This window comes from Pseudophryne corroboree, chromosome 2 (assembly GCF_028390025.1).
Source record: "Pseudophryne corroboree isolate aPseCor3 chromosome 2, aPseCor3.hap2, whole genome shotgun sequence".
Lineage (NCBI taxonomy): Eukaryota > Metazoa > Chordata > Amphibia > Anura > Myobatrachidae > Pseudophryne > Pseudophryne corroboree.
Genome location: NC_086445.1, coordinates 38,289,185 through 38,433,363, shown reverse-complemented (window position 1 = coordinate 38,433,363; position 144,179 = coordinate 38,289,185). Strand labels below are relative to the sequence as shown.

At 48.6% G+C, this 144,179-nt stretch overlaps 1 protein-coding gene and 1 non-coding gene across 5 annotated transcripts; both read left to right on the top strand.

Moving 5' to 3' along the window:
- Positions 1-26,344: 26,344 nt before the first annotated feature.
- Positions 26,345-140,921, top strand: MRPL48 (mitochondrial ribosomal protein L48). Of its 4 annotated transcripts, XM_063956971.1 has the most exons (9): positions 26,345-26,393; positions 27,479-27,623; positions 27,704-27,756; positions 69,084-69,124; positions 111,010-111,098; positions 124,553-124,722; positions 125,792-125,894; positions 126,104-126,193; positions 140,666-140,921. In XM_063956971.1, the coding sequence occupies exons 3-9, from the start codon at positions 27,704-27,706 to the stop codon at positions 140,738-140,740; spliced, it is 621 nt and encodes a 206-aa protein (XP_063813041.1). In that variant the 5' UTR covers positions 26,345-26,393; positions 27,479-27,623; the 3' UTR covers positions 140,741-140,921. The 4 variants fall into 4 exon arrangements, with proteins under 4 accessions (XP_063813041.1, XP_063813043.1, XP_063813042.1 ...); XM_063956973.1 differs by lacking the exon at positions 26,345-26,393 and having other exon boundaries at positions 27,424-27,613; XM_063956972.1 differs by lacking the exon at positions 26,345-26,393 and having other exon boundaries at positions 27,424-27,618.
- On the top strand, positions 54,733-54,923 carry LOC135052835 (U2 spliceosomal RNA). Its single transcript, XR_010242296.1, has one exon. It is a non-coding gene; the product is annotated as a U2 spliceosomal RNA (small nuclear RNA).
- Positions 140,922-144,179: the final 3,258 nt, after the last annotated feature.

Sequence of the window (144,179 nt, the reverse complement as noted above, 5' to 3'; positions counted from 1 at the left end):
ATGACGTTGATGGCAAAGGCAATATAGATTTTCGCACTAATCGAATGACATGCGTATCTACGTTGGGAGCCATTTCCCATTTTAAACAGTCCCCAGCTGGAAAAGGATAATTGGAATCCCATTTTTTGGGAATTCTATATTTTTTACTTGGTGTAGCCCAAGCCTCCTCCATGATTTCAGCTGGTCTGACCCTAGAAACTCAGTCTCACATACTTTGGGCTGTTTAAATACAGGTGCCTTGGCTTTTAACACAGGCTCTGCTGAATCCTCTAAGGATAGAATGGCTTTTATTGCTCTGATTAACTCAGCTATATCCAATGAGCTGAGACCTTCTACTTGTTCTTCGTATACCGAAGTAGAGTATATAGAGCTTGCATCGTCCGATGAAGCATCCTGTTTAACCTGTGAAGTTGACGGTTTACTTACACTTGGTTTATCAGCTTGTCTCTTTGGAGAAGCTGGTGAGGGAAATGGTATACCGTAGGTAGGGAGCTGCATGTATGTGTTATTAGTGTGCCCCACTCCTGGTAGCGAAGCTGTAGGAATTACCCGTTCAGCTATACTGGACAAGGTCTGTGCAAACATCACCCAAGGTGGATCTATCTATACCTGATGTTGAACAGGGATCTGCCTTGTAATCTGCTGAAACGCAAAACAATTTGCACATAAACCATCCTGTACCAGACCCTGAGAGGATAATACAGTTTTGCAAGACAAACATGATACAGGTTGAGTCTCCCTTATCCAAAATGCTTGGGACCAGAGGTACTTTGGATATGGGATTTTTCCGTATTTTGGAATAATTGCATACCATAATGAGATATCATGGCGATGGGACCTAAATCTAAGCACAGAATGCATTTATGTTACATATACACCTTATACACACAGCCTGAAGGTCATTTAATACAATATTTTTTATAACTTTGTGCATTAAACAAAGTGTGTCTACATTCACACAATTCATTTATGTTTCATATACACCTTATACACACAGCCTGAAGGTCATTTAATACAATATTTTTAATAACTTTGTGTATTAAACAAAGTTTGTGTACATTGAGCCATCAGAAAACAAAGGTTTCACTATCTCACTCTCACTCAAAAAAGTCCGTATTTCGGAATATTCCGTATTTCGGAATATATGGATATGGGATACTCAACCTGTATAAGTGTTGCTGTTACTGTGAGTGTACCCTCGTCACCTTTTGCTCTTATAAAGCACTTTAACAGTGTACTATACAATTTGTGACTGTAACCACTTTAACCTTCTAAAGTGATATCAATCTGACCCTACCCATGCACCAGCATTGAGGACCAGAAGAAGCAACTGACAAACATATAATAAAGTCAGCAATCACACTAGCAGTCACATGTTATATATTAGTCATATGAGCACATAATCAACTACAAATACATTGTAAAGGATGTAGGAGTACATATTACTGAATTCTGTTTTATACAGATCTTAAAGTATTCAGACGCAATGCGAAGAAAACCACAGTAATGTACACAGACTCATATGCAATAGGCACTTAAACTTAACTATTCATACTGACAAAGTAGATAGAAATTTAGTGCTGTATAACGCGTACTCAGTATAGTGGGATACAGGGAGACTCACCTCACTTCCAAGATCGATCAATATGTTAGGGAACGCTGAGTGAATCCAGACGCTACTAGTGTACACTGCCGCTCCGGGAACTCTAAGTGGACACAGACGCACTGTGCATACAGACGCACCGGTCATACAGACACCTGTACTGCGACCGGGTCTCCTCGCGGTAGCGCTTAGTGAACACAGACGCAGTGGCCTATGCTGCGACCGAGACCCCTCGTGGTAGCATCTGAGACGGAAGTGAGGCAACAGTTCATGGCGGGAGACTCGCGGAAACTGGTCATGAACTGGGGGGAGGGGCGACCAGGAGAGCGTCTAACTCCCCACCGCTGACATCAACCCTAGGGATGGCAGCCTCATACTAATCCTGGTGCCTTATGATCCCTAAGACCTAGCGCTGGAGCACCCGTGGTGGCGGCGCGTCAGCTACTGTTTGGTAGTCTCCTTCCCAATACAATGCGGCTGTGTCCGTTATCCCCGACTACATGGAACCGATGCCTTACCTTCTCCCCGTGCTCCAGCCACAGCCTGGTAACGTCTGCTGGACCTGCTAGTATATCCGACACAGATGCCCGTCGAGACAGCACTTTACACATGGGAAAGTGTTGTTGCGACCCGGCGGAGAGTTGTTGGAGCGACTCTTTCCAGCGACTCTGTTAAGAAAGATCGCTCAAAAACATAGTAAGACTATAAAAATAAAACAAGAAAGCTTAGGGCGGCCAAGAACAGCAGTCCTGTGACCATGGTCCGGCTCCTGCCGCACCAAACAAAAAACTGATTTGCCTGAGCCAGTGGGCGGGGATATATGGACGGGCCCGTTGCATCCTGGGAGGACTGAAAGCTTGTGATCGTTTGGTGCCAATCCGCTGTCGCTCCATCATATCCCATTGTTATCCTGTGGATAACCTGTGGACCCTGCTGGAGAAAAACACTCTGCAGTGCATGAAACACACTCCTTGCCTGCCATTGTAATGTGAAAGTATACACACACACACACACACACACACACACACACACACACACAGGAGAGAAGTTAAGCCCAGTTAACTCACACAGAGCCCTTCTAGGGAGACACAGAGTATGATGGAGCCAGCCACACAGCGCCCTTCTTGCTAAAGCTGAGCTTATCTGGGTTGGAGACTAAATACCCCTAATAGGGTATTAGTATTCTTATACTGCTTGTCAGCGCTGTGCTCCTACCCTCATGCCGCCATTGCCGCCGGCTACCTGCTAACCGGGATGCCGGCTTCCTACTCACCACTCTTCGCACTTCTGGCTCTGTTAGGGGTGGAGGCGTGCTGCGGGAATGAACGCTCGTCATGGTGGGGCTTGCGAATGGCTCCCTCAGGAGCTCAGTGTCCTGTCAGCGTGGAACGGGACCATTAACCCTGTAGGAGGTTGGGCCGTTTTTCCCCCCTAAGTCCCACGAAGCAGCAGGGTGGTGCCATCCAGTCCTGCCTGAAAATAACAAACAGAAAAAATAAATGCAGAAAACTCTTCAGGAGCTTCCCTAAACGTAAACAAGGATGAATCTGCTTAAAGCGCCTAAAGATATTGATAACTGGTTCAAGCAACAATGAAGCGCTGCCAAAAAAGCACTGTGTATGTGCCTTTGGTAATTGATGCAGAAGAGAAAGAAAAAAGATTGGCTGCGCTTACAGTGTTGTTAGTATACCATAATTGTGGAGAGCTGACAACCAAAATATATAAAATATATTTATTAAAATAATAACACACCAATAAAAAACTGGTACACAATATATGAAAAATTTATAAATTTGTATATACTCTGAAAAAACCGTAGATATATCTGATAAACAGTGTCCACAAATTGGGATGATTATAGCAATGTATGGAGTATTAGCTCAATGCAGATATAGATTTGTAACACTGTTTAAGAAATGTATCATTACTCTTACATGCTTATTAAAATTGTATCGCTTAAAGAATTTAACTTAATGACAAATCTTGCTACAGGTGCAGAGGCAACATGCACACTTTAGCTGATAAAACATAGAAGTCCCGGCAGTGAATAAAATGACAATTATTAGTGGTATATAATTAATGATTCCTTTGATAAAGTCACGTGATTCGTGACGAAACGCATTTACTTATAGGGCGTCACAAGATATCTGCAGCTCTGTACATTGATGAGCAAGCAGAATACATAAAGGTGGTCATTCCGAGTTGATCGCAGCCTGCAACTTTTTGCTGCTGCTGCGATCAACTAGTCCACGCCTATGGGGGAGTGTATTTTAGCTTAGCAGGGCTGCGATCGCTTGTGCAGTCCTGCTAAGCTAAAAAAAATTCACGCAAAAATGACTAGCCCTATACCTACTTACCCTGTGCGACGATCTCTGCGATGCTGGGGCCGGCTTTGACGTCAGCCATCCACCCTCCCTTCTTCTGGACACACCTGCATTTTCCTTACCACTCCCCGAAAACGGCAGCCAACGGTCCAAATCCGCCCAGGAATGCCTTCTTCTTGTCAATCTCCTTGCGGTCGGCTCTGTGACCACTTTCTTCGTAGGACGCGACGTAACCTGGCGACCCCTGTTGCCAGGCAACGTCGCGCACGCGCATTGCGGCCGCTGCGCATGTGCATTCCGGACCCATTCGCACTGCAGCGATAAACCGATGCGTGGGAAAGGGTCGGAATGACCCTCAAAATACATAGGATAACTAAGCACACCAGACAAAATAAAATGAAATGTGGAAAGACAAGTGGTAGAAGTTCAACGACGCAGGACGTAAATATACGTGTAGATGGTGACACTAAAACTATTGGATGATCATTGTGAATGTCTGGGGTATTGACACCATGTGAATTTATTGAGATATTGTTTCTTTTTCAGGTGGAACCATGGGTCGTACACGTAATGAGACTCAGTGGCAAATGGGAGCCATTGTTTTTGGCTCAGAGCATGGCCATAGCCAGGAGGAGGTAGCGGCGTTTGTTGGTGTACCATCAAGACAGTGAGCAGTATCCATCTACAGTGGAAGAAGCATGGACACCAAGAATCTCAGCTGCGGAACAGTGGCCAAAAGTCGATCATGACAAATAGGGACAGCATGTATTTAGGGCGCCTAGCAACCACCAATTGGTTCCAAACGCATAAGGAACTGCTCCAACAGTACAGTGCCGTGCTTAGCCAAACAGTCCCAAAGTCCCAGATCTAGCACATTGGAAGGCCCCAAGAGATGTGGTACAACAGTCTGGTGCTCTGCAAACCAATCCAAGCCTTTCGGCCACTGTTCCGCCGCTGAGACTCTTGGTGTCCATGCTTCTTCCACTGTAGATGGGTACTACTCACTGTCTTCGAGGGCACACCAACAAACGCCGCCACCTCTTTCAGGCTATGGCCATGCTATCGGCCACAAACAATGGCTTCCTTTTGCCACTCAGGCACGTCATGCGTACGACCCATGGTTCCACCTGAAAAAGAAACTATATCTCAACAAATTGCAGTGTATCTATACCTCAGACATTCACAATGAGAGCAGCTAAAGGAGCCGCAGGTATGCACTGACCCTGGGACACCCCTGCAGTGCTGACTCAGGACCTAGCTGTCGGTGCAGTCACCCACGAGCTGTATGATCAGGGATCATGGCGATGTGGGTGTGAGCAGGGAATAAGCACATTGCACAGTGTCACTCTCTAGCTACATTCTGGGGTGAATTTAGGGGTGAGGGCGCCCCAAGACACAATAATAACGGCCCCTGCCTGCCTAATTTTATTATTTTTATTGATTGGTTATAAGCCCTCTTTTGATGATAATTTAATAGAATAATAATAAAAAGCCACTATGACATTTTTTTTTTAATTATATATACACATATTTACTAAGTGGGACAGCTTACAGGGGCAGTATGTGCATGTCTTTCCAATTTACTCACCATTCAAGATGGCATATGGTACAGTACAGTGGAAATATTTTGCAGTTACCGGTACTTTTTGGGCTGACATTACCAACACAAGCATCCAAGTGCCGTCCCCAAACAAGTGCAGCCCCTAGGCACGTGCCTCACGTGCCTAATGGTAAAGTTGCCACTGGCTGCATACAGTAAAGCAGCCGTGCAGGGGCAACTTCATAGCAACTTTCAAAGCGTCCACTGGGTATTGCATGATCTGGGGCATCAGTAGTGGATCCTAAACGGGGAATCCCATATCTCTGTCTCCTGACTTACATGCATGAGCTGGGGGTCAAGCTTGATATCCCCTGATATCAAACTGTAAAAAATCCTAATTTATGCAGTTTTTATTTGCCCACTATATGTGATTTTTGTCATTTTCTATAGAACATCTACAGCCATGGCCAAAAGTTTTGAGAAAGACACAAGTATTGGTTTTCACAAAGTATGCTGCTTCAGTGTTTTTAGACCTTTTTCATACCTTCTAACTTTTCACAATAGCAAGGCGGGACGCTTGCGCGGCATAGCCGCGTGTGACCCGGAAAGGGACGCGGGCTACCGCAGAAGGGGGCGTGGCCTTGGACGAGTGGGCGTGGTCGAGCGTCACGGACCCGTTTTTGCCATTTTGGGGGCGTGCCCAGCGCTCCCCGAGCAGCTGGGCAGCCCCCTGCTCCCCGCCCAACATTGAATAGATGCCGTGCACGTGCGCACGGCATCTATTCAGTGATCACCGGCTGCTTTACAGAGCAAAGCAACGGGTGATCAAAGCCTCCCCCAACTGCCCCCCCACCCGCGGGGCACTGCGACCCGCGGGAGGGACAGCGGGACAGTGTCCGAATAGCGGGATTGTCCCGCTGAAATCGGGACAGTTGGGAAGTATGCTTTTTGTCAGATGTTACTATGGTAATCGGAAGTAAAACTACAAGCATTTCATGAGTGTCAAAGGCTTTTATTGTCAATTACATTAAGTTTATGCAAAGAGTCAATATTTGCAGTGCTGACCCTTCTTTTTCAAGACCGCTGCAATTCGCCCTGGCATGCTGTCAATCAGCTTCTGGACCACATACTGACTGATCGCCACCCATTCTTGCATAATAAATGCTTGGAGTTTGTCAGAATTTGTGGGGTTTTCCACCTGCCTCTTGAAGATTGATCACAAATTCTCAAATGGGATTAAGGTCTAGCCATGGACCCAAAATGTAGATGTTTTGTTCCCCGAGCCACTTAGTCATCACTTTTGTGGTAACTATGCTGGAATCCACTTTAGGAGAGGTAGCGTCTAGATTCTCTTCACGCTAAGGACCTTTCCCATAACCCCCTGGGTCCATGTCACAATCTATTTGGAATAGTAAAGTGTGGCGAGCGAAGCGGAGCGAGACACCGAGCCCGCGAGGGTCCAATGCTGCATAGAGAAATAAATTTGCCCCAAACGATCAGAGAACGAAGGAGACATTTAGATGCTGTAAGGGCGGAAGTGCTCTCCTGCCCTCTCGTTTTGTCACGTCCAGGTCCTTAGCACGAAGGCAACATAGACACAACCCTTTAGGAGATGGTCCTGGTTCTTGCTGGACGTTCTTGGGTGCCCTGAAGCCTTCTTCACAACTATTGAACCTCTCTCCTTGAAGTTCTTTTTTTTTTTTCATCAATAGTTTTTATTTAGTTTTGTTCCGAAAATATCTCCTAGAAGTTCTTAGTGACCCAATAAATGGTTGATTTAGGTGCAATCTTACTAGCAGCAATATCCTTGCCTGTGAAGCCCTCTTTGTGCAAAGCAATGATGACTGCACGCGTTTCCTTGCAGGTAACCATGGTAAACAGAGGAAGAACAATGATTTCAAGCACCACCCTCCTTTTTAAAGCTTCCAGTCTGTTAATCTAACTCAATCAGCCTGACAGAGTGATTTCCAGCCTTATCCTCATCAACACTCTCACCTGTGTTAACGAGAGAATCATTGACATAATGGCCTTCATTCCGAGTTGTTCGCTCGCAAGCTGCTTTTAGCAGCATTGCACACGCTAAGCCGCCGCCTACTGGGAGTGAATCTTAGCTTAGCAAAATTGCGAACGAAAGATTTTCAAAATTGCGAATAGAAATTTCTAAGCAGTTTCTGAGTAGCTCGAGACTTACTCTGCCACTGCGATCAGTTCAGTCAGTTTTGTTCCTGGTTTGACGTCACAAACACACCCAGCGTTCGCCCAGCCACTCCCGCGTTTTTCCCAGAAACGGCAGCGTTTTTTCACACACTCCCATAAAACGGCCAGTTTCCGCCCAGAAACACCCACTTCCTGTCAATCACACAACGATCACCAGAACGAAGAAAAAACCTCGTAACGCCGTGAGTAAAATACCAAACTTCTTAGCAAATTTACTTGGCGCAGTCGCAGTGCGAACATTGCACATGCGCAAATAGCGGAAAATCGCTGCGATGCGAAGAAAATTACCGAGCGAACAACTCGGAATGAGGGCCAATGTCAGCTGGTCCTTTTGTGGCAGAGCTGAAATTCAGTGGCAATGTTGTTTTTGGGATTAACTTAATTGTCATGGCAAAGAGGGACTTTGCAATTAATTGCAATTCATCTGATCAATCTTCATGACATTCTGGACTATGGCCCTCATTCCGATCGCTCGCTGACGTTTTTCGCAGTGCAGCGATCAAGTGAAAAAGCGGCAATTCTGTGCATGCGCATGGTACGCAGCGCGCATGCGCTAAGTACTTTCACACAAAACTTTGTAGTTTTGCTCGAGCTACATTTTTCAGTCGCTCGAGTGTTCGTAGTATGATTGACAGGAAGTGGGTGTTTCTGGGCGGCAACTCTGCCTTTCCAGGGAGTGTGCTAAAAAACGCAGGCGTGCCAGCCAAAAACGCAAGAGTGGCTGGAGAAACGGGGGAGTGGCTGGCCAAATGCAGGGCGTGTTTGTGACTCAAACCAGGAACTAAACAGACTGCAGTCATCGCAAGATAGGAGTAGGTCTGGAGCTACTCAGAAACGGCATTCATTTTTTTCCTGTGTAGTTCTGCTAATCTTTTGTTTGCACTTCTGCTAAGCTAAGATACACTCCCAGAGGGCGGCGGCTTAGCGTGTGCAATGCTGCTAAAAGCAGCTAGCGAGCGATCAACTCGGAATGAGGGCCTATATGCAAATTGCCATCATAAAAACGGAGGCAGCAGACTTTGTGAAAATTAATGTTTGTGTCATTCTCAAAACTGTCTATTTCTGTATTTGTATAGTTTCATATATAGGGTGGGATGCACCAATGTTAAAAATGCAGCCAAACCCCCATAAACGCAGTCCGCAGCGGTTTGGTCGCGTACTGCATATACATCAAGCCCAGGAATGCAATAGATTCCGGGACTTGGATGCGGTGGGCAACGCAGATGGCTTTCTATCGCATTTCCCCACAGAGGGGAGATCCAATCAGATCCCTCCCAGGACCCACGTGGGGCACGCGTCACGCGTCAGCTCGCGTATATGTGCAGAAACACTCCAGTCCTACACCGAGAAGTCCTATCAGCACTAAGGACATCTCTTACCGCAAGATATCATTGGGATTTACACCTTCTTCACACAGCCTGAAGGTCATTTTATACAATATTTTTAATAATTATGTGCAGAAAACAAAGTTTGTGTACACTGAACCAACAGAAAACAGAGGTGTCACTATCTCAGTCGTGCTAAACAAAAATGTGGGTTTCGGAATATTTGGGGTATAAGATTTTTGCATATGGGAGACTCAACTTGTATCGGGGCCATTCATTATAAAGGTAAGGCAGGAGATATCACAGGAGTCTCACTCTGGCCTGGTGTCCACATACAATAGTACGAGCACCTACACTCATAAAGCTCTGAAATACTACATTTTTCAGGGCTTGGCAGCGAGAACCTACGCCATCTTAAGATGGCATTTGTTTCCAGAGCCCCGCTCCTTCCTATGAAAAGGAGGTTAGTGTTGCGAAAAGGGATCCTTTTAGATCCCTCCGTTCAGCTCATTCCACCAGACACTGGGCTCTTCCTCAGTTCACACATGTGCAATGGCACTAACTCAGGGCAAAGTTTCACTGCTACAAAAGTAGTGGTGACAGGGATCGTGGGGACAGCTGATCTTCACTTCAGCCGTCTCCACACCCGATCAATGTTGAATTGCTCCGGTGTTTTAGTTCAGTGCTACTTGCAGGGAATCGGATACTACAGTGCTGCTGTAGCACTGCTTTAATGAATAGAGCCGTATGTGTACTAACAAGCGAACAATAGGCTATTCATTATATACAGAATTATTACATACGTAAATCAAGGAGTCCTTGCAGTAATTACTATATGGACTTTTACTAACCCACTAACCACAAACAAGTTCATCTTTATTATTAGCTGTCTGCATGTAATAATGTAAAGTTACTAATACTGTATTTAGGCTTACCATACTATCCCTTTAAACCAGAACACTCATGGATTACACAGCTTCTGTGGGTATGGGTCGTTGGGTCGACCCAACTTAGCTCGACACTCATTAGGTCGACCACTGAAGGGCGACATTGCCCTTACGTCGACAGGTCAAAAGGTCGACATGACGTTTTTGGTGTCGTTTTCTCCGTAAAGTGACGGGAACCCAAATTAGTGCACCGTGTCTCCTCGCATGGCTCTCTTCGCTCGCCATGCTCCGGGCAATGTGCCTCGCTCCTCTACCGCTGCACTCGGCACAGATTACCGTTCCAATCGTAGTCCACGTGGATCGTTACGTATGAAAAAAAATCCAAAAAAATTAAAAGAAAAAAAAGTGAAAAAAAATCATGTCAATCTAGCACATGTCGACGTAACGGCCATGTCGACTTAAGGGCAATGTCGACCTTCAGCGGTCGACCTAACGACCGTATCCCGGTTCTGTGGCTGATTAAAACCAGGTGACATGCAGGCTGGAAGTCAGCCAGCCAGCCACAGAACCTGTGTAATTCATACGTGTCCCGGATTAATGGAATATAATATGGTAAATTTATGTCTCTGGCCAGTCACCCGGAATTACCTGGGATGTGGAGTCTTTCCATGTATGCCATTGTTTTGGACTTGTAATATTGTACATTTGTGTTAGGCTGACCATACCATGTATTTAAACGGGGACACTCATGAATTACACAGGTTCTGGTGTCCGACAGAGCAATTCAATTGTTGCTCTGTGCGGGCGCGCACAGCCACCGGCACTGATATTACTGTTATGCTGCTCCGTCATTTTAACTGGCTGTTAACTAGTATTCTATAATAAATATACTAGACAGCGTCTTAATATTTTGGCTTATCCCATGAATACCTGAAGTCAGACTGGCACATACGTTACTGCTGCAGATGGGCACTTTACCATCATTGCATATACACTAATATATATATATATATATATATATATATATATATATATATATATATATATATATATATGTAAATACTTTAATATTATTACTGACCAGCACAAACCTGTATGATCATAATGTGACAGCCAGGCAGGCCAAATCATCCCCCTTCTACACTGACTTCAACTGATCACTTCATCTGATTATAACAAGCATTTATCACACACTGATAATAGCTCAGTTAAAATGTGTAACTGGGAATCCCAGACAAAACTTCCCCCTTTGGTTTGGGACTTGAGTCCAGACTCACAATGGCAGAAGTGCTCAGTGTGCCCAGTGATAGAGCTTGCCACCACCAACATGGCGGCATAGCTCAGCCAGGCATAAGGCACTAGGGAAGCGGTGATTGACGGATAAGCAGGAGGTTTGGGCTCGGGGACACTCCTCCTGGCTAGCAGGCTAGGGCGCGGCTTTTAGTCCTGGCAGACAGTTCGGTTGCAGCTGGAAGTACTGGCGCCACGTTACTCGCTGTCACTTCCGGGTGACGTAATCGGAGATCTTTGCTCCAGAAAGTGCCCTCACAGCAATGGGCGTTCCCGGGCTGAGGGAAGGGCAGGTCACGTGGTGCTGCCTGTGTCTTGTGGAATGTCAGATATGGAGAAGCAGACAGTGACGCTAGGCGGCCTGTGCTGCTGTAGGGGGGGGGGACTACAATTCCCAGCATTCCTTACTCAGTTGTGGGATTACAAGGACCGGTATTCCTCCTCTTTCTGTAGCATACTGCAATACATTTATTTTATTGAAATTATTGGGGGAAATAGTTTCTGTAATCCCCTCCTATGATAGGACACCCACCTTTGTGCCCCTGAATATGTGTAAATTACACCCAGCCTGATCATAGGGTCGGGAGACAAGTCGTACATTTGATGTAACCCAGTGAGGCAGAATGAGTGAAATTTGCAGCTTTCTGCAAAGACTGATGTTTTCAGAGGATATTGACATTTCTCTGACGTCCTAGTGGATGCTGGGAACTCTGTAAGGACCATGGGGAATAGACGGGCTCCGCAGGAGACTGGGCACTCTAAAGAAAGATTAGGTACTATCTGGTGTGCACTGGCTCCTCCCTCTATGCCCCTCCTCCAGACCTCAGTTAGAATCTGTGCCCGGCCAGAGCTGGGTGCTCCTAGTGGGCTCTCCTGAGCTTACTAGTAAAGAAAGTATTTATTAGGTTTTTCTCTGACGTCCTAGTGGATGCTGGGACTCCGTAAGGACCATGGGGAATAGCGGCTCCGCAGGAGACAGGGCACAAAATAAAAGCTTAAGGATCAGGTGGTGTGCACTGGCTCCTCCCCCTATGACCCTCCTCCAAGCCTCAGTTAGATTTTTGTGCCCGGCCGAGAAGGGTGCAATCTAGGTGGCTCTCCTGAGCTGCTTAGAATAAAAGTTTAGTTAGGTTTTTTTTTTATTTTCAGTGAGTCCTGCTGGCAACAGGCTCACTGCATCGTGGGACTAAGGGGAGAAGAAACGGACTCACCTGAGTGCAGAGTGGATCGGGTTTCTTAGGCTACTGGACACTAGCTCCAGAGGGACGATCACAGGTTCAGCCTGGATGGGTCACCGGAGCCGCGCCGCCGTCCCCCTTACAGAGCCAGAAGAGACGAAGAGGTCCGGTGAAATCGGCGGCAGAAGACATCCTGTCTTCAGACTAAGGTAGCGCACAGCACCGCAGCTGTGCGCCATTGCTCTCAGCACACTTCACACTCCGGTCACTGAGGGTGCAGGGCGCTGGGGGGGGAGCGCCCTGAGACGCAATATAACAGAATACCTTAGGTGGCAAAACAGAATACATCACATATAGCTCCTGGGCTATATGGATGTATTTTAATCCCCTGCCATTTTACACAAAAAAGCGGGAGATAAGGACGTCGTGAAGGGGCGGAGCCTATCTCCTCAGCACACAAGCGCCATTTTCCCTCACAGCTCCGCTGGAAGGACGGCTCCCTGACTCTCCCCTGCAGTCCTGCTTCAGAATCAGGGTAAAAAAGAGAAGGGGGGGGGGGGCACGTTTGGCAGCAAATAAATATATTAACAGCAGCTATAAGGGAGTAACACTTATATAAGGTTATCCCTGTATATATATATAGCGCTAGGTGTGTGCTGGCAGACTCTCCCTCTGTCTCTCCAAAGGGCTAAGTGGGGTCCTGTCCTCTATCAGAGCATTCCCGGTGTGTGTGCTGTGTGTCGGTACGCGTGTGTCGACATGTATGAGGAGGAAAATTATGTGGAGGCGGAGCAGTTGCCTGTGTTGGTGATGTCACCCCCTAGGGAGTCGACACCTGACTGGATGATTGTATTTAAACAATTAAGTGATAATGTCAGCAATTTGCAAAAAACTGTTGACGACATGAGACAGCCGGCAAATCAATTAGTGCCTGTCCAGGCGTCTCAGACACCGTCAGGGGCGCTAAAACGCCCGTTACCTCAGTGGGTCGACACAGACCCTGACACAGATACTGAGTCTAGTGTCGACGGTGACGAGACAAACGTAATGTCCAGTAGGGCCACACGTTACATGATCACGGCAATGAAAGAGGCATTGAACCTTTCTGACACTACAAGTACCACAAAGAAGGGTATTATGTGGGGTGAGAAAAAACTACCAATATTTTTTCCTGAGTCAGAGGAAATAAATGAGGTGTGTGAAAAAGCGTGGGTTTCCCCCGATATAAAACAGCTAATTTCTAAAAAATTATTAGCATTATATCCTTTCCCGCCAGAGGTTAGGGCGCGTTGGGAAACACCCCCTAGGGTAGATAAGGCGCTCACACGTTTATCAAAACAAGTAGCGTTACCGTCTCCTGATACGGCTACCCTCAAAGAACCAGCTGATAGAAGGCTGGAAAATATCCTAAAAAGTATATACACACATACTGGTGTTATACTGCGACCAGCAATCGCCTCAGCCTGGATGTGCAGTGCTGGAGTCGCATGGTCGGATTCCCTGACCGAGAATATTGATACCCTGGATAGGGACAATATTTTGTTAACTATAGAACATTTAAAGGATGCATTACTATATATGCGTGATGCACAGAGGGATATTTGCACCCTGGCATCAAGAGTAAGTGCTATGTCCATCTCTGCCAGAAGAGCGTTATGGACGCGACAGTGGTCAGGGGATGCGGATTCCAAACGGCACATGGAAGTATTGCCGTATAAAGGGGAGGAGTTATTTGGGGCTGGTCTATCGGACCTGGTGGCCACGGCAACGGCTGGAAAATCCACCTTTTTACCCCAGGTCACTCCACATCAGCAGAAAAAGACACCGTCTTTTCAAACTCAGTCCTTTCGTTCCCATAAGTACAAGCGAGCAAAAGGCCATTCTTTTCTGCCCCGGGGCAGAGGAAGAGGAAAAAGACTGCACCATGCAGCCGCTTCACAGGAGCAGAAGCCCTCCCCTGCTTCTGCCAAGTCTTCAGCATGACGCTGGGGCTTTACAAGCAGACTCAGATATGGTGGGGGCCCGTCTCAAGAATTTCAACGCGCAGTGGGCTCACTCGCAAGTGAATCCCTGGATTCTACAGGTAGTATCGCAGGGGTACAAACTGGAATTCGAGGCGTTTCCCCCTCGTCGTTTCCTGAAGTCTGCTTTACCAAAGTCTCCCTCCGACAGGGAGGCAGTTTTGGAAGCCATTCACAAGCTGTATTCCCAGCAGGTGATAATCAAGGTACCCCTCCTGCAACAAGGAAAGGGGTATTATTCCACGCTGTTTGTGGTACCGAAGCCGGACGGCTCGGTGAGACCAATTTTAAATCTGAAATCCTTGAACACTTACATAAAAAGGTTCAAATTCAAGATGGAGTCACTCAGAGCAGTGATAGCAAACCTGGAAGAAGGGGACTATATGGTGTCTCTGGACATCAAAGATGCTTATCTCCACGTCCCGATATACCCTTCTCACCAAGGGTACCTCAGGTTTGTAGTACAAAACTGTCATTATCAGTTTCAGACGCTGCCGTTTGGATTGTCCACGGCACCTCGGGTCTTTACCAAGGTAATGGCCGAAATGATGATTCTTCTACGAAGAAAAGGCATTTTAATTATCCCTTACTTGGACGATCTCCTGATAAGGGCAAGATCCAGGGAACAGTTAGAAGTCGGAGTAGCACTATCTCAGGTAGTGTTACGTCAGCACGGGTGGATTCTAAATATTCCAAAATCGCAGCTGATTCCAACGACACGTCTACTGTTCCTAGGAATGATTCTGGACACAGTCCAGAAGAAGGTGTTTCTCCCGGAGGAGAAGGCCAGGGAGTTATCCGAGCTAGTCAGGAACCTCCTAAAACCAGGACAGGTCTCAGTGCATCAGTGCACGAGGGTCCTGGGGAAAATGGTGGCTTCTTACGAAGCGATTCCATTCGGAAGATTCCATGCAAGAACATTTCAGTGGGATCTACTGGACAAATGGTCCGGATCGCATCTGCAGATGCATCAGCGGATAACCCTGTCGCCAAGGACAAGGGTGTCTCTCCTGTGGTGGCTGCAGAGTGCTCATCTACTAGAGGGCCGCAGATTTGGCATTCAGGATTGGATCCTGGTAACCACGGATGCCAGCCTGAGAGGCTGGGGAGCAGTCACACAGGGAAGGAATTTCCAGGGCCTGTGGTCAAGCTTGGAAACGTCTCTTCATATAAACATTCTGGAACTAAGGGCCATTTACAATGCCCTAAGTCAAGCAAAACCTCTGCTTCAGGGTCAGGCGGTGTTGATCCAATCGGACAACATCACGTCAGTCGCCCACGTAAACAGACAGGGCGGCACGAGAAGCAGGAGGGCAATGGCAGAAGCTGCAAGGATTCTTCGCTGGGCGGAAAATCATGTGATAGCACTGTCAGCAGTATTCATTCCGGGAGTGGACAACTGGGAAGCAGACTTCCTCAGCAGACACGACCTTCACCCGGGAGAGTGGGGACTTCACCCAGAAGTCTTCCACCTGATTGTAAACCGTTGGGAAAAACCAAAGGTGGACATGATGGCGTCACGTCTAAACAAAAAACTGGACAGATATTGCGCCAGGTCAAGGGACCCTCAGGCAATAGCAGTGGACGCTCTGGTAACGCCGTGGGTGTACCAGTCAGTGTATGTGTTCCCTCCTCTGCCTCTCATACCAAAAGTACTAAGAATCATAAGAAGGAGAGGAGTAAGAACTATACTCGTGGTTCCGGATTGGCCAAGACGGACTTGGTACCCGGAACTTCAAGAGATGCTCACGGACGAACCGTGGCCTCTACCTCTAAGAAAGGACCTGCTACTGCAGGGGCCTTGTCTGTTCCAGGACTTACCGCGGCTGCGTTTGACGGCATGGCGGTTGAACGCCGGATCCTGAGGGAAAAAGGCATTCCAGAAGAAGTCATCCCTACTCTGGTCAAAGCCAGGAAGGACGTAACCGCAAAACATTATCACCGCATTTGGCGTAAATATGTTGAGTGGTGTGAGGCCAAGAAGGCCCCTACAGAGGAATTTCAACTGGGTCGCTTCCTTCATTTCCTGCAAACAGGACTGTCTATGGGCCTAAAATTAGGGTCCATTAAGGTTCAAATTTCGGCCCTGTCGATTTTCTTCCAGAAAGAACTGGCTTCAGTACCTGAAGTTCAGACATTTGTAAAAGGGGTGCTGCACATACAGCCTCCTTTTGTGCCTCCAGTGGCACCTTGGGATCTCAATGTGGTGTTGAGTTTTCTAAAGTCACATTGGTTTGAACCACTTTCCACTGTGGACTTAAAATATCTCACATGGAAGGTGTCGATGCTGTTAGCCTTGGCTTCAGCCAGGCGTGTGTCAGAATTGGCGGCTTTATCATATAAAAGCCCTTACTTAATTTTTCATTCTGACAGGGCGGAATTGAGGACTCGTCCTCAATTTCTACCTAAGGTGGTTTCTGCATTTCACATGAACCAACCTATTGTGGTACCTGCGGCTACCAGGGACTTAGAGGACTCTAAGTTGCTTGACGTTGTCAGGGCATTGAAAATATATGTTTCCAGGACGGCTGGAGTCAGAAAATCTGACTCGCTGTTTATCCTGTATGCACCCAACAAGCTGGGTGCTCCTGCTTCTAAGCAGACGATTGCTCGTTGGATTTGTAGTACAATTCAGCTTGCACATTCTGTGGCAGGATTGCCACAGCCAAAATCAGTAAAAGCCCATTCCACAAGGAAAGTGGGCTCATCTTGGGCGGCTGCCCGAGGGGTCTCGGCTTTACAACTTTGCCGAGCAGCTACTTGGTCAGGGGCAAACACGTTTTCTAAATTCTACAAATTTGATACCCTGGCTGTGGAGGACCTGGAGTTCTCTCATTCGGTGCTGCAGAGTCATCCGCACTCTCCCGCCCGTTTGGGAGCTTTGGTATAATCCCCATGGTCCTTACGGAGTCCCAGCATCCACTAGGACGTCAGAGAAAATAAGATTTTACTTACCGATAAATCTATTTCTCGTAGTCCGTAGTGGATGCTGGGCGCCCATCCCTAGTGCGGATTGTCTGCAATACTTGTATATAGTTATTGTTACAAAGATTCGGGTTATTATTGTTGTGAGCCATCTTTTCAGAGGCTCCTTTGCGTTTATCATACTGTTAACTGGGTTCAGATCACAAGTTGTACGGTGTGATTGGTGTGGCTGGTATGAGTCTTACCCGGGATTCAATATCCTTCCTTATTATGTACGCTCGTCCGGGCACAGTATCCTAACTGAGGCTTGGAGGAGGGTCATAGGGGGAGGAGCCAGTGCACACCACCTGATCCTTAAGCTTTTATTTTGTGCCCTGTCTCCTGCGGAGCCGCTATTCCCCATGGTCCTTACGGAGTCCCAGCATCCACTACGGACTACGAGAAATAGATTTATCGGTAAGTAAATCTTATTTTTATTTTCAGTGAGCTTCTGCTGGCAACAGACTCACTGCTACGTGGGACTAAGGGGAGAGAAGCAAACCTACCTGCTTGCAGCTAGCTTGTGCTTCTTAGGCTACTGGACACCATTAGCTCCAGAGGGTTCGAACACAGGCACCTGTCCTCGATCGTCCGCTCCCAGAGCCGCGCCGCCGTCCCCCTCGCAGAGTCAGAAGAACAGAAGCTTGAAGACGACGAAATCGGCGGCTGAAGACTCCTGTCTTCATTAAGGTAGCGCACAGCACCGCAGCTGTGCGCCATTGCTCCCAGCACACTTACACACTCCGGTCACTGTAGGGTGCAGGGCGCTGGGGGGGCGCCCTGGGCTGCAATTGTGGTACCTTTTGGCATAAAAATACATATATACAGTCTGGCACTGTATATATGTAAAAACCCCCTCCATTTTTTTACACAGAAAGCGGGACAGAAGCCCGCCACTGAGGGGGCGGTGCCTTCTTCCTCAGCACACCAGCGCCATTTTTTCTTCACAGCTCCGCTGGAAGCAGCTCCCCAGGCTCTCCCCTGCAGTATCCAGGTACAAGACGGGTTAAAAAGAGAGGGGGGGGGGGCACATAAATTTAGGCGCAAATAAGACTTATAAAGCAGCTATTGGGTAAATCACTTATTGTCAGTGAAAATCCCTGTGTTATATAGCGCTGTGGTGTGTGCTGGCATACTCTCTCTCTGTCTCCCCAAAGGACTTTGTGGGGTCCTGTCCTCAGTCTGAGCATTCCCTGTGTGTGTGTGCGGTGTGTCGGTACGGCTGTGTCGAAATGTTTGATGAGGAAGGTTACGTGGAGGCGGAGCAAGGGCAGATAAGTGTGGTGTCGCCCCTGTCGGGGCCGACACCTGATTGGATGGATATGTGGAAGGTCTTAAATGACAATGTAAACTCCTTACATAAAAGGTTTGATGACGCTGCAGCCTTGGGACAGCCGGGGTCTCAGCCCGCGCCTGCCCAGGCGACTCAGAAACCGTCAGGGGCTCATAAACACCCTCTATCTCAGATGGTTGACACAGATGTCGACACGGAGTCCGACTCCAGTGTCGACGATGATGAGGCACATTTACAGTCTAAAATGACCAAGGCCATCCGATACATGATTGTTGCAATGAAAGATGTGTTACACATTTCTGAGATTAACCCTGTTAATACCAAGAGGGTTTATATGTTTGGGGAGAAAAAGCAGCCAGTGACTTTTCCCCCATCTGATGAATTAAATGAATTGTGTGAAGAAGCGTGGAGTTCCCCTGATAAGAAATTAGTGATTTCTAAGAGGTTACTGATGGCGTACCCTTTCCCGCCAACGGACAGGTTACGTTGGGAAACATCCCCTAGGGTGGAAAGGCGCTGACACGCTTATCTAAAAAGGTGGCCCTGCCGTCTCAGGATACGGCTGCCTTAAAGGAGCCTGCGGATAGAAAGCAGGAAGCTATCCTAAAGTCAGTGTATACACACTCTGGTACTCTACTGAGACCTGCTATTGCTTCAGCCTGGATGTGTAGCGCTGTAGCAGCATGGACAGATACTCTGTTAGACGACATAGATTCCCTCGACAGAGATACTGTTTTGCTAACCCTGGGCCATATCAAAGACGTCGTCTTATATATGCGGGATGCTCAGAGGGACATTTGCCTGCTGGGCTCTAGAATTAATGCTATGTCCATTTCTGCCAGGAGGGTCTTATGGACTCGGCAATGGACAGGAGATGCTGATTCTAAAAAACACATGGAGGTTTTGCCTTATAAGGGTGAGGAATTGTTTGGGGACGGTCTGTCGGACCTCGTGTCTACAGCGACAGCTGGAAAGTCGACTTTCTTGCCTCAGTTTTCCTCACAGCCTAAGAAAGCACCGTATTATCAAATGCAGTCCTTTCGTTCCCAAAAAGGCAAGAGGGTCAGGGGCGCATCCTTTCTTGCCAGAGGCAGGGGTAGAGGTAAGAAGCTGCACCATGCAGCCAGTTCCCAGGAACAAAAGTCCTCCCCTGCTTCCACTAAGTCCACCGCATGACGTTGGGGCTTCACAGGCGGAGCCAGGTGCGGTGGGGGCGCGTCTCCGAAACTTCAGCAGCCAGTGGGTTCGCTCACAGGTGGATCTCTGGGCTATAAAAATTGTATCTCAGGGATACAAGCTGGAATTCGAAGTGACTCCCCCCCGCCGTTACCTCAAATCAGCCTTGCCAGCTTCCCCCATGGAAAGGGAGGTAGTGCTGGCGGCAATTCACAAGCTGTACCTCCAGCAAGTGATTGTCAGGGTCCCCCTCCTTCGACAGGGAAGGGGTTACTATTCCACAATGTTTGTGGTACCGAAACCGGACGGTTCGGTGAGACCCATTCTGAATTTAAAATCCTTGAACACTTATATAAAGAAATTCAAGTTCAAAATGGAATCGCTCAAAGCGGTTATTGCAAGCCTGGAAGAGGGGGATTTTATGGTGTCGCTGGACATCAAATATGCTTACTTGCATGTCCCCATTTACCCACCTCACCAGGAGTACCTCAGATTTGTGGTACAGGACTGTCATTACCAATTCCAGACGTTGCCGTTTGGCCTGTCCACGGCACCGAGAATATTTACCAAGGTAATGGCCGAAATGATGATACTCCTTCGGCAGAAGGGAGTTATAATTATCCCGTACTTGGACGATCTCCTCATAAAGGCGAGGTCCAGGGAGCAGTTGTTGATCAGCGTAGCACTCTCTCAGGAAGTGTTGCAACAGCACGGCTGGATTCTGAATGTTCCAAAGTCGCAGCTGATTCCTACGACGCGTCTGCTTTTCCTGGGCATGATTCTGGACACAGAACAGAAGAAGGTATTTCTCCCGGTGGAGAAGGCCCAGGAATTAGCATCTCTGGTCAGGGACCTCCTGAAACCAAAACAGGTATCTGTGCATCACTGCACGCGAGTCCTGGGAAAGATGGTGGCTTCATACGAAGCGATTCCATTCGGCAGGTTCCATGCGAGGATCTTTCAGTGGGATCTGTTGGACAAGTGGTCCGGATCACATCTTCAGATGCATCGGCTGATCACCCTGTCCCCGAGGGCCAGGGTGTCTCTTCTGTGGTGGCTGCAGAGTGCTCACCTTCTCAAGGGCCGCAGGTTCGGCATACAGGACTGGATCCTGGTGACCACGGATGCAAGCCTCCGAGGATGGGGGGCAGTCACTCAGGGAAGAAACTTCCAAGGGCTGTGGTCAAGTCTGGAGACTTCTCTACACATAAATATACTGGAATTAAGGGCCATTTACAATGCCCTGAGTCAAGCAGAGCCCCTGCTTCGAAACCGGCCAGTGCTGATTCAGTCAGACAACATCACGGCGGTCGCCCATGTAAACCGCCAGGGCGGCACAAGAAGCAGGATGGCAATGGCGGAAGCCACAAAGATTCTTCGATGGGCGGAGAATCACGTGCAAGCACTGTCAGCAGTGTTCATTCCGGGAGTGGACAACTGGGAAGCAGACTTCCTCAGCAGACACGACCTCCACCCGGGAGAGTGGGGACCTTATCAAGAAGTCTTCCAACTGATTGCAAACCGATGGGAACTGCCACAGGTGGACATGATGGCGTCCCGCCTCAACAAAAAGCTAAAAAGATATTGCGCCAGGTCAAGGGACCCTCAGGCGATAGCTGTGGACGCCCTAGTGACACCGTGGGTGTACCAGTCGGTATATGTGTTTCCTCCTCTTCCTCTCATACCCAAGGTACTGAGAATAGTAAGAAAGAGAGGAATAAGAACAATACTCATTGCTCCGGATTGGCCAAGAAGGAGTTGGTACCCGGAACTGCAAGAAATGCGCACAGAGGACCCATGGCCTCTGCCTCTCAGACAGGACCTGCTGCAACAAGGGCCCTGTCTGTTCCAAGACTTACCGCGGCTGCGTTTGACGGCATGGCGGTTGAACGCCGGATCCTAGCGGAAATAGGCATTCCGGATGAAGTTATTCCTACGCTGATAAAGGCTAGGAAGGAGGTGACAACAAAACATTATCACCGTATATGGCGAAAATATGTTGCTTGGTGTGAGGCCAGGAAGGCCCCTACAGAGGAATTCCAGCTGGGTCGTTTCCTGCACTTCCTACAGTCAGTGGTGACTATGGGCCTAAAATTGGGGTCCATAAAGGTCCAGATTTCGGCCCTCTCCATTTTCTTTCAAAAAGAACTGGCTTCACTGCCTGAGGTTCAGACGTTTGTTAAGGGAGTGCTGCATATTCAGCCCCCTTTTGTGCCACCAGTGGCACCCTGGGATCTTAACGTTGTGTTGGATTTCCTGAAATCCCACTGGTTTGAGCCACTTAGGACCGTGGAACTAAAGTATCTCACGTGGAAAGTGGTCATGCTGTTGGCCTTAGCTTCGTCTAGGCGTGTGTCGGAATTGGCGGCTTTGTCATGTAAAAGCCCATATCTGATCTTCCATATGGACAGGGCAGAATTGAGGACTCGTCCCCAATTTCTCCCAAAGGTGGTATCATCGTTTCATTTGAACCAACCTATTGTGGTGCCTGCGGCTACTCGGGACTTGGAGGACTCCAAGTTACTGGACGTAGTCAGGGCTTTGAAAATATATGTTTCCAGAACGGCTGGAGTCAGGAAGACTGACTCGCTGTTTATCCTGCATGCACCCAACAAGTTGGGTGCTCCTGCTTCAAAGCAAACTATTGCGCGCTGGATCTGTAGCACGATTCAGCTAGCTCATTCTGCGGCTGGATTGCCGCATCCAAAATCAGTAAAAGCCCATTCCACAAGGAAGGTGGGCTCTTCTTGGGCGGCTGCCCGAGGGGTCTCGGCTTTATAGCTTTGCCGAGCGGCTACTTGGTCGGGTTCAAACACCTTTGCAAAGTTCTGCAAGTTTGATACCCTGGCTGAGGAGGACCTTGTGTTTGCTCATTCGGTGCTGCAGAGTCATCCGCACTCTCCCGCCCGTTTGGGAGCTTTGGTATAATCCCCATGGTCCTTACGGAGTTCCCAGCATCCACTAGGACGTCAGAGAAAATAAGAATTTACTCACCGGTAATTCTATTTCTCGTAGTCCGTAGTGGATGCTGGGCGCCCATCCCAAGTGCGGACTTTCTGCAATACGTGTATATAGTTCTTGCTTAAATAAGGGTTATTGTTATGAGCCATCCGTTGAGTGAGGCTCAGTTGTTGTTCATACTGTTAACTGGGTAAGGTTATCACAAGTTATACGGTGTGATTGGTGTGGCTGGTATGAGTCTTACCAAATATCCTTTCCTTGTAATGTCAGCTCTTCCGGGCACAGTTTCCCTAACTGAGGTCTGGAGGAGGGGCATAGAGGGAGGAGCCAGTGCACACCAGATAGTACCTAATCTTTTCTTTAGAGTGCCCAGTCTCCTGCGGAGCCCGTCTATTCCCCATGGTCCTTACGGAGTTCCCAGCATCCACTACGGACTACGAGAAATAGAATTACCGGTGAGTAAATTCTTAATTTTTTTAAGCATCCTCCAGATGTACTATTGGGGCACTGAGGCGGATTTCAGTCTCTGTACAGTCCTTTCCCATAGAACTGCGATATTGCCAGTTTCATCAAGCTCCGTAAAGCATAACTCATTAGCTAACACCCTTTATGATGACGATAGGCCGCTTTGTAGCCTACTGGCGACCAGTTTGCTTTTCACACTTCGGATATGTGTCCCTACACATGTATTTTTTAAGACATTGACCCAATACGTATGTCGACCATACTATCCCTTTAAACTGGAACACTCATGAATTACACAGGTTCTCTGGCTGGCTGACTTCAAACCTGCATTTCCCTTCAGTTTAAGCGGGTAGAGAACCTGTGCAATTCATGTGTCCCAGTTTATAGGGATTGCATGGTAAACCCACCAATATGGATTTTCTTATCACTGTGGTATGCAGCTATAGGAATTTGTGTTTATTGGTCTAATAATGCGGCCAATGATAAGTCTGCCCTATGTCTGCTCTCCTGGCGATGCCTAGGCCAAATATTAAAAGAAAAGGTTGGTGTGAGTTGATGACATCACAGGTCGCATGAAGTATGATCATATTGGGCGTTATGTGCTAACACTAAAATGCGGTCAAAACTCAGAAAACTGCCATTTTCTGAGGTTTCACCACTTGCCCATATGTACAAAGCTCCGGTAAGCAAAACAATCTGGAGCTTGTACCTGACAGGCAAGGATGGCCTTCCTATTAGACCCCTATGGGCTCCTTTTAGCATCATTTTCCAGAGAGGGATCCAATAAGATCCCTCTCTGGGAATTATGTGGGAATTATACATGTGCAAAAGGTAGGGATAGCCATCAATGTGATCACTATCGGTGGTCACCATGGATGGCGAAGCTATGAGTGGCCATCTATGGTAACAAACTATGCTATGGAAGATCATCAATGCTTTCATCCACCAATGGTCATCCCTGTTCTTCCACTGATTGGCCTGCGGACAATCACCTCCTGGGGTGCAGGGCTTCGCAGGTGTTCGGGGGGGGGGAGGGGGGGTGAAGCCATTCTCCGTGTCCTGGCACTCATATGACATAACACACACAAAAAAACACCTGACGCTTCTATACCATCGATGGCGGAAAACTATTTGGTTCTCCTCCATCGATTGGCAAAAGTATTTGACATTGGGCATAGACCATCAATGATTTTCAATCAGCGATGGCCATCGCTAGCAGAAGGACTCCCAGGTCATAAATCCGGAAACCCTCTCACCTCAAAGGATAGCCCAATTGTACATGGATACAGCGCTACTAAACGCCGTCATGCATGCGATCAGCTGTGGGATGTATTGCATTGAAAATGCGATGCTTGATACATCCTGCCCATTGTGAGATAGCAATGATTGTGAGTAGGCAGTTTAGTAATGGATGCTATCTGTGTTTCTATGTAGTAGCTAGTGCAGTTGGTGTGACTGATCCAGATAAATACTCAGTGCCACTTACGGAGTCAGGAAGGATGTCTCTCTCTCTATGAAGTGAAAGCGGCCATGTTGCTCTGCATCAGGTCCATTTAAGTGCATGCTACATAAAGCTCAACTGCCTATTCAGACCCATAGGGGGTCATTCCGACACGATTGCTCGATGCAGTTTGTCGCAGCGCAGCGATCCGGTCGGAACTGCCGTCGTTGCCTAGCGATCACCTCCGAGGCAGAGGCGGTCGCTGGGTGGGAGGGGGCTGGACGGCGGCGTTAAGCCGCCGTTTAGGGGGAGCGGTCCAGGCGACGCAGGCGAGGCCGGACCGTTGGGGGGGCGGGCCTCGGCGGCTGTGTGACGTCACACGCAGCCGCTGCGGGCCGGGGAGCGACGAGTAGCTCCCGGCCAGCACGCTAAAGCTGCGCTGCTCGGGAGCTACTCTTGAAGTGCAAAGGCATCGCCGCTGTGCGATGCCTTTGCACTTCTGCGGGGGAAGGGCCGGCACTGACATGCGGGGCGGACTAGCCCTGTGCTGGGCGTCCCCCCGCATGTCAGTGTGAATGATCGTAGCTGTGCTAAATTTAGCACAGCTACGATCAACTCGGAATGACCCCCATAGTCAATTACACTGACTGCACATGTATATGAATAGATAAACCTGCTTCTCGGAGATCATTTGATTGTGCAGACTATAAAATGCGGCCGGTCGATGACTCCATCAGCATGTCGCCGCCTCTGAGTAGGGCGTCCTGCGTGTATGTAATAATCTCATGTCACCGTCACTGCACAATCGTCAGAAAGGGAGATGGATCCACTGATCAGGGAAGAGGATGAAGGACCCAGAGCTGCACTGCAATTCCACTTAAGGCGGGTACACACTAGGCGATTGGGAATTGCCGGCGATGGACGACTATATCGTTGAACGATACAGCATTCAACGATATAGCGCGTACACACTGAACGTTATCGTTCAACGTCACCGCCGGCATTCCCGAACATGCAGCGCAGCCTGACATTGACAGGTTGAGCTGCATGTCAGCTCAATATTGGTGATCGCTGAACGGTGTGCGGGAGCTTGTATTGTTCATCGGTCACCAATATTGCCCCCATACGCACTGGACGATATAAGCCTAAAAATAAATGATGATGACATTTATGTCGTTATCGTTTATTTTTTAGTCTGAAATCGCCTAGTGTGTACCCGGCTTTACTCAATTCAGATTAAGTCACCAAGCCCATGTATTTGATATGAAATATTGTAGAGTAGATAGATAGATAGATAGATAGATAGATAGATAGATAGATAGATAGATAGATAGATAGATAGATAGATAGACAGAATAATATTGGGGGTAATTCCAAGTTGATTGCAGCAGGACATTTTTTAGCAATTGGGCAAAACCATGTGCACTGCAGGGGGGGGGGGGGCAGATATAACATTTGCAGAAAGAGTTAGATTTGGGTGAGTTATATTGTTTCTGTGTAGGGTAAATAGTGGTTGCTTTATTTTTACACTGCAAATTAGATTGCAGATTGAACACACCCCACCCAAATCTAACTCTCTCTGCACATGTTATATCTGCCTCCCCTGCAGTGCACATGGTTTTGCCCAACTGCTAAAAAATTTCCTGCTGCGATCAACTTGGAATTACCCCCATTAAGTAGATAGAGAGAAAGGGTCGTGATACAGAGGTGCGTGAAGCTGTGATTTCAGATGCCTGGGACTTCCAAAAATATGCTAATGATTTAACTGATATCTGCCACTGATACTCCTGCCATCGCCGCTTGTGTACCACTGCACCAAACAACTTTGTATAAGAGAGATGGAGAGAAAGACAGAGAGGGCGAGAGAGAGAGGGAAGGAGAGAAAGAGACAGTGGGGGTCAGAGAGAGATTGGGAGAGTGACGTGAGAGAGAGGGGAGAGTAAGGAGAGCGAGAAGGAAAGTGGGGGGAGGAGAGAGAGGGAAGGGGAGAGAAAGAGAGTGGGAGGCAGAAAGAGACAGAAGGCGAGAGAACGAGAAGGAGAGTGGGGAGAGAGAGGGAAGGGGAGAGTAAGGAGAGCGAGAAGGAAAGTGGGGGAAGGAGAGACAGGGAAGGGGAGTGAAAGAGAGAGAGAGTGGGAGGCAGAGAGAGACAGAAGGTGAGAGAAAGAGAGGGAGAGTGGGGGGAGAGAGAGAGAGGGAAGGGGGGAGAAAGTGAGTTGGAGGCAGAGAGAGAGAGACAGAAGGCGAGAGAAAGAGGGAGAGTGGGGGCAGAGAGAGAGAAATTGAGAGGGAAGGAGAGAGATAAAGAGTGGGGGGGAGAGAGGGAAGGGGAGAAAGAGACAGAGGGAAGGGGAGGAAAGAGAGAGGGAAGGGGAGAGAAAGTGAGTGTCAGGCAGAGAGAGAGAGACGGAAGGTGAGAGAAAGAGAGAGAGAATGGGGGCAGAGAGAGAGAGATTGAGAGGAAAGGGGAGAGAGGAAGAGTGGGGGGGGGAGAGGGAAGGGGAGAGAGGAAGAGTGGTGGGGGGGGGGGGGGGTGAGAGGGAAGGGGAGAGAAAGAGAGATAATAGGGGCAGAAAAAGAGAGGGGAAGGGGAGATAAATAGAGGGAGAGTGGGGAGGGAGAGAGACAGAGACAGACACAGACAGAGACAGGGGGGGGGGGAGAGGCGCTATGTATGAGGATGGGATATAGCTGTTTGCAGGAGTGTATTCTATATGATCACCAGTACAATGTCACTTTCATTGAGTCCCTGTCAGATTTATGAGAGATGACATCATTCCCATGTTGTGCAGGTCAGGTTTCCATTGTCACACAGTCCTAGGAGGATTATCATCAGTGACACGAGAGGCGGAACCTGCAGCGGCAGCTCCCGTGGAACGAGTTCAGTGACGGACACTGTGTGCCCTGCACATCCTGTCCCCCATGCGGTGAGGTGAGGTGAGCATTACGGTGCTGGGGGTGAGATGGGAGAGGGGTAGGTGGGTGCAGGATCTGATGCCTGTGTTTGTGCCCCCCAGATGCTGCCTCTCAGTGGGATCCCCCTGCTCAGACACGCCGCGGCTCTCTGCCAGTAAGGACCCTGCTCCATGATGTCCTCTGCTGTGGGGAACCACAAGTCCCAGCAAAGATGTCAACTGTCACTGTTTTGCAGGGGCAATGGCACGTTTGCATATTGGTTCTGTTATACAACACTGAGCAATGATATTACATGCAATTCCCACAGTATAATCTGATTTTCTGGGCTATGGATTCAGAGCCTTAAAATGCAAACAATCTCATTTAAAATGATAATCATGTCACATAGCATGATGGGAGTAGTAGTGCTCCCTTGTCCTCCATATGCCGGCTAGTATCCCTGAAGCTGGTTTGTTGTATTTTTCAGTATGGTGCACGCTGGGACTTGCAGTTCCACCACGGCTGGTATGGTTCAGCCTGTCTTTTTGTTCACTCGTAATTACACATCCACGGTCGGTGACTGTAAAGCATCTTTGTTCTAAATTTCTCCAGGAATTGGGTTGTTAGGAGTTGGGTCATAAATAGACCCTAGGGCAATGCTTCTCAAGCAGAGATAAATCAGCTTTTTTTTCAGCCAGAAAATGGAATTATTTCCGCTTCTCCAAATCTATCAAGAGGTGTACGGTGGAGAAATCCCAGATTTCTGTAGCAGCGCCTCTGTTTTCATCCAGAAATACTGCCTACGTAGCCCGCTACGGGGGATGGGTGGGTGGTGTATGTAATATCAGGGTGGCGTTACGCAGTCTTACCTCCCTCTTCTGGACGCTGATGACCTAGCTACTCACTGCTGAGAGGTCGTCGCGGTGGCAGGTATTGCTGTCTAGTATCAGCATTTATACTAGACTGATCTTTTCAAAATATCTACATTTTCTCTGACGTCCTAGTGGATGCTGGGTACTCCGTAAGGACCATGGGGAATAGACGGGCTCCGCAGGAGACTGGGCACTCTTAAAAGAAAGATTAGGTACTACATCTGGTGTGCACTGGCTCCTCCCTCTATGCCCCTCCTCCAGACCTCAGTTAGAATCTGTGCCCGGCCAGAGCTGGATGCACCTAGTGGGCTCTCCTGAGCTTACTAGAAAAGAAAGTATTTGTTAGGTTTTTTATTTTCAGTGAGATCTGCTGGCAACAGACTCACTGCTACGAGGGACTGAGGGGAGAGAAGCAAACCTACCTGCTTGCAGCTAGCTTGTGCTTCTAAGGCTACTGGACACCATTAGCTCCAGAGGGATCGAACACAGGGCCCGACCTCGATCGTCCGTTCCCGGAGCCGCGCCTCCGTCCCCCTTGCAGAGCCAGAAGACGGAAGAACCAGGAGAAAATCGGCGGCTGAAGACTCCGGTCTTCAATAAGGAGGGGGGGGGGGGGGGGGGGCTCTGGGCTGCAATATGTATACCTTTTTTGGCAAAATGCACATAATACAGTGCTAACGTCCTAAGTGGATGCTGGGGACTCCGTAAGGACCATGGGGAATAGCGGCTCCGCATGAGACTGGGCACATCTAAAGAAAGCTTTAGGACTAACTGGTGTGCACTGGCTCCTCCCCCTATGACCCTCCTCCAAGCCTCAGTTAGATTTCTGTGCCCGACGAGAAGGGTGCACACTAGGGGCTCTCCTGAGCTTCTTAGTGAAAGTTTTAGTTTAGGTTTGTTATTTTCAGTGAGACCTGCTGGCAACAGGCTCACTGCATCGAGGGACTAAGGGGAGAAGAAGCGAACTCACCTGCGTGCAGAGTGGATTGGGCTTCTTGGCTACTGGACATTAGCTCCAGAGGGACGATCACAGGTTCAGCCTGGATGGGTCCCGGAGCCGCGCCGCCGGCCCCCTTACAGAGCCAGAAGAGCGAAGAGGTCCGGAGAAAGCGGCGGCAGAAGACGTTCCTGTCTTCAACTAAGGTAGCGCACAGCACTGCAGCTGTGCGCCATTGCTCTCAGCACACTTCACACTCCAGTCACTGAGGGTGCAGGGCGCTGGGGGGGGCGCCCTGAGACGCAATAAAACATGACAGAAATACCTTACATGGCAAAAAATGCATCACATATAGCTCCTGGGCTATATGGATGCATTTAACCCCTGCCAGAATATACAAAAAACCGGGAGATAAGGCCGCCGAAAAGGGGGCGGAGCCTATCTCCTCAGCACACTGGCGCCATTTTCCCTCACAGCTCAGTTGGAGGGAAGCTCCCTGGCTCTTCCCTGCACTACAGAAAGGGTTAAAAAAAGAGAGGGGGGCACTATTTAGGCGCAGTATTAAAACATACAGCAGCTATAAGGGGAAAAACACTTATATAAGGTTATCCCTGTATATATATAGCGCTCTGGTGTGTGCTGGCATACTCTCCCTCTGTCTCCCCAAAGTGCTAGTGGGGTCCTGTCCTCTATCAGAGCATTCCCTGTGTGTGTGCTGTGTGTCGGTACGTTTGTGTCGACATGTATGAGGAGAAAAATGATGTGGAGACGGAGCAGATTGTCTGTAACAGTGATGTCACCCCCTAGGGGGTCGACACCTGAGTGGATGTACTGTTGAAAATTACGTGACAGTGTCAGCTCTATATAAAAACAGTGGTTGACATAAGACAGCCGGCTACTCAGCTTGTGCCTGTCCAGACGTCTCATAGGCCGTCAGGGGCTCTAAAGTGGCCGTTACCTCAGATGGCAGATACAGACGCCGACACGGATACTGACTCCTGTGTCGACGGTGAAGAGACAACCGTGATTTCCAGTAGGGCCACACGTTACATGATTGAGACAATGGCAAATGTTTTTATACATTTCTGATAATACGAGTACCACCAAAAAGGGGTATTATGTTCGGTGGGGGAAAAACTACCTGTAGTTTCTCTAACGTCCTAAGTGGATGCTGGGACTCCGTAAGGACCATGGGGAATAGCGGCTCCGCAGGAGACAGGGCACAAAATAAAAGCTTGAGATATCAGGTGGTGTGCACTGGCTCCTCCCCCTATGACCCTCCTCCAAGCCAGTTAGATTTTTGTGCCCGGCCGAGAAGGGTGCAAACTAGGTAGCTCTCCAGAGCTGCTTAGAATAAAAGTTTAGTTAGGTTTTTTTATTTTCAGTGAGTCCTGCTGGCAACAGGCTCACTGCATCGTGGGACTAAGGGGAGAAGAAGCGAACTCACCTGAGTGCAGAGTGGATTGGGCTTCTTAGGCTACTGGACGTTAGCTCCAGAGGGACGATCACAGGTTCAGCCTGGATGGGTCACCGGAGCCGCGCCGCCGTCCCCCTTACAGAGCCAGAAGAGACGAAGGTCCGGTGAAAGCGGCGGCAGAAGACATCCTGTCTTCAAGACTAAGGTAGCGCACAGCACCGCAGCTGTGCGCCATTGCTCTCAGCACACTTCACACTCCGGTCACTGAGGGTGCAGGGCGCTGGGGGGGAGCGCCCTGAGACGCAATATAACACACATATACCTTAGCTGGCAAAAGGAATACATCACATATAGCTCCAGGGCTATATGGATGTATTTTTCCCCCTGCCATTTTACACAAAAAAGCGGGAGTTAAGGACGTCGTGAAGGGGCAGGGCCTATCTCCTCAGCACACTGGCGCCATTATTCCCTCACAGCTCCGCTGGAAGGACGGCTCCCTGATTCTCCCCTGCAGTACTGCATCTGATTCAGGGTAAAAAAGAGAAGGGGGGGCATTTTGGCAGCAAATAACTAGATTAACAGCAGCTATAAGGGATTAACACTTAGATAAGGTTATCCCTGTATATATATAGCGCTGGGTGTGTGCTGGCAGACTCTCCCTCTGTCTCTCCAAAGGGCTAAGTAGGGTCCTGTCCTCTATCAGAGCATTCCCGGTGTGTGTGCTGTGTGTCGGTACGCGTGTGTCGACATGTATGAGGAGGAAAATGAGGTGGAGGCGGAGCAGTTGCCTGTGTTAGTGATGTCGCCCCCTAGGGAGTCGACACCTGACTGGATGATTGTGTTTAAGCAATTAAGTGATAATGTCAGCAATTTACAAAAAACTGTTGACGACATGAGAAAGCCGGCAGATCAATTAGTGCCTGTTCAGGCGTCTCAGACACCCTCAGGGGCCCTAAAACGGCCGCTACCTCAGTGGGTCGACACGGATCCAGATACAGATACTGAATCTAGTGTCGACGGTGACGAGACAAACGTAATGTCCAGTAGGGCCACACGTTACATGATCACGGCAATGAAAGAGGCATTGAACCTTTCTGACACTACAAATACCTCAAAGGCGGGTATTATGTGGGGTGTGAAAAAACTGCCAATAGTTTTTCCTGAGTCTGAGGAAATAAATGAGGTGTGTGATAAAGCGTGGGTTTCCCCCGATAAAAAACAGCTAATTTCTAATAAGTTATTAGCACTATACCCTTTCCCGCCAGAGGTTAGGGCACGGTGGGAAACACCCCCTAGGGTAGATAAGGCGCTCACACGTTTATCTAAACAAGTAGCGTTACCGTCCCCTGATACGGCCACCCTCAAAGAACCAGCTGATAGGAGGCTGAAAAATATCCTGAAAAGTATATACACACATACTGGTGTTATACTGCGACCAGCAATCGCATCAGCCTGGATGTGCAGTGCTGGAGTCGCATGGGCGGATTCCCTGACTGAGAATATTGATACCCTGGATAGGGACAATATTCTGTTAACTATAGAACATTTAAAGGATGCATTGCTATATATGCGTGATGCGCAGAGGGATATTTGTACCCTGGCATCAAGAGTAAGCGCAATGTCCATCTCTGCCAGAAGAGCATTATGGACCAGACAGTGGTCAGGGGACGCAGATTCCAAACGGCACATGGAAGTATTGCCGTATAAGGGGGAGGAGTTATTTGGGGCTGGTCTAACAGACCTGGTGGCCACGGCAACGGCTGGAAAATCCACCTTTTTACCCCAGGTTACTTCACATCAACAGAAAAAGACACAGTCTTTTCAAACTCAGTCCTTTCGTTCCCATAAGTACAAGCGAGCAAAAGGTCACTCTTTTCTGCCCAAGGGCAGAGGAAGAGGAAAAAGGCAGCACCATGCAGCCGCTTCCCAGGAGCAGAAGCCCTCCCCTGCTTCTGCCAAGTCTTCAGCATGACGCTGGGGCTTTACAAGCAGACTCAGACAAAACCAAAGTCTCCCTCCGACAGGGAGGCAGTTCTGGAAGCCATTCACAAGCTGTACTCCCAGCAGGTGATAATCAAGGTACCCCTCTTACAACAGGGGAAGGGGTATTATTCCACACTATTTGTGGTACCGAAGCCGGACGGCTCGGTGAGACCAATATTAAATCTAAAATCTTTGAACACTTACATAAAAAGGTTCAAATTCAAGATGGAGTCACTCAGAGCGGTGATAGCGAACCTGGAAGAGGGGGACTATATGGTGTCGCTGGACATCAAGGATGCGTATCTCCACGTCCCAATATATCCTTCTCACCAAGGGTACCTCAGGTTTGTAGTACAAAACTGTCATTATCAGTTTCAGACGCTGCCGTTTGGATTGTCCACGGCGCCTCGGGTCTTTACCAAGGTAATGGCCGAAATGATGATTCTTCTACGAAGAAAAGGCATCTTAATTATCCCTTACTTGGACGATCTCCTGATAAGGGCAAGAACCAAGGAACAGTTAGAAGTCGGAGTGGCACTATCTCAGGTAGTGCTAAGTCAGCACGGATGGATTCTAAATATTCCAAAATCGCAGCTGATTCCAACGACACGTCTACTGTTCTTAGGAATGATTCTGGACACTGTCCAGAAGAAGGTGTTTCTCCCGGAGGAGAAGGCCAGGGAGTTATCCGAGCTAGTCAGGAACCTCCTAAAACCAGGACAGGTCTCAGTGCATCAGTGCACAAGGGTCCTGGGAAAAATGGTGGCTTCTTACGAAGCGATTCCATTCGGAAGATTCCATGCAAGAACTTTTCAGTGGGATCTACTGGGAAAATGGTCCGGATCGCATCTTCAGATGCATCAACGGATAACCCTGTCGCCAAGGACAAGGGTGTCTCTCCTGTGGTGGCTTCAGAGGGCTCATCTACTAGAGGGCCGCAGATTTGGCATTCAGGATTGGATCCTGGTAACCACGGATGCCAGCCTGAGAGGCTGGGGAGCAGTCACACAGGGAAGGAATTTCCAGGGCTTGTGGTCAAGCATGGAAACATCTCTTCATATAAACATTCTAGAACTAAGGGCCATTTACGATGCCTTAATTCAAGCAAAACCTCTGCTTCAGGGTCAGGCGGTGTTGATCCAGTCGGACAACATCACGTCAGTCGCCCACATAAACAGACAGGGCGGCACGAGAAGCAGGAGGGCAATGGCAGAAACTGCAAGGATTCTTCGCTGGGCGGAAAATCATGTGATAGCACTGTCAGCAGTGTTCATTCCGGGAGTGGACAACTGGGAAGCAGACTTCCTCAGCAGACACGACCTTCACCCGGGAGAGTGGGGACTTCACCCAGAAGTCTTCCACCAAATTGTAAACCGTTGGGAAAGACCAAAGGTGGACATGATGGCGTCACGTCTAAACAAAAAACTGGACAGATATTGCGCCAGGTCAAGGGACCCTCAGGCAATAGCAGTGGACGCTCTGGTAACGCCGTGGGTGTACCAGTCAGTGTATGTATTCCCTCCTCTGCCCCTCATACCGAAAGTATTGAGAATCATAAGAAGGAGAGGAGTAAGAACTATACTCGTGGTTCCGGATTGGCCAAGAAGGTCTTGGTACCCGGAACTTCAAGAGATGCTCACGGACGAACCGTGGCCTCTACCTCTAAGACAGGACCTGCTACTGCAGGGGCCTTGTCTGTTCCAAGACTTACCGCGGCTGCGTTTGACGGCATGGCGGTTGAACGCCGGATCCTGAAGGACAAGGGCATTCCAGAAGAAGTCATCCCTACTCTGGTAAAAGCCAGAAAGGGAGTAACCGCAAAACATTATCACCGCATTTGGCGTAAATATGTTGCGTGGTGTGAGGCCAAGAAGGCCCCTACACAGGAATTTCAACTGGGTCGTTTCTTGCATTTCCTGCAAACAGGACTGTCTATGGGCCTAAAATTAGGGTCCATTAAGGTTCAAATTTCGGCCCTGTCGATATTCTTCCAGAAAGAACTGGCTTCAGTACCTGAAGTTCAGACATTTGTGAAAGGGGTGCTGCACATACAGCCTCCTTTTTGTGCCTCCAGTGGCACCTTGGGATCTCAATGTTGTGTTGAGATTTCTAAAATCACACTGGTTTGAACCATTGTCTACGGTAGATTTAAAATATCTCACGTGGAAGGTGTCGATGCTGTTGGCCTTGGCTTCAGCTAGGCGTGTGTCAGAATTGGCGGCTTTATCATGTAAAAGCCCTTACCTAAATTTTCATTCTGACAGGGCGGAATTGAGGACTCGTCCTCAATTTCTACCTAAGGTGGTTTCTGCATTTCACATGAACCAACCTATTGTGGTACCTGCGGCTACTAGGGACTTAGAGGACTCTAAGTTGCTGGACGTTGTCAGGGCCTTGAAAATATATGTTTCCAGGACGGCTGGAGTCAGGAAAACTGACTCGCTGTTTATCCTGTATGCACCCAACAAGCTGGGTGCTCCTGCTTCAAAGCAGACGATTGCTCGTTGGATTTGTAGTACAATTCAGCTTGCACATTCCGTGGCAGGATTGCCACAGCCAAAATCAGTAAAAGCCCATTCCACAAGGAAAGTGGGCTCATCTTGGGCGGCTGCCTGAGGGGTCTCGGCTTTACAACTTTGCCGAGCAGCTACTTGGTCAGGGGCAAACACGTTTGCTAAATTCTACAAATTTGATACCCTGGCTGAGGAGGACCTGGAGTTCTCTCATTCGGTGCTGCAGAGTCATCCGCACTCTCCCGCCCGTTTGGGAGCTTTGGTATAATCCCCATGGTCCTTACGGAGTCCCAGCATCCACTTAGGACGTTAGAGAAAATAAGATTTTACTTATCGATAAATCTATTTCTCGTAGTCCGTAGTGGATGCTGGGCGCCCATCCCTAGTGCGGATTGTCTGCAATACTTGTATATAGTTATTGTTACAAAAAATTCGGGTTATTATTGTTGAGCCATCTTTTCAGAGGCTCCTTTAAAATTATCATACTGTTAACTGGGTTCAGATCACGAGTTGTACGGTGTGATTGGTGTGGCTGGTATGAGTCTTACCCGGGATTCAATATCCTTCCTTATTATGTACGCTCGTCCGGGCACAGTATCCTAACTGGCTTGGAGGAGGGTCATAGGGGGAGGAGCCAGTGCACACCACCTGATATCTCAAGCTTTTATTTTGTGCCCTGTCTCCTGCGGAGCCGCTATTCCCCATGGTCCTTACGGAGTCCCAGCATCCACTACGGACTACGAGAAATAGATTTATCGGTAAGTAAAATCTTATTTTTCCTGAATCTGAGAAATAAGATGAGGTGTGTGATGATGCGTGGGTTTCCCCCCGATAACAATTGATAATTTCTTAAAAAGTATTGGCTGCATACCCTTTCCCGCCAGAGGTTAGGGTGCGTTGGGAAACACCCCCTAGGGGGGATAAGGCGCTCACACGCTTGTAAGAACAAGGGCTCTACCCTCTCATGAGATGGCCGCCCTTAAGGATCCTGCTGATAGAAAGCAGGAGGGTATCCAAAAAGGTATTTACACACATACTGGTGTTATACTGCGACCAGCTATCGCCTCAGCCTGGAGGTGCAGTGCTGGGTGGGCATGGTCGGATTCCCTGACTGGAAATATTAGGATAGTATATTATTGCCTATAGAGCATTTAAAAGATGCATTTCTATATATGCATGATGCACAGCGGAATAATTGCCGACTGGCATTAAGTATAAGTGCGTTGTCCAATTCTATCAGTAAAATGGTCAGGTGATGCGGATTCCAAACGGCATTTGGAAGTATTGCCTTTGAAAGGGGACATTTGGGGTCGGTCTTTTAGACCTGGTGGCCACGGCAACAGCTGGGAAATCCACGTTTGTACCCCAGGTCGCCTCTCAAAATAAGACGCCGTATTATCAGGCGCAGTCCTTTGTTGGCAAGCGGATAAAAGGTTCCTCTTTTCTGCTCGTGACAGAGGGAGAGGAAAAAGGCTGCAGAGATCAGCCAGTTCCCAGGAACAGAAACCCTTTCCCGCCTCTGCCAAGCCCTCAGTATGACGCTAGGGCTTTACAAGCTCAGGCACGGTGGGGGCCCGTTCTCAATGAATTTCAGTGCGCAGTGGGCTCACTCGCAAGTAGACCCCTGGATCCTTCAGGTAATATCTCAGGGGTACATATTGGAATTCGAGACGTCTCCCCCTCGCCGTTTCCAAAAGTCGGCTTTACCGACGTCTCCCTCTGACAGGGAGGCAGTTTTGGAAGCCATTCACAAGCTGTATTCCCAGCAGGTGATAATCAAGGTACCCCTCCTGCAACAGGGAACGGGGTGTTATTCCACACTATTGTGGTACCGAAGCCAGACGGCTCGGTGAGACCGATTCTAAATCTAAAATCTAAAATCTTTGAACACTTACATACAGAGGTTCAAATTCAAGATTGAGTCACTCAGAGCAGTGATTGCGAACCTGGAAGAAGGGGACTACATGATGTCTCGGGACATCAAGGATGCTTACCTTCATGTCAAAATTTACCCTTCTCACCAAGGGTACCTCAGGTTATGGTACAGAACTGTCACTATCAGTTCAGACGCTGCCGTAGGGATGGTCCACGGCACCCCGGGTCTTTACCAAGGTAATGGCCGAAATGATATCCCTTCGAAGGAAGAACATTTTAGTTATCCCTTACTTGGACGATTCCCTGATAAGGGTAAGATCCAGGGAACAGTTGGAGGTCGGTGTAGCACTATCTCAGGTAGTGTTGCGGCAGCACGATTGGATTCTCAATATTCCAAAATCGCAGCTGGTTCCGACGACTTGTCTTCTGTTTCCTAGGGATGATCCTGGACACAGTCCAGAAAAAAGGTGTTTCTCCCGGAAGAGAAAGCCAGGGAGTTATCCGAGCTAATCAGGAACCTCCTAAAACCGAACCAAGTCTCAGTGCATCAATGCACAAGGGTTCTTGGTAAAAATGGTGGCTTCCTACGAAGCAATCCCATTCATTAGATTCCACGCAAGAACTTTCCAGTGGAACCTACTGGACAAATGGTCCGGGTCGCATTTTCAGATGCATCAGCGGATAACCCTGTCACCAAGGACAAGGGTATCCATCCTGTGGTGGTTGCAGAGTGCTCATCTTCTAGAGGGCTGCAGATTCGGCATTCAGGACTGGGTCCTGGTGACCACGGATGCCAGCCTGCGAGGCTGGGGAGCAGTCACACAGGGAAGGAATATCCAGGGCTTAGGGTCAAGCCTGGATACATCACTTCACATAAATATCCTGAAGCTAAGGGCCATTTACAATGCTCTAAGCTTAGCAAGACCTCTGCTTCAAGGTCAGCCGGTGTTGATCCAGTCGGACAACATCATGGCAGTCACCCACGTAAACAGACAGGGTGGCACAAGAAGCAGGAGGGCAATGGCAGAAGCTGCAAGGATTCTTCGCTGGGCGGAAAATCATGTGATAGCACTGTCAACAGTATTCATTCCGGGAGTGGACAACTGGGAAGCAGACTTCCTCAGCAGACACGACCTTCACCCGGGAGAGTGGGGACTTCACCCAGAAGTCTTCCACCTGATTGTAAACCGTTGGGAAAAACCAAAGGTGGACATGATGGCGTCACGTCTAAACAAAAAACTGGACAGATATTGCGCCAGGTCAAGGGACCCTCAGGCAATAGCAGTGGACGCTCTGGTAACGCCGTGGGTGTACCAGTCAGTGTATGTGTTCCCTCCTCTGCCTCTCATACCAAAAGTACTGAGAATCATAAGAAGGAGAGGAGTAAGAACTATACTCGTGGTTCCGGATTGGCCAAGAAGGACTTGGTACCCGGAACTTCAAGAGATGCTCACGGACGAACCGTGGCCTCTACCTCTAAGAAAGGACCTGCTACTGCAGGGGCCTTGTCTGTTCCAAGACTTACCGCGGCTGCGTTTGACGGCATGGCGGTTGAACGCCGGATCCTGAGGGAAAAAGGCATTCCAGAAGAAGTCATCCCTACTCTGGTCAAAGCCAGGAAGGACGTAACCGCAAAACATTATCACCGCATTTGGCGTAAATATGTTGCGTGGTGTGAGGCCAAGAAGGCCCCTACAGAGGAATTTCAACTGGGTCGTTTCCTTCATTTCCTGCAAACAGGACTGTCTATGGGCCTAAAATTAGGGTCCATTAAGGTTCAAATTTCGGCCCTGTCGATTTTCTTCCAGAAAGAACTGGCTTCAGTACCTGAAGTTCAGACATTTGTAAAAGGGGTGCTGCACATACAGCCTCCTTTTGTGCCTCCAGTGGCACCTTGGGATCTCAATGTTGTTTTGAGTTTTCTAAAGTCACATTGGTTTGAACCACTTTCCACTGTGGACTTAAAATATCTCACATGGAAGGTGTCGATGCTGTTAGCCTTGGCTTCAGCCAGGCGTGTGTCGGAATTGGCGGCTTTATCATATAAAAGCCCTTACTTAATTTTTCATTCTGACAGGGCGGAATTGAGGACTCGTCCTCAATTTCTACCTAAGGTGGTTTCTCTATCGTCCTAGTGGATGCTGGGGTTCCTGAAAGGACCATGGGGAATAGCGGCTCCGCAGGAGACAGGGCACAAAAAGTAAAGCTTTAGGATCAGGTGGTGTGCACTGGCTCCTCCCCCTATGACCCTCCTCCAAGCCTCAGTTAGATTTTTGTGCCCGGCCGAGAAGGGTGCAATCTAGGTGGCTCTCCTAAAGAGCTGCTTAGAAAAGTTTAGCTTAGGTTTTTTATTTTACAGTGAGTCCTGCTGGCAACAGGATCACTGCAACGAGGGACTTAGGGGAGAAGAAGTGAACTCACCTGCGTGCAGGATGGATTGGCTTCTTTGGCTACTGGACATTAGCTCCAGAGGGACGATCACAGGTACAGCCTGGATGGTCACCGGAGCCTCGCCGCCGGCCCCCTTGCAGATGCTGAAAAGAGAAGAAGGTCCAGAATCGGCGGCAGAAGACTCCTCAGTCTTCTTAAGGTAGCGCACAGCACTGCAGCTGTGCGCCATTGCTCTCAGCACACTTCACACGGCAGTCACTGAGGGTGCAGGGCGCTGGGAGGGGGGCGCCCTGGGAGGCAATGTAAACCTATTTTTTGGCAAAAAATACCTCACATATAGCCTCCGGGGGCTATATGGAGATATTTAACCCCTGCCAGAATCCGTTGAAGAGCGGGAGACGAGCCCGCCGAAAAAGGGGCGGGGCCTATCTCCTCAGCACACAGCGCCATTTTCCCTCACAGAAAGGCTGGAGGGAAGGCTCCCAGGCTCTCCCCTGCACTGCACTACAGAAACAGGGTTAAAACAGAGAGGGGGGGCACTAATTTGGCGTTAGAAATATATAAAAAGATGCTATAAGGGAAAACACTTATATAAGGTTGTCCCTATATAATTATAGCGTTTTTTGGTGTGTGCTGGCAAACTCTCCCTCTGTCTCTCCAAAGGGCTAGTGGGTCCTGTCCTCTATCAGAGCATTCCCTGTGTGTGTGCTGTGTGTCGGTACGTGTGTGTCGACATGTATGAGGATGATGTTGGTGAGGAGGCGGAGCAATTGCCTGTAATGGTGATGTCACTCTCTAGGGAGTCGACACCGGAATGGATGGCTTATTTAGGGAATTACGTGATAATGTCAACACGCTGCAAGGTCGGTTGACGACATGAGACGGCCGACAAACAATTAGTACCGGTCCAGACGTCTCAAAAACACCGTCAGGGGTTTTAAAACGCCCGTTTACCTTAGTCGGTCGACACAGACACGGACACTGAATCCAGTGTCGACGGTGAATAAACAAACGTATTCCTTATTAGGGCCACACGTTAAGGGCAATGAAGGAGGGGTTACATATTTCTGATACTACAAGTACCACAAAAGAGGGTATTATGTGGGATGTGAAAAAACTACCTGTAGTTTTTCCTGAATCAGATAAATTAAATGAAGTGTGTGATGATGCGTGGGTTCCCCCCGATAAAAAATTATTGGCGGTATACCCTTCCCCGCCAGAAGTTAGGGCGCGTTGGGAAATACCCCTTAGGGTGGATAAGGCGCTCACGCTTATCAAAACAAGTGGCGGTACCGTCTATAGATAGGGCCGTCCTCAAGGAACCAGCTGACAGGAGGCTGGAAAATATCATATAAAAGTATATACACACATACTGGTGTTATACTGCGACCAGCGATCGCCTCAGCCTGGATGTGCAGAGCTGGGGTGGCTTGGTCGGATTCCCTGACTAAAAATATTGATACCCTTGACAGGGACAGTATTTTATTGACTATAGAGCATTTAAAGGATGCATTTCTATATATGCGAGATGCACAGAGGGATATTTGCACTCTGGCATCAAGAGTAAGTGCGATGTCCATATCTGCCAGAAGATGTTTATGGACACGACAGTGGTCAGGTGATGCAGATTCCAAACGGCACAAAGGTGTATTGCCGTATAAAGGAAGAGGAGTTATTTGGGGTCGGTCCATCGGACCTGGTGGCCACGGCAACTGCTGGAAAATCCACCGTTTTTACCCTAAGTCACATCTCTGCAGAAAAAGACACCGTCTTTTCAGCCTCAGTCCTTTCGTCCCTATAAGAGTCATATTTGCCCAGGGATAGAGGAAAGGGAAGAAGACTGCAGCAGGCAGCCCATTCCCAGGAACAGAAGCCTTCCACCGCTTCTGCCAAGCTCTCAGCATGACGCTGGGACCGTACAGGACCCTTGGATCCTACAAGTAGTATCCCAGGGGTACAGATTGGAATGTCGAAACGTTTCCCCCTCGCAGGCTCCTGAAGTCTGCTTTACCAAGGTCTCCCTCCGACAAGGAGGCAGTATGGAAAAAAATTCACAAGCTGTATTCCCAGCAGGTGATAATCAAATTACCCCTCCTACAACAAGGAAAGGGGTATTATTCCACACTATATTGTGGTACTGAAGCCAGAAGGCTAGGTGAGACCTATTCTAAATCTAAAAAAATTTGAACACTTACAAAGGTTCAAATCAAGATGGAGTCACTCAGAGCAGTGATAACGAACCAGGAAGAAGGGGACTATATAGTGTCCCGGGACATCAGGGATGCTTACCTCCATGTCCCAAATTTGCCCTTCTCACTAAGGGTACCTCAGGTTCGTGGTATAGAACTGTCACTATCAGTTTCAGACGCTGCCGTTTGGATTGTCCACGGCACCCCGGGTCTTTACCAAGGTAATGGCCGAAATGATGATTCTTCTTCGAAGAAAAGGCGTCTTAATTATCCCTTACTTGGACGATCTCCTGATAAGGGCAAAGTCCAGGGAACAGTTGGAGGTCGGAGTAGCACTATCTCGGATACTGCTACAACAGCACGGGTGGATTCTAAATATTCCAAAATCGCAGCTGATCCTGACGACACGTCTGCTGTGCCTAGGGATGATTCTGGACACAGTCCAGAAAAAGGTGTTTCTCCCGGAAGAGAAAGCCAGGGAGTTATCCGAGCTAGTCAAGAACCTCCTAAAACCAGGAAAAGTGTCAGTGCATCATTGCACAAGGGTCCTGGTAAAAATGGTGGCTTCCTACGAAGCAATTCCATTCGGCAGATTTCACGCAAGAACTTTTCAGTGGGATCTGCTGGACAAATGGTCCGGATCGCATCTTCAGATGCATCAGCGGATAACCCTATATCCAAGGACAAGGGTGTCTCTCCTGTGGTGGTTACAGAGTGCTCATCTTCTAGAGGGCCGCAGATTCGGCATTCAGAATTGGATGCTGGTGACCACGGAGGCCAGCCCGAGAGGCTGGGGAGCAGTCACACAAGGAAAAAATTTCCAGGGAGTGTGATCAAGTCTGGAGACTTTTCTCCACATAAATATACTGGAGCTAAGGGTAAATTTATAATGCTCTAAGCTTAGCAAGACCTCTGCTTCAAGGTCAGCCGGTATTGATCCAGTGGGAAAAACATCACGGCAGTCGCCCACGTAAACAGACAGGGCGGCACAAGAAGCAGGAGGGCAATGGCAAAAACTGCAAGGACTTTTCGCTGGGCGGAAAATCATGTGATAGCACTGTCAGCAGTGTTTCATTCCGGGAGTGGAAACTGGGAAGCAGACTTCCTCAGCAGGCACGACCTCCACCCGGGAGAGTGGAAACTTCATCGGGAAGTTTTTCCACATGATTGTGAACCGTTGGGAAATACCAAGGTGGACATGATGGCGTCCCGTCTGAACAAAAAACGGGACAGGTATTGCGCCAGGTCAAGAGACCCTCAGGCAATAGCTGTGGACGTTCTGGTAACACCGTGGGTGTACCAGTCGGTGTATGTGTTCCCTACTCTGCTTCTCATACCTAAGGTACTGAGAATTATAAGACGTAGAGGAGTAAGAACTATACTCATGGCTCCGGATTGGCCAAGAAGGACTTGGTACCCGGAACTTCAAGAGATGCTCACAGAGGACTTATGGCCTCTGCCGCTAAGAAGGGACTTGCTTCAGCAAGTACCATGTCTGTTCCAAGACTTACCGCAGCTGCGTTTGACGGCATGGCGGTTGAACGCCGGATCCTAAGGGAAAAAGGCATTCCGGAAGAGGTCATTCCTACCCTGGTCACAGCCAGGAAGGAGGTGACCGCACAACATTATCACCACATGTGGCGAAAATATGTTGCGTGGTGAGGCCAGGAAGGCCCCACGAAGAAATTTCAACTCTGTCGATTCCTGCATTTCCTGCAAACAGGAGTGTCTATGGGCCTCAAATTGGGGCCCATTAAGGTTCAAATTTCGGCCCTGTCGATTTTCTTCCAGAAAGAATTGGCTTCAGTTCCTGAAGTCCAGAAGTTTGTCAAGGGAGTATTGCATATACAACCCCCTTTTGTGCCTCCAGTGGCACTGTGGGATCTCAACGTAGTTCTGGGATTCCTCAAATCACATTGGTTTAAAACCAGTCAAATCTGTGGATTTGAAGCATCTCACATGAAAAGTGACCATGCTCTTGGCCCTGGCCTGGGCCAGGCGAGTGTCAAATTGGTGGTTTTTTTCTCAAAAAAGCCCATATCTGTTTGTCCATTCGGACAGGGCAGAGCTGCGGACTCGTCCCCAGTTCTCTCCCTAAGTTGGTGTCAGTGTTTCACCTGAACCAGCTTATTGTGGTGCCTTGCGCCTACTAGGGACTTGGAGGACTCCAAGTTGCTGGATGTTGTCAGGGCCCTGAAAGTATAGGTTCCAGGACGGCTGGAGTCAGGAAAACTGACTTGCTGTTATCCTGTATGCACCCAACAAACTGGGTGCTCTTGCTTCTAAGCAGACTATTGCTAGTTGGATGTGTAATACAATTCAGCTTGCACATTCTGTGGCAGGCCTGCCACAGCCAAAATATGTAAATGCCCATTCCACAAGGAAGGTGGGCTCATCTTGGGCGGCTGCCCGAGGGGTCTCGGCATTACAACTTTGCCGAGCTGCTACTTGGTCAGGGGCAAACACGTTTGCAAAATTCTACAAATTTGATACCCTGGCTGAGGAGGACCTGGAGTTCTCTCATTCGGTGCTGCAGAGTCATCCGCACTCTCCCGCCCGTTTGGGAGCTTTGGTATAATCCCCATGGTCCTTTCAGGAACCCCAGCATCCACTAGGACGATAGAGAAAATAAGAATTTACTTACCGATAATTCTATTTCTCGGAGTCCGTAGTGGATGCTGGGCGCCCATCCCAAGTGCGGATTATCTGCATTACTTGTACATAGTTACAAAAAATCGGGTTATTATTGTTGTGAGCCATCTTTCAGAGGCTCCGCTGTTATCATACTGTTAACTGGGTTCAGATCACAGGTTGTACAGTGTGATTGGTGTGGCTGGTATGAGTCTTACCCGGGATTCAAAATCCTTCCTTATTGTGTACGCTCGTCCGGGCACAGTGTCCTAACTGAGGCTTGGAGGAGGGTCATAGGGGGAGGAGCCAGTGCACACCACCTGATCCTAAAGCTTTACTTTTTGTGCCCTGTCTCCTGCGAATCCGCTATTCCCCATGGTCCTTTCAGGAACCCCAGCATCCACTACGGACTCCGAGAAATAGAATTATCGGTAAGTAAATTCTTATTTTCTGCATTTCACATGAACCAACCTATTGTGGTACCTGCGGCTACCAGGGACTTAGAGGACTCTAAGTTGCTTGACGTTGTCAGGGCCTTGAAAATATTTGTTTCCAGGACGGCTGGAGTCAGGAAATCTGACTCGCTGTTTATCCTGTATGCACCCAACAAGCTGGGTGCTCCTGCTTCAAAGCAGACGATTGCTCGTTGGATTTGTAGTACAATTCAGCTTGCACATTCTGTGGCAGGATTGCCACAGCCCAAATCAGTAAAAGCCCATTCCACAAGGAAAGTGGGCTCATCTTGGGCGGCTGCCCGAGGGGTCTCGGCTTTACAACTTTGCCGAGCAGCTACTTGGTCAGGGGCAAACACGTTTGCTAAATTCTACAAATTTGATACCCTGGCTGAGGAGGACCTGGAGTTCTCTCATTCGGTGCTGCAGAGTCATCCGCACTCTCCCGCCCGTTTGGGAGCTTTGGTATAATCCCCATGGTCCTTACGGAGTCCCAGCATCCACTAGGACGTCAGAGAAAATAAGATTTTACTTACCGATAAATCTATTTCTCGTAGTCCGTAGTGGATGCTGGGCGCCCATCCCTAGTGCGGATTGTCTGCAATACTTGTATATAGTTATTGTTACAAAAATTCGGGTTATTATTGTTGTGAGCCATCTTTTCAGAGGCTCCTTTGCGTTTATCATACTGTTAACTGGGTTCAGATCACAAGTTATACGGTGTGATTGGTGTGGCTGGTATGAGTCTTACCCGGGATTCAATATCCTTCCTTATTATGTACGCTCGTCCGGGCACAGTATCCTAACTGAGGCTTGGAGGAGGGTCATAGGGGGAGGAGCCAGTGCACACCACCTGATCCTTAAGCTTTTATTTTGTGCCCTGTCTCCTGCGGAGCCGCTATTCCCCATGGTCCTTACGGAGTCCCAGCATCCACTACGGACTACGAGAAATAGATTTATCGGTAAGTTAAATCTTATTTTTCCATTCGGACAGGGCGGAATTGAGGACTCGTCCTCAGTTTCTCCCTAAGGTGGTTCCAGCGTTTTCACCTGAACCAACCTATTGTGGTGCCTGCGGCTACTAGGGACTTGGAGGAATCCAAGTTGCTGGATGTTGTCAGGGCCCTGAAAATATGTTTCCAGGACGGCTGGAGTCAGGAAATCTGACTCGCTGTTTATCCTGTATGCACCCAACATGCTGGGTGCTCCTGCTTCTAAGCAGACTATTGCTCGTTGGATTTGTAGTACAATTCAGCTTGCACATTCTGTGGCAGGCCTGCCATAGCTAAAATCTGTAAAAGCCCGTTCCGCAAGGAAAGTGGGCTCATCTTGGGCGGCTGCCCGAGGGGTCTCGGCTTTACAACTTTGCCGAGCAGCTACTTGGTCAGGGGCAAACACGTTTGCTAAATTCTACAAATTTGATACCCTGGCTGAGGAGGACCTGGAGTTCTCTCATTCGGTGCTGCAGAGTCATCCGCACTCTCCCGCCCGTTTGGGAGCTTTGGTATAATCCCCATGGTCCTTACGGAGTCCCCAGCATCCACTTAGGACGTTAGAGAAAATAAGAATTTACTTACCGATAATTCTATTTCTCATAGTCCGTAGTGGATGCTGGGCGCCCATCCCAAGTGCGGATTGTCTGCAATACTTGTACATAGTTATTGTTACAAAAATCGGGTTTTATTGTTGGGAGCCATCTTTTCAGAGGCTCCTCTGTTATCATACTGTTAACTGGGTTCAGATCACAAGTTATACGGTGTGATTGGTGTGGCTGGTATGAGTCTTACCCGGGATTCAAAATCCTTCCTTATTGTGTACGCTCGTCCGGGCACAGTATCCTAACTGAGTCTTGGAGGAGGGTCATAGGGGGAGGAGCCAGTGCACACCAGTTAGTCCTAAAGCTTTCTTTAGATGTGCCCAGTCTCCTGCGGAGCCGCTATTCCCCATGGTCCTTACGGAGTCCCCAGCATCCACTACGGACTATGAGAAATAGAATTATCGGTAAGTAAATTCTTATTATGTGCCTAATCCCCCGCCATAAATATTATTAAAAAAGCGGGAGAAGCCCGCCGCTGAAGGGGCGGGGCTATCTTCCTCAGCACAGCCAGCGTCATTTTCTCTTCACAGCTCCGCTGGAAGGACGCTCCCCAGGCTCTCCCCTGCAGTATACACTACGAGAAGGGTAAAAAAGAGAGGGGGGGCACATAAATTTAGGCGCAAAAGGTGATATAAGCAGCTATTGGGGGAAAATTCACTTTCTGTTAGTGTAAATCCCTCTGTTATATAGCGCTCTGGTGTGTGCTGGCATACTCCCTCTCTGTCTCCCCAAAGGACTTTGTGGGGTCCTGTCCTCAGTCAGAGCATTCCCTGTGTGTGTGTGCGGTGTGTCGGTACGGCTGTGTCGACATGTTTGAGGAGGACGCTTACGTGGAGGCGGTGCAGGTGGCGATAAGTGTGATGTCGCCCCCTGCGGGGCCGACACCAGAGTGGATGGATATGTGGAAGGTATTAACCGACAATGTCAACTCCTTGCATAAAAGTTTCGATGACGCAGCTTTGGGAAAACCGGCATCTCAGCCCGCGCCTGCCCAGGCTTCTCAGAGGCCATCAGGGGCTCAAAAACGCCCGCTACCTCAGATGGCAGACACAGATGTCGACACGGAGTCTGACTCCAGTGTAGACGAGGATGAGACAAATGTACAGTCCACAAGGGCCATCCGATGCATGATTACGGCAATGAAAAATGTGTTGCACATTTCTGACATTAACCCGGTTACCACTAAAAAGGGTATTATGTTTGGGGAGAAAAAGCAGCCAGTGACTTTTCCCCCATCTGATGAGTTAAATGAATTGTGTGAAGAAGCGTGGTGTTCCCCAGATAAGAAATTAGTGATTTCTAAGAGGTTACTGATGGCGTACCCTTTCCCGCCAACGGACAGGCTACGTTGGGAAACATCCTCTAGGGTGGACAAGGCGCTCACACGCTTATCAAAAAAGGTGGCACTGCCGTCTCAGGATACGGCCGCCTTAAAGGAGCCTGCAGATAGAAAGCAGGAGGCTATCCTGAAGTCTGTATATACACACTCAGGTACTATACTGAGACCTGCAATTGCTGCGGCATGGATGTGTAGTGCTACAGCTGCTTGGTCTGATTCCCTGTCAGATAACATTGATTCCCTTGACAGGGATACTATTTTGCTAACCATAGAGCATATTAAAGACGTCGTCTTATATATGAGGGATGCACAGAGGGACATTTGCCGGCTGGCATCTAGAATTAATGCAATGTCCATTTCTGCCAGGAGAGTATTATGGACTCGGCAGTGGACAGGTGATGCTGATTCTAAAAGACACATGGAGGTTCTGCCTTATAAGGGTGAGGAATTGTTTGGGGACGGTCTCTCGGACCTCGTATCCACAGCAACAGCTGGGAAGCCTCACAGCCTAAGAAAGCACCGTATTATCAAGTACAGTCCTTTCGGCCTCAGAAAGGCGAGCGGGTCAGAGGCGCGTCCTTTCTGCCCAGAGGCAGGGGTAGAGGGAAAAAGCTGCACCAGACAGCCAGTTCCCAGGAACAAAAATCCTCCCCTGCTTCCACTAAGTCCACCGCATGACGCTGGGGCTCCACAGGTGGAGCCAGGTGCGGTGGGGGCGCGTCTCCGGAACTTCAGCGACCAGTGGGTTCGCTCACAGGTGGATCTCTGGGTTCTACAAGTGGTATCTCAGGGATACAAGCTGGAGTTCGAGGCGTCTCCCCCTCGCCGTTACCTCAAATCAGCCTTGCCAGCTGCTCCCAAGGAAAGGGAGGTAGTACTGGCGGCAATTCACAAGCTGTACCTTCAGCAGGTGATAATCAAAGTTCCCCTCCTTCAACAGGGACGGGGTTACTATTCCACAATGTTTGTGGTACCGAAACCAGACGGTTCGGTGAGACCCATTCTAAATTTGAAATCCTTGAACACTTATATAAGGAAGTTCAAGTTCAAAATGGAATCGCTCAGGGCGGTTATTGCAAGCCTGGAAGAGGGGGATTTTATGGTGTCATTGGACATCAAGGATGCTTACCTACATGTCCCCATTTACCCCCCTCACCAGGAGTACCTCAGGTTTGTGGTACAGGACTGTTATTACCAATTCCAGACGTTGCCGTTTGGTCTGTCCACGGCACCGAGGGTATTTACCAAGGTAATGGCCGAAATGATGATACTCCTTCGAAAGAAGGGAGTTATAATTATCCCATACTTGGACGATCTCCTTATAAAGGCGAGGTCCAAGGAGCAGTTGTTAGTCGGAGTAGCACTATCTCGGGAAGTGCTACAACGGCACGGCTGGATTCTGAATATCCCAAAGTCGCAGCTGATTCCTACGACGCGTCTGCTGTTCTTGGGCATGATTCTGGACACAGAACAGAAGAAGGTGTTTCTCCCGGAGGAGAAGGCCCAGGAATTGTCATCTCTGGTCAGGGACCTCCTGAAACCAATACAGGTGTCGGTGCATCACTGCACGCGAGTCCTGGGACAGATGGTAGCTTCTTACGAAGCAATTCCCTTCGGCAGGTTCCATGCAAGGATCTTTCAGTGGGATCTGTTAGACAAGTGGTCTGGATCGCATCTTCAGATGCATCGGTTGATCACCCTGTCCCCGAGGGCCAGGGTGTCTCTGCTGTGGTGGCTGCAGAGTGCTCATCTTCTCGAGGGCCGCAGATTCGGCATTCAGGACTGGGTCCTGGTGACCACGGATGCAAGCCTCCGAGGCTGGGGGGCAGTCACTCAGGGAAGAAACTTCCAAGGACAGTGGTCGAGTCAGGAGACTTCCCTACACATAAATATTCTGGAACTATGGGCCATTTACAATGCCCTGAGTCAAGCAGTAACCCTGCTTCAAAACCAGCCGGTGCTGATTCAGTCAGACAACATCACGGCGGTCGCCCATGTAAACCGACAGGGCGGCACAAGAAGCAGGATGGCGATGGCAGAAGCCACAAGGATTCTTCGATGGGCGGAGAATCATGTGCTAGCACTGTCAGCAGTGTTCATTCCGGGAGTGGACAACTGGGAAGCAGACTTCCTCAGCAGGCACGACCTCCACCCGGGAGAGTGGGGACTTCATCCAGAAGTCTTCAGGCTGATTGTAAATCGTTGGGAAAGGCCACAGGTGGACATGATAGCGTCCCGCCTCAACAAAAAGCTAAAAAGATATTGCGCCAGGTCAAGGGACCCTCAGGCGATAGCTGTGGACGCTCTAGTGACACCGTGGGTGTACCAGTCGGTTTATGTGTTCCCTCCTCTTCCTCTCATACCAAAGGTACTGAGGATAATAAGAAAGAGAGGAGTAAGAACTATACTCATCGTTCCGGATTGGCCAAGAAGAACTTGGTACCCGGAACTCCAAGAAATGATCTCAGAGGACCCTTGGCCTCTGCCGCTCCGACAGGACCTGCTACAGCAGGGGCTCTGTCTGTTCCAAGACATACCGCGGCTGCGTTTGACGGCATGGCGGTTGAACGCCGGATCCTAATGGAAAAGGGCATTCCGGATGAAGTCATTCCTACGCTGATTAAAGCTAGGAAAGATGTGACAGCAAAACATTATCACCGCATATGGCGAAAATATGTTGCTTGGTGTGAGGCCAGGAAGGCCCCAACAGAGAAATTTCAGCTGGGTCGATTTCTGCACTTCCTACAGTCAGGAGTAACTGTGGGCCTAAAATTGGGATCCATTAAAGTCCAGATTTCGGCCCTGTCTATTTTCTTTCAAAAAGAACTGGCGTCACTGCCTGAAGTTCAGACGTTTGTTAAGGGAGTGCTGCGTATTCAGCCCCCTTTCTCTAACGTCCTAAGTGGATGCTGGGGACTCCGTCAGGACCATGGGGAATAGCGGCTCCGCAGGAGACAGGGCACAAAAATAAAGCTTTAGGATTAGGTGGTGTGTACTGGCTCCTCCCCCTATGACCCTCCTCCAAGCCTCAGTTAGGTTTTTGTGCCCGTCCGAGCAGGGTGCAATCTAGGTGGCTCTCCTAAAGAGCTGCTTAGAAAAAGTTTTTAGGTTTTTTATTTTCAGTGAGTCCTGCTGGCAACAGGCTCACTGCATCGAGGGACTTAGGGGAGAGAATTTCAACTCGCTTGCGTGCAGGATGGATTGGATTCTTAGGCTACTGGACACCATTAGCTCCAGAGGGAGTCGGAACACAGGTCTCACCCTGGGGTTCGTCCCGGAGCCGCGCCGCCGACCCCCCTTACAGATGCTGAAGATTGAAGGTCCGGAAACAGGCGGCAGAAGGCTCTTCAGTCTTCATGAAGGTAGCGCACAGCACTGCAGCTGTGCGCCATTGTTGTCACACACTTCACACCAAGCGGTCACGGAGGGTGCAGGGCGCTGCTGGGGGCGCCCTGGGCAGCAATATTTAATACCTTTATGGCAAAAGAATACATCACATATAGCCATTGAGGCTATATGTATGTATTTAACCCATGCCAGATATCTAAAACTCCGGGAGAAAAGCCCGCCGAAATAGGGGGCGGGGCTTATTCTCCTCAGCACACAGCGCCATTTTCCTGCTCAGCTCCGCTGTGAGGAAGGCTCCCAGGACTCTCCCCTGCACTGCACTACAGAAACAGGGTAAAACAGAGAGGGGGGGCTTTTTATGGCGATATTTTGATATATTTAAGCTGCTATAAGGAACAACACTTATATAAGGTTGTTCCCATATATATTATAGCGCTTGGGTGTGTGCTGGCAAACTCTCCCTCTGTCTCCCCAAAGGGCTAGTGGGGTCCTGTCTTCGATAAGAGCATTCCCTGTGTGTCTGCTGTGTGTCGGTACGTGTGTGTCGACATGTATGAGGACGATGTTGGTGTGGAGGCAGAGCAATTGCCGATAATGGTGATGTCACCCCCCAGGGAGTCGACACCGGAATGGATGGCTTTGTTTATGGAATTACGTGATAATGTCAGCACATTACAAAAATCAGTTGACGACATGAGACGGCCGGCAAACCAGTTAGTACCTGCCCAGGCGTCTCAGACACCGTCAGGGGCTGTAAAGCGCCCTTTACCTCAGTCGGTCGACACAGACCCAGACACAGACACTGAATCTAGTGTCGACGGTGATGAAACAAACGTATTTTCAAGTAGGGCCACACGTTATATGATCACGGCAATGAAGGAGGCTTTGCATATCTCTGATACTGCAAGTACCACAAAAAGGGGTATTATGTGGGGGGTGAAAAAACTACCTGTAGTTTCTCTAACGTCCTAAGTGGATGCTGGGGACTCCGTCAGGACCATGGGGTTTAGCGGCTCCGCAGGAGACAGGGCACAATAATAAAAGCTTTAGGATCAGGTGGTGTGCACTGGCTCCTCCCCCCATGACCCTCCTCCAAGCCTCAGTTAGATCTTTGTGCCCGGCCGAGAAGGGTGCAATCTAGGTGGCTCTCCTGAGCTGCTTAGAATAAAAGTTTAAGTTAGGTTTTTTATTTTCAGTGAGTCCTGCTGGCAACAGGCTCACTGCTACGAGGGACTTAGGGGAGAGAAGTAAACTCACCTGCGTGCAGGATGGATTTGCTTCTTAGGCTACTGGACACCATTAGCTCCAGAGGGAGTCGGAACACAGGTCTCACCCTGGAGTTCGTCCCGGAGCCGTGCCGCCGACCCCCCTTGCAGATGCCGAAGTTGAAGAGGTCCAGAGGTCCAGAAACAGGCGGCAGAAGACTTTCAGTCTTCATAAGGTAGCGCACAGCACTGCAGCTGTGCGCCATTGTTGTCAGCACACTTCATACCAGCGGTCACTGAGGGTGCAGGGCGCTGGGGGGGGCGCCCTGGGCAGCAATGTATTATACCTTTTTTATGGCTAAAATACATCACATATAGCCCTTGAGGCTATATGGATGTATTTAACCCCTGCCAGATCTCACAAACTCCGGGAGAAGAGCCCGCCGTTTTAGGGGGCGGGGCCTATTCTCCTCAGCACACGGCGCCATTTTCCTGCTCAGCTCTGCTGTGAGGAAGGCTCCCAGGCTCTCCCCTGCACTGCACTACAGAAACAGGGTTAAAACAGAGAGGGGGGGCACTTTTCTCTTTCATCCATCTGGGGGACGCTGCGCACTTACTAATGGGGTTAGAGTGTGTGGGATGGGAGTTTGGCACAGAACCTATAAAAAAACTAACTCCTCCCCCCTCTAACCCCTCCCATCTCCAGCCTGACCAGCAGATTACCTCAGTTTTAGTTTTGTGCCTTGGAGGACAGGCACAGTTTCCTTTGCTCTTAGATTTTAGTAGGTTTTTGTTTCCTATCTGTTTTGATTTTATGTTTAGTCCCTGTATACAGGCGACAAGCATATTGTGAGTGGGGTTAAGTTATATAGAAGGCGGCTGTGTGCCTTATTTCTCACTCACCCAGCCTCTAGAAAGTCACCATGCCAGAGGTCTCTGGGGCTTTCTGTTACCGGACACAGCACCGAGGAGGCACTATATCAGGTAGGACAGACAACTTGCCCTGGCAGTGTTGGACAGTGTCCCATTATTACTATTTCCATTTAGACAGTGACGCGCAGCAGGGTACTGAGAGCAGCTAGGATCACGCCGCTGACATGCCGCTCACCGCTACTTCGGATCCTGCCATTTCCGCTTCAGGGCAGGCGGCGGCGGGACTGCAGAAGGGGAGCGGTAGTCGCGTCTGTATAACTGAAGGAGTTTTACGGCTGCTACAGGCCGTTCTCCTAAAGGGGCTTCCCGCCGTGCTCTTCCCGCATTGCCGGTCTTTACTGTTCCGCCCATCACTGTCTGTGGGGACGGACTCAACCAGCGGGCGCCATTTTACTACCCACTCCCTCTGTATCAACGCTGTCTGAACAGGGAACGCTGCACAACAGAGGAGGAGATTATCTGACAGAAACCTGACTCACCCTGTTATTATACAGGCGGGGATCAGAAAATACAAGTGTTATTGGGTTAAATCAGAAATCTGCATCTCCCAATTTTATGTCTTGTCTGCCTATATTTCGGTAGTCTCACTGTAATAAAGTTATTTTTATCTCACCCTGTTTATTACACAGGCGGGGATCATTTCTTAACTAGTGTTGTGCTATTCTGACATAGACAACAGTTTTTTGTTTTTTACCTGTTTACAAACATCATGTTATAAAAGGAGCGTTATAGCTCAGTCGGTAGAACTGGACCACAGCACACAGAGTTAAGAGGAACATTATTGTGTGCTTTGGTTGTGGCCTTGTATATTCCATGGTCTGTAAACCAGCAAATCTCCTAAAGGAACGGCAAGTTCAGTAGTTTACTACACAGGAGCTCCAATAGCGTGGTGGGCTAATGCTGTGTATTGGCAAGATAGAGTACACAGGTTTGATTCCCATATACATTTAATTGCATGTTCCCAATGTGGCTCCAGACTTCCTTAAGGTAGCACGGACACAGGTACCCCATGCTCCGGGACACTAGTTGCGGAGCAGCCGGGAGGTTCCAGGGATCAGTTTATGCCTCTGTGGGCCAGACACACCCCAATCCAGAATAATACGGATGGGGTAGTGGTTAGCATTGCTGCCTCACAGCACTGAGGCCATGAGCTTGTTTAAATAGAAGTATATACATATACCAAGCAGGTTTAAATTGCTCTACAGTCTTAGCCTCTACCACCGCTCATGGGAGGCTATTCCACTTATCCACTACCCCTTCTGTGAATAAATTTTTTCCTTAAATTTTCCCTGAACCTACCTCCGTTCAGTGTATGCCCATAACTGTGTGAAGTTATATATGTATATATATTCCCTGTACTTGCAGGGATTGGGGTTCCAGGACCGGTCCACAAATACCGGTATTTTTTTGAGTCTACTTTTCCTTACACTATGTCAATGTAATGGGTCTGGTACTCTGTTTATTACTTAGCCGCTTCTTGGTCTTTTGGCTAAGATCAGGTGTAGTATCTATTCTTATCAGTTTAATATCTGATACGCCCCCTATCTGGGGGCCATGTATTAAATGGATTTTTAGAACAGGGAGATGGAAGAAGAGCTTGCTCTGTCCACTCCACGCATTGACCCGGTATTGCAGTACCTCCGGGACCGGTGCACCTTTCAAACAGACTTTTTCTATTTCTTGTACTCTATGTACTCATGAATTGCCAAATGGCTTGACAAAGCTCCTTAATCAGTTCATACTGTGCAACGAAGCTGGTCTTTGACAGACAATATAGCTCCTTTACTTCAGAGGCATTTTGAGGCTTCTTCTAAAGAAAATGGTGAGATAAATCCTGTCAGTGAGGATCCTTCAGGATAGAAATAAGAAATAATCTACTGAATTTCTTGGTTTCCACCTCTTCCTTCACGTTGAGAGAATGTTGATGGAAGTCTGACTACACACCTGATGCAAAAAGTTTATATTTCCAGGGAAATGTGTCTGTCTCTAGTACATACTGTTTTCGGTTCAGTTTCGGTGTCTCATTATTAGAGACAGTATTTCTTTATCCTTTTCGCTGATAAAGACACTGATCTAATGAAGGTTCCACTAATAATTAGTGGACGCATCCATCATGGGAGAGCCTACGGCGACTGTCTTTACTAAAGTACAGTATGTGACCTTAACAGTCATCACAGATTGACAACAGTGAGACCGTTATTATATTGGTATTCATTCTGACAGGAATATTACTACGCGCTCTCCTGGCTTATGCATGAATTTTTAAACCGTTTGCAGGTTGCATAATGCAAGTTGTCCATTCTTGTGGCAGCTGATCCTTTTCAAATTATCCATTGACAGATTTGGTCTCTCAGGCTCTATTCCCTATCTACTCAATGTTGCATCTTTTCCCTGGCTATGACACCCTTCTATTCATTATGGTTGCGAATCGTGAAATTCTGCTTCCAAATTACAACGTACTTTGCAGGCAGGAGCAAATAACTCTATCAGTAAAGTGTATGCCTGCGGTATAACAGGTCGTGGGTTCTCATCCTGAGTAAATAGCTGAGAAATGGGTATTTTAACCTATGTCAGGAAAATGTGTATTCTTTTGGGAGGCATTTGTCTGCCTAGAACACGGCCTTCCGAGGTGCCCTCTGCAGGGGCCACGGAGTCGGACACGCTGGTTCCCAGTGGGGAAGATACCAACTTTCTCAGAGTCCACTGGTCCATTGGTTGTAGTGAATTTGTATCGCGAACATATATTCTGAATCTTGGGGAACACGTACCAAGCAAAATTCTTTAGTGCCCATCTTGTTTATGTTGCATCCAAGAGACGGGCTCTAATCATTGCAGTCTGTTCGCTATCCGCCACAGGAGTATTCAGTCCAATCCTTTTCCCATCATCTGGGTATCGCTGCCATTTTGGGTCAGTTGTTAAAAAAAAAAAAAGAGCTCTGTCTCATGCACTTTGTTCTACAGCGGACCTTGGTTCTGGATTTCTTCCTTCGCAGATGATGTTATTCATGGGTGGTATTCTTTTCGATACCTGGTATCTCGAACTTTGGCGGAGTGCAGGATTTACTGACCAGAATAGATTCAGGGGTCAGGCATACACTTCCTCTGCAGGACAGTGGTGATTTTACAGGTGGCTCCATTCCCCCGATCTTCTGCCGGGTTTCTTCAATCTCAGTTTCAATGTTATTAATCTCAGGCAGGATTGAGTTTACATAAACAGCATAGCTTCTCAATTAAAATACGAAGATATTTTCATTGGTCGATCTTTTCGTTACACAATACAGATCTGACTCATAGGACTTCATTCTGTCTCGACATGGAGGGTCATACCTACAGTCAAAAGTTTCACACATTACGGTTTTTGGTTTCAACTCTGTCATTTTCAATGAAACTGATGTCCGAAGTGGAAATGTCACTTCCGATCTACGGGCGATCTACAACGCCTTGACTCCAGCTCAATGTCTTCTATAAGGTCTGTCCACTGTGGCCTATATCAATTGTTCTGTGGCACTTGTAGCTGGAGAGCCATCGGAACAGTATCTAACATATGCAGAGGGCGGAATTTTGGATTCCGGCAATATCTGTCATCTCCAGTTGCAGAATGGGCAACTGGGGAGCGGACTTCCTGGATCGTCAGGCTGTTCTTCCTCTGGGATTTCTGGCTTTGGTGTGTCTATGACTAGCCGACATAGACCTCAGGGCTTCCTTGGTACTGTGATCACTCCGGGGATCCTCTTGTGGCAATCATGGATGCTGTGTCAGCTCCTTCTCACTTTCATCTAGCATATTTATTCTACCTCTGGCAAAATCTAGTGAGTACTTCAACGCATTTGACCAGTGGCTCTTTCGGTTTTCCTAATCCGCTTCGGATTTGCCTGTTGACTATGTTCTGCAATGCTTCAGGCCAGGGTGACCAGGGCTCCTTACAGGGTACCTTTCCGGCCAGCTTTCCACTCTCAAACTTTGCGTCATCAACGGGCTTTTGTCTCTTCTGACTGTGACGGCGTGATTGTGGAGAACAACGTCATCAAGCCCTACTACGTTTCTGGGTCTCTAACCAATCACAATGCCAGAACACTTGTCATCGTTGGTGTGTATTTAACGGTCACTCAGCTGGAGTTCTTAGTCCTTTCAGCCTCTTATCTTTTCTGCAACACAGTTGTCAGAGCTACATTGTCTTCTTGTCTTAGGAGACAGGGTTCTGCTCTAGAATTTACTTTCCAGAATGGCTCCTGTTTCTCCTTTCCGGCCTCTGGACTCTTGTTGAGTTGCGGTTTCTTTTCTCTTACAGTGTTTTTGTTTATGCAGTTAGGGTGGTTTTACTTACAAACCACAAGTTGTAGCTGTTTTTTCCTCTCCAACACATTGTGCTTTCTGTGTCGTCCCGGGCTCATCCGGGGCGGGGCGGTACTTGGCCTTATTGGTTGTCGTTCGAACCTTACATATTACCTTGTTGGGTTTGTTTGCTGCGCCCAAGCGTGGCTGGCTGACCTCTAAGAACACGGTGACGTGCTGGGTTAATTCTGCTATTCAGCAGGCTTATGTTTCTTAGGCGTTGCCTGTTCCTGATTCCTTAGGGGCTCATTCGACTCGACCTGTTGGAGTCTCTTGTGCTGTTCGCGGCGGTGTATTTGTCGAACAGCTGTGTAGAGCGGCGACCTGGTCGTCCGTATATACCTTCACAAGGTTCTTCAGTTTTTCATACTTTTGGTTTGGAGACTGCCTCTGTTGGGCATCAAATTTTGCAGACTGCTATGTCGTCTGTGTCTCCCTCCTCTAATTAGCTTGCTTTGGGAAATCCCATTAGTAAGTGCGCAGCGTCCCCCAGATGGATGAAAGAGAAATAGGGATTTTTGTTTACTTACCGTAAAATCTCTTTCTCTGATTCCATCTGGGGGACGCTGCGATCCCTCCCGTATATATGTTTTGTTCTGCCTTTTCCGGCTTTGCTAAACGTTAACTGAGGTAATCTGCTGGTCAGGCTGGAGATGGGAGGGGTTAGAGGGGGGAGGAGTTAGTTTTTTTTATAGGTTCTGTGCCAAACTCCCATCCCACACACTCTAACCCCATTAGTAAGTGCGCAGCGTCCCCCAGATGGAATCAGAGAAAGAGATTTTACGGTAAGTAAACAAAAATCCCTATATTTGGCGATATGATTACATATGTGAAAATGCTATAAGGGAAAACACTTGTATAAGGGGTTGTCCCTGTATAATTATAGCGTTTTTGGTGTGTGCTGGCAAACTCTCCCTCTGTCTCCCCAAAGGGCTAGTGGGGTCCTGTCCTCTATCAGAGCATTCCCTGTGTGTGTGCTGTGTGTCGGTACGTGTGTGTCGACATGTAGGAGGACGATGTTGGTGAGGAGGCGGAGCAAATTGCCTGTATTGGTGATGTCACTCTCTAGGGAGTCGACACCGGAATGGATGGCTTATTTAGGAATTACGCGATAATGTCAACACGATGCAAGGTCGGTTGACGACATGAGACGGCCGGCAAAAAAAAAATTAGTACCTGTCCAGGCGTCTCAGACACCGTCAGGGGCTTGTAAAAACGCCCATTTACCTCAGTTGGTCGACACAGACACGGACACTGACTTCAGTGTCGACGGTGAAGAAACAAACGTATTTTCCTTTAGGGCCACACGTTACATGTTAAGGGCAATGAAGGAGGTGTTACATATTTCTGATACTACAAGTACCACAAATAAGGGTATTATGTAGGGTGGGAATAATCTACTTGTAGTTTTTCCTGAATCAGATAAATTAAAGTGTGTGATGATACGTGGGTTTCCTCCGATAGAAAATTATTGGAGGTATACCCTTTCCCGCCAGAAGTGAGGGCGAGTTGGGAAACACACCTTAGGGTGGATAAGGCGCTCACACGCTTATAAAAACAAGTGGCGTTACCGTCTCCAGATACGGCCGCCCTCAAAGAGCCAGCTGATAGGAAGCTGAAAAATATCCTAAAAAGTATATACACACATACTGGTGTTATACTACGACCAGCAATCGCCTCAGCCTGGATGTGCAGCGCTGGGGGGGCTTGGTCGGATTTCCTGACTGAAAATATTGATACCCTTGACAGGAACAATATTTTATTGACTATAGAGCATTTTAAGGATGCATTTCTATATATGCGAGATGCGCAGAGGGATATTTGCATTCTGGCATCAAGAGTAGATGTGATGTCCATATCTGCCAGACGATGTTTATAGACACGACAGTGGTCAGGTGATGCAGATTCCAGACGGCACATATTGCCGTATAAAGGGGCGGTCCATCGGACCTGGTGGCCATGGCAACAGCTGGAAAATCCACTTTTGTTACCCCAAGTCACATCTCAGCAGAAAAGGACACAGTCTTTTCAGTCTCAGTCCTTTCGTACCCATAAAGGCAGGCGGGCAAAAGGCCAGTCATATCTGCCCAGGGTTAGAGGAAAGGGAAGAAGACTGCAGCAGGCAGCCCATTCCCAGGAACAGAAGTCCTCCACAGCTTCTGCCAAGTCCGCAGCATGACGCTGGGGCCATACAAGCGGACTCAGGTGCGGTGGGGGGTCATCTCAAGAGTTTCAGCACGCAGTGGGCTCACTCGCAAGTGGACTCCTGGATCCTACACGTAGTATCCCAGGTGTACATTGGAAATTCGAGACGTCTTCCCCTCACAAGTTCCTGAAGTCTGCTTTACCAACGTCTCCCTCCGACAGGGAGGCAGTATTGGAAAAAAATTCACAGGCTGTATTCCCAGCAGGTGATAATCAAAGTACCCCTCCTACAACAAGGGAAGGGGTATTATTCCACACTATATTGTGGTACTGAAGCCAAACGGCTCGGTGAGATCTAAAAGATTTGAACAATTACATACAAGGGTTCAAATCAAGATGGAGTCACTCAGAGCAGTGATAGCGAACCAGGACGATATGGTGTCACTGGATATCAGGGACGCTTACCTACATGTCCAAATTTTGCCCTTCTCACCAAGGGTATCTCAGGTTCGTGGTACAGAACTGTCACTATCAGTTCAGACGCTGCCGTTTGGATTGTCCACGGCACCCCGGGTCTTTACCATGGTAATGGCCGAAATGATGATTCTTCCTAAAAGAAATATGGACGCTTTCCTGATAAGGGCAAGGTCCAGAGAACAGTTGGCGGTCGGAGTAGCACTATCTCAAGTAGTTCTACGACAGCACGAGTGGATTCTAAATATTCCAAAATCGCAGCTTTTTCCGACGACACGTCTAATGTTCCTAGGAATGATTCTGGACACAGTCCAGAAAAGGATGTTTTCTCCCGGAGAAGAAGACCAGGGAGTTATCCGAGCTAGTCAGGAACCTCCTAAAACCAGGAAAAGTATCAGTGCATCATTGCACAAGGGTCCTGTGAAAAATGGTGGTTTCTTACAAAGCGATCCCATTCGGTAGATTTCACGCAAGAACCTTTCAGTGGAATCTGCTGGGAAAATGATCCGGATCGCATCTTCGGATGCATCAGCGGACAACCCTGTCTCCAAGGACAAGGGTGTTTTCTTCTGCGGTGGCTGCAGAGTGCTCATCTATGAAAGGGCCGCAGATTCGACATTCAGGACTGGGTCCTGGTGACCACGGATGCCAGCCTGAGTGGCTGGGGAGCAGTCACACAAGGAAAAAATTTCCAGGGAGTGTGATCAAGTCTGGAGACTTCTCTCCACATAAATATACTGGAGCTAAGGGCAATTTACAAGGCTCTAAGCTTAGCAAGACCTCTGCTTCAAGGTCAGCCGGTATTGATCCAGTGGGACAACATCACGGCAGTCGCCCACGTAAACAGACAGGGCGGCACATGAAGCAGGAGGGAAATGGCAGAAACTGCAAGGATTCTTCGCTGGGCGAAAAATCATGTGATAACACTCTCAGCAGTGTTAATTCCGGGAGTGGAAAACTGGGAAGCAAACTTCCTCAGCAGGCATAACCTCCACCCGGGAGAGTGGGGACTTCAGCGGGAAGTCTTCCACATGATTGTAAACCGTTGGGAAAAACCAAAGGTGGACATGATGGCGTCCCGCCTGAACAAAAAACTAGACAAATATTGCGCCAGGTCAAGGGACCCTCAGGCAATAGCGGTGGACGCTCTGGTAACACTGTGGGTGTACCAGTCAGGGTATGTGTTCCCTCCTATGCATCTCATACCAAAAGTACTGAGAATCATAAGAAGGAGATGAGTAAGAACGATACTCGTGGTTCCGGATGGGTCAAGAAGGACTTGGTACCCGGAACTTCAAGAGATGCTCACGGAAGAACCGTGGCCTCTACCTTTAAGAAAGGACCTGCTCCAGCAGGGGCCTTGTCTGTTCCAAGACTTACTGCGGCTGCGTTTGACGGCATGGCAGTTGAACGCCGGATCCTGAAAGGGCATTCCAGATGAAGTCATCCCTACCCTGGTCGAAGCCAGGAAGGATGTAACCGCAAAACATTTTCACCGCATTTGGCGAAAATATGTTGCGTGGTGTGAGGCCAAGAAGGTCCCTACAGAGGAATTCCAACTGGGTCGTTTCCTACATTTCCTGAAAACAGGACTGTCTATGGGCCTAAAATTAGGGTCCATTAAGGTTCAAATTTCGACCCTGTCAAATTTCTTCCAGAAAGAACTGGCTTCAGTGCCTGAAGTTCAGACGTTTGTAAAAGGGGTACTGCATATACAGCCTCCTTTTGTGCCCCCAGTGGCACCTTGGGATCTCAATGTTGTTTTGAGTTTCCTAAAGTCACATTGGTGATCCACTCACCACTGTGGAATTAAAATATTTCACATGGAAGGTGAAGATTCTATTAGCCCTGGCTTCAGCCAGGCGTGTGTCAGAATGGGCGGCTTTATCATATAAAAGCCCTTACTTAATTTTTCATTCTGACAGGGCAGAATTGAGGACTCGTCCTCAATTTCTCCTTAAGGTGTTTTCTGTTTTTCACATGAACCAACCTATTGTGGTACCTGCGGCTACTAGGGACTTGGAGGACTCCAAGTTACTTGACGTTGTCAGGGCCCTGAAAATATATGTTTCCAGGACGACTGGAGTCAGAAAATCTGACTCGCTGTTTAGCCTGTATGCACCCTACAAGATGGGTGTTCCTGCTTCTAAGCAGACGATTGCTCGCTGGATTTGTAGTACAATTCAGCTTGCACATTCTGTGGCAGGCTTGCCACAGCCAAAATCAGTAAAAGCCCATTCCACAAGGAAGTGGGCTCATCTTGGGCGGCTGCCCGAGGGGTCTCGGCTTTACAACTTTGCCGAGCTGCTACTTGGTCAGGGGCACACCCTGACTGAGGAGGACCTGGAGTTCTCTCATTCGGTGCTGCAGAGTCATCCGCACTCTCCCGCCCGTTTGGGAGCTTTGGTATAATCCCCATGGTCCTGACGGAGTCCCCAGCATCCACTTAGGACGTTAGAGAAAATAAGAATTTACTTACCGATAATTCTATTTCTCGTAGTCCGTAGTGGATGCTGGGCGCCCATCCCAAGTGCGGATTGTCTGCAATACTTGTACATAGTTATTGTTACAAAAATCGGGTTATTCTTGTTGTGAGCCATCTTTTCAGAGGCTCCTTCGTTGTTATCATACTGTTAACTGGGTTCAGATCACAGGTTGTACGGTGTGATTGGTGTGGCTGGTATGAGTCTTACCCGGGATTCAATATCCTTCCTTATTATGCACGCTCGTCCGGGCACAGTATCCTAACTGAGGCTTGGAGGAGGGTCATGGGGGGAGGAGCCAGTGCACACCACCTGATCCTAAAGCTTTTATTATTGTGCCCTGTCTCCTGCGGAGCCGCTAAACCCCATGGTCCTGACGGAGTCCCCAGCATCCACTACGGACTACGAGAAATAGAATTATCGGTAAGTAAATTCTTATTTTTTCCTGAATCAGAGGAATTAAATGATGTATGTGATGAAGCGTGGGTTAACCCAGATAGAAAAGTGCTAATTTCAAAAAAGTTATTAGCATTATACCCTTTCCCGCCAGAGGTTAGGGCGCGCTGGGAAACACCCCCTAGGGTGGATAAGGCGCTCACACGCTTATCAAAACAAGTGGCGTTACCGTCTCCTGATACGGCCGCCCTCAGGGATCCAGCTGATAGGAGACTGGAAACTACCCTAAAAAGTATATACACACATACTGGTGTTATACTGCGACCAGCCATCGCCTCAGCCTGGATGTGCAGTGCTGGGGTCGTCTGGTTGGATTCCCTGACTGAAAATATTGATACCCTGGATAGGGACAGTATTTTATTGACTATAGAGCAATTAAAGGATGCTTTCCTTTATATGCGAGATGCTCAGAGAGATATTTGCACTCTGGCATCGAGAGTAAATGCGATGTCCATATCTGCCAGAAGGAGCTTATGGACGCGACAGTGGTCAGGTGATGCGGATTCCAAACGACATATGGAAGTATTGCCGTATAAAGGGGAGGAATTATTTGGCGTCGGTCTATCGGATCTGGTGGCCACGGCAACTGCCGGAAAATCCACCTTTTTACCTCAGACCCCCTTCCAACAGAAAAAGACACCGTCTTTTCAGCCGCAGTCCTTTCGGTCCTATAAGAACAAGCGGACAAAAGGACAGTCATATCTGCCTCGGGGCAGAGGAAGGGGTAAGAGAGGGCAGCAAGCAGCCCCTGCCCAGGAACAGAAGCCCTCTCAGGGTTCTGCAAAGCCCTCAGCATGACGCTGGGGCCTTACAAGCGGACTCGGGAGCGGTGGGGGGTCGACTCAAGAATTTCAGCGCACAGTGGGCTTGCTCACAGGTGGACCCCTGGATCCTGCAGGTAGTATCTCAGGGTTACAGGTTGGAATTCGAGAAGTCTCCCCCTCGCAGGTTCCTAAAGTCTGCTTTGCCAACGTCTCCCTCAGACAGGGCGACGGTATTGGAAGCCATTCACAAGCTGTTTTCTCAGCAGGTGATAGTCAAGGTACCCCTCCTACAACAGGGAAAGGGGTATTACTCCACGCTATTTGTGGTACCGAAGCCGGACGGCTCGGTAAGACCTATTCTAAATCTGAAATCTTTGAACCTGTACATACAAAAATTCAAGTTCAAGATGGAGTCACTCAGAGCAGTGATAGCGAATCTGGAAGAAGGGGACTTTATGGTGTCCCTGGACATAAAGGATGCTTACCTGCATGTCCCAATTTGCCCTTCACATCAAGGGTACCTCAGGTTCGTGGTGCAAAACTGTCATTATCAGTTTCAGACGCTGCCGTTTGGATTGTCCACGGCACCTCGGGTCTTTACCAAGGTAATGGCCGAAATGATGATTCTTCTGCGAAGAAGAGGCGTATTAATTATCCCTTACTTGGACGATCTCCTGATAAGGGCAAGGTCCAGAGAACAGCTGGAGGACGGAGTAGCACTAACCCGACTAGTGCTGCAACAACACGGGTGGATTCTGAATTTTCCAAAATCTCAGTTGACCCCGACGACACGTCTGCTGTTCCTGGGAATGATTCTGGACACGGTTCAGAAAAAGGTGTTTCTTCCGGAGGAGAAAGCCAGGGAGTTATCCGAATTTGTCAGGAACCTCCTAAAACCAGGGAAAGTGTCTGTGCATCAATGCACAAGAGTCCTGGGAAAGATGGTGGCTTCTTACGAAGCGATTCCATTCGGCAGATTCCACGCACAAACTTTTCAGTGGGATCTGCTGGACAAATGGTCCGGATCACATCTGCAGATGCATCAGCGGATAACCTTATCGCCACGGACAAGGGTGTCTCTTCTGTGGTGGTTGCAGAGTGCTCATCTGTTAGAGGGCCGCAGATTCGGCATACAGGGCTGGGTCCTGGTGACCACGGATGCCAGTCTGAGAGGCTGGGGAGCGGTCACACAGGGAAGAAACTTCCAGGGAGTATGGTCAAGCCTGGAGATGTCTCTTCACATAAATATACTGGAGCTAAGAGCGATTTACAATGCTCTAAGTCTGGCAAAACCCCTGCTTCAGGGTCAGCCGGTGTTGATCCAGTCGGACAACATCATGGCAGTCGCCCACGTAAACAGACAGGGCGGCACAAGAAGCAGGACAGCAATGGCAGAAGCTGCAAGGATTCTTCGCTGGGCGGAAGATCATGTGATAGCACTGTCAGCAGTATTCATTCCGGGAGTGGACAACTGGGAAGCAGACTTCCTCAGCAGACACGATCTACACCCGGGAGAGTGGGGACTTCATCCAGAAGTCTTCCACATGATTGTGAACCGTTGGGAAAAACCAATGGTGGATATGATGGCGTCCCGCCTCAACAAAAAACTGGACAGGTATTGCGCCAGGTCAAGAGACCCTCAGGCAATAGCTGTGGACGCTCTGGTAACACCGTGGGTGTTCCAGTCAGTGTATGTGTTCCCTCCTCTGCCTCTCATACCAAAAGTACTGAGAATTATACGGCAAAAGGGAGTAAGAACGATACTAGTGGCTCCGGATTGGCCAAGAAGAACTTGGTACCCGGAACTTCAAGAGATGCTCACGGAGGATCCGTGGCCTCTACCTCTAAGACGGGACCTGCTTCAGCAGGGACCGTGTCTATTCCAAGACTTACCGCGGCTGCGTTTGACGGCATGGCGGTTGAACGCCGAATTCTAAGGGAAAAAGGCATTCCGGAAGAGGTCATTCCTACACTGGTAAAAGCCAGGAAGGAGGTGACTGCACAACATTATCACCGCATTTGGAGGAAATATGTTGCGTGGTGTGAGGCCAGGAAGGCCCCCACGGAGGAATTTCAACTGGGTCGATTCCTACATTTCCTGCAAACAGGATTGTCTATGGGCCTCAAATTGGGGTCCATTAAGGTTCAAATTTCGGCCCTGTCGATTTTCTTCCAGAAAGAATTGGCTTCAGTTCCTGAAGTCCAGACTTTTGTAAAAGGAGTACTACATATACAGCCCCCGGTTGTGCCCCCAGTGGCACCGTGGGATCTTAATGTAGTCTTGGATTTTCTCAAATCCCATTGGTTTGAGCCGCTCAAATCGGTGGAGTTGAAGTATCTTACATGGAAAGTAACCATGCTACTGGCCCTGGCTTCAGCCAGGAGAGTATCAGAATTGGCGGCTTTATCATATAAGAGCCCATATCTGATTTTCCATACGGACAGGGCAGAACTGCGGACGCGTCCTCATTTTCTGCCTAAGGTGGTGTCAGCGTTTCAACTGAACCAGCCTATTGTGGTGCCTGCGGCTACTAACGATTTGGAGGATTCCAAGTTGTTGGACGTGGTCCGGGCATTGAAAATATATATTTCAAGAACGGCGGGAGTCAGAAAGTCTGACTCACTGTTTATATTGTATGCACCCAACATGATGGGTGCTCCTGTTTCTAAGCAGACCATTGCTCGTTGGATTTGTAGCACAATTCAACTTGCACATTCTGTGGCAGGCTTGCCACAACCTAAATCTGTCAAGGCCCATTCCACAAGGAAAGTGGGCTCATCCTGGGCGGCTGCCCGGGGGGTCTCGGCATTACAACTCTGCCGAGCTGCTACTTGGTCAGGGGCAAACACGTTTGCAAAATTCTACAAATTTGATACCCTGGCTGAGGAGGACCTTGAGTTCTCTCATTCGGTGCTGCAGAGTCATCCGCACTCTCCCGCCCGTTTGGGAGCTTTGGTATAATCCCCATGGTCCTGACGGAGTCCCCAGCATCCACTTAGGACGTTAGAGAAAATAAGAATTTACTTACCGATAATTCTATTTCTCGTAGTCCGTAGTGGATGCTGGGCGCCCATCCCAAGTGCGGATTGTCTGCAATACTTGTACATAGTTATTGTTACAAACAAATTCGGGTTGTTATTGTTGTGAGCCGTCTGTTCAGAGGCTCCTACGTTTGTCATACTGTTAACTGGGTTCAGATCACAAGTTATACGGTGTGATTGGTGTGGCTGGTATGAGTCTTACCCGGGATTCAATATCCTTCCTTATTGTGTACGCTCGTCCGGGCACAGTATCCTAACTGAGGCTTGGAGGAGGGTCATAGGGGGAGGAGCCAGTACACACCACCTAATCCTAAAGCTTTATTTTTGTGCCCTGTCTCCTGCGGAGCCGCTATTCCCCATGGTCCTGACGGAGTCCCCAGCATCCACTACGGACTACGAGAAATAGAATTATCGGTAAGTAAATTCTTATTTTTGTGCCTCCAGTGGCACCTTGGGATCTCAACGTTGTGTTGGATTTCCTAAAATCACATTGGTTTGAGCCACTTCAGACCGTGGAGTTGAAGTATCTCACGTGGAAGGTAGTCATGCTGTCGGCCTTGGCCTCAGCTAGGCGTGTGTCAGAATTGGCCGTTTTGTCCTGTAAAAGCCCATATCTGATTTTCCATATGGACAGGGCAGAATTGAGGACTCGTCCCCAATTTCTCCCTAAGGTGGTATCAGCGTTTCATTTGAACCAACCTATTGTGGTGCCTGCGGCTACTCGGGACTTGGAGGATTCCAAGTTGCTGGACGTAGTCCGGGCCCTGAAAATCTATGTTTCCAGGACTGCTAGAGTCAGGAAAACTGACTCGCTGTTTATCCTGCATGCACCCAACAAGCTGGGTGCTCCTGCTTCAAAGCAGACTATTGCTCGCTGGATCTGTAGCACGATTCAACTTGCACATTCTGCGGCTGGACTGCCGCATCCTAAATCTGTAAAAGCCCATTCCACGACGAAGGTGGGCTCTTCTTGGGCGGCTGCCCGAGGGGTCTCGGCTTTACAACTTTGCCGAGCTGCTACTTGGTCGGGATCAAACACTTATGCAAAATTCTACAAGTTTGATACCCTGGCTGAGGAGGACCTTGAGTTTGCTCATTCGGTGCTGCAGAGTCATCCGCACTCTCCCGCCCGTTTGGGAGCTTTGGTATAATCCCCATGGTCCTTACGGAGTTCCCAGCATCCACTAGGACGTCAGAGAAAATAAGAATTTACTCACCGGTAATTCTATTTCTCGTAGTCCGTAGTGGATGCTGGGAGCCCGTCCCAAGTGCGGACTTTCTGCAATACATGTATATAGTTATTGCTTAACTATAGGGTTTTGTTATGAGCCATCTGTTAAATGAGGCTCAGTTGTTGTTCATACTGTTAACTGGGTATAGTTATCACAAGTTATACGGTGTGATTGGTGTGGCTGGTATGAGTCTTACCCTGGATTCCAAATCCTTTCCTAGTAATGTTAGCTCTTCCGGGCACAGTTTCCCTAACTGAGGTCTGGAGGAGGGGCATAGAGGGAGGAGCCAATGCACACCAGATATAGTACCTAATCTTTCTTTTAAGAGTGCCCAGTCTCCTGCGGAGCCCGTCTATTCCCCATGGTCCTTACGGAGTACCCAGCATCCACTACGGACTACGAGAAATAGAATTACCGGTGAGTAAATTCTTATTATGATAATGCTTGAAATAACAAAGGCCAAATATGATGCGTATAATTACATATCCCCATGTGGTGTGTTATGATGTCACTGAGCATGCGCAGTCTTTCACACTAGCGCAGGTGCGATATGCCCTCTAGCACACAAGGGGGGATCACATCAGCAAATGTCTTATGTGGAACAAAGACGGATTCCTCACCAGACGGGTGAGTTGGTGCACCACTTCTCTGGCGGGTAAAATATTGATAAATATGTCTGAAATGCTGCTGCGAAAAGTAGCGATGTGACGATTAGTGATAAATATACCCCTTACCTTCTTACAGAAACCAGCGTGTGCTTGTTATAATGTTCTGGCAGTGTAGAATTATATTATGTAATAGTTTTGCTTGCTGGCATCGCTAGCTGACGGTTAACGTGTTCAATTATAACTGTGTTTTATGATTGATTTTTTTTTTGCCCTCTTCTATACAGAAGACTTACAGGAAGCCATATACTTCTCTGCTGTGACCCTAGTAAGTTATTATTATTTATTCCTACATATATACTATATTGAAAAATACACCAAGGTGTTTTATGTTTGTTTTATCTCTCAGACTAACTTCCTCTACCCATGGTGTATATCTTTAGATACTTGCTAATCATATGGTCGCCGCATGACATGGCGGATGACCTACGCAGGATCCTGCTTTGTGTTTTCCAGTGCTGAAGCCAAAAAAAGTGTTTGATATCGTTGCACCGTACCTGTCCCACATCATTTACACCTCTACATACCTGTCCTACATCATTTACACCTCACCCTACCTGTCCTACATCATTTACACCTCACCCTACCTGTCCTACATCATTTACACCTCACCCTACCTGTCCTACATCATTTACACCTCACCCTACCTGTCCTACATCATTTACACCTCACCCTACCTGTCCTACATCATTTACACCCCACCATACCTGTCCTACATCATTTACACCTCACCCTACCTGTCCTACATCATTTACACCTCACCCTACCTGTCCTACATCATTTACACCTCACCCTACCTGTCCTACATCATTTACACCTCACCCTACCTGTCCTACATCATTTACACCTCACCCTACCTGTCCTACATCATTTACACCTCACCTTACCTGTCCTACATCATTTACACCTCACCCTACCTGTCCTACATCATTTACACCTCACCATACCTGTCCTACATCATTTACACCTCAATATACATATCCCACATCATTTACACCTCAATATACATGTCCCACATCATTTACACCTCACCGTACCTGTCCCACATCATTTACACCTCTACATACATGTCCCACATCATTTACACCTCACCATACCTGTCCCACATCATTTACACCTCAATATACATATCCCACATCATTTACACCTCTACATACCTGTCCTACATCATTTACACCTCACCGTACCTGTCTCACATCATTTACACCTCAATATACATATCCCACATCATTTACACCTCTACATACATGTCCCACATCATTTACACCTCACCATACCTGTCCCACATCATTTACACCTCTACATACCTGTCCCACATCATTTATACCCCACCATACCTGTCCCACATCATTTACACCTCGCCATACCTGTCCCACATCATTTACACCTCACTATACCTGTCACACATCATTTACACCTCACCATACCTGTCCTACATCATTTACACCTCACCATACATGTCCTACATCATTTACACCTCGCCATACCTGTCCTACATCATTTACACCTCTGCATACATGTCCCACATCATTTACACCTCTACATACCTGTCCCACATCATTTACACCTCACCGTACCTGTCCCACATCATTTACACCTCTGCATACCTGTCCCACATCATTTGCACCTCTACATACATGTCCCACCTCATTTACACCTCACCATACCTGTCCCACATCATTTACACCTCTGCATACATGTCCCACATCATTTACACCTCTACATACCTGTCCCACATCATTTACACCTCACCGTACCTGTCCCACATCATTTACACCTCTGCATACCTGTCCCACATCATTTACACCTCTACATACCTGTCCCACATCATTTACACCTCTCCATACCTGTCCCACATCATTTACACCTCTGCATACATGTCCCACATCATTTACACCTCTGCATACCTGTCCCACATCATTTACACCTCAATATACATATCCCACATCATTTACACTTCAATATACATATCCCACATCATTTACACCTCAATATACATATCCCACATCATTTACACCTCAATATACATATCCCACATCATTTACACCTCAATATACATATCCCACATCATTTACACCTCACCATACCTGTCCCACATCATTTACACCTCTGCATACCTGTCCCACATCATTTACTCCTCACCGTACGTGTCCCACATCATTTACACCTCTACATACCTGTCCCACATCATTTACACCTCACCGTACCTGTCCTACATCATTTACACCTCACCATACCTGTCCCACATCATTTACACCTCACCATACCTGTCCCACATCATTTACACCTCAATATACATATCCCACATCATTTACACCTTTACATACCTGTCCCACATCATTTACACCTCACCGTACCTGTCCTACATCATTTACACCTCACCATACCTGTCCCACATCATTTACACCTCAATATACCTATCCCACATCATTTACACCTCACCATACCTGTCCTACATCATTTACACCTCACCATACCTGTCCTACATCATTTACACCTCACCATACCTGTCCTACATCATTTACACCTCAATATACATATCCCACATCATTTACACCTCAATATACATGTCCCACATCATTTACACCTCACCGTACCTGTCCCACATCATTTACACCTCTACATACATGTCCCACATCATTTACACCTCACCATACCTGTCCCACATCATTTACACCTCAATATACATATCCCACATCATTTACACCTCTACATACCTGTCCTACATCATTTACACCTCACCGTACCTGTCCCACATCATTTACACCTCAATATACATGTCCCACATCATTTACACCTCAATATACATGTCCCACATCATTTACACCTCAATATACATATCCCACATCATTTACACCTCACCATACCTGTCCCACATCATTTACACCTCTACATACCTGTCCCACATCATTTACACCCCACCATACCTGTCCCACATCATTTACACCTCGCCATACCTGTCCCACATCATTTACACCTCACCATACCTGTCACACATCATTTACACCTCACCATACCTGTCCTACATCATTTACACCTCACCATACATGTCCTACATCATTTACACCTCGCCATACCTGTCCTACATCATTTACACCTCTGCATACATGTCCCACATCATTTACACCTCACCGTACCTGTCCCACATCATTTACACCTCACCGTACCTGTCCCACATCATTTACACCTCTGCATACCTGTCCCACATCATTTACACCTCTACATACATGTCCCACATCATTTACACCTCACCATACCTGTCCCCCATCATTACACCTCACCATACCTGTCCCACCTCATTTACACCTCACCATACCTGTCCCACATCATTTACACCTCTGCATACATGTCCCACATCATTTACACCTCACCATACCTGTCCCACATCATTTACACCTCACCGTACCTGTCCCACATTATTTACACCTCTGCATACCTGTCCCACATCATTTACACCTCTACATACCTGTCCCACATCATTTACACCTCTACATACCTGTCCCACATCATTTACACCTCTACATACCTGTCCCACATCATTTACACCTCTGCATACATGTCCCACATCATTTACACCTCTGCATACCTGTCCCACATCATTTACACCTCAATATACATATCCCACATCATTTACACCTCAATATACATATCCCACATCATTTACACCTCAATATACATATCCCACATCATTTACACCTCACCATACCTGTCCCCCATCATTACACCTCACCATACCTGTCCCACCTCATTTACACCTCACCATACCTGTCCCACATCATTTACACCTCTGCATACATGTCCCACATCATTTACACCTCTACATACCTGTCCCACATCATTTACACCTCACCGTACCTGTCCCACATCATTTACACCTCTGCATACCTGTCCCACATCATTTACACCTCTACATACCTGTCCCACATCATTTACACCTCTACATACCTGTCCCACATCATTTACACCTCTGCATACATGTCCCACATCATTTACACCTCTGCATACCTGTCCCACATCATTTACACCTCAATATACATATCCCACATCATTTACACCTCAATATACATATCCCACATCATTTACACCTCAATATACATATCCCACATCATTTACACCTCAATATACATATCCCACATCATTTACACCTCAATATACATATCCCACATCATTTACACCTCACCATACCTGTCCCACATCATTTACACCTCACCATACCTGTCCCACATCATTTACACCTCTGCATACCTGTCCCACATCATTTACACCTCACCGTACGTGTCCCACATCATTTACACCTCTACATACCTGTCCCACATCATTTACACCTCACCATACCTGTCCCACATAATTTACACCTCACCATACCTGTCCCACATCATTTACACCTCAATATACATATCCCACATCATTTACACCTTTACATACCTGTCCCACATCATTTACACCTCACCGTACCTGTCCTACATCATTTACACCTCACCATACCTGTCCCACATCATTTACACCTCAATATACATATCCCACATCATTTACACCTCACCATACCTGTCCTACATCATTTACACCTCACCATACCTGTCCTACATCATTTACACCTCACCATACCTGTCCTACATCATTTACACCTCACCATACCTGTCCTACATCATTTACACCTCACCATACCTGTCCCACATCATTTACACCTCAATATACATATCCCACATCATTTACACCTCAATATACATGTCCCACATCATTTACACCTCACCGTACCTGTCCCACATCATTTACACCTCTACATACATGTCCCACATCATTTACACCTCACCATACCTGTCCCACATCATTTACACCTCAATATACATATCCCACATCATTTACACCTCTACATACCTGTCCTACATCATTTACACCTCACCGTACCTGTCCCACATCATTTACACCTCAATATACATGTCCCACATCATTTACACCTCAATATACATGTCCCACATCATTTACACCTCAATATACATATCCCACATCATTTACACCTCACCATACCTGTCCCACATCATTTACACCTCTACATACCTGTCCCACATCATTTACACCCCACCATACCTGTCCCACATCATTTACACCTCGCCATACCTGTCCCACATCATTTACACCTCACCATACCTGTCACACATCATTTACACCTCACCATACCTGTCCTACATCATTTACACCTCACCATACATGTCCTACATCATTTACACCTCGCCATACCTGTCCTACATCATTTACACCTCTGCATACATGTCCCACATCATTTACACCTCACCGTACCTGTCCCACATCATTTACACCTCACCGTACCTGTCCCACATCATTTACACCTCTGCATACCTGTCCCACATCATTTACACCTCTACATACATGTCCCACATCATTTACACCTCACCATACCTGTCCCCCATCATTACACCTCACCATACCTGTCCCACCTCATTTACACCTCACCATACCTGTCCCACATCATTTACACCTCTGCATACATGTCCCACATCATTTACACCTCTACATACCTGTCCCACATCATTTACACCTCACCGTACCTGTCCCACATCATTTACACCTCTGCATACCTGTCCCACATCATTTACACCTCTACATACATGTCCCACATCATTTACACCTCACCATACCTGTCCCCCATCATTACACCTCACCATACCTGTCCCACCTCATTTACACCTCACCATACCTGTCCCACATCATTTACACCTCTGCATACATGTCCCACATCATTTACACCTCACCATACCTGTCCCACATCATTTACACCTCACCGTACCTGTCCCACATTATTTACACCTCTGCATACCTGTCCCACATCATTTACACCTCTACATACCTGTCCCACATCATTTACACCTCTACATACCTGTCCCACATCATTTACACCTCTACATACCTGTCCCACATCATTTACACCTCTGCATACATGTCCCACATCATTTACACCTCTGCATACCTGTCCCACATCATTTACACCTCAATATACATATCCCACATCATTTACACCTCAATATACATATCCCACATCATTTACACCTCAATATACATATCCCACATCATTTACACCTCACCATACCTGTCCCCCATCATTACACCTCACCATACCTGTCCCACCTCATTTACACCTCACCATACCTGTCCCACATCATTTACACCTCTGCATACATGTCCCACATCATTTACACCTCTACATACCTGTCCCACATCATTTACACCTCACCGTACCTGTCCCACATCATTTACACCTCTGCATACCTGTCCCACATCATTTACACCTCTGCATACCTGTCCCACATCATTTACACCTCTACATACCTGTCCCACATCATTTACACCTCTACATACCTGTCCCACATCATTTACACCTCTGCATACATGTCCCACATCATTTACACCTCTGCATACCTGTCCCACATCATTTACACCTCAATATACATATCCCACATCATTTACACCTCAATATACATATCCCACATCATTTACACCTCAATATACATATCCCACATCATTTACACCTCAATATACATATCCCACATCATTTACACCTCAATATACATATCCCACATCATTTACACCTCACCATACCTGTCCCCCATCATTACACCTCACCATACCTGTCCCACCTCATTTACACCTCACCATACCTGTCCCACATCATTTACACCTCTGCATACATGTCCCACATCATTTACACCTCTACATACCTGTCCCACATCATTTACACCTCACCGTACCTGTCCCACATCATTTACACCTCTGCATACCTGTCCCACATCATTTACACCTCTACATACCTGTCCCACATCATTTACACCTCTACATACCTGTCCCACATCATTTACACCTCTGCATACATGTCCCACATCATTTACACCTCTGCATACCTGTCCCACATCATTTACACCTCAATATACATATCCCACATCATTTACACCTCAATATACATATCCCACATCATTTACACCTCAATATACATATCCCACATCATTTACACCTCAATATACATATCCCACATCATTTACACCTCAATATACATATCCCACATCATTTACACCTCACCATACCTGTCCCACATCATTTACACCTCACCGTACGTGTCCCACATCATTTACACCTCTACATACCTGTCCCACATCATTTACACCTCACCGTACCTGTCCTACATCATTTACACCTCACCATACCTGTCCCACATCATTTACACCTCACCATACCTGTCCCACATCATTTACACCTCAATATACATATCCCACATCATTTACACCTTTACATACCTGTCCCACATCATTTACACCTCACCGTACCTGTCCTACATCATTTACACCTCACCATACCTGTCCCACATCATTTACACCTCAATATACATATCCCACATCATTTACACCTCACCATACCTGTCCTACATCATTTACACCTCACCATACCTGTCCTACATCATTTACACCTCACCATACCTGTCCCACATCATTTACACCTCACCATACCTGTCCTACATCATTTACACCTCACCATACCTGTCCCACATCATTTACACCTCACCATACCTGTCCTACATCATTTACACCTCACCATACCTGTCCCACCTCATTTACATTTCATCATACCTGTCCCACCTCATTTACACCTCGCCATACCTGTCCTACATCATTTACACCTCGCCATACCTGTCCCACCATATTTATACCTCACCATACCTGTCCCACCTCATTTACACCTCACCATACCTGTCCCACATCATTTACACCTCACCATACCTGTCCTACATCATTTACACCTCACCATACCTGTCCTACATCATTTACAGCTCACCATACCTGTCCTACATCATTTACACCTCACCATACCTGTCCCACATCATTTACACTTCACCATACCTGTCCCACATCATTATACCTCACCATACCTGTCACACATAATTTACACCTCACCATACCTGTCCTACATCATTTACACCTCACCATACCTGTCACACATAATTTACACCTCACCATACCTGTCCCACATCATTTACACTTCACCATACCTGTCCTACATCATTTACACCTCACCATACCTGTCCCACATCATTTACACCTCACCATACCTGTCCCACATCATTTACACTTCACCATACCTGTCCCACATCATTACACCTCACCATACCTGTCCCACATCATTTACACTTCACCATACCTGTCCCACATCATTTACACCTCACCATACCGGTCTACATCATTTACACCTCACCATACCGGTCTACATCATTTACACCTCACCATACCTGTCCCACATCATTTACACCTCACCATACCTGTCCCACATCATTTACACCTCACCATACCTGTCCTACATCATTTACACCTCAATACCTGTCCTACATTATTTACACCTCACCATACCTGTCCTACATCATTTGCACCTCACCATACCTGTCCCACATCATTTACACCTCTACATACCTGTCCCACCATATTTACACCTCACCATACCTGTCCCACCTCATTTACACCTCACCATACCTGTCCCACATCATTTACACCTCACCATACCTGTCCTACATCATTTACACCTCACAATACCTGTCCTACATCATTTACACCTCACCATACCTGTCCCACATCATTTACACTTCACCATACCTGTCCCACATCATTACACCTCACCATACCTGTCGCACATAATTTACACCTCACCATACCTGTCCTACATCATTAACACCTCACCATACCTGTCCCACCTCATTTACACCTCACCATACATGTCCCACCTCATTTACACCCCACCATACCTGTCCCACATCATTTACACCTCACCATACCTGTCCTACATAATTACACCTCACCATACCTGTCCCACCTCATTTACACCTCACCATACCTGTCCCACCTCATTTACACCTCACCATACCTGTCCCACCTCATTTACACCTCACCATACCTGTCCCACCTCATTTACACCTCACCATACCTGTCCCACCTCATTTACACCTCACCATACCTGTCCCACCTCATTTACACCTCACCATACCTGTCCCACATCATTTACACCTCACCATACCTGTCGCACATAATTTCTCTATCGTCCTAGTGGATGCTGGGGTTCCTGAAAGGACCATGGGGAATAGCGGCTCCGCAGGAGACAGGGCACAAAAAGTAAAGCTTTAGGATCAGGTGGTGTGCACTGGCTCCTCCCCCTATGACCCTCCTCCAAGCCTCAGTTAGATTTTTGTGCCCGGCCGAGAAGGGTGCAATCTAGGTGGGTCTCCTAAAGAGCTGCTTAGAAAAGTTTAGCTTAGGTTTTTTATTTTACAGTGAGTCCTGCTGGCAACAGGATCACTGCAACGAGGGACTTAGGGGAGAAGAAGTGAACTCACCTGCGTGCAGGATGGATTGGCTTCTTTGGCTACTGGACATTAGCTCCAGAGGGACGATCACAGGTACAGCCTGGATGGTCACCGGAGCCTCGCCGCCGGCCCCCTTGCAGATGCTGAAACGAGAAGAGGTCCAGAATCGGCGGCAGAAGACTCCTCAGTCTTCTTAAGGTAGCGCACAGCACTGCAGCTGTGCGCCATTTCCTCTCAGCACACTTCACACGGCAGTCACTGAGGGTGCAGGGCGCTGGGAGGGGGGCGCCCTGGGAGGCAAATGAAAACCTTTTTTGGCTAAAAATACCTCACATATAGCCTCCGGGGGCTATATGGAGATATTTAACCCCTGCCAGAATCCATTAAAGAGCGGGAGACGAGCCCGCCGAAAAAGGGGCGGGGCCTATCTCCTCAGCACACAGCGCCATTTTCCCTCACAGAAAGGCTGGAGGGAAGGCTCCCAGGCTCTCCCCTGCACTGCACTACAGAAACAGGGTTAAAACAGAGAGGGGGGGCACTAATTTGGCGTTAGAAATATATAAAAGATGCTATAAGGGAAAATACTTATATAAGGTTGTCCCTATGTAATTATAGCGTTTTTGGTGTGTGCTGGCAAACTCTCCCTCTGTCTCTCCAAAGGGCTAGTGGGTCCTGTCCTCTATCAGAGCATTCCCTGTGTGTGTGCTGTGTGTCGGTACGTGTGTGTCGACATGTATGAGGACGATGTTGGTGAGGAGGCGGAGCAATTGCCTGTAATGGCGATGTCACTCTCTAGGGAGTCGACACCGGAATGGATGGCTTATTTAGGGAATTACGTGATAATGTCAACACGCTGCAAGGTCGGTTGACGACATGAGACGGCCGACAAACAATTAGTACCGGTCCAGACGTCTCAGAAACACCGTCAGGGGTTTTAAAACGCCCGTTTACTTTAGTCGGTCGACACAGACACAGACACGGACACTGAATCCAGTGTCGACGGTGAATAAACAAACGTATTCCTTATTAGGGCCACACGTTAAGGGCAATGAAGGAGGTGTTACATATTTCTGATACTACAAGTACCACAAAAGAGGGTATTATGTGGGATGTGAAAAAACTACCGTAGTTTTTCCTGAATCAGATAAATTAAATGAAGTGTGTGATGATGCGTGGGTTCCCCCCGATAGAAAATTATGGGCGGTATACCCTTTCCCGCCAGAAGTTAGGGCGCGTTGGGAAACACCCCTTAGGGTGGATAAGGCGCTCACACGCTTATCAAAACAAGTGGCGGTACCGTCTATAGATAGGGCCGTCCTAAAGGAGCCAGCTGACAGGAGGCTGGAAAATATCATAAAAAGTATATACACACATACTGGTGTTATACTACGACCAGCGATCGCCTCAGCCTGGATGTGCAGAGCTGGGGTGGCTTGGTCGGATTCCCTGACTAAAAATATTGATACCCTTGACAGGGACAGTATTTTATTGACTATAGAGCATTTAAAGGTTGCATTTTCTATATATGCGAGATGCACAGAGGGATATTTGCACTCTGGCATCAAGAGTAAGTGCGATGTCCATATCTGCCAGAAGATGTTTATGGACACGACAGTGGTCAGGTGATGCAGATTCCAAACGGCACAAAGGTGTATTGCCGTATAAAGGAAGAGGAGTTATTTGGGGTCGGTCCATCGGACCTGGTGGCCACGGCAACTGCTGGAAAATCCACCGTTTTTACCCTAAGTCACATCTCTGCAGAAAAAGACACCGTCTTTTCAGCCTCAGTCCTTTCGTCCCTATAAGAGTCATATCTGCCCAGGGATAGAGGAAAGGGAAGAAGACTGCAGCAGGCAGCCCATTCCCAGGAACAGAAGCGTTCCACCGCTTCTGCCAAGCTCTCAGCATGACGCTGGGACCGTACAGGACCCCTGGATCCTACATGTAGTATCCCAGGGGTACAGATTGGAATGTCGAGACGTTTCCCCTTCGCAGGCTCCTGAAGTCTGGTTTACCAAGGTCTCCCTCCGACAAGGAGGCAGTATGGGAAACAATTCACAAGCTGTATTCCCAGCAGGTGATAATCAAATTACCCCTCCTACAACAAGAAAAGGGGTATTATTCCACATTATATTGTGGTACTGAAGCCAGAAGGCTAGGTGAGACCTATTCTAAATCTAAAAAAATTTGAACACTTACAAAGGTTCAAATCAAGATGGAGTCACTCAGAGCAGTGATAACGAACCAGGAAGAAGGGGACTATATAGTGTCCCGAGACATCAGGGATGCTTACCTCCATGTCCAAAATTTGCCCTTCTCACTAAGGGTACCTCAGGTTCGTGGTACAGAACTGTCACTATCAGTTTCAGACGCTGCCGTTTGGATTGTCCACGGCACCCCGGGTCTTTACCAAGGTAATGGCCGAAATGATGATTCTTCTTCGAAGAAAAGGCGTCTTAATTATCCCTTACTTGGACGATCTCCTGATAAGGGCAAAGTCCAGGGAACAGTTGGAGGTCGGAGTAGCACTATCTCGGATACTGCTACAACAGCACGGGTGGATTCTAAATATTCCAAAATCGCAGCTGATCTCGACGACAAGTCTGCTGTGCCTAGGGATGATTCTGGACACAGTCCAGAAAAAGGTGTTTCTCCCGGAAGAGAAAGCCAGGGAGTTATCCGAGCTAGTCAGGAACCTCCTAAAATCAGTGCATCATTGCACAAGGGTCCTGGTAAAGATGGTGACTTCCTACGAAGCAATTCCATTCGGCAGATTTCACGCAAGAATTTTTCAGTGGGATCTGCTGGACAAATGGTCCGGATCGCATCTTCAGATGCATCAGCGGATAACCCTATATCCAAGGACAAGGGTGTCTCTCCTGTGGTGGTTACAGAGTGCTCATCTTCTAGAGGGCCGCAGATTCGGCATTCAGGATGGATGCTGGTGACCACGGAGGCCAGCCCGAGAGGCTGGGGAGCAGTCACACAAGGAAAAAATTTCCAGGGAGTGTGATCAAGTCTGGAGACTTTTCTCCACATAAATATACTGGAGCTAAGGGTAAATTTATAATACTCTAAGCTTAGCAAGACCTCTGCTTCAAGGTCAGCCGGTATTGATCCAGTGGGAAAAACATCACGGCAGTCGCCCACGTAAATAGACAGGGCGGCACAAGAAGCAGGAGGGCAATGGCAAAAACTGCAATGACTTTTCGCTGGGCGGAAAATCATGTGATAGCACTGTCAGCAGTGTTTCATTCCGGGAATGGAAACTGGGAAGCAGACTTCCTCAGCAGGCACGACCTCCACCCGGCAGAGTGGAAACTTCATCGGGAAGTTTTCCACATGATTGTAAACCGTTGGGAAATACCAAAGGTGGACATGATGGCGTCCCGTCTGAACAAAAAACGGGACAGGTATTGCGCCAGGTTAAGAGACCCTCAGGCAATAGCTGTGGACGTTCTGGTAACACCATGGATGTACCAGTCGGTGTATGTGTTCCATCCTCTGCTTCTCATACCTAAGGTACTGAGACTTATAAGACGTAGAGGAGTAAGAACTATACTCATGGCTCCGGATTGGCCAAGAAGGACTTGGTACCCGGAACTTCAAGAGATGCTCACAGAGGACTTATGGCCTCTGCCGCTAAGAAGGGACATGTTTCAGCAAGTACCATGTCTGTTCCAAGACTTACCGCAGCTGCGTTTGACGGCATGGCGGTGGAACGCCGGATCCTAAGGGAAAAAGGCATTCCGGAAGAGGTCATTCCTACCCTGGTCAAAGCCAGAAAGGAGGTGACCGCACAACATTATCACCACATGTGGCAAAAATATGTTGCGTGGTGTGAGGCCAGAAAGGCCCCACAAAGAAATTTCAACTCGGTCGATTCCTGCATTTCCTGCAAACAGGAGTGTCTATGGGCCTCAAATTGGGGTCCATTAAGGTTCAAATTTCGGCCCTGTCGATTTTCTTCCAGAAAGAAGTGGCTTCAGTTCCTGAAGTCCAGAAGTTTGTCAAGGGAGTATTGCATATACAACCCCCTTTTGTGCCTCCAGTGGCACTGTGGGATCTCAACGTAGTTCTGGGATTCCTCAAATCACATTGGTTTAAAACCAGTCAAATCTGTGGATTTGAAGCATCTCACATGAAAAGTGACCATGCTCTTGGCCCTGGCCTGGACCAGGCGAGTGTCAAATTGGTGGTTTTTTTCTCAAAAAAGCCCATATCTGGTTGTCCATTTGGACAGGGCAGAGCTGCGGACTCGTCCCCAGTTCTCTCCCTAAGGTGGTGTCAGTGTTTCACCTGAACCAGCTTATTTTGGTGCCTTGCGCCTACTAGGGACTTGGGAGGACTCCAGGTTGCTAGATGTTGTCAGGGCCCTGTAAATATAGGTTCCAGGACGGCTGGAGTCAGGAAAACTGACTTGCTGTTATCCTGTATGCACCCAACAAACTGGGTGCTCTTGCTTCTAAGCAGACTATTGCTAGTTGGATGTGTAATACAATTCAGCTTGCACATTCTGTGGCAGGCCTGCCACAGCCAAAATATGTAAATGCCCATTCCACAAGGAAGGTGGGCTTATCTTGGGCGGCTGCCCGAGGGGTCTCGGCTTTACAACTTTGCCGAGCGGCTATTTAGTCAGGGGCAAACACGTTGGTAAAATCCTACAAATTTGATACCCTGGCTAAGGAGGACCTGGAGTTCTCTCATTCGGTGCTGCAGAGTCATCCGCACTCTCCCGCCCGTTTGGGAGCTTTGGTATTATCCCCATGGTCCTTTCAGGAACCCCAGCATCCACTAGGACGATAGAGAAAATAAGAATTTACTTACCGATAATTCTATTTCTCGGAGTCCGTAGTGGATGCTGGGCGCCCATCCCAAGTGCGGATTATCTGCAATACTTGTACATAGTTACAAAAATCGGGTTATTATTGTTGTGAGCCATCTTTTCAGAGGCTCCGCTGTTATCATACTGTTAACTGGGTTCAGATCACAGGTTGTACAGTGTGATTGGTGTGGCTGGTATGAGTCTTACCCGGGATTCAAAATCCTTCCTTATTGTGTACGCTCGTCCGGGCACAGTATCCTAACTGAGGCTTGGAGGAGGGTCATAGGGGGAGGAGCCAGTGCACACCACCTGATCCTAAAGCTTTACTTTTTGTGCCCTGTCTCCTGCGGAGCCGCTATTCCCCATGGTCCTTTCAGGAACCCCAGCATCCACTACGGACTCCGAGAAATAGAATTATCGGTAAGTAAATTCTTATTTTACACCTCACCATACCTGTCCTACATCATTTACACCTCACCATACCTGTCCTACATTATTTACACCTCACCATACCTGTCCTACATCATTTGCACCTCACCATACCTGTCCCACATCATTTACACCTCTACATACCTGTCCCACCATATTTACACCTCACCATACCTATCCCACCTCATTTACACCTCACCATACCTGTCCCACATCATTTACACCTCACCATACCTGTCCTACATCATTTACACCTCACAATACCTGTCCTACATCATTTACACCTCACCATACCTGTCCCACATCATTTACACTTCACCATACCTGTCCCACATCATTACACCTCACCATACCTGTCACACATAATTTACACCTCACCATACCTGTCCCACATCATTTACACCTCACCCTACCTGTCCTACATCATTAACACCTCACCATACCTGTCCCACATCATTTACACCTCGCCATACCTGTCCTACATCATTTACACCTCACCATACCTGTCCTACATCATTAACACCTCACCATACCTGTCCCACATCATTTACACCTCGCCATACCTGTCCTACATCATTTACACCTCACCATACCTGTCCCACATCATTTACACCTCACCATACCTGTCCCACATCATTTACACTTCACCATACCTGTCCCACATCATTTACACCTCACCATACCGGTCTACATCATTTACACCTCACCATACCGGTCTACATCATTTACACCTCACCATACCTGTCCCACATCATTTACACCTCACCATACCTGTCCCACATCATTTACACCTCACCATACATGTCCAACATCATTTACACCTCACCATACCTGTCCCACATCATTTACACCTCCCCATACCTGTCCCACATCATTTACACCTCCCCATACCTGTCCCACATCATTTACACCTCCCCATACCTGTCCCACATCATTTACACCTCCCCATACCTGTCCCACATTATTTACACCTCACCATACCTGTCCCACATAATTTCTCTGACGTCCTAGTGGATGCTGGGAACTCCGTAAGGACCATGGGGAATAGCGGCTCCGCAGGAGACTGGGCACAACTATAGAAAGCTTTAGGACTACCTGGTGTGCACTGGCTCCTCCCCCTATGACCCTCCTCCAGACCTCAGTTAGAATCTTGTGCCCAGCTGAGCTGGATGCACACTAGGGGCTCTCCTGAGCTCCTAGAAAAGAAAGTATATTTTAGTTTTTTTATTTTCAGTGAGATCTGCTGGCAACAGACTCACTGCTACGAGGGACTAAGGGGAGAAGAAGCGAACCTACCTGACTGGAGATAGTTTGGGCTTCTTAGGCTACTGGACACCATTAGCTCCAGAGGGATCGAACACAGGACCCGACCTCGATCGTTCGGTCCCGGAGCCGCGCCGCCGTCCCCCTTACAGAGCCAGAAGCACGAAGATGGTCCTAAAAATCGGCGGCAGAAGACTTCGGTCTTCAACAAGGTAGCGCACAGCACTGCAGCTGTGCGCCATTGCTCCTCATGCACACCTCACACTCCGGTCACTGATGGGTGCAGGGCGCTGGGGGGGGGGGCGCCCTGAGCAGCAATATTAACACCTTGGCTGGCAAATTAATCACAATATATAGTCCTAGAGGCTATATATGTGAAAAATACCCTGCCAGAGATCCATAAAAAGCGGGAGAAAGTCCGCCGAAAAAGGGGCGGGGCTATCTCCGTCAGCACACTGGCGCCATTTTTTCTTCACAGTGCAGCTGGAAGACAGCTCCCCAGGCTCTCCCCTGTAGTTTTCAGGCTCAAAGGGTTAAAAAGAGAGGGGGGGCACTAAATTTAGGCGCAAATCTGTGTATTATAGCAGCTATAAGGGAAAAATCACTGTGGGTAGTGTAAATCCCTGCATTATATAGCGCTCTGGTGTGTGCTGGCATACTCTCTCTCTGTCTCCCCAAAGGACTTTGTGGGGTCCTGTCCTCAGTCAGAGCATTCCCTGTGTGTGTGCGGTGTGTCGGTACGGCTGTGTCGACATGGTTGATGAGGAGGCTTATGTGGAGGCGGAGCAGATGCCGATAAATGTGATGTCGCCCCCTGTGGGGCCGACACCAGAGTGGATGGATAGGTGGAAGGTATTAACCGACAGTGTCAACTCCTTACATAAAAGGCTGGATGACGTAACAGCTGTGGGACAGCCGGCTTCTCAGCCCGCGCCTGCCCAGGCGTCTCAAAGGCCATCAGGGGCTCAAAAACGCCCGTTACCTCAGATGGCAGACACAGATGTCGACACGGAGTCTGACTCCAGTGTCGACGAGGTTGAGACATATACACAATCCACTAGGATCATCCGTTGCATGATCTCGGCAATGAAAAATGTGTTACACATTTCTGACATTAACCCAGGTACCACAAAAAAGGGGTTTTATGTTTGGGGAGAAAAAGCAGACAGTGTTTTGTTCCCCCATCAGATGAGTGAATGAAGTGTGTGAAGAAGCGTGGGTTCCCCCGATAAGAAACTGGTAATTTCTAAAAAGTTACTGATGGCGTACCTTTTCCCGCCAGAGGATAGGTCACGTTGGGAGATATCCCCTAGGGTGGATAAGGCGCTCACACGTTTGTCAAAAAAGGTGGCACTGCCGTCTTAGAATACGGCCACTTTGAAGGAACCTGCTGATAAAAAGCAGGAGGCTATCCTGAAGTCTGTATATACACACTCAGGTACTATACTGAGACCTACAATTGCCTCAGCATGGATAGTGCTTCTGCAGCGTGGTCTATTACCCTGTCAGGACAGGGATACTATTTGCTAACCATAGAGCATATTAAAGATGTCGTCTTCTATATGAGGGATGCACAGAGGGATATTTGCCGGCTGGCATCCAGAATTATTGCAATGTCCATTCTGCCAGGAGGGTATTAGGGACCCGGCAGTGGACAGGCGATGCTGACTTTAGAAGGCACATGAAGATTCTGTCTTATAAGGGTGAGGTATTGTTTGGGGATGGTCTCTGGGACCTCGTATCCACAGCAACAGCTGGGAAGGAAAAAATTTACCTCAAGTTTTCCTCACAGCCTAAGAAAGCACCGTATTATGAGGTACAGTCCTTTCGGCTTCAGAACAGCAAGCGGGTTAAAGGCGCTTCCTTTCTGCACAGTTCCCAGGATCAAAAATCTTCCCCCGCTTCCTCTGAGTCCACCGCATGACGCTGGGGCTCCACAGGTGGAGCCAGGTGCGGTGGGTGTGCGTCTCGGGAACTTCAGCGACCAGTGGGCTCGCTCACAGGTGGATCCCTGGGTTCTGCAAGTAGTATCACAGGGATACAAGCTGGAGTTTCGGGGCGACTCCCCCTCGCCGTTACCTCAAATCAGCCTTGCTTGCTGCCCTCGTGGAGAGGTAGTACTGGCGGCAATTCACAAGCTGTACTTCCAGCAGGTGATAATCACGGTACCCCTCCTTCAACAAGGCCGGGGTTACTATTCCACAATGTTGTGGTACCAAAACCAGACGGTTCGGTGAGACCCATTCTAAAATTGAAATCCTTGAACACTTATATACGAAGGTTCAAGTTCAAAATGGAATCGCTCAGGGCGGTTATTGCAAGCCTGGACGAAGGGGATTACATGGTATCACTGGACATCAAGGATGCTTACCTGCATGTCCCCATTTACCCTCCTCACCAGGAGTACCTCAAAATTGTGGTGCAGGACTGTCATTACCAATTCCAGACGTTGCCGTTGGTCTGTCCCCGGCACCGAGGGTATTTACCAAGGTAATGGCCGAAATGATGTTACTCCTTCAAAAAAAAAAGGGAGTTATACTTATCCCGTACTTGGACGATCTCCTTATAAAGGCGAGGTCCAGGGAGCAGTTGTTCGTCGGAGTAGCACTATCTTGGGAAGTGGTACAACAGCACGGCTGGATTCTGAATAGTCCAAAGTCGCAGCTGGTTCCTACGACGCGTCTACTGTTCCTGGATATGGTTCTGGACACAGAACAGGAAAAATGTTTTCTCCCGGAGGAGAAGGCCATGGAGTTGTCATCTCTAGTCAGAGACCTCCTAATACAAATACAGGTGTCGGTGCATCAATGCACGCGAGTCCTGGGAAAGATGGTAACTTCTTACGAAGAAATTCCATTGGGTAGGTTCCATGCAAGGATCTTCCAGTGGGATCTGTTGGACAAGTGGTCCGGGTCGCATCTTCAGATGCATCGGCTGATAACCCTGTCTCCATGGGCCAGGGTGTCGCTGTTGTGGTGGCTGCAGAGTGCTCATCTTCTAGAGGGCCGCAGATTCGGCATACAGGACTGAGTCCTGGTGACCACAGATGCCAGCCTTCGAGGCTGGGGGGGCAGTCACACAGGGAAGAAACTTCCAAGGACTATGGTCAAGTCAGGAAATTTCCCTACACATAAATATTCTGGGACTAAGGGCCATTCACAATGCCCTAAGTCAGGCTAGCCCCCTGCTTCAACACCAGCCGATGCTGATCCAGTCAGACAACATCACGGCGGTCGCGCATGTAAACCAGCAGGGCGGCAGAAGAAGCAGGATGGTCTTGGCAGAAGCCACAAGGATTTTCCGATGGGCGGAAAATCATGTATTAGCACTGTCAGCAGTGTTCATTCCCGGAGTGGACAACTGGGAAGCAGACTTCCTCAGCAGGCACGACCTCCACCCGGGAGAGTGGGGACTTCATCCAGAAGTCTTTAAAATGATTGTACACCATTGGGAAAGGCCACAGGTGGACATGATGGCGTCCCGCCTCAACAAAAAGCTAAAAAGATATTGCGCCAGGTCAAGGGACCTTCAGGCGATAGCTGTAGACGCTCTGGTAACACCGTGGGTGTTCCAGTCGGTGTATGTGTTCCTTCCTTTGCCTCTCATACCCAGGGTATTGAGAATACTAAGAAGGAGAGGAGTAAGAACTATACTCGTGGTTCCGGATTGGCCAAGAAGAGCTTGGTACCCGGAACTTCAAGAAATGATCTCAGAGGACCCATGGCCTCTGCCGCTCAGACAGGACCTGCTACAGCAGGGGCCCTGCCTGTTCCAAGACTTACCACGGCTGTGTTGGACGGCATGGCGGTTGAACACCGGATCCTAAAGGAAAAGGCATTCCGGAGGAAGTCATTCCTACGCTGATTAAGGCTAGGAAAGATGTGATCGCAAAATATTATCACCTCATATGGCAAAAATATGTTGCTTGGTGTGAGGCCAGGAAGGCCCCAACGGAGGAATTTCAACTGGGTCGATTTCTGCACTTCCTACAGTCAGGAGTGACTACGGGCCTAAAATTGGGTTACGTTAAGGTCCAGATTTCGGCTCTGTACATTTTCTTCCAAAAAGAACTGGCTTCACTGCCTGAAGTTCAGACTTTGGTTAAGGGAGTGCTGCATATTCAGCCCCCGTTTGTGCCTCTAGTGGCACCGTGGGATCTCAACGTGGTGTTGGATTTCCTGAAGCCGCATTGGGTTGAGCCACTTAAATCCGTAGAACTAAAATACCTCACGTGGAAAGTGGTCATGCTGTTTGCCTTGGCGTCGGCCAGGCGTGTATCAGAATTGGCGGTTTTGTCATGCAAAAGCCCTTATCTGATTTTCATATGGATAGGGCGGAATTGAGGACTCGTTCCCAATTCCTTCCTAAGGTAGTATCAGCTTTTCATGTGAACCAACCTATTGTGGTGAATAGAGCTGGTGTGATTGAGAACAGAACGCTACTTATCTGGTATACACAGACTTTTGCTTCAGTCATAGGACCAGTATAGGTACATGAAAAAAGAAGAACAAAATAACATAGCGCGTACTGTTTTTACGCAATTTTCAATCTACAAATCAAATGAACCAATTATGTGTCTAAAAAACTTTATGGGTAAAGGCAAATCCCACAATTTAAAATCCACAGCCAGGGATTTTTTTTAAAAGTTTTTCACAATATTTAATAGAACACATAAAACATAAACGGTAGAAGTAATGCGAGCGTACAAGATAAAATGAATGACAAGCTTATCTGTCCATATCAGGAATGGGATAAATCAGATTTTCCATAGACATCCAAGATAAATAGTAAAAATTTAAACGTACAAAAAATAAATATTAAAACAGCTTATCTGCCCATAAGGGAAGTTCAGGTGCATCAGTCCTTCCCTTATGGGCAGATAAGCTGTTTTAATATTTATTTTTTGTACGTTTGAATTTTTACTATTTATCTTGGATGTCTATGGAAAATCTGATTTATCCCATTCCTGATATGGACAGATAAGCTTGTCATTCATTTTATCTTGTACGCTCGCATTACTTCTACCGTTTATGTTTTATGTGTTTTATTAAATATTGTGAAAAACTTTTAAAAAAATCCCTGGCTGTGGATTTTAAATTGTGGGATTTGCCTTTACCCATAAAGTTTTTTAGACACATAATTGGTTCATTTGATTTGTAGATTGAAAATTGCGTAAAAACAGTACGCGCTATGTTATTTTGTTCTTCTTTTTTCATGTACCTATACTGGTCCTATGACTGAAGCAAAAGTCTGTGTATACCAGATAAGTAGCGTTCTGTTCTCAATCACACCAGCTCTATACTCTATATTTTATATAATCTTATTAGACACTAGTAGGCGCCCTTTTCTTCACTTCCAAAATATCTCTTTTTATGTGTTTTCCAAGCACATATTTATTGCTTAAGGTTGCAGCCACTCTCATTCTAGAGCAGGGCTGGCCAAACCAGTCCTCGAGATCTACTAACAGTTCACATTTTCCAGACCACTTAGCTGGTGCACAGGTGTAGTCATTACTAATTAAGATGTGCTGCATTCATTCCTAACTGACAAATCTAGAGATCTCCAGGAGGCCTGGAAAACATGAACTGTTGGTAGATCTCGAGGACCGGTTTGGCCAGCCCTGTTCTAGAGGAAGTGTCACATATCGTATACACTCGATTTTGTATTTATTACTGGTAGTGCACTGTGACATCTGAGCGCCCCCGTGTCTATTTGTTCAACCTATTGTGGTGCCTGCGGCTACGTGGGACTTGAAGGACTCCAAGTTACTGGACGTAGTCAGGGCCTGGGAAATTTATGTTTCCAGGACGGCTGGAGTCAGGAAAACTGACTCGCTATTTATCCTGTATGCACCCAACAAGCTGGGTGCTCCTGCTTCTAAGCAGACTATTGCTCGCTGGATCTGTAGCACGATTCAACTTGCACATTCTGCGGCTGGACTGCCGCACCCTAAATCTGTAAAAGCCCATTCCACGAGGAAGGTGGGCTCTTCTTGGGCGGCTGCCCGAGGGGTCTCGGCTTTACAACTTTGCCGAGCTGTTACTTGGTCGGGTTCAAACATTTTTGCAAAAGTATACCAGTTTGATACCCTGGCTGAGGAGGACCTTGAGTTTGCTCATTCGGTGCTGCAGAGTCATCCGCACTCTCCCGCCCGTTTGGGAGTTTTGGTATAATCCCTATGGTCCTTACGGAGTTCCCAGCATCCACTAGGACGTCAGAGAAAATAAGATTTTACTCACCGGTAAATCTATTTCTCGTAGTCCGTAGTGGATGCTGGGCGCCCATCCCAAGTGCGGATTGTCTGCAATACTTGTATATAGTTATTGTTTAACTAAAGGGTTATTGTTGAGCCATCTGTTGAGAGGCTCCGTTATTATTCATACTGTTAACTGGGTATAGTATCACGAGTTATACGGTGTGATTGGTGTGGCTGGTATGAGTCTTACCCGGGATTCAAAATCCTTCCTTATTGTGTCAGCTCTTCCGGGCACAGTATCCTAACTGAGGTCTGGAGGAGGGTCATAGTGGGAGGAGCCAGTGCACACCAGGTAGTCCTAAAGCTTTCTTTAGTTGTGCCCAGTCTCCTGCGGAGCCGCTATTCCCCATGGTCCTTACGGAGTTCCCAGCATCCACTACGGTCTACGAGAAATAGATTTACCGGTGAGTAAAATCTTATTTTACACCTCACCATACATGTCCCACATCATTTACACCTCACCATACCTGTCCCACATCATTTACACCTCACCATACCTGTCCCACATCATTTACACCTCACCATACCTGTCCCACATCATTTACACCTCACCATACCTGTCCCACATCATTTACACCTCACCATACCGGTCTACATCATTTACACCTCACCATACCGGTCTACATCATTTACACTTCACCATACCTGACCCACATCATTTACACCTCACCATACCTGACCCACATCATTTACACCTCACCATACCTGTCCCACATCATTTTCACCTCACCATACCTAACCCACATCATTTACACCTCACAATACCTGTCCTCACATCATTTACACCTCACCATACCTGTCCCACATCATTTACACTTCGCCATACCTGTCCCACATCATTTACACCTCAATATACATATCCCACATCATTTACACCTCACCATACCTGTCCCACATCATTTACACCTCTACATACCTGTCCCACATCATTTACACCTCACCATACCTGTCCCACATCATTTACACCTCACCATACCTGTCCTACATCATTTACACTTCACCATACCTGTCCCACATCATTTACACCTCACCATACCTGTCCCACATCATTTACACCTCTACATACCTGTCCCACATCATTTACACCTCACCATACCTGTCCCACATCATTTACACCTCACCATACCTGTCCTACATCATTTACACTTCACCATACATGTCCATCATCATTTACACTTCACCATACCTGACCCACATCATTTACACCTCACAATACCTGTCCTCACATCATTTACACCTCACCATACCTGTCCCACATCATTTACACTTCACCATACCTGACCCACATCATTTACACCTCACCATACCTGTCCCACATCATTTACACCTCACCATACCTGTCCCACATCATTTACACCTCACAATACCTGTCCTCACATCATTTACACCTCACCATACCTGTCCCACATCATTTACACCTCACCATACCTGACCCACATCATTTACACCTCACCATACCTGTCCCACATCATTTACACCTCACCATACCTGTCCTACATCATTTACACTTCGCCATACCTGTCCTACATCATTTACACTTCACCATACCTGACCCACATCATTTACACCTCACCATACATGTCCTCACATCATTTACACCTCACCATATCTGTCCCACATCATTTACACTTCACCATACCTGTCACACATAATTTACACCTCACCATACATGTCCCACATCATTTCTCTTACGTCCTAGAGGATGCTGGGGACTCCAAAAGGACCATGGGGTATAGACGGGATCCGCAGGAGCTTGGGCACACTAACCAGACTTAAACTGGGTGTGAACTGGCTCCTCCCTCTATGCCCCTCCTCCAGACCTCAGTTAGACTTTGTGCCCAGGAGTGATGGGACACACACTAGGGGAGCTCTCCTGAGTTTCTCTGAAAGACTTTATTGTTAGTTTTTTTATTTTCAGGGAGACCCGCTGGCTACAGGCTCCCTGCATCGTGGGAGTGAGGGGAGAGAAGCAGACCTACTTCTGTGAGTTTCAAGGCTCTGCTTCTCGGCTACTGGACACCATTAGCTCCAGAGGGTTCGATCACTTGGTGCGCCTAGCTGCTTGTTCCCGGAGCCACGCCGTCACCCCCTCACAGAAGTCAGAAGTCGTGTGAGTATGAGAAGATCAGAAGACTTCAGGACGGCAGAAGACTTCAGTAACGGAAGGTAAAGCACAGCGGTAACGCTGTGCTCCATGCTCCCACACACATCACCAACGGTAGTCACTGGGTGCAGGGCGCTGGGGGGGGGGCCCTGGGAGGCATGTTACTGGAGTTCAGGGCGGCATATTATGGTAGTGGGTGCCTAGGCACCCTTTACAGACCCCCGCCGGCATTTTTAGTTAGTTTGAATTTGGCGGGCCGTGGCCGCCGGGAAGGGGGCGGAGCTTCGGTCCGCTGCTCACACGCGCCATTTCTCTGACGTCCTAAGTGGATGCTGGGACTCCGTAAGGACCATGGGGAATAGCGGCTCCGCAGGAGACTGGGCACAACTAAAGAAAGCTTTAGGACTACCTGGTGTGCACTGGCTCCTCCCACTATGACCCTCCTCCAGACCTCAGTTAGAATCTTGTGCCCGGCTGAGCTGGATGCACACTAGGGGCTCTCCTGAGCTCCTAGAAAGAAAGTATATTTTAGGTTTTTTATTTTACAGTGAGATCTGCTGGCAACAGACTCACTGCAGCGAGGGACTAAGGGGAGAAGAAGCGAACCTACCTAACTGGTGGTAGTTTGGGCTTCTTAGGCTACTGGACACCATTAGCTCCAGAGGGATCGACCGCAGGACCCGACCTTGGTGTTCGTTCCCGGAGCCGCGCCGTCGGCCCCCTTACAGAGCCAGAAGCAAGAAGTGTTCCGGAAAATCGGCGGCAGAAGACTTCTGTCTTCAACAAGGTAGCGCACAGCACTGCAGCTGAGCGCCATTGCTCCTCATGCACACCTCACACTCCGGTCACTGATGGGTGCAGGGCGCTGGGGGGGGGGGCGCCCTGAGGGCAATATAAGACACCTTGGCTGGCAAATCATCACAATATATAGTCCCAGGGCTATATATGTGATAAATTACCCCTGCCGGAATCCATAAAAAAAGCGGGAGAAAAGTCAGCCGAAAAAGGGGCGGGGCTATCTCCCTCAGCACACTGGCGCTATTTTTTCTTCACAGTGCAGCTGGAAGACAGCTCCCCAGGCTCTCCCCTGTAGTTTTCAGGCTCAAAGGGTTAAAAAGAGAGGGGGGGCACTAAATTTAGGCGCAATATATGTATACAAGCAGCTATTGGGGGAAAACTCACTCAGTTATAGTGTTAATCCCTGCATTATATAGCGCTCTGGTGTGTGCTGGCATACTCTCTCTCTGTCTCCCCAAAGGACTTTGTGGGGTCCTGTCCTCAGTCAGAGCATTTCCTGTGTGTGTGCGGTGTGTCGGTACGGCTGTGTCGACATGTTGGATGAGGAAGGTTACGTGGAGGTGGAGCAGAGGCCGATAAATGGGATGTCGCCCCCTGTGGGGCCGACACCAGAGTGGATGGATAGGTGGAAGGTATTAACCGACAATGTCAACTCCTTACATAAAAGGCTGGATGACGTAACAGCTGTGGGACAGCCGGCTTCTCAGCCCGCGCCTGCCCAGGCGTCTCAAAGGCCATCAGGGGCTCAAAAAACGCCCGTTACCTCAGATGGCAGACACAAATGTCGACACAGAGTCTTACTCCAGTGTCGACGAGGTTGAGATATATACACAATCCACTAGGAACATCCGTTACATGATCTCGGCAATGAAAAATGTGTTACACATTTCTGACATGAACCCAAGTACCACATAAAAGGGGTTTTATTTTTGGGGAGAAAAAGCAGCCAGTGTTTTGTTCCCCCATCAGATGAGTGATTGAAGTGTGTAAAGAAGCGTGGGTTCCCCCGATAAGAAACTGGTAATTTCTAAAAAGTTACTGATGGCGTACCCTTTCCCGCCAGAGGATAGGTCACGTTGGGAGATATCCCCTAGGGTGGATAAGGCGCTCACACGTTTGTCAAAAAAGGTGACACTGCCGTCTTAGGATACGGCCACCTTGAAGGAGCATGCTGATAAAAAGCAGGAGGCTATCCTGAAGTCTGTATATACACACTCAGGTTCTATACTGAGACCTGCAATTGCCTCAGCATAAATAGTGCTGCTGCAGCGTGGTCTGATACCCTGTCAGATAATATTAATACCCTAGACAGGGATAATATTTTGCTAACATAGAGCATATTAAAGACGTCGTCTTATATATGAAGGATGCACAGAGGGATATTTGCCGGCTGGCATCCAGAATTAATGCAATGTCCATTCTGCCAGGAGGGTATTAGAGACCCGGCAGTGGACAGGTGATGCTGCCTTTAAAAGGCACATGGAGATTCTGCCTTATAAGGGTGAGGAATTGTTTGGGGATGGTCTCTGGGACCTCGTATCCACAGCAACAGCTGGGAAGAAAATTTTTTACCTCAGGTTTCCTCACAGCCTAAGAAAGCACCGTATGTTCAGGTACAGTCCTTTCGGCTTCAGAAAAGCAAGCGGGTCAAAGGCGCTTCCTTTCTACACAGAGACAAGGGAAGAAGGAAAAAGCTGCACCAGACAGCCAGTTCCCAGGATCAAAAATCTTCCCCCGCTTCATCTGAGTCCACCGCATGACGCTGGGGCTCCACAGGTGGAGACAGGTGCGGTGGGGGCGCGTCTCGGGAACTTCAGGGACCAGTGGGCTTGCCCACAGGTGAATCCCTAGGTTCTGCAAGTAGTATCACAGGGATACAGGCTGGAGTTCGAGGCGACTCCCCCTCGCCGTTACCTCACATCAGCCTTGCCTGCTGCCCTCGGAGAAAGGTAGTACTGGCGGCAATTCACAAGCTGTACTTCCAGCAGGTGAAATCAAGGTACCCCTCCTTCAACAAGGCCGGGGTTACTATTCCAAAATGTTGTGGTACCGAAACCAGACGGTTCGGTGAGACCCATTCTAAAATTGAAATCCTTGAACACTTATATACGAAGGTTCAAGTTCAAAATGGAATCGCTCAGGGCGATTATTGCAAGCCTGGAGAATTTCATGGTATCACTGGACATCAAGGATGCTTACCTGCATGTCCCTATTTACCCTCTTCACCAGGAGTACCTCAAAATTGTGGTACAGGATTGTCATTACCAATTCCAGACGTTGCCGTTGGACTGTCTCCGGCACCGAGGGTATTTACCAAGGTAATGGCCGAAATACTTATCCCGTACTTGGACGATCTCCTTATAAAGGCGAGGTCCAGGGAGCAGTTGTTCGTCGGAGTAGCACTATCTCGGGAAGTGCTACAACAGCACGGCTGGATTCTGAATATTCCAAAGTCGCAGCTGGTTTCTACGACGCGTCTACTGTTCCTGGGTATGGTTCTGGACACAGAACAGGATAAAAAGGGTTTCTCCCGGAGGAGAAGTCCAAGGAGTTGTCGTCTCTAGACAGAGACCTCCTAATACAAATACAGGTGTCGGTGCATCAATGCACGCGAGCCCTGGGAAAGATGGTAGCTTCTTACGAAGAAATTCCATTCGCCAGGTCCCATGCAAGGATCTTCCAGTGGGATCTGTTGGACAAGTGGTCCGGGTCGCATCTTCAGATGCATCGGCGGATAACCCTGTCTCCAAGGGCCAGGGTGTCGCTGTTGTGGTGGCTGCAGAGTGCTCATCTTCTAGGGGGCCGCAGATTCGGCATACAGGACTGGGTCCTGGTGACCACGGATGCCAGCCTTCGAGGCTGGGGGGCAGTCACACAGGGAAGAAACTTCCAAGGCCTATGGAAAAGTCAGGAGACTTCCCTACACATAAATATTCTGGAACTAAGGGCCATTTACAATGCCCTAAGTCAGGCTAGTCCCCTGCTTCAACACCGGCCGGTGCTGATCCAGTCAGACAACATCACGGCGGTCGCTCATGTAAACAGACAGGGCGGCACAAGAAGCAGGATGGCGATGGCAGAAGCCACAAGGATTCTCCGATGGGCGGAAAATCATGTGTTAGCACTGTCAGCAGTGTTCATTCCCGGAGTGGACAACTGAGAAGCAGACTTTCTCAGCAGACACGACCTCCACCCGGGAGAGTGGGGACTTCATTCAGAAGTCTTCCTAAATGATTGTACACCGTTGGGAAAGGCCACAGGTGGACATGATGGCGTCCCGCCTCCACAAAAAGCTACAAAGATATTGCGCCAGGTCAAGGGACCCTCAGGCGATAGCTGTGGACGCTCTGGTAACACCGTGGCTGTACCAGTCGGTGTATGTGTTCCCTTCTCTGCCTCTCTCTTACCCAGGGTAATGAGAATAATAAGAAGGAGAGGAGTAAGAACTATACTCATTGTTCCGGATTGGCCAAGAAGAGCTTGGTACCCAGAACTCCAAGAAATGATCTGAGGACCCTTGGCCTCTGCCGCTCAGACAGGACCTGCTGCAGCAGGGGGCCTGTCTGTTCCAAGACGTACCGCGGCTGCGTTTGACGGCATGGCGGTTGAACGGCGTATCCTGAAGGAAAAGGGCATTCCGGAGGAAGTTATCCCTACGCTAATTAAAGCTAGGAAAGAAGTGAACGCAAACCATTATCACCGCATATGGCGGAAATATGTTGCGTGCTGTGAGGCCAGGAAGGCCCCAAAGGAGGAATTTCAGCTAGGTCGATTTCTGCACTTCCTACAGTCAGAGGTGACTATGGGCCTAAAATTGGGTTCCATTAAGGTCCAGATTTCGGCTCGATCGATTTTCTTCCAAAATAGAACTGGCTTCACTGCCTGAAGTTCAGACTTTTGTTAAGGGAGTGCTGCATAGTCAGCCCCCGTTTGTGCCTCCAGTGGCACCGTGGGATCTCAACGTGGTGTTGGATTTCCTGAAGTCGCATTGGGTTGAGCCACTTATATCCGTGGAGCTACAATACCTCACGTGGAAAGTGGTCATGCTGTGGGCCTTGGCGTCGGCCAGGCGTGTATCAGAATTGGCGGCTTTGTCATGCAAAAGCCCTTATCTGTATTTTATATGGATAAGGCGGAATTGAGGACTCGTTCCCAATTCCTTCCTAAGGTGGTATCAGTTTTTCATGTGAACCAACCTATTGTGGTGCCTGCGGCTACTTGGGACTTGGAGGATTCCAAGTTACTGGACGTGGTCAGGGCCCTGAAAAGTATATGTTTCCAGGACGGCTGGAGTCAGGAAAACTGACTCGCTATTTATCCTGTATGCACCCAACAAGCTGGGTGCTCCTGCTTCTAAGCAGACTATTGCTCGCTGGATCTGTAGCACGATTCAACTTGCACATTCTGCGGCTGGACTGCCGCACCCTAAATCTATAAAAATAAGATTTTACTCACCGGTAAATCTATTTCTCGTAGTCCGTAGTGGATGCTGGGCGCCCATCCCAAGTGCTGATTGTCTGCAATACTTGTTTATAGTTATTGCCTAACTACAGGGTTATTGTTGAGCCATCTGTTGAGAGGCTCAGTTATATTTCATACTGTTAACTGGGTATAGTATCACGAGTTATACGGCTGGTATGAGTCTTACCCGGGATTCCAAATCCTTTCCTTATTGTGTCAGCTCTTCCGGGCACAGTATCCTAACTGAGGTCTGGAGGAGGGTCATAGTGGGAGGAGCCAGTGCACACCAGGTAGTCCTAAAGCTTTCTTTAGTTGTGCCCAGTCTCCTGCGGAGCCGCTATTCCCCATGGTCCTTACGGAGTCCCAGCATCCACTACGGACTACGAGAAATAGATTTACCGGTGAGTAAAATCTTATTTTTCTCCCTACACGCGGCTGAGGGAGAGACGCTGCCGGGACCTCCACGATTCACAACAAGTAACGGGGGCATCTCCAGAGGGGAGCCGCAGTGGGGTGCTGGTTTTTTTATCAAACAGGCAGCCCTGGGTACATATATCGTTATACCGATATATGGGCGCTGGGGTGTGAGCTGGCATACTCCCTCTGTCTCCTCTTTCTGGGCTGCAGTGAGGGCCTGTCACCTTGCTGGGACGTTCTGTGTGTTGTGTGTGTCGGTACTAAGTGTCGACATGTCTGAGGCTGAATGTTATTCACCAGAGGAGGTTATGGGAGGTGTGGATGCGGGGCTAGAATTGGCACTGTCGACGCAGCCGACACCTGACTTGCTAGCACTTCTTAATACGATCAGTTCCAATGTAGCTTCTTTATCGAAGAGGTTAGATAAGTCTGAGTCACAGACGCAGGTGTGGAAAAAGTCCATGGAGGAGGCTTTGTCTCAGGTACAGACCCCATCCGGGTCCCATAAGAGGCCATTTACTCAGGTGGGGGATACTGATACCGACACGGACTCTGATTCCGAGGTCGATTTCACTGAGGCTGCGTTACATCCACGTTTAGTTAAGAGTATTCAGTACATGACTGTGGCTATAAAAGATGTTTTACACATTTCTGATGAACCTGCGGTACAGGAAATAAGGATTTGCTTGTTCAAGGGATAAAAAGTTTCCCCCCTCTCATGAAATGAATACTCTTTGTGAAAAGGCTTGGGAGTCGCTGGATAAGAAATGGCAGATTCCCAAGAGGATTTATATGGCGTATCCTTTCCCCTCTGATGACAGGGAAAAATGGGAGACATCTCCAACCGTTGATAAAGCTCTATCCCGTTTGTCTAAGAAGGTGGCGCTTCCGTCTCCTGACACAGCAGCTCTCAAGGATCCGGCGGATCGCAAGTTGGAGACGTCTCTGAAGTCCATTTTCGCTAATTCGGGGGCTCTGCTCAGACCCGCTGTGGCGTCTGTATGGGTGAGTAGTGCTATTGCTAAATGGGCTGAGAATTTAGCTAGTGACATGGATACTCTTGATAAAGATAATGTCCTTTTAACTGTCGGTTATATTAAGGACGCTGCAGATTACCTAAAGGACGCGGCGAGGGACGTCTGTCTCTTGGGTTCAAGGACCAATGCCATGTCGATATCTGCTAGGAGGGCCCTGTGGATCCATCAATAGAATGCTGATGCCGACTCCAAGAAGTCTATGGAAGCACTACCCTTCAAAGGTACGGTCTTGTTTGGGGACGGCTTGGCGGACCTAGTCTCGACCACGACTGCGGGTAAGTCCTCTTTTCTTCCTTATGTTCCCACACAACAGAAAAAGGCACCACATCAGCAAATGCAGTCCTTTCGTCACAACAAATACAGGCGTGGGAAAGGTTCATCTTTCTTTATCATCCACTAGGGGTCACTGGAGTACTCTTGGAATATGGACGGGCTTCCGTAGGAACAGCACTGAATATTTAAATTTAGAACACTCCACCCCTCCATATCCCCGAGTACCCCAGTGTTTTTTCTGTGCTCGAAGTAGTAACAGCTCTGTGGCTAAGAGTCACAATTACTTTGAATTTTTATTTTTATTTTTATATTTTTCTATTCTATACATCCCTTTTCCCCTTCCAAAAGGCAGGGTCAGGGATAGTGCAGCTGCTGATAGCAGCAGGGGCGTGTCGGGCCTCTCTGAAAGAGCTCCCTCACAGCCACACACACACACATCCTGCAGGCTGGCCGGCGCTTACTGAGAAGCCCCGTCGGAGCCTCATCACAGAACAGCAAAGTGCAGGTATGTGAGGGGAGAACGGGGTGGTCAGCTTCCTCTGCCGCCCGAGGTGTGGGGAAAGCGCTGGGTTCTTTCGGCTGACTGACGCCGCCGCAGCTGCTCCGGCCGCCGGGTATCATAGCCGCCCGCTGATCCGGCCGCCGGGTCTCATAACGCGCTGCTCCGGCCGCCGCTTTTTACAGCCCCACCTGCTCCGGCCCCGCGTCTCGGATCGCCGCTGGTCCGCCCGCCGCTTCTCCCGCTGCTCCGGCCGCCGCTTGTACAAACTCCGCTGCTGCCGGTAATCATAGCGCTAACACGCGCTCCCAGTCTTCCAGGTCCCGGCGCAGGGGTGCCCGCTGCCCGGCCCGCACTGCACGCAATGGAGCAGATGCGAGGGGGGGGGGAGAAGGGACAGCAGCAACATCAGGCTGTTGATAGTATGGCACACATTTTATATAGATATATAATGATGTTTATACTGGCAGGGAGGCTGTTTATAAGATCAGTATGAAACTTCACTGTGATTATATGTATAAGCATGGCAGCCATTTTAACATGCTTCCTGTGTCTTCCTGCTGTGATTCCAGAACGTTCCAGTACTACATCTCTACTCCACCGGAGGCGCAGGGGTGTTAGTGGGAATTTGGGATCACATTTCATAGTACTGGCCACGTGTACTGCACTTGGCCAGATATATATACAGAGACACCTTACTACTATTTTACTGAGTCGTGCAAGTGTCTGTTTTTTGTGTATTGTATTGTCTGTCGCCATAATGAGTAAGGCACCAGCAAAAACTAAAAAGCATAATTGCAAAGTCTGTAGCAGTGTGTTACCGGATGGATCTACTACATGTACAGTATGTTTTGTGGATTCGGTTCAGAATACCATTTCTGCTCCAGTTTTACAACCAATGTCCTCACCGGACCCTCCGTGGGGTATGTTAGTAAATGTACTGGATAGGTTACAATCAGAATTGACCGCCGCTCGTCAGGAGCGGGAAACGGCAAGATCTGAGTCTAGGGTGAGACCGCCAGAACTACCGGAGGCGTCTCAGCCTTGCGTAAGGTCCAAATCCATTTTGGGTAAACGGGATAAATTTCATATGTCTTATGATTTTCCAGTTTCTGCTATGTTGCATTCTGACGATTCCATGCCAGACCTCACGGAACAAGATGAGGATGAGGAGGGCGAAGTGGAGTCAGATGGCGAGGATTATAACCCTTCCGGCATTGATGATCTCATCAGAGCGGTACGTCAGTCTCTGAAGTTTACTGAAACTGAGGAGCCTCTCACAAATGATCAGGTCGTATTTACTAAACGACAAAAAACTCCAATAAGTTTTCCTGTGTCGGAATCTCTTAATCAGATGTTAGTAGAAACACGACAGAATCCAGATAAACGGTTTTCTATACCTCGCAGATTTAAGTCTAGTTACCCGTTTCCAGACTCGGTAACGTGTACATGGGAGAATCCACCAATAGTTGATTCTTCAGTGTCCAAGCTTACCAAGAAATTAACCATACCAGTGCCAGCAGCTACTACGCTTAAAGATCCTTCAGATCGCAAGATAGAAACTATGCTAAAATCCATGTATGTAGCAGCAGGTGTGATGCTGAGACCTGGATTGGTTGGCATTTGGGTCACTAAGGCGCTCATAATATGGCTTACAGAACTCAAATCTGCTTTACATGACGAAAACCTGATACTTCTTGTAAATCAAATGAGTGAAGCTGTAGAGTATCTCTGTACAGCGTCTACTGACGTCTGTCAGCTCACTTCTCGTATTTCATCGTCGCTAGTTACGGCACGACGAGCACTCTGGCTGCGTGCTTATCATGCGGAGGCAGAGGTCAAACGAGGTATAGAGGCATTGCCTTACGATGGCAAGAAGCTGTTTGGTCCTGAATTGGACGCATGGATTGCTGAGGCTACGGGAGGTAAGTCTGTTTTCTTACCATTGCCTCCACCGGTATCAAGAAGGAGGTACGCTGGACCTTCGTTCAAATCCTTTAGACCTCAGTCCTTTCGAGGACGTGGCAGAGGAACAGCCACGCCTGCTAGACGTGGTCGCGGACGTGGTTTCCAACAAACCAACACAACTCGCCAGGACGCTAAGGTTACCGACAAGCCAGTGGCATGACGGGCTACCAGCCCATCTCGGTTCTCCGATTGTGGGAGCACGCCTTCAGACGTTCCATTTGGCGTGGTTCCACACATCCGCGGATGGGTGGATCCGCAATTTAGTGTTAAAAGGTTACAAAATAGAGTTCGACTGTCTTCCGCCTCTGCGGTTTTTCAAGACAGGATTGCCTCTGTCGGACGACAAGAGGACGGTTCTGCAAATTGACATTCAGTCCCTACTGGATTCAGCAGTTTTGATTCCGGTCCCTGTACACCAACAGGGTCAGGGTTACTATTCAAGTCTGTTTGTAGTACCGAAGCCGGATGGCTCAGTCAGACCAATATTGAACTTAAAGGGTCTCAATCAGTACGTAACTTACTACAGATTCAAAATGGAGTCTCTGCGTTCGGTGATTGCGGGTTTAGAGCCAAAGGAATTTATGATTGCGCTAGATCTTAAGGATGCGTACTTACACATTCCAATTTGGCAGCCTCATCAGAGATTCTTACGGTTTGCAATACGCCAGAACCATTACCAGTTTCAGGCTCTACCGTTTGGCCTGTCATCAGCGCCTCGGGTATTCACCAAAGTGATGTCTGTGAGGATAGCTCATCTCAGATCCCTGGGAGTGACAATAGTTCCGTATTTAGACGATTTGCTCATCAAAGCTCCGTCTCAACAGATACTTCTCCAACATGCGCTGCTAACATACGATGTACTGGTTCACCACGGTTGGATTGTCAACTTCAAGAAATCACATCTAATTCCGTCTCAACGCCTTCAATTCCTAGGTATGATTCTCGATACGGTCAATCAAAGAATTTACCTACCACAGCAGAAAGTACAAATTCTACGCCATCTAATACAATTTGTGCTCAAGCCACGCACAGTGTCGGTACACTTGTGCATTCGCCTCTTAGGCACAATGGTGGCAGCTTTCGAAGCGCTTCAGTTCGGAAGATTTCACTCGCGTCCATTTCAACTGAATGTGCTCGCCCAGTGGTCGGGCTCGCATCTGCAGATTCACCACAGGGTGAGGTTGTCGCCAAGGGCAAGAGTATCTCTGCTCTGGTGGCTCAAGGAACACAATTTAACCGCAGGAAGACGGTTCGGAGGCTGGAATTGGATAATTCTAACTACGGACGCCAGTCTCAGAGGTTGGGGAGCGGTAATTCAAAATTGTTAGCTCCAGGGTCTCTGGGCGGATCACGAAAAATTGCTGTCTATAAATGTCCTGGAACTCCGCGCAATTTACAATGCGCTACGACAAGCAGTGCACATGCTTCGCTCTCAGCCTGTCCAAGTGCAGTCAGACAATGCGACGGCGGTCGCATACATCAACAAACAAGGAGGAACGAGAAGCCGCATGGCAATGCGGGAAGTAGCTCGTATCCTCAATTGGGCGGAATGCCACCAGGTGATATTGTCGGCCGTGTTCATTCCGGGAGTGGACAACTGGGAAGCGGATTATCTCAGTCGTCGGGATTTTCATCCAGGCGAATGGGCATTAAATCCAGAAGTGTTTCACATGTTGGTTCAGAGATGGGGTTATCCTCAGGTGGACCTGATGGCGTCTCGACACAATCACCAGATTGTGTCCAGAACAAGAGATCCAAAGGCAGTGGCGGTGGATGCTCTCACTGTCGCGTGGCCGTACAGCCTCGTGTATCTGTTTCCACCGTTTCCGTTGCTCCCTCTGGTGCTAAAACGGATCAAAAGAGAGTCTGTCACAGTCATACTAGTGGCGCCTCATTGGCCTCGGAGAGCTTGGTTCTCGGATCTCCGAGGACTACTCGCAGACGATCCTTGGCCGCTCCCACTACGTCCGGACTTGTTACAACAGGGTCCGTTCCTTTACCCCGATTTAGCGCGGCTGCGTTTGACGGGGTGGCTGTTGAGACCGCCCTCTTAAGAAGAGAGGGCATTCCAGATTCGGTTATACCAACCATGTTACGAGCTAGGAAGCCGGTTACGGCAGCTCATTATTACAGAATATGGCGTGCCTATATAGGTTGGTGTGAAGCTCGGAAGTTTCCGACATCATCTTTCAAGTTATCCCGCCTTTTGTTGTTTCTACAAACAGGGTTAGATGGAGGACTGCGTTTATCTACACTAAAAGTGCAGGTATCTGCTTTGTCAATTTACTTTCAAAGACGATTGGCTCTATTGCCGTCTATACGCACTTTTCTCCAAGGTGTTCTCAGAGTACAGCCTCCATTCATTCCACCTACAGCGCCATGGGACTTGAATCTGGTTTTAGAGTTCTTACAGTCTTCATATTTTGAACCCTTACAGCAAGTGGATATAAAGTTTCTCACTTGGAAAACAATTTTTCTTCTAGCCTTAGCTTCGGCAAGGCGTGTTTCGGATTTGGGTGCCTTGTCATGCAAGTCACCGTATTTGGTGTTTCATGATGACAGAGCGGAACTTCGGACGAATCCCGCTTTCTTACCAAAGGTAGTGTCATCTTTTCACATCAATCAACCAATAGTAGTTCCTGTGTTGACGGCACATTCTGGAACTCTGGATGTGGTACGCGAATTACGCATTTATGTATCCCGAACGTCTTCAGTTCGTAAGACGGATACGTTGTTTGTTCTCTATGATGCTGCCAAGATGGGTTGGCCAGCGTCTAAACAAACCTTATCCAGATGAGATGGATAAAACTGACCATACGTCAGGCTTACCTTCATGCTAGGTTACAACCGCCTACATCAGTAACCGCTCATTCCACACGTTCTGTGGGAACTTCATGGGCAGCTGGTCGAGGAGCTTCTACGACGCAGCTTTGCCGTGCGGCTACATGGTCTTCAGTGCACACGTTTGTGCGCTTTTACAAGTTTGATACGTTTGCGGCATCAGCATCTAGCTTTGGCCGCCTGGTGTTACAAGTGCCAAACAGCTCTCCCGCCCACGGGGGAAGCTTTGGTACGTCCCAAGAGTACTCCAGTGACCCCTAGTGGATGATAAAGAAAATAGGATTTTGGTACTTACCAGGTAAATCCTTTTCTTTGAATCCATAGGGGGCACTGGACGCCCACCCAGAGCAGTTTTACCTAGTTGTGGTGAGTTCTGAGGATCTTATGGTAACACACTTTCACCGACTGGTTCAAATTACAAGTGCTGGTTAGGGTGTCAACTGTTTAGTTGTCAGTAACGTTATGTGTCAACTTCGTTATTGTCCGTTATGTTATATGTAATACTCCAAACCTCTCTATAGTTCCTGTTCGGCTCAGTAAAAAACACTGAGGTACTCGGGGATATGGAGGGGTGGAGTGTTCTAAATTTAAATATTCAGTGCTGTTCCTATGGAAGCCCGTCCATATTCCAAGAGTACTCCAGTGCCCCCTATGGATTCAAAGAAAAGGATTTACCTGGTAAGTACCAAAATCCTATTTTCCTCGCCTCAAAGGGTAGAGGACGGGGAAAGAAACTTCCTGCAGCCTCAGGCGCACAGGACCAAAAGTCCTCCCCTGCTGCTACCAAGTCCACCGCATGACGCTGGGGCTTCCCTGGGGGAGTCCGGACCGGTGGGGGGCTGTCTTCGGATATTCAGTCAGGTCTGGATTCAATCAGACCTGGATCCTTGGGTGTTAGAGATCGTGTCTCAAGGATACAAACTGGAGTTTCGCGAGATGCCCCCTCACCGGTTCTTCATTTCGGCATTACCTGTAGTTCTTCCGGACAGGAAGGTGGTCCGGGCAGCGATTCAAAAATTGTGTCTGCAGAGGGTCATTGTTCCCGTCCCCCCGTCCCAGCGGGGGGAGGGGTTCTACTCGAGCCTCTTTGTGGTGCCGAAACCGGACAGTTCGGTCAGACCAATTCTAAATCTAAAATCCCTCAATCCATACTTGAAAGTGTTCAAGTTCAAGATGGGATCACTTCGAGCGGTGATTGCCAGCCTGGAGGAGGGGGGGGGGGGTGTAATGGCGTCAGTCGACATAAAAGATGCCTACTTACATGTGCTGATATATCCTCCGCATCAGGCTTTCCTCAGGTTTGCGTTTGCATTACCAATTTCAGACGTTGCCGTTTGGGCTTTCCACGGCTCCGAGGATTTTCACCAAAGTCAGGGCGGAAATGATGGTTCTTCTTCGCAAACAAGGGGTTTCAATTATCCCGTACTTGGACGATCTCCTGATAAAGGCGAGGTCCAAGGAACGGTTGCTGAGAAGTGTAGAGTTGTCACTCTCGGTTCTGCGACAGCACGGTTGGGTGCTCAATTTGCCGAAATCCCAGTTGATTCCGACCACTCGGCTTCCTTTTCTGGGCATGATTCTGGACACGGATTTACAAAAGGTATTTCTTCCAGAAGAGAAGGCTCGGGAACTGCAGACGATGGTCAGGGAACTTCTGAAGCCGACGAGTGTGTCGATCTATCATTGTACTCGGGTTCTGGGGAAGATGGTTGCGGCGTACGAAGCCATACCATTTAGCAGATTTCACGCCCGGGTGTTTCAGTGGGACTTGCTGAGCAAATGGTCCGGGTCTCACCTACACATTCACCAGAAGATAAGTCTATCTCCCAGAGCCAGAATTTCTCTCCTGTGGTGGCTACAGGGTCATCACCTCCTAGGGGGACGTCGATTCGGTATCCAGGATTGGGTACTTCTGACAACAGATGCAAGTCTCCGGGGCTGGGGCGCAGTCACCCAAGGAAGAAACTTCCAGGGAAAATGGTCGCTCCAGGAAGCCTGTCTCCACATAAATATTCTCGAGTTAAGAGCCATTTACAAAGGCCTGCTACAAGCAAGAAGCCTTCTTCAGGGTCGACCAGTTCTGGTACAGTCAGACAACATCACAGCGGTGGCGCATATAAACCGGCAAGGCGGAACGAGGAGCAGAGCGGCAATGGCGGAGGCCACAAAGATCCTTCGCTGGGTGGAACAACACGTGAGCGCACTGTCAGCAGTTTTCCTGCCGGGGGTGGACAACTGGGAAGCAGATTTCCTCAGCAGACACGATCTCCATCCGGGAGAGTGGGCTCTTCACCAAGAGGTTTTTGCAGAGGTGACAAGACGCTGGGGAATTCCGTTGATAGACATGATGGCGTCTCGGCTCAACAAGAAGCTCCCGAGCTATTGTTCCAGGTCAAGGGACCCACAAGCCACTGCAGTGGACGCCCTGGTGTCTCCGTGGGTGTTCCAGTCGGTGTATGTGTTCCCTCCACTTCCTCTCATTCCAAAGGTGCTGGGGATCATTCGACGAGCAAGGGTTCAGGCGATTCTCGTCGTTCCAGACTGGCCAAGAAGGGCCTGGTACCCGGATCTTCAGGACTTACTGGTGGAAGATCCGTGGCCGCTTCCTCTAAGAGTGGATCTGTTGTTGCAGGGTCCATGTGTGTTTCCAGACTTACCGCGGCTGCGTTTGACGGCATGGAGGTTGAGCGCCAGATCTTAGCTCGTAAGGGTATTTTCAGGGAGGTCATTCCAACTCTCATTAAGGCTAGGAAGGAGGTTACGGCGAAACACTATCACCGTATTTGGAGGAAGTATGTTTCCTGGTGTGAGGCTAAAAGGGCTCCTGCGGAGGTTTTTCACTTGGGTCGTTTTCTCCACTTTTTACAGGCGGGCGTAGATGCAGGCCTGAAATTGGGTTCCATCAAAGTGCAGATTTCGGCTTTATCTATTTTGTTTCAAAAAGAATTAGCTGCCCTCCCGGAGGTTCAGACCTTTGTGAAAGGAGTAATACATATCAATCCTCCGTTTGTACCTCCTGTAGCTCCATGGGACCTTGATGTCGTCTTACGGTTTCTCATGTCTTCCTGGTATGAACCTTTGCGTAAGGTTGAGTTGAAGTTTCTCACCTGGAAGGTGGTTATGCTTTTGGCGCTGGCGTCTGCCAGGCGGGTGTCGGAGTTGGCGGCTTTATCTCATAAGAGCCCGTACTTGATTTTTCATTCGGATAGGGCGGAATTGAGGACTCGTCAACAATTTCTACCGAAGGTGGTTTCTTCATTTCACATTAACCAACCTATTGTGGTTCCGGGGGCTACGGAAACGGTGGCGATTCCGAAATCTCTAGATGTTGTAAGAGCGTTGAAAATCTACGTCTCTAGGACAGCTGTTACTAGGAAGACTGAGGCGTTGTTTGTTTTGTATGCTGCCAACAGGATTGGTCATCCCGCTTCAAAACAGACTATTGCACGCTGGATTTGTAGTACGATCCAGCAGGCTCATTCTTCGGTCGGACTACCGGTACCGAAGTCGGTAAAAGCCCATTCTACCAGGAAAGTGGGCTCATCTTGGGCGGTTGCCCGGGGCGTTTCGGCGTTACAACTTTGCCGAGCGGCTACTTGGTCGGGTTCTAACACGTTCGCTAAGTTCTATAAGTTTGATACCCTGGCCGATGAGGACCTGGCGTTTGCTCAGTCGGTGCTGCAGAGTCGTCCGCACTCTCCCGCCCGTTCTGGAGCTTTGGTATAATCCCCATGGTCCTTTTGGAGTCCCCAGCATCCTCTAGGACGTAAGAGAAAATAGGATTTTGGTACTTACCGATAAATCCTTTTCTCCTAGTCCGTAGAGGATGCTGGGCGCCCGTCCCTGTGCGGACTATTACTTGCAGTGTTTTTTCTTGCTGGTTAATTTAGTTTATACACGGGTTGTGTATTAGTTTGTTGCAGCTTGTTGCTGGCATTAATGCATACTGTTATCTGGTTTGAGGTTATTCCGGTTGTACGGTATGTTTATGGTGTGGGCTGGTAGTTTGGTAGCCCTTAGTTAAAACAAAAATCTTTCCTTGAAATGTCCGTCTCTCCTGGGCACAGTTCCTATAACTGAGGTCTGGAGGAGGGGCATAGAGGGAGGAGCCAGTTCACACCCAGATTAAGTCTTTTTAGTGTGCCCAAGCTCCTGCGGATCCCGTCTATACCCCATGGTCCTTTTGGAGTCCCCAGCATCCTCTACGGACTAGGAGAAAAGGATTTATCGGTAAGTACCAAAATCCTATTTTACACCTCGCCATACCTGTCCCACATCATTTACACCTCACCATACCTGTCCCACATCATTTACACCTCACCATACCTGTCCCACATCATTTACACCTCACCATACCTGTCCCACATAATGTACACCTCACCATACCTGTCCCACATCATTTACACCTCACCATACCTGTCCCACATCATTTACACCTCACCATACCTGTCCTACATCATTTACACCTCACCATACCTGTCCTACATCATTTACACCTCACCATACCTATCTCAACATACATGTCCCACATAATTACAGCTCACCATACATACATGTCCCACATAATTACAGCTCACCACACATACATGTCCCACATAATTACAGCTCACCACACATACATGTCCCACATAATTACAGCTCACCATACATACATGTCCCACATAATTACAGCTCACCATACATACATGTCCCACATAATTACAGCTCACCATACATACATGTCCCACATAATTACAGCTCACCATACATACATGTCCCACATAATTACAGCTCACCATACATACATGTCCCACATATAATTACAGCTCACCATACATACATGTCCCACATAATTACAGCTCACCATACATACATGTCCCACATAATTACAGCTCACCATACATACATGTCCCACATAATTACAGCTCACCATACATGCATGTCCCACATAATTACAGCTCACCATACATACATGTCCCACATAATTACAGCTCACCATACATACATGTCCCACATAATTACAGCTCACCATACATACATGTCCCACATAATTACAGCTCACCATACATACATGTCCCACATAATTACAGCTCACCATACATGCATGTCCCACATAATTACAGCTCACCATACATACATGTCCCACATAATTACAGCTCACCATACATACATGTCCCCCGTCATTAAACACACATCTCTGCTTTTTAGAGAAAATAACATGAAAAATGTCACATCTTTATTGGCCATATTTTACTGTTTACACACCTGTACATACAGGACTCCTCACTAGGAGGTGTGCCCCAGGGGTCCTGCTCTGTTTCCTGACATTTATACATTCAGATAATGGTTTTATTATAGTTATCACTTACTGTGGATGTGCAAACTCCCAATGAGACCCCCCTCCCCCCGGTAAGGTGGCTTCCTTATTTAATTACAAAAAAGATGGCGGTTACGGGTATGATCCACTGTAAAACGTTGCGTGATTTAGTTTGCAGGTAATTGAAGCTGCCCCAGTGAAGGTCTGGCTGCTATGTTACATCCAGTTTGGCTGCCCAGACTAAAACAAATCTTGTCCTGAATGGTCAAACTTGGTAATTAAAAATTGTCTGATTATTATAATGTGATATTATGTGTTCTCTTGTTTTATAATACAGGGTACCTGAGACAGGACAGCCAGAGACACTACAAGTCCCAGCCTACACATGGAATCGGCAGATATAGGCATCTGCTACCACCGGAGACTGTAAGGATTTCACTGTGTAATTCTCTACTGAGGGTCCGTATTGGAGACAGTATTAGTGGAGATTGGGAGCAGTCTCACATGTCTGATAGTGAGCACCATTAGTGTAGTACAGAGGCCGCCGCATACAGTCCTCATGAAAGCATGTTACCATTACTCCGTGATCAGTAAAGGGCCTGTCTCACACAGCACTGGGGAGACACTGGGGGAGATTCAGTTGTTTGAAAAGTCAGTTTGGTGTCTGTTTTTTCCTATCTAATAGACAGGAAAAAAAAGACACCCATCCGACTTTTCAAACATTTGAAATCCCTTCCATTGCGTGTAATGTGTCTCACCCAGGAGAACAGGCGCCTCTTTCTCCCTCACCCACTGCCCCATTCCCTTGCCCCCCCCCCCCTCCGCATTTTAACATTTATTTATTTATTTTATTGTATTAACAGTTTCTTATATAGCGCAGCATATTCCGTTGCGCTTTACAATTAGAACAACAGTAATAGAACAAAACTGGGTAAAAACAGACAGACATAGAGGTAGGAAGGCCCTGCTCGCAAGCTTACAATCTATACAATTTGCATTTAACTGAGCATCACCCTAATTTTCTCTAACGTCCTAGTGGATGCTGGGGACTCCGTAAGGACCATGGGGAATAGACGGGCTCCGCAGGAGACTGGGCACTCTAAGAAAGATTTAGTACTACTGGTGTGCACTGGCTCCTCCCTCTATGCCCCTCCTCCAGACCTCTGTTAGAATCTGTGCCCGGCCAGAGCTGGGTGCTTTTAGTGGGCTCTCCTGAGCTTGCTAATAAGAAAGTATTTTCTCTAACGTCCTAGTGGATGCTGGGGACTCCGAAAGGACCATGGGGAATAGCGGCTCCGCAGGAGACTGGGCACAAAGTAAAAGCTTTAGGACTAGCTGGTGTGCACTGGCTCCTCCCCCTATGACCCTCCTCCAAGCCTCAGTTAAGATTTTGTGCCCGAACGAGAAGGGTGCAATCTAGGTGGCTCTCCTGAGCTGCTTAGAGTAAAAGTTTAAATAGGTTTTTTATTTTCAGTGAGACCTGCTGGCAACAGGCTCACTGCATCGAGGGACTAAGGGGAGAAGAAGCGAACTCACCTGCGTGCAGAGTGGATTGGGCTTCTTAGGCTACTGGACATTAGCTCCAGAGGGACGATCACAGGCCCAGCCATGGATGGGTCCCGGAGCCGCGCCGCCGGCCCCCTTACAGATGCTGAAGCAAGAAGAGGTCCATAAATCGGCGGCAGAAGACTTTCCTGTCTTCATAAGGTAGCGCACAGCACTGCAGCTGTGCGCCATTGCTCTCAGCACACTTCACACTTCGGTCACTGAGGGTGCAGGGCGCTGGGGGGGGGCGCCCTGGGACGCAATGAATTTACCTTATTTGGCAAAAAATACATCACATATAGCTCCTGGGCTATATGGATGTATTTAACCCCTGCCAGTTTTCCAGTAAAAAGCGGGAGAAGAGCCCGCCGTGAAGGGGGCGGGGCCTATCTCCTCAGCACACAGCGCCATTTTTCCCACACAGCTCCGCTGGTAGGAAGGCTCCCAGAATCTCCCCTGCATCCTGCAACTACAGAAACAGGGTAAAAAAGAGAGGGGGGCACTTATTTGGCAAAATAACAGATATAAGCAGCTATAAGGGATAGACACTTATTGTAAGGTTGTCCCTATACATATATAGCGCTCTGGTGTGTGCTGGCAAACTCTCCCTCTGTCTCCCCAAGGGGCTAAGTGGGTCCTGTCCTCTATCAGAGCATTCCCTGTGTGTGTGCTGGGTGTCGGTACGTGTGTGTCGACATGTATGAGGAGGAAAATGATGTGGAGGCGGAGCAATTGCCTATAATGGTGATGTCACCCCCTAGGGAGTCGACACCTGAATGGATGGCCGTAATTAAGGAATTACGTGACAGTGTCGGCACGTTACAGAAAACTGTTGACGACATGAGACAGCCGGCAGCTCAGTTAGTGCCTGTCCAGGCGTCTCAAACACCGTCAGGGGCTATTAAACGCCCGTTACCTCAGTGGGTCGACACGGACCCAGACACAGACACTGACTCCAGTGTCGACGGTGAAGAAACAAACGTATTTTCCAGTAGGGCCACACGTTACATGATCACGGCAATGAAGGAGGTTTTGCACATCTCTGATACTGCAAGTACCACAAAAAGGGGTATTATGTGGGGTGTGAAAAAACTACCCGTAGTTTTTCCTGAATCAGATGAATTGAATGAAGTGTGTGATGAAGCGTGGGTTACCCCCGACAAAAAACTGCTAATTTCTAAAAAATTATTGGCACTATATCCCTTCCCACCAGAGGTTAGGGCTCGTTGGGAAACACCCCCTAGGGTGGATAAGGCGCTCACACGCTTATCAAAACAAGTGGCGTTACCGTCTCCAGAAACGGCCGCCCTTAAGGAGCCAGCAGATAGGAGGCTGGAAAATATCCTTAAAAGTATATACACTCATACTGGTGTTATACTGCGACCAGCAATCGCCTCAGCCTGGATGTGCAGTGCTGGGGTGGCTTGGTCGGATTCCCTGACTGAAAATATTGATACCCTGGACAGGGACAATATATTATTGACTATAGAGCATTTAAAGGATGCATTCCTATATATGCGAGATGCACAGAGAGACATTTGCACTCTGGCATCAAGAGTAAGTGCGATGTCCATTTCTGCCAGAAGAGGATAAGTGGTCAGGGGATGCGGATTCCAAACGGCATATGGAAGTATTGCCGTATAAAGGGGAGGAGTTATTTGGGGGCGGTCTATCGGACCTGGTGGCCACGGCAACGGCTGGGAAATCCACCTTTTTACCCCAAGTCACCTCGCAGCAGAAAAAGATACCGTCTTTTCAGGCTCAGTCCTTTCGTCCCCATAAGGGCAAGCGGGCAAAAGGCCACTCATATCTGCCCCGGGGCAGAGGAAGGGGAAAAAGACTGCAACAGACAGCTTCTTCCCACGAACAGAAGCCTTCCCCCGCTTCTGCCAAGTCCTCAGCATGACGCTGGGGCCTTACAAGCGGACTCAGGCACGGTGGGGGCCCGTCTCAAGAATTTCAGCGCGCAGTGGGCTCACTCGCAAGTGGACCCCTGGATCCTGCAGGTAGTATCTCAGGGGTACAAATTGGAATTCGAGACGTCTCCCCCTCGCCGGTTCCTGAAGTCTGCTTTACCAACGTCTACCCCCGACAGGGAGGCGGTATTGGAAGCCATTCACAAGCTGTATTCCCAGCAAGTGATAATCAAGGTACCCCTCCTACAACAGGGAAAGGGGTATTACTCCACGCTGTTTGTGGTACCGAAGCCGGACGGCTCGGTGAGACCCATTTTAAATCTGAAAGCCTTGAACACTTACATAAAAAGGTTCAAGTTCAAGATGGAGTCACTCAGAGCAGTGATAGCGAACCTGGAAGAAGGGGACTACATGGTGTCTCTGGACATCAAGGATGCTTACCTCCATGTCCCAATTTGCCCTTCTCACCAAGGGTACCTCAGGTTTGTGGTACAGAACTGTCACTATCAGTTTCAGACGCTGCCGTTTGGATTGTCCACGGCACCCCGGGTCTTTACCAAGGTAATGGCCGAAATGATGATTCTTCTTCGAAGAAAAGGCGTCTTAATTATCCCTTACTTGGACGATCTCCTGATAAGGGCACGGTCCAGAGAACAGTTAGAGGTCGGAGTAGCACTATCTCAAATAGTACTACGACAGCACGGATGGATTCTAAATATTCCAAAATCGCAGCTGATTCCGACGACACGTCTGCTGTTCCTAGGGATGATTCTGGACACAGTACAGAAAAAGGTGTTTCTCCCGGAAGAGAAAGCCAGGGAGTTATCCGACCTAGTCAGGAAACTCCTAAGACCAGGCCAGGTGTCAGTGCATCAGTGCACAAGGGTCCTGGGAAAGATGGTGGCTTCTTACGAAGCGATTCCGTTCGGCAGATTCCACGCAAGAACTTTTCAGTTGGATCTGCTAGACAAATGGTCCGGATCGCATCTTCAAATGCATCAGCGGATAACCCTGTCTCCAAGGACAAGGGTGTCTCTCCTGTGGTGGTTACAGAGTGCTCATCTCCTAGAGGGCCGCAGATTCGGCATTCAGGATTGGGTCCTGGTGACCACGGATGCCAGCCTGAGAGGCTGGGGAGCAGTCACACAGGGAAAAAATTTCCAGGGCTTGTGGTCAAGCATGGAAACGTCACTTCACATAAATATCCTGGAACTAAGGGCCATTTACAATGCCCTAAGTCAGGCAAGGCCTCTGCTTCAGGGTCAGCCAGTATTGATCCAGTCGGACAACATCACGGCAGTCGCCCACGTAAACAGACAGGGCGGCACAAGAAGCAGGAGGGCAATGACGGAAGTGGCAAGGATTCTTCGCTGGGCGGAAAATCATGTGATAGCACTGTCAGCAGTGTTCATTCCGGGAGTGGACAACTGGGAAGCAGACTTCCTCAGCAGACACGATCTTCACCCGGGGGAGTGGGGACTTCACCCAGAAGTCTTCCACATGATTGTAAACCGTTGGGAAAAACCAAAGGTGGACATGATGGCGTCTCGCCTCAACAAAAAACTGGACAGATATTGCTCCAGGTCAAGGGACCCTCAGGCAATAGCTGTGGACGCTCTGGTAACACCGTGGGTGTACCGGTCAGTGTATGTGTTCCCTCCTCTTCCTCTCATACCAAAAGTACTGAGAATCATAAGAAGGAGAGGAGTAAAGACTATACTCGTGGCTCCGGATTGGCCAAGAAGGACTTGGTACCCGGAAATTCAAGAGATGCTCACGGAAGACCCGTGGCCTCTACCTCTAAGACAGGACCTGCTCCAGCAGGGACCATGTCTGTTGCAAGACTTACCGCGGCTGCGTTTGACGGCATGGCGGTTGAACGCCGGATCCTGAAGGAAAAAGGCATTCCGGATGAAGTCATCCCTACCCTGATCAAAGCCAGGAAGGATGTAACCGTACAACATTATCACCGTATTTGGCGTAAATATGTTGCGTGGTGCGAGGCCAGGAAGGCCCCTACGGAGGAATTTCACTGGGTCGATTCCTGCATTTCCTGCAAACAGGACTGTCTATGGGCCTCAAATTAGGGTCCATTAAGGTTCAAATTTCGGCCCTGTCGATATTCTTCCAAAAAGAACTAGCTTCTGTTCCTGAAGTTCAGACGTTTGTCAAGGGAGTACTGCATATACAGCCTCCTTTTGTGCCTCCAGTGGCACCTTGGGATCTCAATGTAGTGTTGGGATTCCTAAAATCACATACGGACAGGGCAGAATTGAGGACTCGTCCTCAATTTCTCCCTAAGGTGGTTTCAGCATTTCACTTAAACCAACCTATTGTGGTGCCTGCGGCTACTAGGGACTTGGAGGATTCCAAGTTGCTGGACGTAGTCAGGGCCCTGAAAATATATGTTTCCAGGACGGCTGGAGTCAGAAAATCTGACTCGCTGTTTATCCTGTATGCACCCAACAAGCTGGGTGCTCCTGCTTCTAAGCAGACGATTGCTCGTTGGATTTGTAGTACAATTCAGCTTGCACATTCTGTGGCAGGCCTGCCACAGCCAAAATCTGTAAAAGCCCATTCCACACGGAAAGTGGGCTCATCTTGGGCGGCTGCCCGAGGGGTCTCGGCTTTACAACTTTGCCGAGCAGCTACTTGGTCAGGGGCAAACACGTTTGCTAAATTCTACAAATTTGATACCCTGGCTGAGGAGGACCTGGAGTTCTCTCATTCGGTGCTGCAGAGTCATCCGCACTCTCCCGCCCGTTTGGGAGCTTTGGTATAATCCCCATGGTCCTTTCGGAGTCCCCAGCATCCACTAGGACGTTAGAGAAAATAAGAATTTACTTACCGATAATTCTATTTCTCATAGTCCGTAGTGGATGCTGGGCGCCCATCCCAAGTGCGGATTGTCTGCATTACTTGTACATAGTTATTGTTACAAAAATCGGGTTGTTGTTGTGAGCCATCTTTTCAGAGGCTCCTTCTGTTATCATGCTGTTAACTGGGTTCAGATCACAAGTTGTACGGTGTGATTGGTGTGGCTGGTATGAGTCTTACCCGGGATTCAAAATCCTTCCTTATTGTGTACGCTCGTCCGGGCACAGTATCCTAACTGAGGCTTGGAGGAGGGTCATAGGGGGAGGAGCCAGTGCACACCAGCTAGTCCTAAAGCTTTTACTTTGTGCCCAGTCTCCTGCGGAGCCGCTATTCCCCATGGTCCTTTCGGAGTCCCCAGCATCCACTACGGACTATGAGAAATAGAATTATCGGTAAGTAAATTCTTATTTTAGTTAGGTTTTTTATTTTCAGAGAGCTTCTGCTGGCAACAGACTCTCTGCTACGAGGGACTGAGGGGAGAGAAGCAAACCTACTAACTGCGCCTAGGTTGCGCTTCTTAGGCTACTGGACACCATTAGCTCCAGGGGGTTCGAACACAGGATCTTAACCTTGGTCGTCCGTTCCCGGAGCCGCGCCGCCGTCCCCCTCACAGAAGACAGAAGCCGGCAGAAGCAAGAAGACATCGAAATCGGCGGCAGAAGACTCCTGTCTTAACATGAGGTAGCGCACAGCACTGCAGCTGTGCGCCATTGCTCCCACACTAACCCACACACTCCGGTCACTGTAGGGTGCAGGGTGCAGGGGGGGGGCGCCCTGGGCAGCAATTAAGTACCTCCTGGCAAAAGCAGCATATATACAGTTGGACACTGTTATATGCATGAGCCCCCGCCATTAATTTTACACAAAATCGCGGGAGAAGCCCGCCGCTGAGGGGGCGGGGCCTTCTTCCTCAGCACTCACCAGCGCCATTTTCTCTCCACAGCTCCGCTGAGAGGAAGCTCCCCAGGCTCTCCCCTGCACGATAGAGAGGGTGAAAAAGAGAGGGGGGGCCACATAAATTTGGCGTAAAAACAATATATACAGCAGCTACTGGGTTAACACTAAGATACTGTGTGATTCCTGGGTCATATAGCGCTGGGGTGTATGCTGGCATACTCTCTCTCTGTCTCTCCAAAGGGCCTTGTGGGGGAACTGTCTTCAAATAGAGCATCCCCTGTGTGTGTGGTGTGTCGGTACGTGTGTGTCGACATGTCTGAGGTAAAAGGCTCCCCTAAGGAGGAGATAGAGCAAATATGTGTGTGAGAGGGTGTCTCCGTCGACAACGCTGACACCTGTTTGGATATGTGTAAGTGCTGAGGTGAATTTATTGCACAAAAGATTAGTGAACAGACAGGAAATCTACCCATGTCTGTCCCTGTGTCACAGAGACCTTTAGAGTCTCACAATGCTCACTATCCAAAATAATAAACACTGATATCGACACGGAGTTTGACTCCAGTGTCGACTACGATAATGCAAAGTTACAGCCAAGATGGCTGAAAGTATTCAATATATGATTATTGTAATAAAAGATGATTTGCATATCACTGATGACTCATTTGTCCCTGACACAAGGGTACACATGTTAAGGGGAAGAAAGCTGAGGTAAATTTCCCTTCTCTCATGAGGAAAAAGAGCGGGAATCTCCAGACAAGAGACTGCAGCTTCCCACAAAAAATTCTCAGGCAGTATCCTTTCCCCACTAGGGCCAGGATGTGTTGGGAATCTTCCCCTAGGGTGTCCTGTTTGCACAGAAGGTAGCACTAGCTATTCTCAGGGATCCTGCAGATAGCGTGCACATTCTAGTATACTACTCAGACCGGCGATTGTGTCGGCATGGGTTTATAGCGCTGTGGCAGCATGGACAGGTACCTTATCAGCAGAGATTGAGACCCTAGTATGCATATAGATATATAGATATATATATGTATATATAGAGATATATATATATATTAAAGAGGCTGTCTTAAGTGATAGATAGAGATATATATATATATATATATATATATATATATATATATATAAAACATGCCCAAAGAGACATGAGTTTACTGGGTCCTAGAGTCAAAGCTATGTCGATTTCTGCTTGACGTGTCCTGTAGAATATGCAATGGACAGATGATGCCGACTTAAGAGGCATGTGGAAGGCTGAGGATTGTGTGGAGAAGGGTTCTCGGACCTGGTCTACACAGCTATAGCTGGTAATTCTGATATTTTGCCTTATATTCCTGCACAGCCTAGGAAAGCACGACATTATCAAATGCAGCCTTTCGAATAAAGAAACAAGAAAGTCCGAGGTGCGTCCTTTCTTGCCAGAGGCGGGGGCACAGGAAAGAAGCTGCACAACACAGCTAGTTCCCAGGAACAGAAGTCCTCCCCGGCCTCTACAAAAATCCACCGCAAGGCGGAGCTAGGCCCGGTGGGGGCACGCCTTCGTCAGTTCAGCCACAAGTGGGTTCACTCCCTGTTAGATCCCTGGGCAATAGATATTGTGTCTCAGGGATACAAGCTGGACTTTGAGAAGATGCCCCCTCACCGACGGCCCTGCCGGCTTCCCCCCACGAGAGGGAAACAGTGTTAACTGCAATTCATAAATTGTATCTTCAACAGGTGGTGGTCAAGGTTCCCCTCCTTCAACAAGGAGGGGGTTATTATTCGACCATGTTGTAGTCCCGAAACCAGACGGTTCGGTCGGACCCATATTGAATTTAAAATCCCTGAATATATACCTGAAAGGGTTCAAGTTCAAGATGGAATCGCTAAGAGCGGTTATTGCAAGCCTGAAAGGGGGAGATTTTATGGTGACTCGGGACATAAAGGATGCATACCTTCATGTCCCCATTTATCCACCTCATCAGGCGTACCTCAGAATTGCGGTACGGGATGGTCATTACCAATTTCAGACGTTGCCGTTTGGTCTCTCCACGGCCTTGAGAATATTCACCAAGGTAATGGCGGAAATGATGGTGCTCCTGCGGAAGCAAGGTGTCACTATTATCACGTACTTGGACGATCTCCTCATAAAAGCGAGATCAAGAGAGCAGTTGCTGAACAGCGTATCACTTTCTCTGGAAGTGAAACGGCAACACGGCTGGATTCTATATATTCCAAGGTCGCAGTTGGTTCTTACAGCTCATCTGCCTCTCCTAGGCATGATCCTAGACACAGACCAGAAAAGGGTTTATCTCCCGATAGAGAGAGCTCAGAAGCTCGTGACACTGGTCAGGAATCTATTAAAACCAAAACAGGTGTCAGTGCATCACTGCACTCGAGTCCTGGGAAAGGAGGGTGGCATCATTCGAGGCCATTCCCTTCGGCAGGTTCCATAGGAGGACCTTCCAATGGGACTTACTGGACAAGTGGTCCGGATCACATCTTCGGATGCATCGGTTAATCACCCTATCCCCCAGAGCCAGGGTGTCTCTCCGGTGGTGACTGCAGAGTGCTCACCTTCTCGAAGGTCGCAGATTCGGCATTCAGGACTGGGTCCTGGTGACCACGGATGCAAGCCTCCGAGGGTGGGGGGCAGTCACACAGGGAAGAAATTTCCAAGGGCTGTGGTCAAGGCAGGAGACTTGCCTTCACATCAATATCCTGGAACTAAGGGCCATATACAACGCCCTAAGTCAAGCGGAGACCCTGCTTCGCGACCAACCGGTTCTGATCCAGTCAGACCGCAGTGGCTCATGTAAACCGCCAAGGCGGCACAAGGAGCAGGGTGGCGATGGTAGAAGCCACCAGAATTCTTCGCTGGGCGGAGAATCACGTAAGCGCACTGTCAGCAGTGTTCATTCCGGGAGTGGACAACTGGGAAGCAGACTTCCTCAGCAGGCACGACCTCCACCCGGGAGAGTGGGGACTTCATCAGGAAGTCTTCACGCAGATTGCAAATCGATTGTGATAATGTCAATTATTACCTTTAAACATGAAGCTATATACTAATACTGTGGAGCCGTTATGGCCGCTAGACCACGTGCACGTGATACGCACTTTGTACGCTATTTGCGTACAGAGTCCCGCACGTGGTACGCACTTGGCGTACACACGCTGCGCTGAGTGTACAGATTACGCACAGCGGGCGCACACACAGTGGATAACCTTTTAAACCTTGCTAATAAAACACAGTGATAATATACTTATACTCTAAACCTTAATAACCAAGTACTGAAATGATGTAACCATTAGAAACCTTAATAATGTGTATGCTGTTTGAGCGATTGAGACGCTAAGAAAAGCCCTTTGCAGTAAACAGTGAAAACACAAGACCTGGTTTGGATTTAAAACCGCAGCAGTTCTAACACTGCCGTGGATTGTTTAGAGAAAAGGGGAAAAACACAATACAAGTTATACACTACAATCTAACATGGAAATCTAAACAGAATAACAGAGAATAATACATACAATAGCAAACAAGAGCGAACAGAATGAGAACACAATGGGAACAAATGGCGAACAAAATAGATAACAAAATGGCTACAGAGAAATATACATACGTGGGGATGATTCGCAAGCGCGTCCTGGATCCAGCCCTCAGCATTCAGAGAGAAAGCCTTCAGAGAGAGTGAGTCTGGCCAGGCAATGGTGGTCCTTATATACACAACATACATTCACAATACAATGGTCCCTATAATCTCATTGTTCATTGGACACAGGAATGTGTCTCCACATTATAGCAAAGGTCATAGGTGGATTTGAACAGGTGGGCTGTGTCTTTCTCCAACTGCTCTGGTGGGAGGTATCCTCAGGATTCCCGCCGCATGTGTAATTTACAGCAAATACAGTTAATGTTCATAAACTACTTTTGTACATAACTATACGCAGGAGCGAGCGATCCTTTCCTAACTAGCATCGGAATGTTACTCTTAAAATACTCTACAGTTGGATACTAAACACCACCTTTCAACCTTTGTCTGACCCTTCCTATCATGTAAAGAGGAATCTCTCTGTCCAGGAACAGTTTAAACTAAACATACTTGCTGACATTGTCTAGGGGAATATTAGCTATAAAACACACTATATGGGTTAAATATGCTACGATCGAGTCGCACGCTAGACGCTCACAAACTCCGCCGTAAATACACATCTCATGCGCACGAGACGCTGTAGCGTCCCCTACGCAACTTGCGGGTATGTGCACGTACGGGGGAGTGGGTGCACGAGCAGCGCGCGTGTGCATGAGGGGTTAGTACAAGGCATATGCATCATGATATTTTTCGACTTTGACAATGGGAACTGCCACAGGTGGACATGATGGCGTCCCGCCTCAACAAAAAGCTAAAAAGGTATTGCGCCAGGTCAAGGGACCCTCTGGCAATAGCTGTGGACGCACTAGTAACACCGTGGGTGTTCCAGTCGGTCTATGTGTTTCCTCCTCTTCCTCTCATACCAAAGGTGCTGAGAATTGTAAGAAAAAGAGGAGTGAGAACAATACTCATTGTTCCGGATTGGCCAAGAAGGACTTGGTACCCGGAACTGCAAGAAATGCTCACAGAGGACCCATGGCCTCTGCCTCTCAGACAGGACCTGTTGCAACAAGGGCCCTGTCTGTTTCAAGACTTACCGCGGCTGTGTTTGACGGCATGGCGGTTGAACGCCGGATCCTAGCGGATAAAGGCATTCTGGATGAAGTTATTCCTACGCTGATAAAGGCTAGGAAGGACGTGACAGCAAAGCATTATCACCGTATATGGCGAAAATATGTTGCTTGGTGTGAGGCCAGGAAGGCCCCTACAGAGGAATTACAGCTGGGTCGATTCCTGCACTTCCTACAGTCAGGAGTGACTATGGGCCTAAAATTAGGGTCCATAAAGGTCAAGATTTCGGCCCTATCCATTTTCTTTCTAAAAGAACTGGCTTCACTATCTGAGGTTCAGAGTTTTGTTAAGGGAGTGCTGCATATTCAGTCCCCTTTTGTGCCACCGGTGGCACCTTGGGATCTTAACGTGGTGTTGGGTTTCCTGAAATCCCACTGGTTTGAGCCACTTAAGACTGTGGAGCTAAAGTATCTCACGTGGAAAGTGGTCATGCTGTTGGCCTTAGCTTCGGCTAGGCGTGTGTCAGAATTGGCGGCTTTGTCATGTAAAAGCCCCTATCTGGTTTTCCATATGGACAGGGCAGAATTGCGGACTCGTCCGCAATTTCTGCCAAAGGTGGTGTCATCTTTTCATTTGAACCAACCTATTGTGGTGCCTGCGGCTACTTGTGACTTGGAGGATTCCAAGCTGTTTGACGTAGTCCGGGCTTTGAAGATTTAGGTAACCAGAACGGCTGGAGTCAGGAAGACTGTCTCGCTGTTTATCCTGTATGCATCCAACAAGCTGGGTGCTCCTGCTTCAAAGCACACTATTGCTCGCTGGATCTGTAACACGATTCAGCAGGCTCATTCTGCGGCTGGATTGCCGCATCCAATATCAGTGAAAGCCCATTCCACAAGGAAGGTGGGCTCTTCTTGGGCGGCTGCCCGAGGGGTCTCGGCATTACAGCTTTGCCGAGCTGCTACTTGGTCGGGTTCAAACATCTTTGCAAAATTCTGCAAGTTTGATACCCTGGCTGAGGAGGACCTTGTGTTTGCCCATTCGGTGCTGCAGAGTCATCCGCACTCTCCCACCTGTTTGGGAGCTTTGGTATAATCCCCATGGTCCTTACGGAGTCCCCAGCATCCACTAGGACGTTAGAGAAAATAAGATTTTACTCACCGGTAAATCTATTTCTCGTAGTCCGTAGTGGATGCTGGGCGCCCGTCCCTAGTGCGGAATTTCTGCAATACGTGTATATAGTTATTGCTTAATAAAGGGTTATGTTATGTTGGCATCCATTGGTTGATGCTCTGTTGTTTGTTCATACTGTTAACTGGGTAAGTTTATCACAAGTTATACGGTGTGATTGGTGTGGCTGGTATGAGTCTTACCCGGGATTCCAAAATCCTTTCCTTGTAATGTCAGCTCTTCCGGGCACAGTTTCCTTAACTGAGGTCTGGAGGAGGGGCATAGAGGGAGGAGCCAGTGCACACCAGTAGTACTAAATCTTTCTTAGAGTGCCCAGTCTCCTGCGGAGCCCGTCTATTCCCCATGGTCCTTACGGAGTCCCTAGCATCCACTACGGACTACGAGAAATAGATTTACCGGTAAGTAAAATCTTATTATCTGATCATATGGATGCTTGATGTCATGCGGGATCTGACGTCAGTCATCAGTGTCCGGGGCAGGGAGGCATGAACAGTGCGGGGCTCATCCCAGCAACTCAAGCTTGCCACAGGGGGCCACCAGCAGCAATCCCAGGTCAGCAGTTCTCCACCTCCAGAGCAGTGCAGCTCCTGGAGTCATATAGCTGGACCATACACAGGCCCAAATTCCTGTTGGTCCCAATAACCTCAACAGGTCCTCATTCTCCTCCAGGACTACATTTCCTTAATACAGTAGCTGGTGTTCTCCCTAATGGTTACCTTGTGCACCGTGGCTTATAGCAGCTTACACGTCTATCTTACATGTTACTGGATGTCCTCCTATTCTCTCTACTCTAATTGGTGTTCCATTCCCTCACTAGGAGCTGAAGAAGAAAAGCAAGTTCCAAAAAAAAGAGATCAAACCTGGCACAGACTACGAGTATGGTGCCCTGAACTTCTGCGTCTCCGGACACAACATGCTCTATGTCGAGCATTTTGCTCAGTATATCCATAATTTCTTTAACCATATGTCCGTTAAAGTGGAGGAGAGGTGAGACATCACAGGCTAAGAGTTATGTAGTGGGAGGAGCAGGGTCCCCAGCAGCACAGAGTATATCAGGAGAAGAGTGATGTGTCAGTGAGGACAGGGCTGCATGTGACAGGGGCAGTGACATGACGTGAGGAGGGGAATGGAGGCAGCAGGAAGCCACAGACTGAGAGTTATATAGTGGGAGGAGCAGGGTCCCCAGCAGCACAGAGTATATCAGGAGATGAGTGATGTGTCAGTGAGGACAGTGCTGCATGTGACAGGGCAGTGACATGACGTGAGGAGGGGAATGGAGGCAGCAGGAAGCCACAGACTGAGAGTTATATAGTGGAAGGAGCAGGGTCCCCAGCAGCACAGAGTATATCAGGAGAGGGGTGATGTGTCAGTGAGGACAGGGCTGCATGTGACAGGGGCAGTGACATGATGTGAGGAGGGGAATGGAGGCAGCAGGAAGCCACACACTGAAAGTTATATAGTGGGAGGAGTAGGGTCCCCAGCAGCACAGAGTATATCAGGAGAGGGGTGATGTCAGTGAGGACAGGGCTGCATGTGACAGGGGCAGTGACATGATGTGAGGAGAGGAATGGAGGTAGCAGGAAGCCACAGACTGAGAGTTATATAGTGGAAGGAGCAGGGTCCCCAGCAGCACAGGGTATATCAGGAGATGAGTGATGTGTTAGTGAGGACAGGGCAGCATGTGACAGGGGCAGTGACATGATGTGAGGAGGGGAATGGAGGCAGCAGGAAGCCATAGACTGAGAGTTATATAGTGGAAGGAGCAGGGTCCCCAGCAGCACAGAGTATATCAGGAGATAAGTGATGTGTCAGTGAGGACAGGGCTGCATGTGACATGATGTGAGGAGAGGAATGGAGGTAGCAGGAAGCCACAGACAGAGTTATATAGTGGAAGGAGCAGGGGATTCTTCAGTACAGAGTATATGAGGAGATGAGTGATGTGAAAATGAAATAAGGGGAATGGAGGCAGCAGGAAGCCACAGACTAAATTGATGTGACAAGACAACCTATTATTTGCTGTTGGATGCCATTGAATAACAAGCCTGTATCTCTGTAGCTACGCAAAGCCGACCAGGACTAAAGAGGTGATGCTTCTGCAAGATGTGGGGAACAAAATGTTTTTGGACTCTGTACTGAGCACCCACGAGAGAGTTGTACAGGTAGGTAGAATATGGCACTTTGTTATTGTCAGCTCCCTCTCTCCGGTGAGGGGGGTACTTACATGCTTTATGTAGAGGTGACAGGCACAGTTAGACGCACCCACAGCTGCTAGCCTGTATGACACGGATCAGGAATATGGCGGGTACCCTAGGTGGGCGCTGTATAGTATGTGACGCTGCTACAGTAATGTCTCCTGTTTGGTCTGCAGGTCAGTGGGCTCAGTGCTACTTTGGCTCCTATTATCCTAGAAGTTCTGATGATGAACCAACCTGAGGGCGTCCAACTGCTGGTGAAAGAGGTAAGGAAAATGGTTTCCTAATGCTAATTTCTCTGACGTCCTAGTGGATGCTGGGAACTCCGTAAGGACCATGGGGGAATAGCAGGCTCCGAAGGAGACTGGGCACTCTAAGAAAGAATTAGGACTACCTGGTGTGCACTGGCTCCTCCCTCTATGCCCCTCCTCCAGACCTCAGTTAGAATCTGTGCCCGGCTCGAGCTGGATGCACACTAGGGGCTCTCCTGAGCTTCTAGAAAAGAAAGTATATTTAGGTTTTTTATTTTCAGTGAGATCTGCTGGCAACAGACTCACTGCTACGAGGGACTTAGGGGAGAGAAGCGAACCTACCTGCTTGCAGCTAGCTTGGGCTACTGGACACCATTAGCTCCAGAGGGATCGAACACAGGCCCAGCCTCGGTCGTCCGGTCCCGGAGCCGCGCCGCCGTCCCCCTTGCAGAGCCAGAAGCAAGAAGAACGTCCAGGAAATCGGCGGCTGAAGACTCCGGTCTTCATTAAGGTAGCGCACAGCACTGCAGCTGTGCGCCATTGTTCCCCTTGCACACCTCACACTCCAGTCACTGATGGGTGCAGGGCGCTGGGGGGGGGGGGGGCGCCCTGGGCTGCAATAAGATTACCTTACATTGTCAAAAATACACATAATGTAGTCATTAAGACTATATATGTGTAAAATCCCCTGCCATATATCCATAAAAAAAGCGGGAGAAGTCCGCTGTGAAGGGGGCGGGGCTATCTCCCTCAGCACACTGGCACCATTTCCTCTCACAGCTCCGCTGGAAGGACGCTCCCCAGGCTCTCCCCTGCAGTTTCCAGGCTCAATAGGGTAAAAAAGAGAGGGAGGGCACTAAATTTAGGCGCAAATAATATATATATAGCTGCTATAGGGAAAAATCACTCATTACAGTGTACATCCCTGTGATTTATAGCGCTGTGGTGTGTGCTGGCATACTCTCTCTGTCTCCCCAAAGGACTTTGTGGGGTCCTGTCCTCAGTCAGAGCATTCCCTGTGTGTGTGCGGAGTGTCGGTACGCCTGTGTCGACATGTTTGATGAGGAGGCTTATGTGGAGGCGGAGCAGGTGCCGATAAATGTGATGTCACCCCCTGCGGGGTCGACACCTGAGTGGATGGATATGTGGAAGGAATTACGTGACAGTGTCAACTCCTTACATAAGAGGTTTGATGACATAGCAGATGTGGGACAGCCGGCTTCTCAGTCCGTGCCTGCCCAGGCGTCTCAAAAGCCATCAGGGGCTCAAAAACGCCCGCTACCTCAGATGGTAGACACAGATGTCGACACGGATACTGACTCCAGTGTCGGCGACGATGAGACTAGTGTACATTCCAATAGGGCCATCCGTTACATGATTACGGCAATGAAAAATGTGTTGCACATTTCTGACATTAACCCTGGTACCACAAAAAAAGGGTATTATGTTTGGGGAGAAAAAGCAACCTGTGGTTTCTCTATCGTCCTAGTGGATGCTGGGGTTCCTGAAAGGACCATGGGGAATAGCGGCTCCGCAGGAGACAGGGCACAAAAAAGTAAAGCTTTAGGATCAGGTGGTGTGCACTGGCTCCTCCCCCTATGACCCTCCTCCAAGCCAGTTAGATTTTGTGCCCGGCCGAGAAGGGTGCAATCTAGGTGGCTCTCCTAAAGAGCTGCTTAGGAAAGTTTAGCTTAGGTTTTTTATTTTACAGTGAGTCCTGCTGGCAACAGGATCACTGCAACGAGGGACTTAGGGGAGAAGAAGTGAACTCACCTGCGTGCAGGATGGATTGGCTTCTTGGCTACTGGACTTCAGCTCCAGAGGGACGATCACAGGTACAGCCTGGATGGTCACCGGAGCCTTGCCGCCGGCCCCCTTGCAGATGCTGAAGTAAGAAGAGGTCCAGAATCGGCGGCAGAAGACTCCTCAGTCTTCTAAAGGTAGCGCACAGCACTGCAGCTGTGCGCCATTTTCCTCTCAGCACACTTCACACGGCAGTCACTGAGGGTGCAGGGCGCTGGGAGGGGGGCGCCCTGGGAGGCAAATGAATACCTATTTTGGCTAAAAATACCTCACATATAGCCTCCGGAGGCTATATGGAGATATTTAACCCCTGCCAGAATCCGTTAAGAGCGGGAGACGAGGCCGCCGAAAAAGGGGCGGGGCCTATCTCCTCAGCACACAGCGCCATTTTCCCTCACAGAAAGGCTGGAGGGAAGGCTCCCAGGCTCTCCCCTGCACTGCACTACAGAAACAGGGTTAAAACAGAGAGGGGGGGCACTAATTTGGCGATATGCTTATATATATATTAAGATGCTATAAGGGAAAACACTTATATAAGGTTGTCCCTATATAATTATAGCGTTTTTGGTGTGTGCTGGCAAACTCTCCCTCTGTCTCTCCAAAGGGCTAGTGGGTCCTGTCCTCTATCAGAGCATTCCCTGTGTGTGTGCTGTGTGTCGGTACGTGTGTGTCGACAGGTAGGAGGACGATGTTGGTGAGGAGGCGGAGAAATTGCCTGTAATGGTGATGTCACTCTCTAGGGAGTCGACACCGGAATGGATGGCTTATTTAGGAAATTACGTGATAATGTCAACACGCTGCAAGGTCGGTTGACGACATGAGACGGCCGACAAACAATTAGTACGGTCCAGACGTCTCAAAAACACCGTCAAGGGTTTTAAAACGCCCGTTTACTTTAGTCGGTCGACACAGACAGGGACACTGAATCCAGTGTCGACGGTGAATAAACAAACGTATTCCTTATTAGGGCCACACGTTAAAGGCAATGAAGGAGGTGTTACGTATTTCTGATACTACAAGTACCACAAAAGAGGGTATTATGTGGGATGTGAAAAAACTACCATAGTTTTTCCTGAATCAGATAAATTAAATAAAGTGTGTGATGATGCGTGGGTTCCCCCCGATAGAAAATTATGGGCGGTATACCCTTTCCCGACAGAAGTTAGGGCGCGTTGGGAAACACCCCTTAAGGTGGATAAGGCGCTCACACGCTTATCAAAACAAGTGGCGGTACCGTCTATAGATAGGGCCGTCCTCAAGGACCAGCTGACAAGGCTGGAAAATATAATAAAAAGTATATACACAAATACTGGTGTTATACTGCGGCCAGCGATCGCCTCAGCCTGGATGTGCAGAGCTAGGGTGGCTTGGTCGGATTCCCTGACTAAAAATATTGATACCCTTGACAGGGACAGTATTTTATTGACTATAGAGCATTTCTATATATGCGAGATGCACAGAGGGATATTTGCACTCTGGCATCATGAATAAACGCGATGTCCATAACTGCCAGAAGATGTTATGGACACGACAGTGGTCAGGTGATGCAGATTCCAAACGGCACAGTATGGCCGTATAAAGGAAGAGGACTTGTTTGGGGTCGGTCCTTCGGACCTGGTGGTCACGGCAACTGCTGGAAAATCCACCGTTTTTTACCCTAAGTCACATCTCTGCAGAAAAAGACACCGTCTTTTCAGCCTCAGTCCTCTCGTCCCTATAAGATCATATCTGCCCAGGGATAGAGGAAAGGGAAGAAGACTGCAGCAGGCAGCCTATTCCCAGGAACAGAAGCGTTTCACCGCGTCTGACAAGTTCTCAGCATGGCGCTGAGACCGTACAGGACCCCTGGATCCTACAAGTAGTATCCCGGGGGTACAGATGGGAATGTCGAGACGTTTCCCCTTCGCAGGCTCCTGAAGTCTGCTTTACCAAGTCTCCCTCCGACAAGGAGGTAGTATGGGAAAAAATTCACAAGCTGTATTCCCAGCAGGTGACAATTAAATTACCCCTCCTACTACAGAAAAGGGGTATTATTCCACACTATATTGTGGTACTGAAGCCAGAAGGCTAGGTGAGACTTATTCTAAAAATTTTTTTTTTGAACACTTACAAAGGTTCAAATTAAGATGAAGTCACTCAGAGCAGTGATAACGAACCAGGAAGAAGGGGACTATATAGTGTCCCGGGACATCAGGGATGCTTACCTCTATGTCCCAAATTTGCCCTTCTCACTAAGGGTACCTCAGGTTCGTGGTGCAGAACTGTCACTATCAGTTTCAGACGCTGCCGTTTGGATTGTCCACGGCACCCCGGGGTCTTTACCAAGGTAATGGCCGAATTGATGATTCTTCTTCGAAGAAAAGGCGTCTAAATTATCCCTTACTTGGACGATCTCCTGATAGGGGCATAGTCCAGGGAACAGTTGGAGGTCGGAGTAGCACTATCTCGGATACTGCTACAATCAGCACGGGTGGATTCTAAATATTCCAAAATCGCAGCTGATCCCGACGACACGTCTGCTGTGCCTAGGGATGATTCTGGACACAGTCCAGAAAAAGGTGTTTCTCCCGGAAGAGAAAGCCAGGGAGTTATCCGAGCAAGTCAGGAACCTCCTAAAAACAGTGCATCATTGCACAAGGGTCCTGGTAAAAATGGTGGCTTCCTACGAAGCAATTCCATTCGGCAGATTTCACGTAAGAACTTTTCAGTGGGATCTGCTGGACAAATGGTCCGGATCGCATCTTCAGATGCATCAGCGGATAACCCAATATCCAAGGACAAGGGTGTCTCTCCTGTGGTGGTTATAGAGTGCTCATCTTCTAGAGGGCCGCAGATTCGGCATTCAGGATTGGATGCTGGTAACCACGGAGCCCAGCCTGAGAGGCTGGGGAGCAGTCACACAAGGGAAAAATTTCCAGGGAGTGTGATCAAGTATGGAGACTTTTCTCCACATAAATATACTGGAGCTAAGGGTAAATTTATAATGCTCTAAGCTTAGCAAGACCTCTGCTTCAAGGTCAGCCGGTATTGATCCAGTGGGAAAAACATCACGGCAGTCGCCCACGTAAACAGACAGGGCGACACAAGAAGCAGGAGGGCAATGGCAGAAACTGCAAGGACTTTTCGCTGGGCGGAAAATCATGTGATAACACTGTCAGCAGTTTTTCATCCCGGGAATGGAAACTGGGAAGCAGACTTCCTCAGCACGACCTCCACCCGGGAGAGTGGAAACTTCATTGAGAAGTTTTTTCCACATGATTGTAAACCGTTGGGAAATACCAAAGGTGGACATGATGGCGTCCCGTCTGAACAAAAAACGGGACAGGTATTGCGCCAGGTCAAGAGACCCTCAGGCAATAGATGTGGACGTTCTGGTAACACCGTGGGTGTACCAGTCGGTGTATGTGTTCCCTCCTCTGCTTCTCATACCTAAGGTGCTGAGAATTATAAGACGTAGAGGAGTAAGAACTATACTCATGGCTCCGGATTGGCCAAGGAGGACTTGGTACCCGGAACTTCAAGAGATGCTTACAGAGGTCTTATGGCCTCTGCCGCTAAGAAGGGACTTGCTTCAGCAAGTACCATGTCTGTTCCAAGACTTACCGCAGCTGCGGTTGTCGGCATGGAGATGGAAAGCCGGATCCTAAGGGAAAAAAGGCATTCCGGAAGAGGTCATTCCTACCCTGGTCAAAGCCAGAAAGGAGGTGACCGCACAACATTATCACCACGTGTGGCAAAAATATGTTGCGTGGTGTGAGGCCAGGAAGGCCCCACAAAGAAATTTCAACTCGGTCGTTTCCTGCATTTCCTGCAAACAGGAGTGTCTATGGGCCTCAAATTGGGGTCCATTAAGGTTCAAATTCGGCCCTGTAAATTTTCTTCCAGAAAGAATTGGCTTCAGTTCCTTAAGTCCAGAAGTTTGTCAAGGGAGTATTGCATATACAAAACCCTTTTTTGTGCCTCTAGTGGCACTGTGGGATCTCAACGTAGTTCTGGGATTCCTCAAATCACATTGGTTTAAAACCAGTCAAATATGTGGATTTGAAGCATCTCACATAAAAAGTGACAATGCTCTTGGCCCTGGCCTGGACCAGGCGAGTGTCAAATTGGTGGTTTTTTCTCAAAAAAGCCCATATCTGTTTGTCCATTCGGACAGGGCAGAGCTGCGGACTCGTCCCCAGTTCTCTCCCTAAGGTGGTGTCAGTGTTTCACCTGAACCACCTTATTGTGGTGCCTTGCACCTACTAGGGACTTGGAGGACTCCAAGTTGCTAGAAGTTGTCAGGGCCCTGAAAATATGTTCCAGGACAGCTGGAGTCAGAAAATCTGACTCGCTGTTTATACTGTATGCACTCAACAAGTTGGGTGCGCCTGCTTCTAAGCAGTCGATTGCTCGTTGGATTTGTAACACAATTCAACTTGCACATTCTGAGGCAGGCCTGCCACAGTCTAAATCGGTTAAGGCCCATTCCACAAGGAAGGTGGGCTCATCTTGGGCGGCTGCCCGAGAGGTCTCGGCATTACAACTCTGCCGAGCAGCTACGTGGTCAGGGGAGAACACGTTTGTAAAATTTTACAAATTTGATACTCTGGCTAAGGAGGACCTGGAGTTCTCTCATTCGGTGCTGCAGAGTCATCCGCACTCTCCCGCCCGTTTGGGAGCTTTGATATAATCCCCATGGTCCTTTCAGGAACCCCAGCATCCACTAGGACGATAGAGAAAATAAGAATTTACTTACCGATAATTCTATTTCTCGGAGTCCGTAGTGGATGCTGGGCGCCCATCCCAAGTGCGGATTATCTGCAATACTTGTACATAGTTACAAAAATCGGGTTCTTATTGTTGTGAGCCATCTTTTCAGAGGCTCCGCTGTTATCATACTGTTAACTGGGTTTAGATCACAAGTTGTACGGTGTGATTGGTGTGGCTGGTATGAGTCTTACCCGGGATTCAAAATTCCTCCCTTATTGTGTACGCTCGTCCGGGCACAGTACCTAACTGGCTTGGAGGAGGGTCATAGGGGGAGGAGCCAGTGCACACCACCTGATCCTAAAGCTTTACTTTTTTGTGCCCTGTCTCCTGCGGAGCCGCTATTCCCCATGGTCCTTTCAGGAACCCCAGCATCCACTACGGACTCCGAGAAATAGAATTATCGGTAAGTAAATTCTTATTTTTTCCCCCTTCTGAAGAGTTAAATGAAGTGTGTGATGAAGCGTGGGTTTCCCCCGATAAGAAACTGGTAATTTCCAAAAAGTTACTAAGGGCGTACCCTTTCCCGCCAGAGGATAGGATACGTTGGGAGACATCCCCTAGGGTGGATAAAGCGCGCTTTTCACACGCTTTTCAAAGAAGGTGGCACTACCGTCTCCGAATACGGCCGCCCTAAAGGAGCCTGCGGATAGAAAGCAGGAGGCTATCCTGAAGTCTGTATATACACACTCAGGTATTATACTGAGACCGGCTATTGCTTCAGCATGGATGTGCAGTGCTGCAGCTGCGTGGTCAGATTCCCTGTCTGATAACATTGATACCCTTGACAGGGACACTATATTGCTAACTGTAGAGCATATTAAAGACGTAGTCTTATACATGAGAGATGCACAGAGGGATATTTGCCAACTGGCATCTAGAATAAATGCACTGTCCATTTCTGCCAGGAGAGTATTATGGACTCGGCAGCGGACAGGTGATGCGGATTCTAAAAGGCACATGGAGGTTTTGCCTTACAAGGGTGAGGAATTGTTTGGGGATGGTCTCTCGGACCTCGTTTCCACAGCGACGGCTGGGAAGTCAACATTTTTACCCCATGTTCCCTCACAGCCAAAGAAAGCACCGTATTATCAGGTACAGTCCTTTCGGCCCCAGAAAGGCAAGCGGGTTAGAGGCGCGTCCTTTCTGCCCAGAGGCAGAGGTAGGGGGGAAAAGCTGCACCAAACAGCAAGTTCCCAGGAACAAAATTCCTCTCCCGCTTCCTCTAAGTCCACCGCATGACGCTGGGGCTCCACAGGTGGAGCCAGGTGCGGTGGGGGCCCGTCTCCGGAACTTCAGCGATTAGTGGGTTCGCTCACGGGTGGATCCCTGGATTCTACAAGTGGTATCTCAGGGGTACAAGCTGGAATTCGAGACGTCTCCCCCTCGCCGTTTCCTCAAATCAGCCTTGCCTACTACTCCCCCAGACAGGGAGGCGGTGCTGGAGGCGATTCACAAGCTGTACTCCCAGCAGGTGATAACCAAAGTACCCCTCCTTCAACAGGGACGGGGTTACTATTCCACAATGTTTGTGGTACCGAAACCGGACGGTTCGGTGAGACCCATTTTAAATTTGAAATCCTTGAACACTTATATAAGAAGGTTCAAGTTCAAAATGGAATCGCTCAGGGCGGTTATTGCAAGCCTGGACGAAGGGATTACATGGTATCACTGGACATCAAGGATGCTTACCTGCATGTCCCCATTTACCCTCCTCACCAGGAGTACCTCAGATTTGTGGTACAGGACTGTCCTTACCAATTCCAGACGTTGCCGTTTGGTCTGTCCACGGCACCGAGGGTATTTACCAAGGTAATGGCCGAAATGATGATACTCCTTCGAAAAAAGGGAGTTATAATTATCCCGTACTTGGACGATCTCCTTATAAAGGCGAGGTCCAGGGAACAGTTGTTGATCGGAGTAGCACTAGCTCGGGAAGTGCTACAACAGCACGGCTGGATCCTGAATATTCCAAAGTCGCAGCTGGTTCCTACAACGCGTCTACTGTTCCTGGGGATGGTTCTGGACACAGAACAGAAAAAGGTGTTTCTCCCGGAGGAGAAGGCCAAGGAATTGTCATCTCTAGTCAGAGACCTCCTAAAGCCAAAACAGGTGTCGGTGCACCACTGCACGCGAGTCCTGGGAAAGATGGTAGCTTCTTACGAAGCAATTCCATTCGGAAGGTTCCATGCAAGGATCTTTCAGTGGGATCTGTTGGACAAGTGGTCCGGATCGCATCTTCGGATGCATCGGCTGATAACCCTGTCTCCAAGGACCAGGGTGTCGCTGTTGTGGTGGCTGCGGAGTGCTCATCTTCTAGAGGGCTGCAGATTCGGCATACAGGACTGGGTCCTGGTGACCACGGATGCCAGCCTTCGAGGTTGGGGGGCAGTCACACAGGGAAGAAACTTCCAAGGACTATGGACGAGTCAGGAGACTTCCCTACACATAAATATTCTGGAACTAAGGGCCATTTACAATGCCCTAAGTCAGGCAAGACCCCTGCTTCAACACCAGCCGATGCTGATCCAGTCAGACAACATCACGGAGGTCGCCCATGTAAACCGTCAGGGCGGCACAAGAAGCAGGATGGCGATGGCAGAAGCCACAAGGATTCTCCGATGGGCGGAAAATCATGTGTTAGCACTGTCAGCAGTGTTCATTCCGGGAGTGGACAACTGGGAAGCAGACTTCCTCAGCAGGCACGACCTCCACCCGGGAGAGTGGGGACTTCATCCAGAAGTCTTCCAAATGATTGTACACCGTTGGGAAAGGCCACAGGTGGACATGATGGCGTCCCGCCTCAACAAAAAGCTAAAAAGATATTGCGCCAGGTCAAGGGACCCTCAGGCGATAGCTGTGGACGCTCTAGTGACACCGTGGGTGTACCAGTCGGTTTATGTGTTCCCTCCTCTGCCTCTCATACCCAAGGTACTGAGAATAATAAGAAGGAGAGGAGTAAGAACTATACTTGTGGTTCCGGATTGGCCAAGAAGAGCTTGGTACTCAGAACTTCAAGAAATCATCTCAGAGGACCCATGGCCTCTGCCGCTCAGACAGGACCTGCTGCAGCAGGGGCCCTGTCTGTTCCAAGACTTACCGCGGCTGCGTTTGACGGCATGGCGGTTGAACACCGGATCCTAAAAGAAAAGGGCATTCCGGAGGAAGTCATTCCTACGCTGATTAAAGCTAGGAAAGATGTGACCGTACGACATTATCACCGCATATGGCGAAAATATGTTGCTTGGTGTGAGGCCAGGAAGGCCCCAACGGAGGAATTTCAGCTCGGTCGATTTCTGCACTTCCTACAGTCAGGAGTGACTATGGGCCTAAAATTGGGTTCCATTAAGGTCCAGGTCTCGGCTCTGTCGATTTTCTTCCAAAAAGAACTGGCTTCACTGCCTGAAGTTCAGACTTTTGTTAAAGGAGTGCTGCATATTCAGCCCCCTTTTGTGCCTCCAGTGGCACCGTGGGATCTCAATGTGGTGTTGGATTTCCTAAAGTCGCATTGGTTTGAGCCACTTAAAACCGTGGAGCTAAAATACCTCACGTGGAAAGTGGTCCTGCTGTTGGCGTCGGCCAGGCGTGTATCAGAATTGGCGGCTTTGTCTTGTAAAAGCCCTTATCTGATTTTTCATATGGATAGGGCGGAATTGAGGACTCGTTCCCAATTCCTCCCTAAGGTGGTTTCAGCTTTTCATGTGAACCAACCTATTGTGGTGTCTGCGGCTACTCGGGACTTGGAGGATTCCAAGTTACTGGACGTAGTCAGGGCCCTGAAAATATATATTTCCAGGACGGCTGGAGTCAGGAAAACTGACTCGCTATTTATCCTGTATGCACCCAACAAGCTGGGTGCTCCTGCTTCGAAGCAGACTATTGCTCGTTGGATCTGTAGCACGATTCAACTTGCACATTCTGCGGCTGGACTGCCGCATCCTAAATCTGTAAAAGCCCATTCCACGAGGAAAGTGGGCTCTTCTTGGGCGGCTGCCCGATGGGTCTCGGCTTTACAACTTTGCCGAGCTGCTACTTGGTCGGGTTCAAACACATTTGCAAAATTCTACAAGTTTGATACCCTGGCTGAGGAGGACCTTGAGTTTGCTCATTCGGTGCTGCAGAGTCATCCGCACTCTCCCGCCCGTTTGGGAGCTTTGGTATAATCCCCATGGTCCTTACGGAGTACCCAGCATCCACTAGGACGTCAGAGAAAATAAGAATTTACTCACCGGTAATTCTATTTCTCGTAGTCCGTAGTGGATGCTGGGCGCCCATCCCAAGTGCGGACTTCTTCTGCAATACTTGTATATAGTTATTGCCTAACTAAAGGGTTATTGTTATGAGCCATCTGTTCGTGAGGCTCAGTTTTTGTTCATACTGTTAACTGGATATAGTATCACGAGTTGTACGGTGTGATTGGTGTGGCTGGTATGAGTCTTACCCGGGATTTCAAATCCCTTCCTTATTGTGTCAGCTCTTCCGGGCATAGTTTCCTTAACTGAGGTCTGGAGGAGGGGCATAGAGGGAGGAGCCAGTGCACACCAGGTAGTCCTGATTCTTTCTTAGAGTGCCCAGTCTCCTTCGGAGCCCGCTATTCCCCCATGATCCTTACGGAGTTCCCAGCATCCACTACGGACTACGAGAAATAGAATTACCGGTGAGTAAATTCTTATTGTTTCTTTTACTGTGTTTTACAAGGTGAATATATATTATTAGGATTACCATACTATCCCTTTAAACCGGGACACTCATGAATTATACAGGTTCTGTGGCTGACTTAACTCAAATCTGCATTTCACCTGGTTTGAATCTGCCATAGAACCTGTGTAATTCATGAGCGTCCCAGTTTAAAGAGGATGGTAGAGTAAGCCTATATATTATGTATATACATGTAGTAAGAGGTATATAGGTATTTCTGATGTATTTATGTGGGTTTTTGCCATATTATAGATTTTTAGCCTTTACCACCCTCATTCGTCGTCTCTTCTGTTATTGAAACAAACTAGGTGCTTCATCGCGACCTACGGGCGCTCTTCACACCGTCGTAAGGGGCTACGCCCCCTTAGCCCTTGCATACCTTTCTGGGGTTCAATATTTGTATTATATGGAGTATTACCTGCATTTCTTTGTTAGTGGTTAAATATTGCACAATGAAAGGGCGTGCGATGGTGAAGGAGGCGCAGCCCCTTGCGACGGCGTGAACAGCACCTGCAGGGCACGATGTACAGAATGTAGCGGGTACGGGGGGGACTGCGGATGGGGGAGGGTGTCTGTAGATGCTGCGGGTGGAGGGGGGGCGGAAGCGGGGGGGGGGCCCGGATGGGGAAGGGTCAGGAGGTGCTGTGGGTGGGGGAGGGGCAGAGGAGTGGGGGCTGCAGATGGGGGAGGGGTCCGGCGGCACTGTAGGTGGGGGAGTGGCAAGGGTGCCACGGGTGGGAGAGGGTCAGGTGCGGGGATGTTGCGGATGGGTGAAGGGTTCCGTAGGTGCTGTGGGATGGGAAGGGGTGGGGGTGCCAGGGGTGGGGTAGGGAGTCTGGAGGCACCGTGGGTAGGGGAGGGGCAGGTACGGGTGGTGCGGCGGATTGGGAAGGGTGTCCGGAGGCACGTCAGGTGCGGGGGTGCCATGGGTGGGGGAGGGGGGGACTGTAGATGCTGCGGGTGGAGAGGGGCAGGTGTGGGGGGAGACATATATGGGGGGTGGATGGTGGAGGGGGTCTGGAGGTGCTGTGGGTGGTGGAGGGGCATAGGAGTGGGAGCCACGGGTGGTGTAGGGGGTCTGGAGGCACAGCGTGTGGGGGAGGGGTGGAGTGCCGCATGTGGTGGAGGGGAAGGTGCGGAGGTGTGGTGCATTGAAGGGTGGTCTGGAGGCGCTGCGGGTACTGTACCTGCCAAAAAGGTAGTTGGAGGGCATGCAGTAACATGGCCAGGACAGGAGTGACAGGGTCAGAACAGGAGTGACGGGGCCAGGACAGGGGTGACAGTGTCAGAACAGGGGTGACGGGGCCAGGACAGGGGTGACGGGCTAGGACAGAAATGACAGGGACAGGATAGGGGTGACAGGGCCAGGGTAGGGGCGGCAGGACCAGGACAGGGGTGACAGGGCCAGCATAAGGGTGAAAGGGCCAGGATAAGGGTGACAGGGCAAGGCCAGTGGTGACAGACAGATGTGTCTTACCGGAGTCACTGCTGCTGGCTGCTGCTGTTCCACTCCAACCTGTTGGGATCTGCTGCTGATAGAGACTTGGCGTGGTTGACTCTCTCAGGTTGGAGTCCTGCTTCCCCTGCCCGTCGGCATCCCTCCCCCACTCCTCAGTCACACACCGCAGACCTCGCGCAGCTGCCAGGCACTGTGGTAAGGGGAGACTGGGAGTGACTGGTTAGCCCCCAGGAGATGCTACGACTGGAGGGAGGAGGGGGTCATAGCATGCACGCGGCGCGGACCTCGCGGCTGCCGGGCACTGTGGTAAGGGGAGACTGGGAGTGACTGGTTGGCTCCCAGGAGACGCTGCGGCTGGAGGGAGGAGGGGGTCGGAGCCTGCAAGCAGCTCGGACTTCTGCAGCGCTACCCGCTGGCTAAAGTGTGTGAAGGAGCTGGGCGCACCTCACTGCGTGCGGCAGCACTGCAGCTAGCGGTGGGGTTTCCGGGGCTGGAGATAACAGAGGCAGTACGGAAACTGCACAGCGGCAGGTGCCCTACAAAACTGCAGCTAAGAAGCGTGGAGTGTGCTAGAAAGTGACGCTCCTCCGCACACAGTGAGCCGGTGCCCGTCTGTCTGTACGGCATACCCCCTCACACACCCCCATACCTCCCAACTGTCCCGGGGTTCCGGCAGCAGAGCCGGATTAAGGGGGGGGGGGGCAGGGGGTACGTACCATGGGCCCCACAGTTTTAGGGGGCCCCACGGCTGGAGTAGCTCTGTCCCAGCTCAGAAGCTCCCCCGTCCTGCCAGCAACAGCGGCAGCATTGAGCTACAGTCAGCACACGCTGCTGCGTGTTGGCAGGTATGTGGTCTTGCAGGGAGGCAGCAGTCTCCCTGCTTTCTTCTGCCTGTGCGGGTGTGTAGTGGGGAGCGACCACCTCCTCTGGATTTAGCCCTAGCTGAGGGGCCAAAATTCCATATAAAAAAAAATAATCCCGGAATTTGCATAAGGGGGCGTGGCCACGTGTACCGCGATTAGGCCACGCCCCCAGCCCCACAGCAGGCACAGCAATGAGATAGGGCTCCCCTGTCTCAAGTGCCCTGGGCCCCCCGGACTCATAATCCGCCCCTGGAGGCATGCCAGCAGCTCACAGAGCGCTGGGCATGCCCCCTCACTGACGAAAACGGGGGCCCTCCCGTGAAGCCACGCCCCCTTTTGTTTGCCATGCCCCCTTTTCGCCATGCGTGTGTCCCTCCTTCTGCCTGAAGAAAGCTGGGAGGTATGCACCCCTGTCTGCCTGAAGAAAGCTGGGAGGTATGCACCCCTGCCTGTGCCATGGCCATACTATCTGCTTCTGCTCCTAGTCTCCTATAGATTTGCCCAGATCTGTGACTCATTTGACTAACTCCGCCCAGTGTTGTGACTCCGCCCAGCGTTAGCAAATGAGTCACAAAGTCACAGATCTGGGATATTATATAGGAGATAATGAACGGTTTCTGCATTTGGATTGTATGGGACAAAAGTGATACAGTAGGAGACGAGGGGGCAATAAAAACCGCACCATGAGGATAGATGTCAGGGTGGTGTGATATATAATAGCCCCGGGGCAAAAGCCAGGAGATGGCTTTGTATCATGGAATCACATCTCCTAAAAGCTCATTACCTTTGTTATCGCTATATGTGGCAAATGTTTGGGGCAGTAAATTCTTGGGTAACGTATTAATGGTTATTCTGACTTTCTGTAAGTTCTGTCATTTGTGTTTCTGATACTTACGTACTATTTTTCCCCCACAGCACACAGAGGCAGATTACCTGGAGAGGTTCAAGTCGCGTCCAGATCTGGAGAACCTGAGGGCGTCCATGAACTGAGCTACCCGGGCATCCACCAACGTGTAGAGACCAAAGGGTCCCTGAGATGGAGAAGCAGGGACCATGGCTTGTCAGATACTCAGTGTCAGCAGAGCGCCATCTAATGTCTGTACAGAAGATGCAGACGCTTCCTAGGAAAATGTACATGTAATATTTATAATAAAAACCTTTGCTGGACACATTCCAGATAATTTGTGCCAGAATTGTAGGCCATACCCTGAAATCAGACATGAAGGCTGCAGGTAACACTACAGAGGGAACCATGCAATAGTCTCCTGCCAGATGGACTGGGATCTAATAGTAATAGAGCTCAGACACACCTAGCTGGTACATAGATAAGAATCTGAGCAATGGTAAAAAGAGGATTTTGGTACTTACTGATAAATCCATTTCTCTGAATCCTCTAGGGGACACTGGAGTTCCTTATACATTAGGGGTGTGAAGCTTGCAACCGGAGGTGTGGCACAATCTAAAATTAGCATTGTCTGCACAGCCGGCTCCTCCCCCTTCACATCCCTCCTCCCTCAGTTTTGAAAATTTGACTGAGAGAATAGGACATGATACTATAGCACCTGGCGAGGAACCGAACCGTACAACATATTAAACAGCATCCAAGAAACTCTTAACAGAAAAACTAACGCTGTTTGCACAAACTGTTTGAACAAGAACTTTGAACACAGCAGGTTGACAGCACCGAGGCGGGCGTCCAGTGTCCCCTAGAGGATTCAGAGAAATGGATTTATCGGTAAGTACCAAAATCCTCTTTTCTTTTTCATCCACTGGAGTTCCTTATACATTAGGGGACGTCCCAAAGTTATCCCCTAGGGAGGGAGTGCTGTCTGTTGCCTGCAAAACCAAACGTCCGAACTTAGAATCCTCGGACGCAAAGGTATCAAATTTGTAAAATTTCGCGCACGTGTGGGCTGAGGCCCACGTCGCCGCTCTGCAAAGTTGAGTCGTGGGAACACCTCTGGCAGCCTCCCAGGAGGCACCCACCGACCGGGTAGTATGAGCACCAGCCTGTACCGGAACCTGTTTACCACAGGAAACATAAGCTTGCCGAATGGCAAGTCTAATCCATCTAGACAGAGACTGCTTAGAAGCCGGCCAACCGTTCTTTGGCCCATCATACAGGACAAATAAATGGTCCAACTTCCTAAAGGACAACGTAATGTGTACGTACACCCGCAACGCTCTGACAACATCCAAGGATACATCCCCATCTGCCAGACACTGGAAAGATAGGACCATAATCGGCTGGTTTACATGAAACCCCGAAACAACTTTAGGAAGGGAATCCGCTCTTGCACGGAGTTCCGCCCGATCTTCATGAAAATCAAAAAAGGATTCTTACACGATAAGGCTCCTAACCCAGAAACCCGCCTAGCCGAAGCCAAGGCCAGCAACAACGTTACCTTCCAAGAGAGATATTTCAGTTCTGTTCTCGGTAACGGTTCAAAGAGTGGCGATTTAAAAAAAAAAAATTCTAACACCAAATGTAAATTCCATGTAGCAGTGGGAGGACTAAAAGGGGGCTGTATCCTCAGAACCCCATGCAAAAAGGCTTGAACCTCTGGCAAGGATGCCAACCGCTGTTGAAAAAGGATGGAAGAGCCGACACTTGAACCTTCAGAGATCCCAGCCGCAGACCTAACTCTAGGCCGGCCTGAAGGAAAAGGAAAAGTCTGGATAAGTGGAAGGTCGTCGAATTCCATCCACGTTCCTGACACTAGTCTATGTACTTCTTCCAAATTCTGTAATAGTGCATGGCTGTGACCGACTTCCTAGCTGCAATCATCGTAGGAATGGCCGTTCTAGGTATCCCTCTGTTCTTTAAGATCCGTGTTTCAATAGCCACGCCGTTAAACGCAGCCTGTTCAGGTCCGCGCTAACAACCCTTGTAGATCCGAGTACCAACTCCTGCGTGTCCATGCGATTAGAATCGCTCACACTCATTCTCGTTTCAACCTCTTCAGAACCCTCAGTATGAGCGGAAAAGGTGGAAAGATATAAACCCTTTTGTAACACCAAGAAAGTGTTAATGCGTCCACTCCTTCTGCTGCTGGATCCCTTGTGCTGGGCACATATCTGGGCAGCTGATGGCTCTGTCGTGACACCATTAGGTCGACCTGAGGTAGACCCCATCTCCTGACCACCATGTTGAAAATCCGTGGATGCAGGCACCACTCTCCCGGATGCATGTCCTGGCGACTGAGATAATCTGCTTCCCAGTTCTCCACTCCTGGAATGAACACTGCCGATAGGATGACGTTTAGCCTTTCCGCCCACAACAAGATCCTTGTGGCTTCTTTTAACGCCATCCTGCTCTTCGTTCCCCCTTGACGGTTTATGTAAGCCGTCGTTGTGACACTGTCCGACTGTATCCGTACGTAATGACCCATGACTAGGTCCTCGGCCAAGAGAAGCGCATTGTAAACTGCTCTTAGTTCGAGAATGTTTATGGTTAATCTGCTCTCCTGTAACGTCCACCGTCCCTGAAACTGACAGTCTTCTAGGACGGCACCCCAACCTCTGAAACTGGAGTCCGTTGTCAGGATTCTCCAATCGTAAATGCCGAATCTCCTCCCTGCTGCGAGATTCTTGTGTAACGATCACCATATCAAGAAGACTCGTACTTTCGGTTGAAGTCGGATTCTCAGATGAAGAAGCCAGTGCGAACCTGCTCTCTGGGCAATGAGGTTCATCTGGAATGGTCGGGAGTGAAGTCTGCTGTACTGGAGAGCTTCGAACATACCTGAGCTACTAACTTCTGTATGTCCTGGATCTTGGACTCTGGCAAGAAAATCTTTAATTTCACCGTGTCCAAGATGAGACCTAGGAACTGAATCCGTAGAGTTGGAATGAGGTTGGATTTCTGGAAGTTCACTATCCACCCATGTTGAATGAGAAATCGGTGAGATGTCTGAGCATCCTTTATCCGCTTCTCTTGAGAGGAGGCCTTGATCAGAAAATCGTCTAGATAAGGTATTATCGTGACCCCTAATAGCCTCAATCCTGCAACCATGACCGCCCTGATCTTCGTGAAGATTTTCGGGGCTGATGATGGGCCGAATGGTGGAACTCTGAAATGGTAATGATCCCTCACCAGTGCAACCTTAGGTAAGCTTGGTGGGGAGATCAAATAGGGATATGCAGGTATGCATCCTTTATGTCCATGGACACCATGAACTCTCCCTGTTCCAAACCTGCAAAGACCGACTGGATTGATTCCATATTGAATTTGTAAACTCTTAGAAACTGGTTTAAAACCTTTAAATTGAGTATCGGCCTGACCGTCCCGCTTTGGCACGACAAAAAGACTGGAATAGAACCCCGTTCCTCTCTGAGAGGCGGGAACTGGAACAATGACCTCTGACCATAGTAATTTCTGAATGGCCATCAGTAGTGTTTCTGCCTTCTGAGGGCACCGAGGTAAACC

What these genes read in the sequence shown, in the direction of transcription:
- MRPL48 (XM_063956971.1), top strand. Translation starts at nt 27,704, where the DNA reads ATGCTGCCTCTCAGTGGGATCCCCCTGCTCAGACACGCCGCGGCTCTC. An exon ending in ATCTGCTACCACCGGAGACT is followed by an intron (nt 111,099 to 124,552) that starts GTAAGGATTTCA and finishes TTCCCTCACTAG; the next exon opens with GAGCTGAAGAAGAAAAGCAA. An exon ending in TCCGTTAAAGTGGAGGAGAG is followed by an intron (nt 124,723 to 125,791) that starts GTGAGACATCAC and finishes GTATCTCTGTAG; the next exon opens with CTACGCAAAGCCGACCAGGA.